The sequence below is a fragment of the Chroicocephalus ridibundus genome, chromosome 4 (assembly GCF_963924245.1).
Source record: "Chroicocephalus ridibundus chromosome 4, bChrRid1.1, whole genome shotgun sequence".
Classification (NCBI taxonomy): Eukaryota; Metazoa; Chordata; class Aves; order Charadriiformes; family Laridae; genus Chroicocephalus; species Chroicocephalus ridibundus.
Window position 1 is genome coordinate 66,071,244 of NC_086287.1, and position 121,896 is coordinate 66,193,139.

Genomic DNA, 121,896 nt, shown 5'->3' on the forward strand with positions numbered 1-121,896 from the left:
CTTTTCTGGGCTTAACGAGTTTTGCTGTTTCTTTCCTGGCACTGGGATACTTGTGCTTTCAGGAGCAAAATTGGATCTAAGACCCACTGGCTGATGCAGAAACTTACTCCAGGTTACAAAGCACTGCTGGAACTGCTCTGTAACCCGTCTGGTGGGTCCCAGGAGTGCTGTGGGGGAAGCAAGGAGGTGGATGATGCCTTGAAGCTCTGCAGGAGGTTGGGGTACCTATTTCCAGACAGGCCTGAAGCTTTGGCCTTGGCAATTGTAGCAGTGAGAAGAGTAGATGAAAAGGACCTTCGAAAGGTTGCCTGGCTCATTGCCAGAACTTGTGGACATGAAGAGGGGGAAGGTCCAAGGGGCTCCCGCAGAAGGACCACTGTGCAAGAGCTCTTTGGTGGACTGAAAGATGACAGATGGCCTTTGCTGTGGGGAGAGCCACCACCATGTGTCCACTTTTCTCTCAGGCCATTTGCTTCTCTGTAGTCACAGTTTTGAGTAGTTTGGCTTGCCCAGGAGAAGTCATTATTCTTACCAGGACTCCAGCCTTGCCTTGAGAGTCATGACTCTCTGTGCCTTGTAGGGCAGGCCTGTGCCTGGTTTACCCCACAGAATGGCTTCTGGGGTTTCTTCCTGTCTGTGTCCAAATGAGATCTGACTGCATGCAGTAGAAGGAAATTCATGCATGCTGGCCAGGACAGTGCCGTCACACACTCCCAGAGGTTTGCCTGTTTAGGGGAGAGGGTATGAGACACGCGTGGAAACCAGGTGGCCTGCAGTGCAAAGTGGTGAATTGAAAACCAGACCGTAGCTGCTACAGTGATGGAGTCTTTGCTATGGGGTAGGGAGAGGTTGTTTTACTTATCTTTGTTTTCCTATTTATGTCAGAAGCCTCTTTTCTTTTTCTGCTTTACTTTTTCCTATTGCAATTAATTTATTCTAAAATCTCAAGAATAAATCCTCAAGGAAGAGGAGATGATTTTTTTTTGTTGCTGAATCAGTTGATATACCCTGCCAGGTCCTATGCTCTTTGCTGGTAATGTTACATCTGAGACCAAAAATCCCCTCGAGGTTCAAAGTCACTTTGGCCCAGCAGCATACGTCAGCTGCAGAGCACAAAGGGCTATAATGGAAAGAGAAGCAATTTGTATGTATATGTTTTCAGAGTTCATACATTCATATGCTTAGAATGTCCAAAGGGAAGAAAGAAAGAATTAAATACCAATGAGCAGAGACAGATGAGCCCTGCGCAAGTCAGTTTTCAACACAATACAATACAAACTACTAGGAGCTTTTGTAAGTTCATTGAAAACAGAGAAATCATCTTTGTTCCTTTGTCCTATTACTTAAATTCACACCTCTCTTAAGCACACATTTGATTAAATCTTCATACAGCCGGATCTTCCTGCAGAGATCTTAAAAAAGCCTGTAAAATCTCTAGTGACTTAACGTTAAACACGACAGCCCAGGTTGTGCCAAGTTCAAAGTTTTCTGTACAAGCTTGCAAAATGGATTGATCAAGCTTTCTGAGCACCTGTCCTGCTGTTCCTGCTGGTTTGGTTTTTTTTTCATTCATCTTGGCAAACCAAAGCTTTGCTATCAGAAATGTATGTACCACACCTGTGATGGTCAGTGGGAGCCCAGGATTTGTGTCCAAGGTTAGAAATTGGACCTCTAGTTTCCCACCCGATATTATGTGGTGATGAGCAAGTCTGATTGTATTGCATGAGACTGTTCCAGGTCACCTGGGGACTGTACAGAACTGGTGAAATAAAGCCCCAGGTTGCTCTACAATTGGGATCCCTGAAGCAAAACCATGTTTTTTCTTTATTTATATACTTGTCCCTAATTGTCCCCATTTTTCTTCAATAAGCAGAGCACACAGTCCATACTCTTTCCTCTAAGTCTTTTACTATAGTAAAACTGTCTGTGTTCACACCAGCAGCCCTCAGATCATGATAACCTTTTTGGTCTGTAGAAATGAATCATTCCTAGCATATGTGCACACATTCTGATGCTGCTGCATTATCAGAAGACCTTTGTGATCACATATTGCTCACACAGCAAAGCTGTCAGGGCCTTGGTGGTCTTACAGGCCTTCTCCTGAGCCCTCTAGTCCATTACAGACCCACACAAATAGTATCATAGGGCTGCCCCAGAGAGTGATGAACAGAAAAGAAAACTGGGGAGTCTGAACAAGGACATGCATTAACATCTATGGGAAGACATATTTTTGAAAACATACTGTATATCATTAACATCATTAATGTAACTTTGAAGTCACTATAGTCTTGCTGGAGTCATAATCAGAAACTATACAGTGTGTGACATGGTATATGTCAAAGGGGAAACCACGAATTAGGTCAGCTTTGCTTTGAGGTCAGCTTTAGGTGGGGGATTTGTCAATACAAACATGATGCCTAAAATCGTATGCTACTGAACTACAGCAAACACCGTCCTATTTTGACATAAACAAATAAAGAAAATATGATGACCCTGTGCATATAAGGCAGGTTGAGCACACTGGAGGGGCATATTTTCACCATCGTTCCATGAAGATGTTAAATAATGCTTAATTAATAAATGCTTTATGTGTGAGTTACAGGAGAGTCAGTGTTCACAACAAGGGGTTAGGTGGAGCTGCATGGTTCAAGCAGCTTTTTCCATAGCAGTACCCTCAATCAGAAAACTTGATGCTGATATCAAAGATAAATTTTCTGCCTATCTATCTCAGGTGTCTTTGCAGTATGGGTTACCTGGAAGTAACTCACAAGTAGAGCTCAATTTGGTAGACTATGTTGTATGACACTTAACTCTGTAATTGTTTTAACAAAGCAGCGGCTAAACAGGAGATTCACCGGTATCCTTTACCCGCTGGATAGCCATATTTCAGCCAAGTGGTTTGGAGTAGATTTCTTGTTCTAGTCCAGATGGTCTTGCTTGCTGTGTTAGAGCATATGTTACCCTGAAAGTAAAATGACCTGTATAATAATTGCTGATCTTGAAATAGGGTGCAAAGCATAGGAAAGGGAGAAGTGGGTTTGATGTCACTGTTTTTCAGTAATTAATCACACTAGAGGGCTCAAAACAAGAAAGAAGTTATTGGTAGTTAGATGCACGCTGTCTGTTGAGATTTGCCTCAAGTACTAACTCGAGAACCTATACCATGGGTTTTCAAGCGTGGCTGTCAGGGCAGGCAGAACCTTCAGAGTCCGTGGGACCTTGTGCGTACAAGTGCAGTTGATGATGGTATGTCATGAATCATGTTTGTAGAAGCTGTCCCACAAGACATAAGAGCTTACAGGGCAGACGGAAGACAGCACACTTGGTTTATAGCTACTTCTGAAGTGTTTTTTTATGTGATTTCTCTTTTTAAAGACAAATCTTGCTGGCTTTAGCCTACAGTATCTCCACAATAGAATTGTACCATGCAACCCCAACCAGAATAACTTCCTATTCTTTAAAATAGCCCTTGCTACTTAGAGCTTGAGGCAGTGGAGTTTATCTGAGTTCGCAGCAGTCACTTCACTTCCAGTGTGATTTGACTGATCTTGAGCAGGTGGCTCACACTGGCAGCTTTGGCTGCAGACCTCCAAAAGGACACCCTCTCCCTGCTCCACCTCACCGTGCTGGGGATCCCATTTTTGAAGGGCCTTGAGGAGCTGTCACTGAACAGCATGGACTCAAGCAGCAGCAGGACGACTCCCAGAAATAGATCCTGGACTGGAGTGAGGATAAGCATGGCAATTTCCTGGGAGATAACACAAATGGAAATGCTGGAGGCTACTTCTGAGGTTCTTCATCTTGCATTGTGGGCTTATCTGAATTTCCTCCCCCTTTAACCGGAGAGAGTAGAAACGTATTAATTGTTCAAACACAAGCATAAGCATGCTGGAGCTGGAGAGGGTCTGAAGCATGCCTAGGGATGCTGTGACATAAAGATCACAGATAGAGATCCGTTGCTGCAACAGGCAAAGAGCCAGATGGGGGTGAAGTCTCCTGGCTGGGGCAATTACTCTCCACTTTGTAGCTTGACTTGTCACATCCCAAGAGAGCGGTCCTTCCGCAAGACAGTAAATTTCTTACTTTGACCTGCCAGTGCTGGAGCTCCATGTAATACGGGAATGGTCCCATACCATTTACCGGACTCCGTTTCCTCTTCTGTGAAAGGTTGGCAAGGATACTGGTTCCCAGTGCACCTGGGAAGTGTCACAGATCCTGCCCTGTACTTTCATCTTTGCTATACGTCGTGCCACCACTGCTCTCACTAACAGCAAGGATCTCTGAGAGTTCACGCTGTTTCTGTTAGCAAGCAAATACAATGGCACACCAAAAAAAAGGAAAGAAAAAAAAAGGCACACAGACACCTGCTGTGAGTTTATTTTGACAAGTGTCATTTAGATGCAATAAGCTGTGATCATCTCTGTGGCATGGCTGCAAACAGAAAGGAGCCAACTGGGTAAACAAACCCAGGTGCTGGGAGCAGAGTGCGGCTTCTTCGGCTGCATCGGGGGGCTGGAAGAGAGAGAGGGGAATGGGGAGCTTTTAGGATATGCTTTGCTGTGGGCTGTCTTTCCCTCTCCACGAAGTCTGGAGGTGCAGGAGGAACCAGCGGCGTTCCCATGGCGGGTGCATTGCTGTGCCTGGGCTGCAGCGCTCAGTGGGATGCTCTAGAGGGGGGGGGATGCAGAGGAGGGGGATGTGTGCTGTGTGGGGGACCGCAGGAGAGGAGAGGGAGGCGTGTGCCTGCCTGTAAGGAGGCATTTCTTCCCTTATACACACAAGCCGATGCCTACCCTGCTGAAGCAGTTAAACGGGGGAAAGCAGCAGCCAGGCTGGCAGATTCCTGCCCTGTGATATGCCAGCCACAGGGTGACGCAAGGGCTGGAAGGCTCCAACTAACAAGCCATTTTCACCTGCGTAATAAGCGCTAGTGGAGATACAGCAACAGCAGCAGCAGCAGCTCCGAGTCCCCGCAGCCAGACTCCAGCACGGCCGCAGCACCATCGAGCCCTCCGTGGCCACCGCAGCTTTTTTGGTGGCTCCCGCTGCAGCCTGAGAGCCAGAGACCAGCGTCCGCCTTGCAGGCAGCATGACAGCCCCACCAGACCCTCAGGACCTGCTGCTGGCAGGCACTGGGGTGCACTGGGCTGCGGATGGGGTGGACCAGTATGCAGCTGGGGCTCCACTGCGGGATGGAGATGGGGCTCAGCAGCGGGAACAGCTGGTTTTCGGCTCCGCCAGGGAACACCCGCCCGTTGCCATGGCGACTGCATCCCCAGGTAAAAGGCAAGGGGTACCCAGGGATGCTCAACAAAGGGGCCCCGGCAGCAGCATCTTCTGGTTGTCTCATCCCTGTCCCTTCCCGGGTTCTTCTCCCAGCCTGGCTCTTGGAAACATTACTAACGAGTTAGTGAGCACGTATAGGAAAACAGAAAATAAGCAATTGCGGCCTTTGCAAATAATCATTTTTGCTGATGTGGGGGAGGGGGGATGCAGGACCCAGCCAAGTTCCCTAAAGCTCTTTGCAGTTTGCTAGGCACAGGGCACCCAGATTTCAGTCAAATGTTGGAGGACACCTGACTTGATGGGGCTCTCTCCTCATTTGTTGTACACCTGTACACATCTGGAGTACAGATCTCAAAGGAGTTACTTCAGCTATTCCCCATGCACCTGGAATTCCTGCATGGCCCCTTATGTTATTTCAACATGTAGCTTTTAATGGAGTGCCTATTCTGAAGTGTTAGTATATTTTTTTGCTTGCTTCTGAGACACGTTCATTTAATCGTGGACTTTTCAGTTGTTGTGTTTTTCTCCTTTGGCCTTTTTAGATGTATTTAACTTAAGGTGCATTTAGTTTACCTGGAGTCTGCAGGTTTACTTTTGGGATGTATTTGATTTCCCTTGGTTTAGGGTTCCTTTCTTTAGTGGGTGTATTAACAGCAGGTGTATATCTATTAATGAGCCCCAGAAGGTTTCAGCTTCCAGTAGCTCCTGGTAGAAATGTTTGGGGAAAAATGACTTTATTTCCTTCTTGGTGACACTTGCAGCCCATCAGAGAACCCAAATAACCAAATAACCTAGCTCTGGGGAAGCTGATGGATCCCGTCTAGATTCCTCTTCACTGGGAAGCAGATGTTTCCATTATGCAGCCTGACAGCATTAAAATTGTTTTGAGTAAGTTGAGGGTCAAGGTTTGGGACGGGAATCGGTCTCGGTTATGCAATAGCTGCAGGAGCATTAGGAGCTGTGTTTTGGGGCTGAGTTCTTTCTAATCCCTTCCAGTCAATCAGCACAAAGAGTAGCTGGCCAGAAACAACAGTCTGTGTGACTACGTGTATTATTCCACTTATACCCATCTGTGTGTTTTTTTCAGTGTCTCAGTGTGCATCTGTGCATGTGTGCGCTCTCAACATGGATGTTTCCCTGGTGCTTTTCTGTCTGCTTGATGCTCCTGAGTTCAGTAGTAAAATGCCCATCGGCTGATGTGGGAAATATTTTGCTGTTTTGTAGCTTTGGGCAGGCAGCTAATCTGCTGATGTGCTGCTCATTCGCTGATCTGAGTGGTAGGTTGTGAAACGTGACTTTTTACTGGAGAGAGAGGCAGATGGCTTGTAATGTAAGGCCGTTCTAGGTGCAAGGTATGTGTGTGTGAAGAGGGGCAGGATTGGGGTCTCCAGGTTGCCTCAACAGTGTAATGACATGAAGGAGGAGGAAAGGATCTTGTGAGGTTTTGTTGTTCATTGATGGATGAAAACATGGCCATGCCAAATCTTAGTATACAGAACAAAGAGGGGTGGTCTCTTAAATTGTGTAAATCCTCATTAAGCTGAATGACTGTGATACTGCTTATGTGTAATGAAGGCTTCTTCAGGCTTAACCTGATCTGTGTATTCAGTCTTATAGAATGTAGAATAGAAAAAAAGAGAAAAAGAAAGAGAACAAGAAAAACAGAATGAAAGAAAAGGAAAAAGAGAAGCAATGAAAATAATTTTTGGCTTTTGGAATCCTCTGCAAAGGGCTTTAGACATGTTTGTTTGCATGTGTCAAACTGTGGCAAGGTGGAGATAAAGTGAGCAATACAGACCTTTTTTGGTATTTGCTAGCTATGGATCGACAGACTGTCAAATTAGCAATATCGTAAGAGTAGTAATGTGTTTTAAACATTTCCCATTTTGTTTTCCCTGTTTAATAAAGTAACTGTTACGTGGTTGTGTGTCTTCTGAGCTGACCATGGCAGACAGAGCAGCATCCCAACCAGTGCTGTCGTGCGCATGCAGTCTCCTTTTCTGTTTGTGGCTGCAGCACCTGTATTTCTCTTCCACGTTACCTAGACAGCTACAGCTCCTGCTTCCTTCACCGGGAAAAGTAAATAATTTCCCTGTTCTCTCTGTGTGACTAAATATTCTTAAGTTGCTGAATAAGAGGTCTGTCATATTGCTGAGTATCTAAAACTGTCAAGTATTTCAGAAAACTCTTTAATTCTCCTGCTCAGAGAGGGGGGATTCCTGCATGTTCCTAGGCTGTAGGAATGGACCCAGCGGGACATACCTAACTCCAGCAACTTACAACACTGCCACAAACGTACCACGCTCCCTATACAGTGGGGCACCTGGGGACACTTCAGACAAGGAACAATGCATCCAAACAAGAGGGAACTGCATGGTATGCTTTCCAGGTAGTTTCTTCACACGTTCTGTATCTTCCTCCACACCTCTCAGGCCAGTCCTTTTAGTAAAAAACATGGTTATGCTCTTTGAGGCAAGAGCACCGTTTGGAGATTGAGAGATTCTCCCGTCATGAAAATAACTGAAAATAAATGGTGGGAAATTTATCACGAACAGTACAGAAGTTTTCTTATACAACCTAAAAATTTGCAAACTTTCCCTGAACTTAGCTTTTGTTTTAAGTTTGAAAACCAGCCAGGGATTGTTGAAAGGCTCAGGAATACTTTCAAGCTGGCCGTGGGCCTGGCTTTGAGCCAAACTGGCCTTGTGTCAAAACCTTGTGAGTGGTTTCTGAATGATGAAAAGCAATGGATTTAACTCCCCGTTCTTCAGATCAACCAAAATCGGCAATGATTTGGACTGCAGAAAAAAAATTCCCACAAGGAGTAGAAGGCTCAGAGATTTCTCAAGCAAAGTGAGGGCAATAAGGAGCTGCAGATCCCATGCCTGCTTTTCCTCCTTCAGAGCTACAATGAAATTGACCCCAGTAGCTTCTGGACAGAGACAAAGCAATTTCTCTTGCTTTTATACTTGGCCCCTGAGTTTTGCCGAAAATATTTCCCTCCAATGGAGAGTTTCTCTTCTTCCCAAAGATGAATTTGGTTCAGGTTGAGAGGATCTTGAAGGCAGCTCTCTTGCAAGGACTGGAGATTGAAGCAGTCCTGAAATGCTGGTGAGCACCAACAGTTGCATGTTGGTGAAGAGAGCCCCATGTCACCCAACACACCATCTGGTCACAGATTGTGTTATTTATTTTTATAGATCAACAGTGATTTAAATTCCTTGAAAAGAATTATTTCAAAAAATACTGCACGCGCTCCCAGGCATTCCCCAGGATAAATACATATGGTTTCCTTTAGAGAAATGGCAAAACGTAAGAATGGACAGTACTTCCTTGGTGCAGGTGTGTTTAGGGGGAAAAGGAGGGGAAAAAGGGTAGGAGCTCATTCAAATGGTGATTCCTGTTTCAGGATCTGGGAAGTTTTATGCAGCCTTGTGTATTGGTGGATGTCTGCAGGGTGATTTACAGTCAGCAGTGGTATGGCCCTACATCCTTGTAGCTGAGGTTGAAAGAACTGCCAGTGAGCCCTGGCTGCTGATACGCCAGCATGCTCTTTGCCTTCAGACTGGCCACAGCAGTCAGGACATCCCTGGCAGTCCTCGCCCATTTCCAGCTGCCTCCAAAGACAGGTCACAGGTGGGATCCAGCTGCCCAAAGGAGAGGTGACCAGTTCCACAGGAGATGGCATTACAAATGTGACATGTCCATGGCAACACCATGCTTCTGGAGCAGCAGCCAGGGGCTGGTTGAGATCCCCTGGGGTGGCTCAGTGGCATGAAAGTCCTATGATCATGGGACTGAATGGCACCCATGTGGCATGTGCCAGCAAGGCGAGGTGGGAAGGAGGGACTAGAAGCTGCTTGGATGAAGGAGATAAGTTGAGGAGCAGCCTCTGTCTGCCAAGGAGCAGTGAGATACCAAATCCCGGGCACACTGCATGCTCTGATGGTTGTGGACATATTGCACAAGACCATAAGTGGTGCTGGCTCTTGCTGCTCCATGATAAGGACAGACTATCTAGGCTCAGTGTTTTTAGTAAAGACATTTTAAAAAAAACTTTTCTAATTCACATGATTTGTAGAGGTTGAGATTGAAAACATGTGCTGTATACCCACATGCTCTCACTGTGAACTAACCCACCAACCCCCTGCAGTGAGGTACTCCTACCATAAGCCTGGGTTTGTACTGATAATACTTCACCTGTAAATCTCAGTTTATTGTTTCTCTCCAGTTACTGGAGAGGGTGAGTTACTGGTAGCTTTGTACTTCAACATGAAAGAGGGTTTTGATGGTTTTCAGGCAGCTTGAGAGCCCTGCGGTTCACGCTGGTGGGTATGGATGTCTATGTCTGCACTGCTTGGGTTTGGCACTGATGCTTTTCAGGGATGTCAGAGCACAACCAAATGCAGCAGGTTCCCCAAGGCAACTGGCTCGGCTGCTCTTTGTGGCCTCCCCACCCTGCTCCAAGTATTGCTTTAGCAAGAGCTCCCCCTCCCTAAGCATCCATGGCAATGTACTTCTCAAGGCCATGTGCACTGTAAAGGCAAGTTCCAAAACCTGATTTTTCAAGTTGCTGCGGAAAGAGTCTTGATAGGGTGGACTCATTGACCTAAGCATATGGCACAGGGGAGCCTAAGCAGCTGTTTGGAAATATGTCCTCAAGTGCCTGGCAATCTTGCTCAGATTTAGCCCACTGAGGCCAGATTTAGGCTCACTTTGGAAGAGTATATCTTTATGCCAATTCTATTATTGACACTGTAATCCTTCCTGATTTAAATAATTGAATTTATTTTTTCTCTGCTCCCAACTTGGTCTTTCAAAACCTCTGACATACTGGTGTGAGTGAAGGTGATGGAGATCATTTGGTGAAGGCTCTCCCCATTCCCTGGGGTTTTGTGAGTACAACCAGATTTTGCAGAGAGGGATGTAAACATACCAGATTTCTTCTTGGATCCTTCTGTTCCTGTAATTCTCATGAAGCTTGACAAAGTGGCCATTTCATCACAGCCCACAACCAGTCATCTAAAAAAAATTCATATTGATGTACCATCCTTCATTCCCACTTGTGTAAACTAGGCGCAATGGCTCCTGTTAGGCTCCTCCAGCAATTGCTCTGCATCTGGGGGTGAAAAGTGCTATTGGAAGTGCATAAAATCTCCTGGTTAAAATCTGTGCAGCAGTGCAGTTCTCAACTCCATACAGATCAAAATGCAGCTGTCTTTGCCCTGTTCCCCACAGGGATGCAGATAGCTCCATCCCCGCTTTGACTTCCATCCTTATGAATTTTGTTCAGCTTTCAGGACTGCAAATGGGTTGAGGAAGAGGATGAGGTAGATGAAAGAGAGGAGTAGTATCAGGGAGGGTGACTCACCTGCCTTATTTTAATTTTCATCACTTGGTAATGAAATGTTTTATTTATAGGCAAGGAGCTGAGGAGGAGTGGTTGGGGAGGAGGAGAACGGCATGGAGGGGAGAGGCTTTGGATGCCCCAGTTGCGGCAAGCATTGGGTTATGTGTGTTGCCGTATTTCCTGGGCTGCATGTCTTCCCTGGGCTGGGCGGTTCACTGTCTCTCACTGGTGTAAGGGTCCTGGGAGGCACATCTTCCTCTTTCTTTCTGCAGCTCTGGAAATCCCATTCAATGGCATGTCTTACACCTTATTTTTCTCCCCAAAACTGTTGTGTGCAGTACATGCACGCTAAGCATGTGCTCTCAGTCTGCCTGGGGATGGCAGCCGCTGCAAATACCTGGGTGCTGCTTCTGGCTCAAGTCCTTCTGGAAAAGTTTGGGCAGATCCCACAGGTCTGTTTATCATGTCTTCACAGACTGTCCCATCAAAGAATGGCTGCCCAACTGCATGGCCTGGATTGACCTGCGAGGCTCAGGACTAGCGTTTGGCTCTGCTTTAGGCCCTAAGACCTGATTTTGCCCCAAGACCTAATTACTTTGTGCACGTGTGTTTTAGCTCAAACTTCCTGAAATACCCAAGGAGTTGTGCTGTGGGTCCACATCATCAACAGGGAATGGAGTTTTTTAAATGGGTGACGGGAATTTCCCTCACTTGCCTTCCTGAGTAGTTGGTACCTCTAAAATGGGCCAAGTATGTACTAAGCCTTTTTCATTTTTATGTAGCATTTATGTCCTTGTGTCTGTTTTTCATGTTGTATTCTCTTGCTGCCAGATCAGAGTTGCTTACAAAATTCTGGGGGTTCTTGTTTTTCTTGTGGTGTTTGTTGGTTTTTTTCAAAAGAAAAGAAGACCTTCACATAGCAAACCATGTTTCAAATAATGAAGCATTATTTGTAATTAGTTTTCTAATTTAGGGAAAGTAAATGTATGTGTTGCTGTAGACTTGGCATGATTCAGCACTCAGGAACACGCGCCACATTTAGTATTCTTGTTTTTTATGACACTTCTGATTTATGGTCAGTCTGTTCCTCTAAGAAGCTGTGTACCTTCAACAGTGAGAATAAATTCTTGGCACTCACCTGCAAGATAACCTTAATCACCTCTTTCAGTCCTCCTTGATTCAATAAAGTATTTAAGATCCTAATTATATGGAACATAAACGCATTCTTAACTGCTTAAAAATATTAAGATGGTCTTAAGCATATGCATAAAGGTGAGCAAGTGTTTTGCTGAATTTAGGGATAAATGAAGCTGAAGATACACCATGGATAAATTGTCTTTATTACACATTAGACCAGGTTCTAACTACATATTAGCTTCAGGTCACTTGGGTGTAAAATGGAGACACCAGCACTTACCTATCTCATTACAACACTGTGAAAATTAACATTTAAAGACATTGAAAACTTGGAATGAGTATTATTATAGTGTTGTTTATTTTGATCTATTGTGTGTGTCCAGGGGAGACTAAAAATTGTTGGAAATTACTACAGCCTTCATAAGGCTGTCTCTTTCAAATATGAAGGTGTTATGTCATAAGCATTGGCTTTATACTTTAATATACCTTAAAAGGGGGCTTTTCCATCTTTATTTAAATAACAGCTGTCAAAAGAGTTCTTTGAATATTTCTTTCACTGCTGTAATGAGACGCCTGCCCTTGATACAGCCTCCAATTATCATGAGATCTCATATCAGAAAAGGTATCTGGTTCTTCAGAGATTATTTCGATTGCCTTTAACAGCTGCAGCATTCCCAACATTTCCTTTGCATAGCAGTGACTCCTGTCCTGGATGTGGTGCTGCAGCAAGGTGTTTGCTTGGGTGCAGGTGAGGACGGAGCACAGGAGGATGCTTGACAAAGGATGCTTTCTGCGCCGGAGTGACTCTGCAGACCCGCAGAGTTATGTCAGCTCGAGGCTTTACTGTGCCGCTCAGGACATGAATTACATCTTATTTCTCAGTAGTGCTGAATTTATTAACTGCAGCTGATTTATTGTTCATAGATATAAAGACACTGAAGGGTTTGTTAACTGTGGCCAGTAAAAAACAAATGTATGGGGCAGCCTTGTCAGGCTGGAAACCTTCCTGCTCCCAGACCCTGGAGATCTTGTGCTTCTCTTGTCTCTGATGTTTTTTTCTGTGCAAATATCAGTCCACGTCTTGGGTGCACATGCGGGCACCTCTGGATGAGCCCCATGACTGAGCAGGAGGAACCCTGGCACCAGGGCACAGCCTCTAGCCATGGGGCTGGGCAGGAGCCTCTCGCTGCCAGTGCTGGCAGTGCTTTGTCTCCCAAACACAGCCCAGGGAGGCTGTTCCTCCTTCCATTGAAGCAGCCTTTGTATGGACATTTTAAAGTTGCAAATGCAGAAGGTATGAATCTGAATGACATCTCTAACCTTTCCCTGCCTGTGCTGCGTTAGTCACTGGCTATACGACCAAACAGCCTAAAAATCCTCACCCTGAGCAGCCTCTGCAGCACAGCTGTGTAACCAGGCACTGCAGACAGCCTGAGCTGTCAGAGTTGGTACTGATTTTCTTCTGCTGAGCCTGCCCCCTTACACACTACTCCCAAAAGCACTCGGGGGTACCTGTAAAGGAATTGGTGGAGGAACAGACTGCATTTATGCCTTGCAATCAGCAAGAGAGTTGTGCCTTTTACAGGCCTAATCCTGCCCCCCAACTTGGAGGTAGCAAAGCTGATGTAGGGAGGATGCCTACACCTACCAATGACAGCATGCCAGGGAGGTAGGGGATCCCTCAGCCCAACACACACATAGCCAGCAGAGCAGCTCTGTTTGGAAATACTTTTAATCCCAAGGTCATTGGCAGGCCAAAGGGCTAGATCCTGAGCAAAGCTGAAAAGTCACTCTAAGTCTGCCACCACTGTGATAGTGTTCAACTGTATTCGGGTCCCCCTCCTTGTGGAAGGAATGTGCACCGAGGCCACAGCCGGGGCGGAAGGTGAAAACCTGTAGCCGACAGACTCAGGGAGCACAGCATCTCGTCTTCTCTCTGATCTACTGAACTTTGTGGGAGGGTGTAATGAGATTTCTTAGGTACCATCTCTCCATGGACCACTGATATACAGGGGGGTCTGAATTACAATAAGTCTTAATTAGGTTTTTCCCTTGGTGTCCTTAATTTAGAGGCAAAAGAGATGCACTTGCTGCTCATATGCATAGGAAATGTTTTGCATTTCAGGATATTTTCATTCCTGTTGATTTCAGCAACGAAATGCAATGCAACACGCTGTAAATTAAATGTGCACTTCGGCTGAACTGGAGGCTTAACTGGTCTTTGTGCGGGTGTAGCTATATGTTATGCACAGTAATCATACGTTATTTGCAGACTGATTGTAGTAAAAGGGCAAATGCCTTTTCCCACCCCTTATAAAAGTTATAAAAATGTGGATGCCAATTTTGCTCACCGGTTTTTCATCTCTAGTTAGTGCTCTGTTTTAGGATGTACCACATTTGCCATTTTGGGGGGTTTTGTTTCTTTTTATTGCAAAGGTTTATATATGTTTGCTAACATCATGGACCAGATAGATACTCTAAACTGCAATATTGCTGTGCGCTAAACTTTAATTGAGACAGTTTCCTTTGGTGTGGGGCTGACCTAAAGCTGAGGCCGGTTCCTCTCTTTTGCAGCTTTTGCAGTTCTTTAAAAAAGCCATAATGCAGCATTCATGTTGTTGCTGTTTTCTCTATTGCTCTAGCAAAAGTATTACTGTATCTGAATATAGAATTGTTTTCTCAGGACCTCCTGGTTATGTTGAAATTCTCTGTGTGTCATCTGTGATTCTGAGACCATTATTAGTTTGTAGGAAAGGTGTTGGGCCCAAAGGCAAAGCTCCAAGATGCTGTGTGAGAGTCGGGAGAAGTCCCAGAGGAGTCAACCTCCTCTGAACACGTTTATGTAAGAAAACAGGGTTTATCGCTTTCACTGATCAAAAATCCTTATATCAAAATGGCTGGTAAGTGGCATCTTGGTTACAGGCAAGATAGGATTTTAACATCACTGAACGATTTGGAGTAGATTTTTAGTAGGTGGTATCTAATGCTCTACTTAAAAAGTCTCATGTGTGTTTAATGTGGGTACATTGCATGCAGGACTGAAAAGCCAAGCAAGCAAATAATTGCATGCACAGACGTGGAGTCACTGAGTAAAAACTGGGTTACTTTACATGGGTGAAATAGGAACTCTGCCTTTGAAAATGCATACGTGTCTCTGCTGATGCCAGGAAAAAAGAACTGAATTTCCTGAAATTTATTTTTTTTGAGAAATTTGCCATCAGAAAAAAAAAAAATCCACAGGAGATACATGGATTAAAATCACTATTTAAAAAAATAGTGAAATCTTAGAAAGCAGTGTATATATTTTCAAATTATTTCCAAACCCATTCATATGTTTCACTTGATTTGGCTGGGAGCAGTGTTTAGAAATGTAAGTTGACTACATTTGGTTTTATAGTAGGACATTTATTCCAAATACACATAAATTCCATTTTAAAAGCACTAATTCTGGCCTGCAAAGTTCTCTCTTCTGCTTTAGAATTGCCATGTCATGCACAATTTTTTCTGTTTGTTTGTTTGTTTGTTTTTTTCCTACCTTAAAAAATACTGCTGGACATAAGAGTGGATCATTTGAGTGGTAAAAGCCAGTTCCCACTTTGGGATTTTTTTTTCTTCAAAGCCTTTCTGACATTAGCCTGTATAATTCGGTTGCTGTGTAGTAGAGGTTCAGGTCAGAGCGAAGGAGACAGGCTTGAGGATTTATGCTGTGTAAAATATATGCAATCTGCTCTCAGTTTGGACATGGTAAACAGACCGTGTATAATCCCTGGAATATTTGGTAGATCTGCTAGGCCATGAAGATGGCATTTGTAATATTCATCTAGCTACATGTATTTTTACATGATTGACCATCCCTTTGCTATCCAAACTCTATTCAAAAGCAACCTGAGTAGGGAAGGCTGAACAAAGAGTGAAAAGAAAATATATCATTCCCAGTAGGAGATTTCAGAGTTTGGGCTTCTTTTTTTCCCCTTTTTGCTGCTGCTTTTAATGAATTGTTCTTCTAACCTACTTTAAATCAAGCATCTAGTATGCTAGATATTTTGCAGATTAATCATACTGTGCAATGCACTTAGGCATATCTGCTGTGCAAGTACATTGTCAACTTGTATTTGATAACCTACCAGCAAACAAGATTTTTTTTTCAGAAGCTTGGGATACTAGCATCATTCTCCAAGTGAGAATAATGCAACCACTGTTAATAAATCAACCTGGGTCCAAGGATGTTTCACCACTTTCACTGCCTCCTTGATTAGCATTATCCTCAGAGGTATAAATTAAAGAGGAAAGTATATAATCTGGGAAGCTTTCCAGCATCATCTTTAAAAATGTGAGCTCAATGCTTTGCTGAGATTTCTTTGGTGGAGGAATGCTAATAGCAATGTTGAAGCTGTACTCTGATTGTGCCCTAAAGAGTAGGAAGATGCACAGAATAGCTTCGTTTCTTTTTCCTTTGTCATCAAGATTATTTCTAATGCGATCTGCACGGTTTGAACTGTTTCTACACGGTTCTGTGAACTGGCTCCAGAAGTGCAGCTTTGGTTGTTCCCTCTTCTACTACTTGTTCTCTTAGTCTGACATCTGCATAAAATATGTTACATGTTTTCCCATCTTAGCCTGCAGATAATTGACTGCAGCTGCTAGCAGCGAGTGGACATGGTCCCTCTGCTATATCGATCAAAACCTGAGCTTCAGCAATAAGGATTTCAGGAATTTCTTCTGACTGTTTCTGTGAAGTGTCATCATAGCCAGGTAGTAACTCCTGATACGTCCTTCCCCACCAAGGGAAGAAAAATATGCTGCAGAATGTGCTGATTTGCAAAAAAAATATTTCACAGGGAGGGTTTGATTTTAGCAAAGTTCCAGCTGTTCTAAATGGGCAGAAAAGGCATTTTTCAGCATATCAGCAACATCTTGGAAATGGAAATGTCACGTCCTCCAGTACTTTCTTAGGAGTCAGTTTTCCCCTTCCCCTGCCCATAACCCACTTGGGTCTTTGGTATTTACTGGGACTAGGAGTTTAGCAAGACTGTAGTACTTGGAGCCTTGCTTTATAACGTGTGTATGTTTCTATTTGCTTTCTCTTGGCCAGCTCTCTGCCAACATCATCCTTTGCTTTCCAAGAGATGGTGAAAAGCACAGAATGCAAGACTAAGCTCTCGTTCCTTAGGTTGCATTTTGGAGAGGTGTAAGGAAGTAGATAGCTTTATTACTATTTTGCTGATGGGACAACTGATGCACAGTGGAGTGAAGGGTCTTACAAATAGTCCCCAGCAGCTGCATTTGAACTAGGTCTGTGTCTGCTAAGACCCAGGCAGTACCAGGCTGCTCCAAAGGGGTCTCAGCTTCATTACCAGTGACTCAGTTTGTGGGGCCTTTCAGGCTGAGACTCCAAAAAGTCATTCCTCTCTCCTGAAAAATGTAGGCCAGCTATTTTTACTTATGTGCATGAAGATAGAGGGTTTTTTTCCACCCATTTTTCACTTTTAAACTCATATTAAGGATCTTTAGTTATGTTTTGCAAAGGCATTCACCCTTCCAGCTGAACAACATAGAGGGAATACCATGTGTTATTTGCCGTCTCTACTGACATTGCTAAATTTGCTGAAGCAATGTGTTTCAACATTTCTAAACATTTTTCCTGTGGAGCTTTCTCTTCCATAGAAAGGTTTTCTGTTTCCCCTTCATTTGAGATGAAAAGAAAATTGAAAATAATATGAAATTTTCCCATAGGACAGAATTTCTTTTGCAATAGCTCCGCTTCGAGCTCACGTCAGGAAAACCACAACTGCAGTCAGCATGCTTAATTTCAGCCCTGCGTTTACAACTTATTCTTTGCCATTGCTGTCTGAAGAGCAACAACATTAACACACTTTACTATCAACTTGAAAATGCCCATTAAATCTGAGAGCTAGTGCACTAGCAAGTAGGATTTGTTAGCACCTATTTAATGCAAGTGACCTTGGTTCTGTCACTGGTGAAAATGAAACTGCCTCCTGGTCCAGCCCATCTAATTGCTGCTGCACTATAATCTCTCTTTACGGCAGATGACTTTGCCACCCATGTGGTGAAGAAGGCATGAAGCTACCAGTGTTCCCAACCCAGCAGCTGCCCAGCGTCCTTGGATTCAAATAATTATATAGTGTTCCCTCCTTTACTTGCTTAAAGACGTGACTCGCCTATTGCTGCCCAGCAAGGGAAGGAAAGCCAGTGAAGACAGCAAATCTGACTCTTTCTTCTCAGGCTCTATACAAGAACTTCTTTTTAAACACCCTCCCCTTCTCAGTGTGTGTGGGCAGAAAGCAGTGCAGGCTTCTCCATGATGGGAACTGAAGTCTTTAAAAGCCATCAGGTTCCCTTTCCTGACCCTGCACTTGGAGCTGCAATTACAGTTGCATCCTCAGCCTTGCTGTGCTGTGTTTTTTAACCAGCATTTTAGAAAAAAAAGGGCTGTTCCAGAAGTTTTCAAGCAATTTCAGACTGATTTAGTTGGATGGTGATAAGCGCCGGAGTAGGTAAGAACCAAGGCTTCCTAGGAGTCTTCTGCTCCTGCCCAGGTGCCCCAGGCTTTTGTGGCCTTTAGATATGAAAAAGCTAGATGAGAGCAAAGCACCATGTTGCCTGCAGGATTGCTTGCTCAGGTTTCTGGTCACAACTGCTCTGCTGTGCCAGGTACAAGCCAGTTTCTGAGAAGATGGATTAGAGGATCTGATTTGTAACCTTGTCTGACAGAAAGTTGAGAGGAAGAGCAGTATTTGCTCCTGGTGCTTGGGGCAAACAGCCAGGAGAAACGAGCTACACTGAAAGTCAGTGTAGGGACAAGGATAAAATTGTATAAATTGGACGGGAGAATTCAGGCTGGGGAGGGGAGGAACTCAGGATGGAGAGAAAAACTAATATCAAGAAAAAGAAATCCAAACTACTCTCTAGAGTTTGGATTTCTCAAGTGATGGATTTCGCATCAGTTTATGGAGGGTAATGTGATGCTTGTAGTGGTTGGAGGTTAAGCTTAGAAACTCAGCAGGTACCTTCTTGTCCACCTCTCCTGTATTCATGAGCTCTGGAGGCAGCCTTTCCTAGCAAAACCATCTTCCCCCACCCTTTGTTTAGTTGGAGCTATTAATAGAATTTCTCTTTAAAAAAAGCTTTTGAATGCATTTTACTTTTTCAATTATTTCTTTTACTCAACTGGAAGGGTGTAAAATCCCTATTCTTTAAGGCAGAGACAAATTTGTTCAACCTTTCACCAAGGAAGGAGGAGTGCTGTGCCACAGCAGGACCTGCTGTGCTGTCTTCTCTCTCCAGAGCCTTGGAGACTGGCCGACCTCTCCCAGCTCCTACATCTTGCACTGGGAAAATACAAGGAAGACCATGAAAACTCAGAATGATCTTGGCCATCCGTATAAATGATATGAATAAATAGGAAGGGGTTCAGCAGGGACAGGGCACCTCAGCAGGAAGAGCCAATTTCATAAACACAGGATGGGAAACCACAGATGAGTCCATCAGAGAAGGATCAGGGTGTTAAGGGTCACAAGACACATGCAAGCCACCATAGGCTGCAAAGCTTGTGCTGTTTTGCTGTTGCTAAACAGCAGACGCCACAAAGAGATATGGCGATGTGGGGTTCGTGTGCATGATGCAGCAAATGGCCTGGGGCGGAGTGTGGTGTCCAATATGGAGCACAACACTTCAGGAGAAATGCAGAAAGTTCAGAGGAGAGCAATCAGAGTGATCAGATGTCTGGGAAACATGATCTAGGAGGGAAGACTCAAAGGACTAGGTTTGTTTAAGCTAAAGCAGAGAATCACCGGGGGACAGAACAAGAGCAGAGTACTCACAAGTACATGAAAGTCCAAGCAACGAGCCTGAGTTAACCTGATCTCCAGGTCCATGATGGTCAGGAATGAATGTGGCTTCAGTTGCAACACAAGAGATTCAGATTGGTCATTTGGAAAAAAAATTTGGAGAATGTAGACATGTAGGATAGAGAAACAGGTTGCTGTGAGGGCAGTGGCTGCAGCTCCATTGCTGGAGGGCTGTACAGGTAGTGCAGAAGGACATCTCTCAGATGACACAGGAAGTGGTACTGCTGCCTGGGGCCAGTGATGGAGCTAGATGATGTCTTTCAGGCCTTTCTGGCCCCTTTTTGGGGAAGTCTATAAGGTGAGGGATGGTAGCAAGAAATACATAAATTTCTTCTTTTCCCATCTTAGTTTGGTCTCTATTCTGTTCCAGCTTCTTCTGTTACCCTTTGAAAGTGTGCACCAACCATGAGTCACAGAAAAGTAGGAATGGATGATATTTTTGTGCTTTGGTGTCTTTTGATGGTAATTTATTTTTTTAAAGAAAAATAGCTTTTGGTTCGTTTTGCAGGAAAAGCCCTGCTTTCCTTGGGGCGTGAAATGACTTCTGCAGACAAACCTAAAGATAGCATCCAATGGCTTAAATTGGATGAACTTCAGCAACAATCAATGAATAATCTTCAGCATAAAACAATAATAACAAGGATTCTTAATAAATGCAGGTTTGGCAGGGAGAAATTATAGAAGATGAAATGTGCAGTGATGGTAGGAGATTAACAGCGTAGTGCCTGCATTGAAGGAAGTAGGAAAAGGAAAAATATAGAGTAAGTACAGTCTTAATAATTTGATCTAATCAGTATTGTTATGAACATTAAGGTAAAGGAAAACCAGAAAAATGCATCATTGATTTATAAATGTAGACTGTGAAGACAAACCTAATAGTTTACTTCAGTAAGCTACTGATTGTTTTCTGACTGTGTTTCAGTGAAGTGTAAAACCCAGTACTACATGGAAAATTGCTGTCTGAGCTGGAGAGGGTAGAAGGCAATACAGCTATGGCATGATGCATGTTACCTAAAGAGCAGACAGCTTATGCTGAAAGGAAAATGCTCAGGCAGCATGGGAGCTGCCGGTGCAGCTCCTCAGGCAGTCTTGGAGCCCATCTTATTAAATACCTTTGTAAAATGTTTGGTACCAAAAGCCAGAGCGGACTACGTGAGTATGCTGGGAGTCAGGATGAGAGGCGGCTGGAGCATCTTACAGGGGAAGCTGGTTGAACCAGGCAGTCATGAGCTGTAGAAATATACCCCGACACCCTGAAAAGGTGAAAAGAGCTGTGTTTGTTGAGGTGTATCCTCTCTAGAGTGAGGCTGTAAAGCACAAGTGCTGTTTCAGCTTCTGCTTTGACCTTGGGTTCACCACTTCTATTCAGTGCTGTGGGTAACTCTGCACTGGTTATATACAGAGTCACTATCGCCCTCCCACAAAACGGTGAAAGCAGTAAGAATGACATCAGAGAAAAAAAAAAAGAAATGTTAAATACTTGATACTTGGTTTTAATGTTTTCCAAAACAAAAATACATTTGCTTGGTAACAGTTTTAATAAGAGAAAAAAAGAAAAAAAGATAATAGTCCAGTTTTACTGCAATGACTGGGAAAACACAGCCAATCCTTTTAACTAAAAATTTCCTCATCAAAAGGATGAGGAAACAATCAATGAAAGTAGTTTTGAAAAATATAGCACATCTTCCTGGCTGTGTTAATATCAGTGAGCAAACAGCGTTTCCTCAGACCGACTCATGAGCCAAATTTGGAAATGATTCCCTTTATATTTAGGCTCTATGGACTGATCATGAATATTTGAAATGTGACCTGTACTGTTTAATTGTAGCCTCTTATATGAGTCACATGATTATTTAATGAGGATGCTTGATTGGAGGAATGAGCAAACACATTTTATACATACTTCATGTGTAAATTTTATACATACTTGATTGTGCCACCTTCAGTGCTTATTTTCATGGAATCATGGAATTTTCAGAGTTGGAAGGGACCTCTGGAGATCACCTAGTCCATCTCCCCTGCTAAAGCAGGATTGCCCAGAGCACATCACTCAGGGCTGCATCCAGGCGGGTCTTGAAAGTCTCCAGAGAAGGGGACTCCACAACCTCCCTGGGCAACCTGTTCCAGTGCTCTCTCACCCTCACCGTAAAGAAGTTTTTCCTCATATTTGATTCGGGACTTCCTATGTTCCAGCTTGTGCCCGTTACCCCTCGTCCTGTTACTGGGAACCACTGAAAAGAGTCTGGCTCCATCCTCCTTAAACCCACCCTTTAGATACTTGTAAACATTAATAAGGTCTCCCCTCAGCCTTCTCTTCTCCAGGCTAAAGAGTCCCAGCTCTCTCAGCCTTTCCTCATAAGGGAGATGCTCCAATCCCTCAATCATCTTTGTTGCCTTACGCTGGACTCTCTCCAGTAGTTCCCTGTCTCTCTTGAACTGGGGAGCCCAGAGCTGGACACAGTATTCCAGTTGTGGCCTCACCAGTGCAGAGTAGAGGGGGAGAATGACCTCCCTTGACCTGCTGGACACACTCTTCCCTGTGCAGCCCAGAATGCCATTGGCCTTCTTTGCGACAAGGGCACATTGCTGGCTCATGGATAATTTACTGCCTACCAAGACCCCCAGATCCTTTTCTTCAGAACTGAACAATTTTTTCTAGATGCTGATACATACATGTTTGTCATTGGCCTTGGCAAACATTTCTTTGCCAAAAAGATCACTTCTCAAGCATTGACAGAGAATGATAGAGGGATTCAGCTAATATGAAATCATTTAAACGTGTAATAGCCACTGAAAAATGTATCATCCCCTCTGTACCAAAATCAAGAAAATAACATGAAGATACACATTGTGAGATACATTTGGGTGGCAGCAATGTATGTGTCCAGCTGTGTAAATTTTATTTATTGAAGTCAGAACCAGCTTCAGGAAAGGCCTATTTGATTGCTTGCTTAGCTCTGCTGTAGGTTGGAGGCTTTTCTTGCATTTCTTGTACATTCAGATTTCTCTTGGGAGTTAGGGTGGCTGTAATTCTCACCTCAGAACAAGAGTGGGTGTTGCAGCTCCAATATATCTGCTCCAATGCCACATCTTCTGCCAGTCTCTGGATCTCATCCTGCATGCAACATTAATGGGGAATCACAGGGTCCACAAAAGATCATCATGCAAGGAGACTGGTAGTTTTACCATTTGTTGTTTGTTGCAACAATTTTTCATAAAAGTTCGCTTATTAAGTTTGGGAAAAAAGACTTTCTCTTTCCTGAAGATCTCAGTAAAGCATTCAGCTACAATGGAGTTCAGAAGAGCCTTCTCTGAAGTACTTTTTCATTGGATTTAAAGGTGTTTCATGAATATAAAATACAACATATGTGATCTTCCTTCTCAGCAGCAAAAGCTGCTGCTGATGTAAGACAGAGTCAGTGAATTTCCTGGATTGAAAAATAATCTCCATTTTTCACAGTGTAAAGGTCAGTACAGCTGCAACAGTTCAGGATACCGGACCTACTTGATCCATGACGTTACAGATTTTTTTAATATGTTACAAAGGTGAGAGTTTATCTGTTTGGATAGTGACTCCACAGGTACAACATACTCATTTTCTATCCCATCAGAGATTCCACCAAACATTGACAGTTATTTCCCAATTCAAGTGACTTTTGTAAATTCATCTTGGTGGAATGGATATCTCCAAAATTCCTTGGTCTATGTGTTGGTTTAAATTATTAACAAGCTGTCCTTTCAAATGCTGCTGCCAAGCCAGCCACAACCCCTTGAACCCAAACATAATAAAAGGCAAATTCTTTCCAAAAACTCAATACTGTTTGTTGAATAGATTCCACTCCCTGACCAAAGGAATGGCAGATTAAGTAAGAAAAAAGGGAAAGAAATAACAGGCTTGGAAATCTGAAGCTGAGCATGGATAAACAAGAGGGGATTGTGGCAGTCCTTTGAGTATTGAGAAAACACACATTTGTGAAGAAAAAATGGAGAACGTTTAGGAAAACATCTGGAAGGAGTGGTGCCAGATGGTTGTTTCCTTTTTGATCGGCCTAGTGTTTTTCTCACAAAATATGAAGACCCAATTTTCATGTTTGTCAATATTTACAGATGTCAGTCTGTATGTAAAGAGGAAAATAAGGTCTCAAATAGAACTCTGTGGATGCTTAAAATAAGCTTGATATTCTGTGCTTTGCTGACTCAACCTAAATGGCAAGAGATTTTGAAGTGCTAGGAATGCTTAACTCCTTTTCCAGTTGCTGTCATCTGAGAATCCTACATCCCTATTACAGAAAGGACTTTATTTAGAGGAGCAAACTCCAGGCACCCATGATTAGAAAGTTTTAGCTTGTGTTCCCACCACAGCAAAATCTTGCTGAGCTGGTAGCAGAGTGACATTAACTGGAATCAGCTTTCTTAGTTTCTGCTTGTTGCTGGTGGTGCAGTTGTTGCTTGAGAGATTTGGGACCCTGTCTAATATTGCAGAGCAGGGAGAAGCTCAAAGAAATAAAAGGGGGCAAAGAAGAGAAAGAGTGCATGAAAAATTTCCTGTGCTGAATATTTCATTATTAAATGTTTTCAAGTGCAAACATACACTTTCTCCTATCAACCATTATGATTAGTTAAGGACAAAATCAATTTTTTTAATAGCTCTCTAGATTTTGGGAGAATATTTGGGAGAATAGCTCCCTAGATTTTAGAATGGGGTAACATTGTTTTCCACACTTACAAAGGAACATATCCATTTTATATAACACTTGTATAGCTACAATAAGCAATGAATATGTTTTCTAACAAATGTTTCTTTCACAAATCGACGGTCTTAAACTTGTTTTTATAAGACATGCCATTGAAGTGGCGTTGAACTGTGGGTGTTCAACACAAGATGCTACCACATTTCAGGGACCCCCAGATCTAACATCACCTGCTGAGAGCCTCATATTTCAGTGAGCTGGGGAGAGGATGTGGCATGGTTGTGGGTCCGTGACACCTGGGAGGGCTCCAGGGTCTGCTGTCCTGTTCCAGCCCTGAGTCATCCTCCCCGTGACATTCCTGGTCCTGCCCTGTGGCATGTCCCTGGTGCCATGTGGATCACTGAAAGCAAGCAAAAAATCTATGTTATGGGGCACTGAAAGCAAATCACTTCCTATAAAGGGAGTGAATAGTAGTGAGTAGAATTTTTGCAGGTCTTAGGATCTTATTGGACTTTATTCATTTAAAATTCATTAGAGTTTTTCTAGCATAATCTGAATAATGCATTTATTCACACAAACATACGTGTGTATATTGCAAACACATGGTGCAATTGTTTTGTCAGAATGATGTGCAAAAGTTCTGGTCGTCAGTAAGTTGAGCTGGAGTGAGCAGTGTGGACTATATTAGCAAGAGCAAAGCCAGTGAGTCAAGAGAAGAGATTATTCCCTCTGGTCAGCCACGGGTGGATAGAAGGAAAAAACTGAGCAACCTGAGCTAGCTTTGAAATAACACTGCTTTTAGCAAGGGTTGGACTGGAGACCTCCAGAGGTCCCATCCAGACTGATTTTTTCTGTGATTCTATGACTTTTAAGAATCAGCTGTATCACCTTTTTCTCTGCTGTGCTTCTATCTATGATTCCTGACCACTTCCACCTGTTTTCCCATTATAAATACAAAGGTAATTAGGGCTATTTTAAAAGTTGGCTGCTGTCCCTTGAGGCACTTCTGCACCAACAAAGGGCTTGGATTGCTTCTCAAGCCTAGCTGGGTGTCTTGTTGCTCTACTGAGTGCTCCCTTCTCTCTTTCTGGTTCGCAGACTGAATTAATGAATTAAAAATATATGTATTTCTGCAGGTCAGCCTGGGATAAGGAATTTTCAATTTCCTCAGGAAAACAAACAAACAAAAATTGTTTTTATTAAATCCTAGGTGTTTAATTCTCTTCCTGCCAATTCCTTTCACTCCACTTTGGTAACTACTTGCTGCTGTTATGAAAAGTCAGCTTTGGCAAAAGACACTGTTTGAACATAAACAAATTGCAGTGCAGTTTGCCACAACCACTGTGCAGTAAATGTAAGCCTTTTCCACAAAATCTTTTTTCTTAGCTAAAATTATTGTCTGAATTTGGCAGAATTCCAAACATTGGGGTTGATCAAGTCTCAAGCCTGAGCTTTTCACCAAACGAGCTATTGAGACCCAAAATCTCACCAATCCGATTCTAGCAGTGCAGCAGGGAGATCCCATATCCCATATTTGTGCTGCAAACTCAATTTTTTAGCAGGGTAAAGCAGAGATTTACACTGGTGTAACCGATGCTGGTTTCAAGGAGGAATAAGCTGGCATGGAGTGGTTTTTCTTGTTTTATAGGATTGAAAAGCTGGACTGAAGCTAAGGAGAAAGCTGAAGGTGCAGGGTTGAGTTTTATGTGAGGCAATTTTCCAGGCAACCCAAATGGGGACAGCCACCCATTGTCCCAAAGTCTAACGTGTTCAAGACTTGTGCGCATGTCTTTTTTCCTGTCTTTCTCCCTCTTTACCCCATCATCAGAGATGAGTAACTGTTGCCTCTCAGGGCTGGCACTCTTTGCCAGTAGTGTTTTGTGTGGATGGGTGGTGATAACAGGGCAAGGTAGTGACAAAAGTGCTGATGTTTGTTTGCTCATGTGCAGTGTTATCAGCTCATGGGTGGAAAACTCGATTAACACTTGAGAAATCTTGATTTCTCCAGAGGAAAAGGCGTTTGGCCATGAATCTGCCCTCTCTGAGTGTTGCTCCAGTTGCACAGTGGTGGCACCTAGCTCCCTAGCTCACACTGTCAGGTTTGGACCAAGGCAAAGGGAGGAGAACAAGTCTTCTGGGCTGACACATCTCTCCTGCTGTGGGTTGGCTTGTTTATTTTCTGGTTTAATTTCCATGAGCAATGTGCACCACTTCTGCTGTTCTGCTCAACCATGAGGTTGTTACAACTTTTTAGCAAGGCAGGAAAGAAAAAAGAAGGACCATTATCTATCTCAGTTAATAGCTGTTTCCACAAGGGGAGCTAAGTGGGCGTGCTAGACCCCAAATGTACTGTGTGTGAGATGGTGTGATGCAGAATGTACTTTCACCATCAAGTACTGACTTTGCATTCCTTAGGCCTTGACTAGCTTAAGAGAAACTCCCTCTGGCAAGTGCTGTGATATGAGGTGCAGAGTGTGATGTGGGGTGGGTATTGCCAGGGAGCCTGGCGCCAACAGAAATGTGGGGCCTGGCGCCAGCACTCACAGTGGGGATGTGAGTGCTGCAGATGATGTAGAGACGGAAGCCGGATCTCCAGACCGAGAGAGAATGGGAAACGGTAAGAGAGATGTTACTGAGATGTAAGGGCAGTCGAGACCAGGCAGTAGCAAGCAGTGGACTATGGATGAGCCACCTGTCCACTCATCCTGGGCAATGCCATGCTCTGTGGAAGTGCCATCTTGGCCTTGTGAGCTGACCTTCTGCAGTGCTCTGCATATCTGGACAAAATGAGCCTCTCAGCAGGACTGAGTAGCTGAGGCTTAATGCTGTGCTGCTGTGGTGGTGCAATGTGTTCTTGGGCAATGCAGATGTGCTGGAAGACAAGCTGGACATTTTCCACCATCCAGTTTGCAAAGGGTGAATGGGTTTAGGAAAACAGCCAGCCTCCTGCTTGTGATGGTAACTGGTCTGTAGAAGGTTTAGGAAATAAGAGGACACTCATCAGGAGGTCCTGGTATGGAGAACTGCATGGAGAGTGTAGGGGAGGTGGAGGGTGGGAATGACACACACAGGTTTTTAGGACAGAGGGATGAAGGTATGCCAGAAACCTCTACTGTGCTTTGCTGTTGGTTTATAGAAGCCATGAGGTGTGCAGCCCTGCTGTATAACATTTCATTCTTGAGTGCAGTTTTACAGAAGTCAAGCTGTGCTCCTGAGCCATAATTTCCTAAGTAACCTAATACAGTCTGCCCCAAACATAATCTGCTGTGCCATTTATCTGCACATAATAGAGTATTTTCTAATGGGAGAAATTCCAGCAACCCTTAATTGGGTGGAGTGGAAGAAAACACGTATTTGAATCCTGAACAAAATATGAAGCCTATTGTTAAGGCCTAAATGTGTTTTGAAAGAAGGTTTAAAGAAAGCAGAAACATTTACCAGATATTTACCGCCTCTTTTTGCACAAGACTGCATCTCTCTTGTTTCCTTTAAAAATCTCTGCTGGAGTTCCTCCAGTAAGACCAACATGTTATGGATGTTCCTCCAGTAACATCCATAATATCTCTGCCACCCCCGCATGGGCCATGCCTTGCTGTAAGTACGAAGGGTGATATGTGGGGTGGCAGACCCAAGCCCTTGGCCACTGTAAGCCAGCAGAGCTCCACTGAGGTCTCTTCTCTGGTTCTTTGAGTTCAGGTGGGCCATGGACTTGCAAAGGCCTGTTCCAAAAGCCTTCTCTGCCCCTAGCCCGTCCTTGGGAAGGGTAGATCTGATCCCTCACAGTTTGCACACTGTTGATTTTTCCCTACTACATTCCTATCTTGATTTTTCCAAGGAAATATTTGGCAATTGCTTGGCAGGCTTTTGGTCCCCCCTTTCTGTTTTCTTTGGATTGCAGGCATAGAAATCTGCGTATTAATTTCATACTGTTTACAAGCTACTCTGTCTCCTAACCTGTCGCAGCAGCAGATTAAGCTGGTGTTGACCTTTCTTTAATCTGCAAATTGAGAAATTTGTCAGCTATATCCCTTAGTTATGAAACCGGGATTATTCCAGCAAGGATAAAATCTGAAGGCCATCAACTGCTCTGGCTGAACTCCTCACCAGCTGGGAGCAGGAATACATTTCCCCCTACTGTAAAATTAGCTGCATGCATCGTGGGAGAGTGTTCACCATCCCTTTTTAATGCTATGCTTGAAGCCAGGATGTTCTTTGTTTATGTTCTGAGTAGGAAAATAAAGCCCCTGGCACAATGCTCTATTACTGTAGGAGTTAATATGTGGTTTTGTATCCAGGCCATTTCCAAGGAGATGTGATGTCTGCAGGTCATCCCTAGTGTCCAAACTTGTCCTACTTGCAAGCAACCTTGCAATTCTGCTTCTGCTGGGACTGTCACTTCATCAGGCTCGTTTTTTTCCTCCCTTTCTCTCCTGAGCATCAGCTGGATATCCCCTCATATGCTCCTGTAACTCCCCACAAAGGGAATGAGTCAGAGGGTCCCCGCTGGTGCCTTCCTGCCGGCTGGCGAAGCCCTGGTGTCAGACAGCCCTTTTCTCCACCAGCTCATCACACCCAGCCCCTTATGACACCACGACAGCGTGTCTGAGATGCCTCCCTCTTCCCTCTCTTCCATCTGTCTCCTGGGGAAAAGAGCATCGTTATCTGCTGTGACAGGCAGGGTTACGCAGAGGAGAGCTCCTCCTGGAAAGCAGATGGGACAAATTGAGAGTGGACAGGAAGATGCACTAAACAAAGCTGGGCCAGCTGGTGCATCGGGCAGGTGGTAGGAAGGACACATGTGCCAGGAATGGAAAGGTATCCACCATCCACAGGCCTGATTTTTGACTGTTATAAACTGGTAGAACTCCTACGCAGGAGGGGGCTCGGGAGCACTGCTGTGTACTTCACATTTACTGGTGTCTCTACTGAATGATAACAACCCCCCCAGATCATCCTGTACAATACTATTTCCCTTATGGGAGTGGCTTCATCTGAAAGCACAAGCTCTTGAGTAGGACATCAGGATTTCCTCTGCAACCGTGAACACAGTTTGTGTTGCCTCCCTAGCCCGTCCAGGCAGGCACCTGGGGCTCAAGAAATAGTTAAATGGATCTGCAAGATAAACTAGGGAAAATAAGTGGCCCTTGGGGCCTGCAAGCAAGTTTCAGAAATATTTCTGCCGCTTTCTTTATCTGTTCAAAAGAGGAATTGGCTGCTGTTTCTGCGTTTGGAAATAAACTGTGGAAAGGTGCGTCCTCCAGAAGATACTGAACTGTGTGAGGGCACTTGCACTGGGATGCAGAAGTTAAGGGCAAAACCCCACTCTAGCAGTCACAGCTGCACTCCCAGAGAAGGGTGATTTTCCTGATCCTCTCCCCTGTCCCTGCTCTTACGTGAAGCCGCGGAGAGTCCTAGGTTGGTACGCGGCAGTGCCTCATAGTATGCACAGGGTCACTGCCCTGGCAATCTCCGCGGGTATCAAAAACCATCCCTGTAAATACAGCAAGGGAATGTTTTTCCTGTCCATAATGAGGAAAGCTCATGGAGGTGTTTGAAAAACATATTATATTTGCCATAACTTTATGTTGACATTTTCCACAACATTTTTCATGTTGTTTGCTCCCAGAAGCCCAAATCTCCAGGTATTTGTTGCTCAGAAAATGGAAATTCTTTGATCTAGGGCTGTTGAAAGCACACGGAGACACAGTGCAGGACAAGGAGAGGAAAGGGGGTTAGAAACCCCTGGTGGGAAGGGCGACAGTCTTCCCAGAGCAATTTCCACGTTATTAGTTTGCAACTTGTGTCGTGTTTGGAAGGAAAAACCAAAGGCTTCGACCCAATAAAAACTCATAGTCCAGCCTGGAGTTGCGTCTTTTATTTTCTGTTATTAGGTGCTTACCTCCATCCCTGTTAGACTGTGAGCATCTGATAACAACCATTATGTGTCTGACTGCCCGTTACATTTCTGACCGCCTTTCCATCACTGTGGTGCACAAGTAAGATACTGCAACAAGCAAGACCTTGAAGGTCTGCTGGAGTTCAGCCCTTATTGCCCCAACGCACTCTGGAGCCAAAGGGTTATAGCAGCCCGTAGAAACCCCTCAGCTCTCTGTTTTGTGTCTCTCTCTATAAATAGCCAGGCACCTTAAGGCAGACAGGGAAACCCTGCTGGGATGCTGCTATTTTTGCAGTCCTCTGGATTTGAAGAATTTGCTTTGCAGTTCACCTTTTAAAGGACAAAAATGCTGAGGAGCCTGAGGTAAGTCTGGCCCTTGGCCATCCTCAGGAGCCATGTCTGGTGTCAATCACGAAAATCCTGCAAGAACTAACATGGCCCAGGGCTGCTGCTCTCTGCGCGAATGGATCCGGTTCCCTGGCAGAGCCCAGACGTGGGCGTAAGTGCCTGCCTGTGTAGCTGAGCCTGCAGTGTTGGCCACTAGCATTTATTCCCTGTGCTCTGCTCCTGTTTAGGTTAATGGGAAGGTGTTCTTAAGGAAATTTTTTTAATACCTTTTAAAGGGAAACTATATTATATTAACTGTTTTTCATTGTCTTTCCGGCTGGTTTCCTGCTTTTCAGTGTAAAGGGGTGTAGATAGGAAGGGACTTGTCCCCATGAGTTTATGATTCTGCTGACTTCAAAACATGGCCATTGTAGAGTTTGCTGAGAGGGTGAGTTATATGAGAGAAGGACTCCATCAAACACAAAATCAGAACAGCTGATCATGAAACAAAGGGAGGAGGTTTTTTCCACTCTTTTCAATTTAAAAAGTGTATTTTCCAGCAGCAGTTCTGCCAGATCCTCTGCAATTTGCAAGGAGCTGAACAGTGGCAATAAAAAAGAGAACAGTGGAAATAAGTCATAGTTTTGTTGCGGTTTTGCCCTCATTGTGCCTTTTGACCACCGTTCTTGTTGTGGTGGGAGTTTCATTGCAGCTCAGGGGACTGTGCAGCAGGGCAGGGCTTTACGGTCCTGGAACTGCTTTCCTCCTCCACCCACTGCATCTTTGCAGGTGGCAGACCCTGAGTGATGACTCTGTGTGGGGTGGAGGTTTCTGGAGATGCCTGAGATGTTTAACTAGCAGCTTTTCTAGGTAGCTGAGCATGCCAGGAACCCTGTTAACCTCCCTAGTGGCAAACACCCTCAAATGCTCTCCTGGGGTACCAGGAGGGAAGGCTAGGCAGGTCAATCTGAGCCTCCCACAACCCTAGTCCAGGGCTGAGAGGACAGGAAATTTCCTGAACTGTTCAGAGCCAGTGGGTGGCCAGTGACAGGAAGGAACATGAAGGTTTTGGGGCTGTCTGTGCCACAGAGAGCACTTTCAGCTGTCAGGAGAGCATCCTCCGTGGGCAATGGTGCAGGGAAGTGAAGCCTCCATTTACCCGTTAGGAGAGATCAGTCCAGCAGGCTTGCCTGTCTCAGCAAGATGCAGGGATGACCTCTGTGTCTGCAACTCGTGCAATATTTATGCAGCTGATCTGGTAAATGGCATGGTTTTTATTCTTTGTTAAGTGGATCAGTGCCCCTCAGTCCCTCAGCTGTCCCAGCCCAGTCGCTCCAGAGAGCTTTGTGGCTGCCTAAAGAGAGATTATGAAGCATCATTTCCACAGCTCTGTGCATATTAAGTAGGTTGCAGAGAGCTCACACACAAATAAATGCTGGTTTGGGAACACACAGGTTAGCAATGTTGCAGCTTGATAAAACCTGTGGGGGCAAGAGATACAAGCATTAGCTGAAGCTGTGCAGCGAGCCTATCTAACCACCAAGGAAGGAGGGATCCACGGTGAAGAGCAACAACCCTTCCCTAAAGCAGAGAAAATCCCTGAGAAAAGACAAAAGTATGGCAATGAGGACAAAACCTGAGGCCTTTGCCTCCAAGCCATGATCTGCAGCAGCCCAGGGTGGTCTCAGGACTGGGGTGAAACTTGGGAGCCCAGGCCACTACAGCCCCTGTCCTGCTGTCTGTCCTGCAGGAAGGAGGAGAAGGAGGAGAAGGAGAAGAAGGAGGAGGACGAAGAAGAAATCTCCAAGGACTCCCCTGCAAAGTAGTGGGAGGTGTGGGGAGCCCCTTCTCCCAGGGGATGTCCCCAAAAGCTTTCCTTTTGCCAATGCAACGTGCCTCTTGCACTTCCCATTAACTGTGCCGCACTGAAACCTCAGTTACATGCTAATGCTCAATCCCAGGCTGCTTTCTGCGTTGGTGTCAGCAGGATATTAATCTCTGCCCCGTGCCAAATGTAGATGTGTGGGCGAACCCCTGCCTTCACTTACTGGGCAGGGACTGAACTGCTAATTAGTAAGCCCAGGCAGAGGCTGTCAGGACCACCCTGAAGGGGGATTTAGAGACATGCCTTGCATTAATTCTGGTACTGTTAAAACCAGTGGAAATAAGTATGTGAGCCTAAACCAAGACACCTGTCAGCATCTTAATCTTGGAGCTGGGTGTCTCAGTGTTGCTTCTCCACTTGTCCTGAGATTTCCCTCTGTGCCGCTCTAGCATCTTGCAGGCTGCACCAAGCATTTTTAAAGCCAGCTTTCGGCCATGGAGAAATTCTTAAGGTTATTTGGTGGTGAGCAAAGTGATACACAGGGACCATGCCCCTCCAAATGATGCCTTTAATGGTGCACTAGTAAGGGGAGTGCAAGGAAGCGTGCTGGATTTTCACTTTTGTTTATTACCGTTCACCCTTGGAAAAGAAGAACTACAGGCCATGAACCAGTTATATGCATATGCATTTTTCCATTTTTTGCAACCTGGTTTCATGACAGCTACAGTGCAAATGATAACGTTGCTGCAATAACAATTTGTTAGAATGTATTGGATTCCAAGCTTTCCCTCTGGCAGAGGGAAGAGCCCCTCAGCAGCAGCACACACAGCTGTGTGTTGATGCAGTTTCTCTCCAGCGAGCAGAGCCCTCCGAACCAGAACCCTTATGTAATTATGTAGGGTTTTTTGACTCCAGATCCTAAGAAATTGTCTCTTGAATAGTATGTTTCTTGCTAGTTCGTTCATCTGTAAATTTCCCTGGCAGGTAGCGTATAAATAGCTCTAAGGCACAAGCGATCCACGAGTTCTTTTCAGAATACAGTATTGAGTCATTTTAAAGCCTCCTACTGTAGCTCTTTTAAAGATGAACTCATTATTTAAGTGTAAGATTTATGCCTGAGAAAAAATGAGAAAATCCTGGCTTAAGTTGTCCTTCCAACAAAGTACCTTGTTTAAAAACCAATACAGAATAAAATCAAATGTGAGCTGGCTACTGAAGTAAGCAGGCAACATCTGCCCATCCCTGCCGTGGATTGTGCTGTTCATCACCGAGAGGCTCTATTGCTTTCTAGAGCCAGGAATAGAAACCAGCGTTCCTTATTCCCAGGAGTGCTTTGCCATGTAGGGCAGAACAATCCAGCTGGATCCCTCCGGCCATCCTTTCTGCCTGACCCCAGACACCATTCAGCTTTCAGTAATTAGGGCAGAATTAGGGCAAGATCCTTGGGGACAGAGGCTGCCAGAGCAGGGCTTGCACAGAGGGCAGATCTCATCTATATATTGAGCGGAGCCTCCTTTCTCACCTGGAAATTTTGTCCAAAGAGAATTAGGGGATTTGATACACTTGTATGGGCTTGGCATCCCAGTAGGTTATAGCAACAGCTCTGTCATTGCCCCTGGATATCTAGAAGTATCCGATGTGTCTACAGTGTGTATTCAGATAAACACCTGCTGTCAGTGCACTGGGTATCCAAAGCTTCTACTGACAGGGGATGAAAAACTAAAGCAAGTAGGAAAACCAAAAAGAGATAATTTCTCTAGTGCCACTGCCCATGGAGTGCAGAGTCAGTTGCCCGAGCAACAATACAATGTGGCTGTGGTGCTGACTGCATATATGAGATGAATAACATATGTCGTTCAAACAGTAGCAGACCTCTTAAACAGAGCAAAATGTAGTGACCTGCTATGGAAACTGCCCAAGATGCTTCTTCCCTTGTGCAAAATACCACTACACTGCTCATGCATAAGTAGTTGAGGGCTGTTTCACACATTAGTTTTTTGTATGGATGTACCCCAGCACAATTTTCAAGGGGTGGGTGAGGATTTACTTCCCTTTTGACTTCATTAAGTCAAACCAACATCCTTTTTTTTTTTTTTTTTATTTTCTTCTTGGGAGGGGGGCAAGGCAGCTCTGTCTGAGATTGCATGTAAGTCTGAAGTGGGATATGTGACCAGATATGTGACCTGGGAAGGGAGTTTTAGTAGGATACCTGGGTGTAATTTTCCTTTCTTTTGTCATAGAATCATAGAATCGTAGGGTTGGAAGGGACCTCTGGAGATCATCTAGTCCAACCCCCCTGCCAGAGCAGGGTCACCAAGAGCAGGTTGCACAGGAACGCATCCAGGCGGGGTTTGAATGTCTCCAGAGACGGAGACTCCACCACCTCTCTGGGCAGCCTGTTCCAATGCTCTGCCACCCTCAAAGTAAAGAAGTTCCTCCTCATGTTTAGGTGGAACTTCCTATGCTCAAGTTTGTGCCCATTACCTCTTGTCCTGTCCCCGGGCACCACTGAAAAGAGCCTGGCCCCATCCTCCTGACACCCATCCTTTAAGTATTTATAAGCACTGCTAAGATCCCCCCTCATCCGTCTTTTTTCCAGACTGAAGAGACCCAAATCCCTCAGTCTTTCTTCACAAGAGAGGTGTTCCAGTCCCCTAATCATCTTCGTAGCTCTCTGCTGCACCCTCTCCAGCAGCTCCCTGTCCTTCTTGAACTGGGGAGCCCAGCACTGGACACATGTCATCAAAACATGCCCTGCCCAGAGCAGCTATTTCCTTTGCTAGACGCATTGTGCACACATATATTGGAATTAGTACTGTGTCTCCAGTCCATCTTCCTGCAACGTGTCATCCAAATTCTGCCCTCAGCACGAAGTGCAGTAGTGGCCCTTCTCTCCTGCGGGGTCAAAGGAACACAGACAAATCCTGTAAGCCATAAACATCTGTAACTTCTCTTAAAGCTCAAGGTGAAAATTAAAAATAGCCAGTTGATGCCTCAGACTTTTGATGCATCTTTAGCATGTGGCTCTGCTGACATGAGCCATGTGAGTCACACATGCCATCAGGACACTGCAGTTTCCCAGTGCACTTTTAGGAGTCCTTCTTGGGACACTCCTGTCACTGCTCTTTCACTGCCACATCTGCTGTGAGCTACAGACTCAACCAGGGGCCACAGAGCAGCAAGACGAAAAGACCATGTCCACAGGGATGCAGTTTACCTGGTGCTTGTGGGCTGGGACTGACACCATAAGTGGGAATAATCTGCTGAAGATCAGACACCCTGTGCTGTGTTACAGATGGACAATTACAGGCTAAAGTCTGTAGTTTTAATGGCTGCTGACCTTATGATAAAGTAAAATATCAAAGTACAAAAATGTTCCTTCATAAGAACCAAGTGAATACATTTGAATCCATCTATTATTGAAAGGCAATAAGCAGCGTGCTGTGGCAGATCTCCTACAGAGGCACCCTAATGCATTAGTGCATTGCTGCTTGGCTTGGGAGGTTACACAACTCAAACTCATAGTTACCTTCCCGGTGAGTTAAGGTATCCAGGATGACTGAAAATACACTGGGAATTGCTGTGCGTGACTGTGGGCACTTGGGATACAGCAGAGTTGGGATGGAAGTGCAGGCAGATGAGCACGTGGCCTTCTCCACTCACCGCAGCAGCTTAATGTGAAACGAGAAAAAAAGAGAGAGCAAAGCCAAAGATCAGTTACATTTTATGGATGGAGGATTGCTGGTGGAAGGAGATGGTCTCTCATGTATTTAAATCAGAAGAAAACATTATGTCGTTTAATCTGATATCCTGCAGAACTCATGCTTAAAGATTTCATCTATTGTTGCTATGGCAAGGTCAAATTCACTCTGCAAGTAATTACCTTGGAAGTAAGTGTGTGTTTCTGTACACGTCCATATTTGAAAGGGATTGGAAATAGAAGAAGCCTTTTAATTTATTCCTAGTGTTTGGTATATTTGAAATAAGCAACTCCCCCTATTTTGTATGGTTCTTCAACATTTTCGTATGGATCATAATTCACACGTGCTGCCTCTTCCCATAGCAGGTGTGGAAGTATCAGGGCCAATGGAATAAACAGATGGAGCAATTAAGTAGGGTGTCTAAAGCCACACACCTCTCCCATAACCAGGCACAGCATAAGAGTTTGCGGCCCTGCGTCATTTGCAGGCTTCCTGACCCCATCCCTCTCTTCTGTACTACGCACGAGAGTGAAAACACATGGAAACTTTTCTTTATCAAGGCCTCTTCTATCTGTGTCCCAAAGCTGGAAATCATTTCACAGTGCTTTTTTTAATCTTTAACAACTTATTTGTTTAAAAATAAAGTGGTTAGGACAGTGGGATAAAGCAACACTCACAAGTGTTTGCTTAAATTCTGATCAAGTGTTAGGTGGATCATCCAGACTCCAGTGCACCAATATGAAAGCGATGCTTTTCTTCATTTTACAGGGCTGTTCCTTCATAAAAGGGATATTTGTTATTCATAATCTGCTCCTGGTTATTCTCATCATCAGCTGAAGGAGACGACATCATGCGAGTTAATTGTTTAGTTCCACAGCGGCTAATGAGTAGAGTATGTATTCCAAACTAACAATTTGCCATAGCTCCACAGGATAGAGAGTATTAAGTGTTCAGTGACAACATGCAAATAATAAACATATTTATAGAAAGCAGAACTGAGGGACAATAAAAAGGGCCAGGTTTCTGGATAATTTATTCAGAACTAACAATATGATAGTAAAGAAGATCCAGATTAAAAACATACATATGCTGTTTGGAAGTTCAAATCAAATTCCCAGCTTTTCAAAAGTTCCAGCCTTTTGCAGGTCCTGTTGAAAGCAGTGGGAGAACTGTGGCTGTTCAGTGTCTGGTTAAAAGCGATCCAGCCTTTTTGTCTGGCACTGGTGATGCAGTTCCCTCCTAAGCAAATTTCTTGCCAACAGGTTTTTAGCAAGGCAGAGCTTGATTCTTATATCCAGCCTTCAGAAAACCATGGATCTCGGCTGAAAACACTCAGAGAATGTCTGTCTTATTATTATCATATCTAGCTTATAACATCAATCAAGGTCAAGGCACTATTGAGATTGGTGCTCTATGGACATGCAGTAAGAGATCCTTCCTCTGAGGTGCACATAACTGAAATAGTAAACGGTCCCAGTTACACTGACAGGGCTTCTTTGTGTTCCCCATTTGCCCTTCTCTTTCTGCCTCTGTGTTTTCAGACTGTAGCTGTTTGGGGCAAGACTATCTTCTTTGCTCAGCTTTCAGCATGTAGGAGTATAAGTCACTATTTGGACTCCTCAGGTTTACTGAAATTCAAATAATTGCTAATAATAGTACGTCCACTACAGTTAGTGGACTGTGTGCTTGTGTGCAAGTGCATGTGTTTTTACAGACTTTAGGTACCATTGCACTAGATGTGCACCAGAGCGACATACTACATTTTTAACGGCATTTCTCTTTGGAAGCAATGGCTTGAAAGTCAGGCTTGCCCATTTGACGAAAACTAATTTGAACCTATTTTGAGCACCCTACGCTTATATATCCTAAGAACAGTGTCATGTGAAGACAGGTGAAGTTCTTATGTCCTATTGGCTCTGCATGGGACAGTAAACCCACCTGCAATCCACGGTGGCTGAGCATAAGTGGGGAGCAGTTGTGTCTCCATACTTGGATCAGCAACAACAGTTCCTACTGCTCCACCTCTTCTTTTCATGAGCGTAACAGAGTTCCTTGAAGAGCTCTTGAAATTCCCACCTTGCTTTTTAGCAGACAGATAAAGCTTTCCAAGCTGACTTTTTTAAAGGGTATCTCATTGTAATCGTCTATTAGATCTAGATTATTAGAGGTGAGTTTCATTGACCCCTCAACACAGTGATCAAAAGACTTGATGGGAATGACAGACATTGACTTCAAGTAGAAGGATAAATAAATTAGGTGAGTGATTGGTTTCTTTCTTTCTTTTAAACACCCAAGCCAGAATCAATCCTTATAGTGACAAGGTTTGGTGTGCTAAATTCCCTTGGCATTACTAACTCACTGTTTCTTTCCCCATCCTTAAAAAAAATACAAGCAGATACAGCTAATGCTGTGTCGCATCCCACGCACTCATGTTGCTCCTGTAGTCTGTTGCTTTTTCAGATTCACACACACATTTGCATTTATAAGCGCCACTATTGCTTTGCAGTAAACACTGCTCATATGTCTCTCCTAAGAGGATCCAGATGTCTTTCTCTCAGGATGGTGCATTTATTTTTAGATTTTTCTGCCCATTGCTGCATACATTGGATGTTCTTTGCTTTTGCACGTAACCCTCAGTTCTCATCACAGACGTTGCATTCAGGGGTGAGGACAGTGATGGGGAGTGAAAGATATTTGTCTTCCAAAAAACAAATTTCATTTTCATTCTTCTGATTCCATTAGGCCCCCACAGACAGGTCTATTCTGTGAGCACTTTTCCCATACAGCTAACTCTGCCTCTAGCGGCCATGTGCTCTTTGATTACACACAATATATGCAGGTATTTGCTGGCCTTTGGGAGCTGAATAAGAAAAGGATTTTATTTGTTCAGTAGCTGAAATGAAAAAAAAAAAAAAGGGAATACTTTTAGTTTATTTTTTTTAGCTAAGGAAGAAACAATCTGGATGACGGAAGGGATCAGATTCCTCTTGTTGGGAAAGAAGCGATGAGTGAATCCCGACCATGCTGAAGGCTGCTGGAGCTCCCACTGAGCATAATGATCACATTATCATCCTGTGAAGTTTTATAGCAAGCGCAGTGAGATCTGGAAAAGGGTGCATGGATTAGTAAACGCGTTTACTCTTCCTTCCCCAATCTTTATGTCATTATTAACACCTCAAACTTGGCTGTCAGAGCTGTTTGACAGAGTCGTAACAGCATTGCAGCTGTGACAGCCTGAGGGTACGCGAGGCAGAACTGGTAAGGAGAGAGAACAACTTCTAATCGACCAGCTAATATTGGCAAGGAAAACAGACAGGGTCTCAGGCACAAGTGGTGCCTTGTGTCTCCTTCCGTTTGTAGCATGGGCATTCAGAACAAGGATTTGCATGTCCAGGGCACAAAGTTCCTGCTGACCAGCATAAGGGACCAGCTCGTCAAGCTCAGTTAAGGCAGAGCATGATCGTTGTAAGTGAGCAATTCTGTTGCATTCCGGAGGAGAAACTGCTCCCCGCCGCCCGCCGCCCCCCGCCCCCCCCCCCACATCAGGACTCTAATCAGTTTCAGATGGCTATTGGGAGTAGACTCACAAGCAGCCTCTCTTTCCCCTGTTTTGCTGTAGTAAAAGAAAGGAGACAGTTTTTTTGGCAATCAGTAGGCTTTTCCTAATCCTTCTAGGAAAGGTGTGTGAGAACTGTATCTTCCTTATCCCCATGTGTGTCTTCGTAGAGGTCTGGAGTTATCACAAAACAGTGGAAGGTCTAGCAAAATAGTAAAAATGACAGCATTATAAAAAAACCCAGCTGAGTGGTGGATTGTGTGTGGTCTGATATATACTTGAATAGAGTTATAAATACATGTTTATGAATGTACCAGAATAATGCCTGTTAAATGAGAGACATGAGTAATGAGAAAATCAGGCCAAAAGATGGTTGCACAGTGGAGGCACTCAAGGACATTGGTTTCACACAAGACAACTGCAGAAAGGGAGAGAGAAAAATATGTCCCTATTACTACATTGTGTTCTACATGCACATGCAAACGTCCAGTGAAAGCTCTGTGGACCCGTTAGGGTTATACAGGATCCAGTCATTGCATGGAAAAAAGGTTTTTAACAATTTACCATGTCAATGGAAATGCCCTGTGATACACCCTACTATGCCCTGTGCACTCTTTAATCCCAGCAGTATCAGAGGGGCACGTCTCATCCCTCCTGTGCTGCTTCTCTTGGCCCTGGCCCCCTGCATGTCTCAGCACTGGCCAGGGGGTCAGCCATGCCACCAGACGTCTCCTGCCTGACTTGGACCCTCTGTCTCCTCTCTCCCTCTTTCCATAACTTCTTGCAGGAGGGATATAATCTACTGGAGGGTGGCATTTTGCTGTCATTTTTTGAAGTTGCGTGCAGAGGAGAAATAAGAGGGTGATTTGCTTTTTGATGATCTTTCACCCTTTTGTCTACTTTATAACCTTGACCTGCAGGGAAGGAGTTCTTGTAGAAGGATACCGGGAGGACTATGATGTGCAGTATTGGGCCTTTATTGAGGGGAGTTACATTGACCTGTAATGCAGTGAGTTTTTATTTGGAAAATATTTATTGTCACTACCCAGAGCCGGTGTTTCCATCTTGCACAGGCAGTGAGTGACTCAGCTAGGCTCATGCATGTTGGAAGATCAGGGGCTAAATGTGGATTGCATTTAGCATGTCCTGCTGTATCAGCTGTCAGCTGCTATGCATGGTTTCCATAAACTCACAATTTATCAAAACGTGTGCCTGGAGCTGGACAGAGAATTCACGTCTGATCTGTCACTGGGTTGTTAGTTTCCAGATGGGGATGCTGTTGAGGTAGCGTGGCTTTGGTTGAAGATTTATAACAGGACAAGTGCCAAAACTACCAAAAATGGGGGGCTGATATTTTGAATGCTTTACTTACTGCTGATAGCCAAAAACTTTAGCAGATATACTGATTCCCTTCACTAAGTCCTGTCATCACTTGCTAAGCCAAAGCAGAGAGAGTTAACCTGGTGTGAACGACCCTCTCCTACATGACCCCCATTATTGCACATTGTGCATTAGCGACATACTCATTCTTAGCATAGACTAACATCTTCATGTCCTAAAATATGAAAGCTTTTGCCAGTGCATTTGAAATGCCGAAGTCAGAGCTCCACCCACCACCCTAGGTTTTCTTTGAACTGGCCTGTGCATAAGAAATTTGCCCTCTTTCCCCACACTAGAGCATCAACACTCCAACTTGTGCTGCATTTGGCAGGCAGACTCCGGGCCCCACAGGAAGGACCTGTGGGTGACAGGTAGCAAGGACAGGGCTCTGGGGTGGCCTAAGCCATGCTGTGCCATGCTGCCTTCTGCGCTTACCAGGATGAGCAGCTTCTTTAATGCCTGAAGACTGACTGCAAAACTCAGTATTTTCCCCTAGCAGTTACACAGCACAGAAGTTTCAAAGCTAAAATTTGGAAAATAAAAAAGCATCTTAGGTTGTTTTTTTCTTTTTCTTTCTCAAGTGGTATGGAGGATTACCACATTTGGTTACATAATAATTTCTCTCAGCCTGAGCTTTTTAGCAGTTAATTAGTCAGGGATTTGGGGGAAAAGATGCCTAAACTGTTGAATATTTGCTTATTTGTCCACAAATGTGCTCTGTTTTCTTGTAGCTGCTGTTTCCAAAAGTCTCAAAAGAAATTTCTTTTAAAAATCAGGAAAATCCATGACATAATTTTTGACCTTCATTTTCTACATCTTTATTCAGTGACCAAGGGTAGGGAGGGTACAAGAAGCAAACACGCAGTTAGCAAGGAGAACACCAGTGCCAGTGCGAACAGGTTATGCAGAGCCTCTTCCACCCAGCCAAAGGGATTCAGGTACTTCTTTTTCTTGAAGTGTTTTTCCCTCATGGCGTGTCACAGGCAAAGCACTTTTGTAACCCTCAGTGGGGCTCCAAAGTTGCTCAGAACTGAGAAGTATGAGAGTTCTTGCTTAGTTCAGTGCCTGAGATCAAAACCATCCAGGTTGTTAACACCAGCCTCTGAGCAATATAACAGCCTGCTCCAGCTGGGTAGCCAGAGCCTTTTAAAGCTGCTGTTTCCTAACAAGGTTTTATAAACCTTTGACTGCTTCAAGATCTGTAGGTGAACTGTGCAATATAGAGGCTTGTTTATTTACTAATGTCTCCCACCAAAAGCCTCATCACAAGGAGGGGAAAACCCACTGGGATTCCTTGGCTCAGAGGGGAAACCCAAATGAGAGCTGAAAATAGAGGATGTGCCCTGATGTTATAGGTATCTATAGATACAACTTTAAAAGCACAGCTGCATTGATTCAGCTGAGTATGTACTCTGTTGAGATGTTTCCTATCCTTTGGAAGATACCTTCACTTCTTTCTCCATCCCTCTCCTTTCTCTATGCTAAAAATGATCATAGCGCGTCTTTATCCCTAATACACTGAAGGAGCACTTCCAACTTTATGGGGTTCCCTTCTTATTTTTGCTCTCAGACACCAGCTCACAGCAGTGTGATGAGTGGGTGCTAATTACGGAGGACTACATTTCAATAACAGAGCCTTACTGCTGGTGAATACAGAAAAATTGCTCATTAGAGCAGCATGGTATTTAGTCAGATTGGCTTCCCAAGATAATAACATTCTGCTATTAATGGAGTCTGGCAGTGTAATACTTGAATAAAACTATCTCAAGATAATACACACGGAAAGACTTGTACAACTGTTGTCCAGCCTGTAGGGTTTGCTAGGCATTTCTGCCAGGGGCTCCCACATGCTGCTTCTGCAAAAAGCCTTATCATTGGATTTCAGCAACTTACATATACAATTTCTTGGGTTTTTTTGAAAATAAGATGCAGGTCACAAGGCATGGTGCATCATGCATGTGATTTATTTCACTGGAATGAAACATGCTCTTCTTGATTATTTTCCCAGATATCCAACTTTTAACCGTGTTGTTTGATATGACTATGCTGTGTCCATGATGCAGGCAGCATGGTTATCTGCTCAGTGGCTCTCTGCACACAGCGACTGTGTGCGAGATGTTGATTCCACCCTGGAAAATGCATTGTTTACATAGAATAACATGATAAAGGAAACTCAACAAAAGCTGGTGTTTGAACACAAAGACACCCTGGAAGATTTAGGTGCCTCGTTTCAATGCAGGGAGACTGTGGGCTTGCAGAAGACTTTCGCACTAAGGTTTTCCCATGCAGCTTTGCAAGCAGCAAACTCAGAGGCTGTGGTTTGGGTTCATACTGCTGCAAGCAGAGGTGCCTTTGCTTGGACACGGCTCCCTGGTCCTCCCTCTGCAGCAGCAGTGGCAACTCCATCTTGGCTTCCTGCTTGGCTTTGCAGAGCTACCAACATCTCTAACGCTGTGCAGAGAGTGCCAGTGAATCTGCTGGGTGTATAGGCTTGTGCCTCTCTCTGTGCAGCTGTGTGAGCTGCCACTGCAGAAGCCATAGCCCCAGGGAATTCCTCGATCCCGCATCCTACCCGCTTCCATCACAAACAGCCGCTCCAGTGGGTTAACGTAAGTGATATAAATGTACACAGAAAGGACATAACCGTTCAGTGGATGTACAGACACATATGCTAGAGCTTTCCTCTTCTGTAACCCTCTAGGCTCCCCTTTGACTTGAACACCAGCTTTTTTCTAATTAGCTCAGCTTTATCTAATTAGCACCCAAATGGGAGTGCCTTCCTCAGCTGCCTCTGAGCTTGCAAAGAGCCCAGAGCTAAGGATTTATGTGGAGGAGCAGGGGAGAGCTATTTCCTGGGGTTTGTATGGTGTGGTATCATCTCTGTGTACTGGGAAGGTGTTTGAGTGTGTCTTTGTACTGGTGTTACTCTGTTGGTTGATACAGAAGCTGGGCAGTACCTGCACCAAATTATCACTGTCTCGTCTAACCTGTTTCTTTTCTGTGAGTTTACTGTGTGTGTTTTTCTTTTATTTATTTAGTAATGGTCATGGTATTTTGCCCATAGTTTGCCTTGGGAAATAGAGTGTGTCCTACATCCATCTCTATTTTAAGACTCTGCCGTGTTACCTGCCACTAGCTGGGGACATGGCTAGAAGGAACAATGGTTTCGTGTTATAAGAGGAAATACTAGATGTTTCTAGGGAGCCTGTAACTGTGAGATCCTATATAAGTTTATAACCCAGAATATTATGCTTTAAGGATAGTATACACCTCACCTGACTTTAGTATTTTAAAAGTTGTCACTCTGGTTTTATTTAACTGAATAATGTCCATTTGCAGACAATGGAGAATGAGTCACACCCAGAAAGCAAGTTATTGTGTTTCTAATATTTGTATTAGGAATATCCTTTTGCTTTGTGTTAGTTCTGCTCTTGGGTTTTGGGGGGCCAGTAGAGATTATGTTGACTTAATAATAAGAAAAAATCTGTTTCCTTTTCACTGCTCTGTACTAAGCAATTGGGATTTATCCCTTCAGATGGTTTAGGCACTCCTTATGACTCTGCCTCTCTGCAGAAGTTAGAAGAGCCCAACAGAGCAGTGACAGCTGATAGCTATGTGTTGCCAGATGCTTGTATTTGTGGGTAGCAAATATTGTTGTTTTAAGCCAAAGTGCATCTGTATGGCTTCCTTTTTCACAGTATTGTGTAAAGGGGGGACTGAACTCCTGTCACTTAATGCAACTTCATTGTATTGGGTGATGAATACCTGTACTACAGTCACATTAACCTTTATTATATTATAAGTGTCTGTGTAGGGCTCATACTTAGAGCTGGCACTGCTCAAGTCCTCCTGATTGGTTTCCAGACTTCCAAAGGAGGTTATTTAATGGTGGTGGTGCACACCAGTGTTCAGGTATGTGCTCAGTAAAGGTTGCTGTGAGTAAGAATTCACTTAGAGCAAATCAGTCTTGCTCTTACTAACAAAGTGCTTGCAAGACTGTTGTGGTTTAGCTTCAGACAGCAATAAAGCACCAGGTGGCTGCTCTCTCAACCCCCCATGACCATGTGGGAGGATCAGAAGGAAAAGGCAAAACTCGTGGGTTGAGACAAAGGCAGTTTAACAGAACAGCAAAGAGCAGCTGGAAAGTTGAAGTTGCCCGTAAGGATGACATAGTGCAAGTGACCTAGAGATTTTCCTTGATTCCTTCTAGAATCATACATTGGTGTCATCATCCTGGCTGAGTGATTCATAGGAGACACCTGCAAGAACATCTGCTTTATTAGCTTTTCCCCTAATATTTATGCAGAGGCTCTAAACCACGTCGTCCTCAGCTGCAAGAGCTGTACAGTCCAACCCCTCCTTTACATCCAGCACTGCCCCTCCTCCTCGCCTGCCCTGCCTCTCTCTCCTGAAGAGCTTATAACCGTCCATCATAGCACTCCAGTCACGGGACTCTTCCCAACAAGTCTCACTTATACTAATGATGTCATAGCTCTGGGACCGCGCAAAGGCCTCTAGTAAGAATCATAGAATGGTTAGAGTTGTAAGGGACCTTAAAGATCAACTAGTTCCAACCCCCAAGCTCTCTCACTGCTCTCTTCCTGTTCTCCTGGCAGTTACAAACACTGACGCAACCAGTGTTTAGAAAGTTTTCTTAGATCTACTGATGAAAAGGATTGTCTAAGAGCTAGATATTATTATTCTGCCATCATATGTCAGGTTAGTGGGTTACAAAGTTTATGCTACAGTGAGGAGCTTGCTGCCTCGGATGTCTGCATGAACCCATTCACCTCCACTTTTAAATTATGATGATGGAGCTTTCCTTTTGGGGGGGGGAACCTATTATAATCACTCTTCAATCAAGCTCAATAAACCCCTCTCCATTGCTGCTGCTTTGTCTAAATGCAAGAGCAATGCCTTTTTGAAGACTTTGGATCTGTTCTGAACGTGGTGCTGCAATAGATATGTGCGTCCCAACAAAGAGAAGTCATGGCAGTCCAGTGAAGTTCCTGCTGACTGGAAAAGGGGAAACATAACCCCATTTTTAAAAAGGTAAAAAAAGTAAGGCTCGGGGAACTACAGACTGATCAGTCGCACATGTGTGCCTGGCAAGATCATGGAGCAAATCCTACTGGAAATCATGCTAAGGCACATGGAAAGTAAGAATGAGGTGATTGGTGACAGCCAACATGGCTTCACTAAGGGCAAATTGTGCCTGACAAATTTTGTTGCTTTCTACAACGGTGTTACAATGTTGGTAGATAAGGGAGAATGACTGACATCATCTACCTGGACTTGTGCAAAGCATTTGATGCTATCCTGCATGACGTCCTTGTCTCTAAATTGGAGAGACATGGATTTGACTAACAGACCACTTGGTGGATAAGGAATTGGCTAGATGGCCGCATTCAAAGACTTGTGGTCAACAGTTCGATGTCCAATTGGAGACCAGTGACGAGTGGCATTCCTCAGGGACCAGTGCTGTTTAACATCTTTGCTAGCGACAGTGGGATTGAGTGCACTGTCAGCATGTTTGCCATCGACACCAAGCTGTGTGGAGCAGTCAACATGCTGGAGGGAAGGGATGCCTTCCAGAGGGACCTGGACAGGCTTGAGAGGTGGGCCTGTGCAAATCTCATGAAGTTCAACGAGGCCAAGTGCAAGGTCCTGCATGTGGGCTGGGGCAATCCCAAGCACAGATACAGGCTGGGCGGAGAATGGATTGAGAGCAGCCCTGAGGACAAGGACTTGGGGGTGTTGGTTGATGAGAAGCTCAACAGGACCTGGCAATGTGTGCCCACAGCCCAGAAAGCCAACCGTATCCTGGGCTGCATCAAAAGAAGCATGGCCAGCAGGTTGAGGGAGGTGATTCTGACCCTCTACCCTGCTCTCGTGAGATCCCACCTGGAGTACTGCGTCCAGCTCTGGGGCTCCCAACATGAGAAGGATATGCACCTATTGGAGTGATTCCAGCGGAGGGCCATGAAGATGATCAGAGGGCTGGAGCACCTCTCCTACGAAGACAGGCTGAGAGAGTTGGGGTTGTTCACCCTGGAGAAGAGAAGGCTCTGGGGAGACCTTATAGCGGCCTCCCAGTACCTGAAGGGTGCCTACAAGAAAGATGGGGAGGGATGTTTTTTTAGAGTGTAGCGACAGGACAAGGGATAACAGTTTTAAACTGAAAGAGGGGAGATTTGGATTAGGTATTAGGAAGAAATTCTTTACCATGAGGGTGGTGAGACACTGGAATAGGCTGCCCAGAGAAGTTGTGGAGGCCCCATCACTGGAGGTGTTCAAGACCAGGCTGGATGGGGCTTTGAGCAGCCTGGTCTAGTGGGAGGTGTCCCTGCCCATGGCAGGGGGTTTGGAACTAGATGATCTTTAAGGTCCCTTCCAACTCTAACCATTCTATGATTCTATGAAACCCCCAGCAGTATCTACTGTGTGTCTGTAAGGACTCCTTCTGAGTGCAGCTACTTGTGCACGAGTGAAGGGACACATGAAAGGCCCCCATTTGTGGGGTGAGCAGTGACTTGAGATGACTATTCACTTCCTTGAGCTCCCAGTGTGGCTTTGGGCATGTCATTTAAATGTCCAATCTCATGATTTCCCAGCTGTGAAATGGGAAGAGTAACTGCTTTCCTGGAATAGCCCTGTGCAGGGTCACTCTCTCCAGCAAGAATGCTCTGCCCAGTGAGTACAGGTCCAGATTACTGGTGAGGAAGCAGGTTGGAGACTGCCCCTGCTCTGACATGCCTGGGGTGCTCCATGGTGTAGAAAAAGGGTGTGCAAACCTGCAGCACTGCCTTGTAGAGTTACTACTTTCCGCAAACCTGGCTGCGGTTCTCTGTTTGTGTGCAGCCTGATGGAGTGCAGCACTGTCTGTATTTCCTTCACTGAACAGCAGGCTGTTAGCTTTTTTTAACTGACTTTCTTGCTAGTGTTGCCAGTGATTTGGTAACACCTAGAAATGCATTTTCCCATTTAGTTGTTCTGATTCAAGTCCCATCCTGCACTTAGCAGAGATGCAGCATTGATTCAGTGTGTGTCTTCCTGAGGCTGAACGAAGAGAGCAGTGTGCTTCTGCTCTCAAGAAGCAATTCCTCTTCTTGTTTAATAATGTCTATGGGAAAATTCCCAGCACTGAGCACAGGCTTCCTGCCTGCTTTTGCACTGTTCAGATACAGCTAGAATGCATCTTTATAGCATTTCTGGGATAATTCCTATAGAAAATTATTAATTCCTCCCCTGTTTTGTTCCTACAGGGGATGGAGGTGACCTGACTGAAAGCTTTAGCTAAGTAGAAACAATTCAGACTGGCTTCATCGAATTTTCAGTTAGGTCTCAAATATGTGAATACCTGCAAAACTGAGATCTCCTTCCTAAAACTTGCTAAAGGTAGAATACAGTTCATAGCAAGCATTGGTTCTCAGTTTGCTGCAGTCATGCAGCTGGGTGTGGAGAGCAGTTTAGGTATATGGGGAATGGACCATGATCAGCTAAATACTGTGCTGAGCTGTGCCCCTATGGAGGCACCCAAGCCTTTTTATGTTAAGAGATCTGGTTAGGTAGCTCTGCATAAAATATCCCCAGCCTGTTTGCACTGCAAATAGAGACCATGGGGGCTGCTGCTTTGGAGGACACTATAGATGAGATGATACTGTGACTAGTTCTTTATTTACAGCTTCTCAGACCAGAGCAGACAGCATGCAATTAAAGCAATTGTCTCTGATGTTAGAGAGAGGACAACCTTGTCGATCAGTGTATCGGAAAGGCAAGACAGTACACGTCTGATGGGCTCTAGAGAGAGGAGATGATGCTTTTGGAGAGAGAAGCAGGATGTATTTGCATCTTGCTTTCATTATGCACGGAAGAGAAAATACTGTGTTAATGGAAAGGTATTGAAGAGCCACTAACTGAAGCTTTCTAAGCTGAAAGGCTTAGGAAGAGAATTGGCCAAAGAGATTTTTGGGAATGGGGAACAATTTGAATCCGCCCTGGAACACGGAATATGAAGGGACTGGGGAATAAAGCAAACATGGTAGTGGTACTTGTAAATACAGTAAATAAAGCAGGATTAAGCCTACAGTTGAACAGTGGGAGTGCTCTGGCAACCCATGGGGGAGGTCACAAACCTGCTCTGAATTTTTGCAGGCGATCCCTATGTCAGTCTTGTCCTTAATCCTGTAAAGAAAGAAGAGCTGCCTCTGGTCTGGAGGCAGTTCTCATGGGTTCACATCCTGATGGCTGGTTTGCAGCTATTGCTTTTAGCATGTCTGTATTTGGCTGGCTGCTTCTGTCGGCTTTTTGTTTAGGATTTGTCAGCACCAGAGGTGGTGTTAAACACACAGATCCACAGATCCTGTGTGAGCCAATGCAGGCAGGACGCAAGAACAACCACAAAACCACAGATGAAAGGCAAAGAACAAATTTAATCTTGATACCTCATGGATCAGGGAATCTCCGAAGCAGCAGCCGGGCAGAGGCATGCAAGCAGGGGACGCAGGCACCACGGAGCGAGAGAGAGTCCTTATTAGCAAGAGTCCTTGTTAGCAAGAGAGTGAGAGCATGCGGACTCCCTGTTCCTGCCAGTATTTCAAGGGTTCAAGCAGGCATAGTTTCCCCACTGTGCTTTGATCTTCTTTAACAACAGGGCAGGATTCTCAAGCGGCTAGATAAGGTGTCCCTGAGTCCACCGTAGACTTACATTATCTAAGTGCAGATGTTCTACTTGCAAGCACATAAGACTGAACAATTAGTGTGATATACGTGTTTCCCAGCACCCCAGGTGCGAGTCACTTGAGTGTATTTACAATCCTCCTTGCTGATCTTCCATTACTTTCCCACAGACGCCTTGCAGTGTGAGGTTAGTGGAAAACATTATGTTGATGGACCTGATGATCTCTGGAACAAGAGGGCAGTGAAAATGGAAAACAATACGTTTTTATTGAGGCCTGCTAGGTGAAGAAATAGCCAGAGGGCTAAGATAGCCTGACAGCAAGAAAGTTCTTTGGGAGGGCTGGGAACTGGAGAAGGAAGAGCCTGAGTAGGATTGATTTATAGGCAGTAAAGATCTCAGTTTAGCTTGTGAGTCACAGCTTTTTCTATTTGCTATGGCAAAGCATGGGCTTGTATTCTGGGTACTTCTGTGTTTTATGTTAAACATGCAATTAAGAGGTCTGAGTAAGGACCTGTGGGCTTTGCAGAAGTAAGCAAGTTGGTGCAGATCAAGTCTACAGAGGTGGGAAACTCCAGCAGAAAGTTTGGAAGCAAGAGCAGGGCAACACAGACTGAGGACTGCAGCCCACGTCCACCTGATCTTCCAGCCAGGGGAAGATCAGGTGTCACAAAACACTGAAGGCCTCCTGGGGCCTGACCTTAGCATTTAACCTGTCCTGAGTTAAATAATCTTGACAAGGAAAATGGGCTTCAATTCCATGGTTCGAAGTGCTGAAATACAGGGATGGTAATAAAATAGGCAGCACCCAGAAGATGAAGGTAGTGTGACAGGGAGCTTGCAAGCAAGCCCAGAGCTTGGGTGCCCAGAAGAGTTGAGGGCCTGATTTCCAATTGCCTGTGCCCTGGATATCATCAGGGTCTATCGAGGTGCTGGAGGTGGGCCAGGCTACTTTAGCACCTCCTAAAGTCTGGGACACAAAAGCTGGCTAGAAAAACAGCCCACAGCTTGCTAGTTATGGTACCATGCCGGGGGGGTGGGAGACCCCAGCCAACTGCTGTTGGCTTGGAGCTGGATATGGGCTGGGGATCCTGTCATGGGTGCTGGTGAAATTCTGTCCAATATGCCAGTTTATCCTGAGGTGTATTTAACAAAATCTGACTGTAAATGTTACACTGATCCCCTTTGCCCTCTGATGCAAGTGGGATGGAAGGGAGCAGGGGTGGGGGAGTGCCTACAACCCCAGTGAAGCAGTTTATGGGCTCCCTGGATCTCTCAGGCATGCAGTGAAGGTGACAGGAGGTGATATCCGCTTGGGGTAAATGTCCCCCTCTGAATTCCGAAGAGGTGTGTGGGTGCATGCAGCTTGGTTCAAGGGGCAGGGGCCAGGCAGGCAGCCCCCACTGCTGCCTTCACCTTGCATCCTCCTTGCCCAAGAGCTAGCGAAGGCAACTTCTCCTCCTCATGCCTGGGAGGTGATGCTGGGGTTGCTGGGCCCTTCCCTGCAAATTAGGCTTGTGGCTTTGCCAGAAATGACATCATTTGTTAGGCAGATTTCTTTATTAGGAAGCTTTCTAATCTCAGATGTGAGCGACACAGAAACCCTCCCCACCCCCCGAGCACTGAGAAAGCTGAGCTGCATTGCCAGTCTCTGCAGTATGCTTTGCTTATTTATCATTCATGGCATCATGTTTGTTTTATGACAAATGAACTTAATCACGATTTTCACAGTGGAATACACTGGGAAATACCCCAGGATAACCATAGCTGCAGGTATAGAAAACAAATTTAATTTAGAAAGGATACACAGGAGCAGTCTAAGCAGCTGAAGAATTGAATTAATCTAATAAAAAGACTTGGCTATATATAATTCTTCATACTGAAACAATAGCTCTGTCATATAGGATGTTGCTTAGATTCTGCATTAAACTTTTTTCTTCTGTGCTTAATGCTGAACTAAATCATTATCATTATTTGTTGCTGAAAGAGCATTTGGGTGTTGGGAATATTTTGTTTCCCCTAGTGTTGCACAATGGAGGAGGGTAGAAATTGCAGATCATTTATTAATGCTCTGCTCCATTGTGGTCTTAATCTCAAACAGATGGGCCAGGATGCTCTGGCTAAAATTCTGTGTGAGCGTGCTGACTTGCACAGAGCTTTCCATTTCAAGTACGATGATGCAGAGACTGGGACAGGGCACTGAGTGTGGTGGTCATTCAGAAATGTGATTCCAGAAATTTTAGAGGCTGAGAGTTAATCACTTCAGCCTGGGAGAGAAAGGGGTATGCATGTAGGTGTGCGTGCACACATATGCATGCATACATATGGATGCACTTTGGAGTATAGTTTGGTTTTGATTCTTTGATATGGTATTTACTGTATGGCTGTGCTTGCCAGGGTAACTCTGATAACTGCTTGCTTGACCCTGACGGTGCTGTATGCTTCCGATTTCTGCATTATTTCTGACCCTTATCAGTATTTTTTCTTCCTCTCATCATACTTATTATGATGGTTCAACCAGGAAGAATAATGCTTTAGAAACTAACTAAAAGGAGCAGTGACTTATACAAACTTATGGGTTTTCCTTCTATAACTGGATAAATTGACCTCACCTGATGCTTATAGTGAGGGGCAGAGCAGCTGTAACGTGCAGGGAACAGGACACAACAGCTTATTTGACTGATTCAAGCACAAAGATGACAATGGGGGGAAGGCTCAGCCTTAAATCAGCACATTTCTGCCTTAAAGTAATCCCCTCCCTGCCCAGTGCTTCCCGCTGCAGCTGTGTTAGCCAGCAATATCTCAGCCCTGCTGATGAGGATGGCAGCACAACAGCACAGACCAAAGCGTCCTGCCTCCCTGCTCCCTCCAGCTGCGGGTCTGCTCCACCCAAGGTCCTCACACCTGATGTGGAAGAAAAATAGCATCAGACTGGTGCTGTTGAATCCGTTGCAGGCAGACTGCTGCAGAGGGCGTGCGTTGGCCATGGTGCAAGAAGGAGCTGCCTTGGTCCAGGCAGCAGCACCTGCACAACAGCTCCCATGTTGACCATGTTGTTCCTCTGCTTTTGTGTACATGTTGCTCCTCATGCCCTTTGCTGGTCCAGACTGAAAAAGCTCCTTCCCTGCAGGAAGTCAGATAAAATGCTTGAGCCATGCAGGGCTTGCAACCAGCACCTTCTTGTTCACTCAGAAGCATCCTCTTCTTTAGGGCTCTGTGTGCATCTGAGAATAGTGCCTTGCTACAGCCTCCTCTGCAGAAACAGTTATTTATTCATAGGCACTGGGTTTGCTCTGAATTTATTCTAAAAAAAGATTTGCGTTGTGCCTGGGAAGTGCCTGGCCCTTCCTCCAAAATGGAAGCGAGAAAAGCTCCTAGTGTGTTTTTGTACATGGTTAAAAATAGTGTCACAGAAATGTATGATGGATAAACATGAATGAGGGAAGTGTAGATCAAATGTAGTAACCTTCAGACTATACACACAGACAGGTATGTGTCTCTATCCCAGCACTCCTAAAATTTCTTCTACCTCTTCTTGCCCATTCCATACCTCACCTCTGCTTTCTTCTCTACTTGTCCTTTGTTCCCCTGGCTTTGTTTTAGTTCTTCTGCATCACTCTTCTTTCATTTAATTCTCACTCTGCTCTGCCTATTTCTCTCTGTGCACATCAGTGTCCTTTTGGCACTCTTCTTTCCACCCTGCTCCCACACACCCCATCATTTCCCTGTCTCCCAATACCTCTCTCTGTTCTTAGCACTGATCTCCCTCTTGTCTCTGCATGCTTTACACTTCTGTTCTCAGCTGTTTCCTTCTCATCGTCACAACCCAAAATCTGTTGGGTATCCTCTACCTATGTAGCCCCTGGGGCAGGCAGGTGCCGAAGATATCTGGTGCAGTTTAGCCACCTGGTACAGAGATGGCCAAAACCTATGAGTGGGCTTAAAATCTGACTTGAGAGCTAGCTGAAAGATGCAGAGAGTGGGTAAACTGGGCTGGGGATGAAGCATGTTGCATCAAGGGGATCACCCGGGGTTAGATGGTGGAAATGGTTAGAAATGGAAAAGCCATTTCTGCCCTCCCCTTCAAAGACCAGTCTGACCTTGGTCTGAAGTTTGGGTGAAACCCACGCAGAGATATCTTGAGGCAGGTCCAGGCAGGAGATAGGGGCTCTCAGTACCCAATGGTGGGGGACTGACCTGGGTTGCCAGCACAGCCTTTGGCTTGGGAACGGCATCCAAGGGAGATATTTCAGTGCATCCTGGATGTGCAGATTGAAATATCTCATCGGAATGGCTGTTTACACTTGTCTTCTCAGTCAAAAGCCAGCATAAAATCCTTAAGCCTTTATCTGATGTATTTAAGTGGATGAAAACACTTAAAAAGAAAGAGTCTGCCCATATGTTGTGAGTTCCTTACAGTGACAGACCTGAATGTTTATCCACATGAAGGCCCTTTAACACTGCGAAAGTGTTAAATGGCTTCAGGGTAAAGTGGAAGTTGAGCCAGTAAGAGTATAAATAGCGTGTTGGAAGTACTCTTCATGTACTACTCTCCCATCCTCAACTTCCCTCATCTCTCCTGTTACCAGTTTTTAAAGGAGGAAAACATTGGTTATTGTCTTCAGGCTATTTAAGATCAGGCTGAGAGCTGCATGGACCTCAGAAGCCCTTTTTGTGTTACAACCCCATGGCTGATGAGGACATCTGCTGGCCTTGTGGGCAGTAAGAGATGCAGCACCTGAGCCATGTGGTGTTTGGATAAGAAGACATCAAATGCTATTTTAAACTTCCTGAAATTCCTAATTTATTGTGGAAAGTCATTGCCTAATAAATTAGTTGTATTTAACTGCTGAAACCCAGTTTTCCTCTTGGAAGAGGAGTTTAGTGGAAGAATATAGTGACTCCTGTTTTAGAGCAAGGTGCAGCCTGGTTCTTCCTCTCTGTCAGTCCTCTCTGTCCATTCTCAGCCCTGTACTGGCGTAATTTCATGTTTGCTAAGGAACATCCACTGTTCTAACATTCAGCATCAGAAAAAATATGTTGATGGTTCAATTTAGTAAAAGGGAAATATTCAGAAAGGTCTACTGCAAAATTTAATCTCTCCAGGGTCACACTTTAAATTCTTCTGAAAGAGGCTCAGATTTTCCTTGTTTGCTTGGGCTAGCAAAAATACCTGTTCCCTGAATTTAAATTAGATCATATTTTGTTCATTCACTTCTGGAAAATGTGTAAGCAAGTTGCAGAAGGAGCAGCTGTAAACAGCAGCTGCTTTGAACAAGCTAGGCCAGTTGGAAGTGGGGTGCACATTGCTTTTTGCACTCCACAGCTCAGTCCTGCAACCGGTAGAGCTGGGGGAAGACTGGGCATGGTTAATCCACTGCCTGGATCACCTGCTGTTGGGAGGCTATGGAGAACGGAAAGCTGTGCAGGTCAAGATGGCTCCTACCCCTGCTGCAAAATTCCTTCCAATATATGGGATTTTGGGACAGCGATTTCTAATAATACTCAATAGGATGTTACTATAGCAACAATATGATGTGGTGAATAATTTATTGGGCTTAAATCCAAAACACTGGGAGCTAAGATGGGTCTGAGCATGATTTAGGATTGCCTGCGAACTTTGGTTATGCGGGTGCTATGCTGAAGTGATTGGACATTAGAAGAAGCTAGGAAAGAAGATAAAAGGTGCTTCTGTGACTCCGAAGGGAGGTGCAGCCTGTTAGTTGCAGCTTCAGGGAAAATGAAGGCCATCCTGCAGAGTCCTCCTGCATGCACCATGTTACGTGTGCTTCCATGAGGGACCCTGATGCACAGCATTTCCCTTTGATATTTGAAGTTTGCTATAAACCAGATCTGACATTTAGCTTCAGGTCAAATTAAATTGATTTGACCTAGAAAGATTTTATTGGTTTGTTTTTTGTTTCACTTAAAAAAAAAAATTAAAAAAAAATCTGTTATAGCTCAGTTCCAAGCAGAATTACTTCCCTTTAATTTTCTCTCTTGCCAAACTGAAGAGTCTCTTATTTGCCCAGATTTCACCTGAAGTACTAATGTATAAGAGACAAAATTGGGCTATCAACAGTGGTACCAGAAAAAGACACCTGGAACCCACTCCCATGGTAGAGCTGGAGTTCATTCCCTGCTAGGGCCCATCCAGATAGGCTGTAATGGGGAGATGGTATCTGGACACACTCTGTGCTCCCTCTTCCACTCCTCTGCCCTTTTCCATCAAGAAGTACAGCTTGAAATGTAGACTAATTTTATATCTTAACTTCAAGCCATTGCTCTTTTTCCTCCCATCCTTTAAGACTGTGACTAATTCCCTCCCTTCACTTTTACTGGTACCTTGAGAGTATTTACAGACTGTGATCCTGTTCTCCCTCTCCCTTTCCCCTTTCATACAATATAAATTTATCTCTGTTATTGCTTCCTCCAGACTGGCCCCACGTGTCTTGTCCCCCAGTGCTTATGCCACCAACATCTTGTATAGCTTCTCTGCATCTTTCTGTGCTTTTCTTAAATGAAGAAAACAAGTCACAAAAGTACCTGGCTCCTGGCACATCTGTGCCAGAGGACAAGCTACTGATAGACAGTGGGAGTCTCTTTTCCCTGCCCTGTATGAGACTTTCTTTGTTTTACATTGCAGGGTTAGTCCATGAGCTCTTATTTCTTATGCTATCTGTTCATGGGCTGCCTCTTGCCTCCGTTAGTGTCCTGCGTGGGTACTTAGTCATGCTCATTCTGCAGCACTGAAGCAGGAGAGCTGCTGTGGAGGTCATGTATTTATCTTGTCTCCCCAAGCAGGAGTACCTCTATTGATAGCATTCAAAAGTTACTTGTGTAACTACTCTTCAAAACCTTCAGTATTTAGGATCTGAAACCTCCCCGGGCTATTTCAGTTTCCTATTCTGGAACTGTGGCAGCAAAGTCAGAGATTTTAAGGTTTGGAGTCTTGAATGTTTCACTGGGGGAAGGGACATTCTTTGGAGGAAAACAGACCTTGCTGTGATTGAAAAGCTAAGTTTTCATTGCAGCTTTTAATAGAAATCTTCCAGTAGATGTGGGTGAGACAGTGGTGTGCGATAACGGCTCCACAAAAGTGCTTCAGCAGCACTGTCGGCACACAGATGGGAGGTCAGGCAGAGGAGGAGAGCAAGGGGAGAGCTCTCTGTTCCTGCCTTTCACTGCAGCTTCCACAGTTACCTGTCAGCTGACCTTTCCTGTGCAGCAGAGACTACGTGAAAGTCACAAGGCATCATGATCTGGGTAATTATTCCCAGCTTTTCACTTGTGAAGCCAAACACCAGGCTGTGCCGCTGAATGCAGAGAGAAGTGCCTGTCAGAGAGGTTGGTCCTGGCACTGCTGTCAAGCTGCTGCCCCCCTCCTGCTTTAATAACACACAATAATTCCAGCAAATGGTTGGTTTGAATCAAGGTTGCTCCGCCACAACCTCAAAAGCTTTCAGATAGTGCAGCCTCTGCTGCCTGTAAATCTGCAGAAGACTGTGATTTATCCACTAACTGTGACTGCAGGGAGCTGGGTCCCTTTGCAAACAGCAGAGGCATGACTTTGCCTTGGCTTTCCTCCACTCTTTCCAGAAAAGCAGTGATCGGCAGCTGCCTGCCCTAGAGCAAACCAATTGCCCCCAACCCTGCCCTGCTGGCTGCAGCAGGACAGAAGAGGATCAGAGCTGAAGATACCCATGTCCTAGGTTTCCTTATCCCATGAAAGAGTGGGTGAGCCTTCAGTGCTGCTTGTGGGGCTGCCTGCATGGTGTGCACATACAGAGGAGCTGCTCCTTTCCCCTCAGCTTGGGGATATCCAGGAGTGAGGAGCTTGTGGGTGACATCCAAGGTGTCTGTGAAAGGTGCCCAAAGACAAGCCAGCCTGTTGACCAGGCCCCAGGTCACCACAGAGGTCCCCCATCATCCTTGCAAGCCTTCAGGCTTTGCAAATGAATAGAGATGCTGAATAAGGAAGGAGCAGGAGCTTCTCCTGGGCTTTGATGGAGGGGGACAGTCCAACTAACCTTGTTGGACTGTTGTTGTCTTCCTTGAAATCTTAATTACACCTCTGGTCAAAGTAGAGACTTCAGACTTGCTGGCTGGTCTCCTGTATGGGTGAATATTTTTGATGTCGTGTATTAACAGTCAGGAGATGGAGTGGCTTGTAGTTGTATCGGTTCTTCACTAAAGTAGAGTGAAGGGTGGGATAAGTCTAAAGATGTCCTTCAGGGAAATGAGTTGTCTGGAGAGGATTTTTCCTGCCTCTGCTTGGAGTAAATTAATTTTTTACATGGGAAGGGACATAGTGGCAAGTAAATAAAAGAGAGACCTTGAAGGCAAGGACATTTATAGCATTAGTTATAGCACATATGGTCCAATCCTCCTTAGGCAGAAGCTGGAGCCAGCAGGTTGATGCTGATTTATGACTGCAGTGGCTCTGCCCCACATTCTGCACTACTTTGAGAGGTTTAACTTTTAATATACTTTTGAAAACTTTTTGATTGACTTTCAGATGTGCCCGTGGTGTCCCCACCTTCTAGAAACAGAGGGAAATTGCTTAACATGCAAGGAAACCACATTAGCACTTGGATCAGAGCCTGCTGCCTCACCTGCCTCAGCAGAACCTCCCAGTTTCTCTTTTTAAAATCTTTTCTGACGCTGCTCATATTTCCTCACTCGTCGTTGATGTTATATGTTCTGTATCCTACTTGAAGCTATACAGTGTCTTTTCTCCTAATATTTCTATTGCTGACAATAAAGGTAGTCACCAGGAGCCAGCATACACTGGTCCTCTGCTCTCCCTGGCACAGGTCATGTTGCGATGGGAAAACCTTGGATGAAAAGAGTTAGATGACGATTTTTGAGCTCTGTGTCTTTGCCTGCATCAGCCTCACACCGCCATGTCCTCTCTGACCTAGATTTCTCTGCTGTCCCTCAGGCATTAGATTTGATACTGATTTGTGGCCGGTACTGTCTTGTCTTCAGACTCTATTTGTTGGCTCCCAGGGCCTCATACTTCCTTCCCCGCTGACAGTTTTATACAGGTGCAACTCTAGTGCTGTTGGTGGAGTCAGTCCTGCTTTAGCCCAGCCCTCAGTGCCTGACAGCTGGTTTTCTCCCTGAATTACTGAGCCTGACATGTCGCTGTAGGTGTTATGCATTGTCACAAATTTAATTTTCCTCTCGAGAGCCCTCAGTAATTTCAGCTGAACTTTGTGGCGACTCTCACTCTGTCTCCCTGGAAGATTCATGCTGCCGGGGTGGCTTTGTCCTTGGGGGATGGGGAACCAAGCCCAAGGGCAAGGCAGCCCTTTCTTCCCTTTTTTCTCATTTTTTAATAGCTGGATTTCCATGAAATGTTGCAGTTGGGTATGAGTGTCACAGAGAAAAGTCAGTAGTCCCTCCAGATGTGTATCAAAGTCTTACTCAAAGACTTGGATTTCAGCAGAAGCCCTTCTCCAACGCTGGCTTTTACCTCCCTGCTGCTGAGCCCTCTCTCCCTGGGTGTGGAAGAGCCTGAAGCTGTAGGGCGATGATTTTTGTCCTGAGTTTATCACAGCATCAAAAGCAGCTGGCATTGGCAAATCTCTCTGTTCCAGGCTGAGTTTGAATCTGTAGTCGCATGGCTTTGGATTACCTTACAGCAATCATGTGAAGCTGAATTTATAAGTAACTGTGACTCAGAAAATATGGGGCTGGATGTGCAGGAGGTGCCTGTGGCAGAGCCCTGGCACGGAGGCTGGGCAGGGAAAGAGAGTGTTTCTGCAGGGGGTGTTGAAAGGCAACCGGCTCTGAGTTTGCAGAGTGCTTTGTAGCAGTCTGGGGCTAAAAACACTGAATAGCTGAAGTTCCTAAATCATGCTTGAAATGGGACTTGGGTATTTTAGAACTTAAAGACAAATGAGACTCAGTCAAACGCATCCAGATTTTGTGAGATACTCTGGTGTCTAGTGCTGTAAAGGGAGTTCGGCCCCATTTCAAGTCATTGAAAAGCATGATTGAGGTGCAAATTCACTTAGCGCTTGGAGCATTTTGCCATGGGACTCCATAGAGTTTGATCATTCCAGGGAAAATATGACTACAGTGAAATAAGAATGAATTATTCTCATAAGCAGGGTTTAATTATCCTTAGCAAAGTGCATTTGATAGCATTTTAGGCAGTACCTTAGTGTCACTGAACCCTACTGGCCAGTCATGTTACTCCTGATGATACTGTCACAGGAGTAAAAACCTGCTTTTTTCCTCAATCAGATTTTTGTTAAAACTTAGTAAATTATATTTGTGTCCTTTTCTAATAATTATGAAGATCTGCTGCAGTTACACTTCTAGCAGGAGCATTTGCAACTTTATGCATGTTTTAAACCCTTCTTGTGCTCCTCTCAAGGCACTTTTTTCAGTGTTCAGATTTTTCCTGCTGTTTAGAGTACTGGGGAGGGTTGTCACAGACCTTATACCAGGGTTTTACTGCCAGGTCAAATTGGAGCTCTCTGAGACCATTTATTGAAGCAGAAAGCCTGGAGGGGATTTAGGGGTGGGAACTGCTGAATCATTTACTATGGTTTCACTTTGCACACCAGCTGGTTGGCTTTGGGGGACCTGCTGAGCATCCCCTGTCAGATGCCACGAGCTCTGTGGATGTCCATGGGAGCTGAGGATGTTCAGCATCACCAAACCAAGCTCCGCTCCTCTGTTTGACTTGGCTTGGTCTGGGGTGCACCGTGGTGCCCACAGTGCCTATTCAGTGGCACCAAAAAGATAGCAGGTATCCTGCTATCTTTTTGGAGCGGTGCTGGCAGGGAGACGATAGCTGTTGTGGTGCAGAGTCCATGACCAAAAAAAAAAAAAAAAGCTGTTAAGAGCCTGCCAGGATGATTGTACCAGCAGCACAGAGCATCCTGCATTCCCCAGAGTGGATCTGTCTTAATCTTATTAAAAGCTCATCAGTGTTTCCTACACATCCCTTCTGCAGACGGGGCTGTAGCACTCAGCAGCTGAGCCAGGGCCTGATTGGTGTCCATATGGTTTTTGGAAGAAACCAGAAGTCACATGGGGCAACAGAAGAAACTCCCAGGCAGGGTCTCAGGAAGCCATGCGGAAGGACCATGCTTCAGTGTAACATGATGGTGACCTGACACCAGCTGCTAGGGGGAGTGTCTCAACTGGGCAGCCCCCAAACTGAAGCTCCCAAAAGTGTTAGGGCCTCCAGAGGTCGGAACCTAAAAGCCATTTGTCCCCGCCTCCAGCCTCTGTGTTTATTAGGAGGTGGTGAGTTGCTAAAGGATGCTTATCCTCAGCAACCAAGGTCAGCCAGCTGTCCCCCACCCCCACGTATATTTAGCACAGGGAGGACCAAAAGGGGGGAGTCCTGGAGCTGGAAGCTGCAATGCCTGCTTGCACTAGACGGCTGAAACACTGGGGCTGAAGGCTGTAGTAACTCATATCCTTTGCAAATTGACCTGGAGGAGGGGTTTATATCAAAGCATATAATCAATTTGTTTGTGTTTAGGACTTGCTTTCCATCTCAGGTAGGATGAATCAGAAGTCACTCCAATGGAGTAACCAAAGTGTAAAGAGAGTTAAGCCAGTTTTTTCCATCCTGTCCTCTTGCCCTCCTACCTGTGCAGGAGACAGGACCTGTCTCTCTGCAGGGCAGCATTTCCTCTGGCTGCTGTGGGATCTTGAGGGGAAGAATGAGTAAATTGCACAGTTGATGCACTGAATCACTCCTGTCCCCAGGAGCTAAGGTGCAGAACTGTCAGCTGCTCTCAGACAGTGAGAAGCGGCCTTCTTGCTGCTCTGTGTTTCCCCAACACTTTCAGAACCTGTGCATAGAACCAAGGGGAAATAATAATAGAATAAAAGCAGGTATCCGATACATCCAGTTTTCTTATAGCATCTAGTGTGCAAATGAATCCCAAAATTACTTTTTTTTTTTTGGTCCATTCATGTTTGCGAATGCTGTGACTTGTGGAGTTACATCTTTCCTGTCGTCAGGATCAGGAGAGTTCTGGAAGAAAAAAAGTTGTTAACCTGTAAAGTGGGTTTGCAAATCCTGTGCTAAAACAAAGAGCACCATCTCCTGGCAGCTGGGGATAGCTGTCACTGCTGCCAGGGATGCACACCCAGCACAGTTCTCTTGCAAGCAGCTTGCGTCTCTCTGCATCTAACCTATAGCATCTGGAGGTAGGATAGCTCGGGGCTGAAAGCTGGCTCTGACTATTGAGAAAGGCTAATCCAGGGGATACTGATAGCTGATTTAGTGGTGTTATCCACAGCACGGTGATGCCTGCACGTGGCATGAGGGGTCTCAGCCGTTTGGGTTTCAAGTTCCGCTTGAGCTGGCACACAAGTGCTCAAGTACTTTTGAGGTTTACATGGATATTGAAGTGGTTTTGGTTGGAAAATTCATGGGGAAGGGTCTTGCAAAATTGAGAGTGTGGCTCCGAAGTACACTCAAGTATCCCTGGGTGTAGCCAACCTACTTTGAAGCATTGTGCGATTTGGCATGGGTCTGAGAGATGACTCCGCTACTTGTGCAAGCTGCCCTTGCTGCTGCTGGGAGTGGGGACTTAGCAAAGGACATTTGGAAATCTCTGGAGCTTTCCTGAGGTTTGAGGTTGGACTTGAAATCAAGCACAGAGGAAGAAACAGCTTGGTCTAGATCTAAGAAGACAGGGTGTGCTTTGAATTTGGAGATAGACTTGGGACTGCTGGTCCATCTGGATACTGTAAAGAGATGTGGAAAAGTGACAAAACACTGAACATTTGTATAAAGATGTGTAAGACTACAGATGAGAACAGAGTAAAGGATATAATATGAGTTTTAAACAGGAAGGCAACTGAGCTGGGAAACTAAAAAGAAACAATGAGACATCATGTATCAGGGTCAAAAGAACAGTAAAAAGTCTTTGCCTTTTTTTCTCCCTTTTTAAGAATAAGTGAGGAATAAAAAGAAGCCAAGGTCAAGCACAGGCGTGTTGCTAGTGGCTGATGACAAAATTGTAAATTTGGTACAGAAAAGGCAAGCCTATTTTATAGCTACTTTTGTTGTGTATTTGGAAGAAAGCAGGAAGATGCATCTGTCTGATGGTCATGGATGAATGATAAAAATGAAGGAGAAGCTGGAATGTAAGCTGCTGATGTGGGGCTGGGAAACATGGTCTGCGCTGGTCATCAGAGAGGATGTATGTCCAAATACAGATGTTTAAGCGGTGGCAAGGTCTGGACAATGGGACTGTCCTGCGTCACTGCCAGGTGCAGTGGGAGGCCATGATGGCTCCTTGGGTTTAGACAGTCAGCCTTGCTATGAAATCACTCTTTCTAGGGGAGAGGGTAATTACAAAATAAAAAGCTTGAGCAGGTGGACCCTGTTGCCAGGAGGCTGTGATCTGTGTGGACACAGGACAGGGCTGGGGAGACCCTGCTCCTGGGAGCTAGCAGCCTTGCAGTGCTGGGGTAGCTGATTAATGACTCCTGAGGCTCAATATCCAAAGCAAAAATCAGAGCCAACTATTTAAAAGACTTAGAGGAATTTGTTGGAATTGGCTTGCTCGTGCTATTCTGCTTTTGTCTGAAAAGATTGCTGAAACCTTGATTCTTCCAGTTGCAACCAAAGATCCTTCCTCTTCTCAGTGCAGCTCCAGGCTGTAGAAATAGCATAATCTAATTAAAGATTGTTTTCCCCTCTCCTCTTCTGAAAAATTATTAATTCTGACTGAATCACTGACACACAATAAATAATGAACCTCACATTGTGGGGTTGCCAGCTGTTCTGCAGGACTGAAATTTCACGTCCTTCTGTGTTGGTCTGTCAGTGCCATTGAATGTCACCAGAAATGCATATGAAGGTTAAGAAAGGCAGGTTAACATGGAAACTGGTTATTTTATTGAAAATTGAACACCATATTCTGAAGTGATCAATTTTAAGAAGACTGAGCATTCTCTAGTTGGGAAAAAAAGATCAGTTTTATTTAAATTAGCTCTTTTTCTTGTCTATTCTCCTCAACTAACTTTTTGTTTCCTCTTCCAGTGTGCTGCAGCAGTTCAGCTTACATCGATCCAAATTGGGCTTCTTAAATTAAGAGTTACTCTGCGTGGTACCAATGATTTCTAAATTATTTCCTGTGTCAATTGCTAAATAGCTTTAAATCCAGTGCTGTAGGAGAGCATTTCTGGAGCATTCACTTACTTATTCTGAGGAAACAAAACAGTAATTTTCAATTATTTTTTTCTTTACAGTTGATGAAAACACATGTTACTTGCTGAGCATCTCAGCTGTGCTCAAAATGATTGAATCATACCCATTACTTCTTAACTGGTCGCAGCAAGTGAAATTATTTCCCAAGGGCTTGTATTACAAGAAAGCATGTCTGCTGCTCCCAGGTGCTGAATAGCTTTGCTTTACCTGAATTGGCAGGCAAGTTTTTGGGCACATTTGAAGGAAATCCAGATTAAAAAAACCCAACCCTTTGTAACAGGGGTAAATTCAGATCTGATACTGCCATCCGTTACCAGTGCTATTCAAGGCTTCTCCTTCCCACGGATATTGAACTAAATAAACTTAAAGTCAGAGAGGGCATTGTTTAACCACCAGGCTCTGAATACACTATTCTTCAGCAAAAATCTGCTCAGCTATTATAGGTTTCCGTGTCTTTAATAGCCAGCCTAATATCTGATATATTCACACTTCCCAAATAAGAGGCAGTTTTACTGATGGCTTTAAATCATTCCCTGTGGAAATAGAGAGTTGTATTAAATCCTGGTAATGAGGCAATTTCAGCTGTCTTCAGTGCTTTTGACTCTGTGGTTGCCTTGAGAGTCGGGATTCCTCTATGTCCTGCTAACGTGAACCCTGTCTTCTGCTCCCACATGCGCGTGGACATGCTCATACACCCTTAACTTTTTGTCTTCCTCCTGAACCCCAGTAAGAAATGCATTTTCTGTTTTCATTGTTATTTGCAAAACCATTGCAGAAAAAAAAGGTTTATGATGAACAGTGAGTCCATTTTAAATCAGCTCTTGTGTTAACATCTGCTACAGCATTGGTTTTGTCCTATTTGAAAATGTGAAGTGATGTTTCTGTCAATGGCTATTCCAGGGTTATTTTTACTTTCTGCTGATGAATAACATAAAGAATAGGATGATATTTTTGCAGGCTGTCTTTATCAGAGTGGCTTTCCTGCAAGCAGTCCTGGCTTGCTATAACTCCTGCTATGAAGCACCCGACACAAATGCATTAGAAAACCTTTCACTGCTTTATTGATCAGCATTACTGAGTGCTGCAAATGCATGTGCGTCTGGCTCACGTATAGTGTGGACAAAGCAGAAATGAAAGCTGCAAACAGCATCCATGAATATTGGTTTGACAGTGACTTCAGTCTCCTTTGACTATGTTTGTGCTACCTCTTCACTAGCAATAATGGGATGTTTGTAGAAATGGGTTTTTGCTCATTGATGGTGTTATGATGGTGTATTTTTCATGAGCACCCAGAGCAGAAAGTATTGCACAGCCATCTCGAGCTGGTCCAAAGCCACTTGGAATCAATGGGACTTTTCTAGTGAACTCGGTGGGCTTTGGATCAGACCCAGTAGGCACTGAGGAATGATCTAATGAAAGAGCAGCCCTGAAACACCATGATTTAGACAGCCACTCACCCAGCACAAATAGTAAATTACAAACAGCAGATACTGGCAGCAACAGGCATGAATAGTCTGTAGTCAGCAATTCACAGCCTGAAATATGTTGGCATAAACAATGCATCAGATAATTCTAGCTAACCAACACATTTGTGAAAATCCAAGCCTTGTTTATGGATAATTTTCAAAAAGGCAAGTTCAGCAAGAACAATACTTACAAGAAAAAGAACCAATCATTTAGAAAAGTTTTTTGAGTATGAGCTGTCCTTGTGAGGCACTGGATAACCTCAGATAGGACCTGATGTGGGTGCTGGGCAGCCCAGCTTAGGTCTTACTCTGCTTTGGTTTCACTGTGGTTTTACGCCTAGGCTCCATTCTCATATACCTTTGCTGGTAAGACTGAGTCATTTGGAGCAGTGAGGATGAGAGCTGCCTGCAGTGAGTTGCAAAAGGATCTTGCAACCCTGAGTGAGCGGGCAGGAAAACAGAAGGTGGAATTTAGAGTAGGTGAATGTGAAGTTACATAGATAGAGGGGAAAAAAACCTCCCAAATTCACATGTGTAGGAAAAATCTCCACAGTGACCCTCACCACTCTGAAACAAGATCTTGACTTGATCACAAACATTTCTATGAAAGGTCCATAGCAGTGAGAAGAGCAAAATGAAGGCTGGGAATGACTGGGAATGGCAATGATAATTTTTCACCTGCTAGATACAGCACCCCTTGCTCTATGCTCTTGTATAGCAAAGGCAGCTGCCGCGAGTCCCTGGCCATGGGCTCTCAGGGTGTGGGGATGGAGCTGTTGTCAGCATTGTGTGTGCAGTAGCAGATTAATGATGGGGGCTGGTGTCGGACCAGCAACACCCAAAGTCCGTGAGGATGGACACACAGGAGCAGGTGGCGTAGGTAGGCTGAAAAGGTATGGCAGTTTTGGGTTACTTTTTCCCTATGCTACCAGGTTTCCCCTTGTAAAAGGAGGAGCATGCTGTTCCCACCCTAAAGGTGGCCCAGGGAAGAGAAGTTGCCTGTAAGTCATCATAGCACTGAGCAACGGAAAAATACTGTGAGGGAAATGGTCATACTGCATTTGTGCAGGACTTGGGTTGTGCATGTCAAATCCAGCAAGGTTGTGCAGTAAAATAAAGCCTGCAGCTACACACTGAACAGTGTTAAGGGGAAAAAATTGCTTTAGGGCTCACTAAATGAGCTGCACGTGCCTAATGCATGGAGGGCTGCGTGAAAAATAATTGCGATGGTATTTTGAGATGGTATGATTATGTATGTGCAAGCAGAAAGAAAATAACCAAATGCACGTAGCTCAGGAGCTCTCATGCTGACATTTCCCAGCTTCTGACTTGGTAGCTGCAGCAATGTCCCTTTAATATTACTGTTAAGTTTGCATTGTGTGTGGCAGCCCAGGACATGTGGAGCAGGTCAGGAGCCCCACATCCCTTGCAGGGTGATGAGCAGAGGTTGGAGAAAGCCAGACAGCCTCTGCGATGCAGCGTGCATCAGTGCACAAGCGGTTAACAGGCTACCAGCCTCCTATAGGAACCAGCTTCTACAGACAGTAGCTTTGTTCCTCTACATCCCCACTCTCCTAGTCCCTATAAAAATTTGTCTCCCCTCCTCCTGCCTCCCTCACGGGGGTTGTTGCTGTTCCTGTCATTGGGCTGTGCTCAATATTAATGCTCCAAATAGAGAGTGGCCATCATTTGTCATTCAATTATTGACATCCCCAGGAACTTAAAACATGACAGAGGGAATCGGAGATGGTGTATGAAAATGATGCATGGGTGTGGGTAGAGGTTTAACCACTTTCATGCTGGTATGCTTTGTAGACGATGCACACAGGATACTGCTTTCTGGGCACGTGGAAATCACTAAATGAGGATGTCTAGTCTCTGCCCTGGTGTTTCCCAAATTTAGGCTGGCTACTCCTAAAAGAGAAAATTAAATCTAAAGCTGCCTACCAACTTTCCATCTCAATTTCTGTCCAGCAGATTTTTTTCTTAATGAAATGTTTCCCTAGGATGAAACTCCTCCATTTCTCTGTATTAAAAATAAAAATCTTAGACATTAGATTTTTTTTTAAGGATATTGGATGGTGAGCCCCTGAATCAGATTGTGAGGGAGGTTGTGGGTTTGGAATCACTGGATATTTTTATGCACCGGGTGGGCAAACATTGGCCAGGAACTCTTAGCAGCTATCAGGATCGTTATAGCTATTTTAAGATACAACAGCAGCTGGAAGCCTCATCTAACAGATGTGCCATTATGTTGCCCAAAGGTATAGAAAGAGACAGTCCCAAAGAGCTTGCAAGCAAAGCCAAGCCTCGTGCACAAACCAAATATAAAATCAGCGGGGAGTGCGTATGGCTTTGCAGAAAGATTGATGCAAGCAGGCACTTGTCTCTTTACTGTGTGTTGTTTTTGTCTCTGCTTTAGGTGTCACAGCCTCATCGCACCTCTTTGACTATGGCTCCACTGCCAACGGGGGTGACAGCTCCTTCTACACCTCTCTGATTTCAGATGTCCACTACACCACTCCACGGGACTCCACCTATTTCACGGGCATTTATCAGCAGGAAAACAGCCCCATTCCTTGCTCAGGCAGCACAGAGGGGTTTAACACGCTGGGGCATCCCGTTCAGGATGTGACTGGGTTTGAGTCCCATGGCTTGTTTAGCTCAGATTCAGGAATAGAGATGACTCCTGCAGAGTCTGCTGAAGTCAATAAAACCTTAGCAGATCCCATGAAAGAAGCTTATAAATACATGGACATAAGTAGATCAGAAGAAATAAAATACCAAGAAAAACACGACCTTAACTCAGAAGATGAGAGCCCAGGCCTTATCGATAAGTACCAGGGAACACCCACCAGGTCCAGCCACACTGCTGAACCTCAGCGGATGGCTTCAGAGAGCACGAAGGCAGCCAAAGAGCAAGACCCACTTGAAGACACAACGTCTGGAGATCAGCACAGTGCCTCCGTGGTTACAGCCCCCGTCAAGATCACGCTCACCAAGATCGAAAGCACCGGGGAAGCTGTGAGCAAAAAGTCAAGCCTGATTCATCCAGAGACTGGCCTGAAGCCGAGCCATGAGGTGGTACCAACAGTGACAGTGTCGGAGCCAGAAGATGACAGCCCAGGGTCTGTCACACCACCGTCCTCTGGCACAGGTAATGCTGGTGCATGGCACCATTTGTTTTGCTAACGAGAGAGTGGCTGCAATTGTAGTCCTGCACATTGTAGAATTACTGCGGGTTTGCGGGGGCGTCTAAGAGGGTGCAAGTAGACATTAACGGGTCTCTATGGCTGGAGGTGTTTCTGCTCTGCCTGGTCACCACTTTGCATTGCCGAGCCAAAGCGGGATGTGAACCATGCATGACTGGGGTCAGATGCAGGCTTGCTGAGCCTGGTCCCCATGGGGATCTCTCCTTGAGGGGAAGTTGTGAGCTGGCAGGTGTCATTGGGGGTATCGTCAACCAGGTGATGGTTTGTGCTCGATCCTGGTGAATTTGGGATCTCTCTGTCACCCTGGCTGGCCACACTCCCCAGAGGAAATGAGGTGTGTGGGACCGGGGTGCTGCAAATGTCTGGGTTAATTTTTTTAAATTTTAATGGCTGTTTTAACACCTCTTTGCTCTTGCAGAGAATAAGGTTAAATTGTTAAAAATAAGTGTCATTTTCAAGTGAAAATACTACTTTTAGAAAGTGCTGAGGAGGAAACTGCTGTCGCCTCATTTACAAAGGGGACAGGAGGGACAAAGGGCCATTTTCTTTTCAAGGTTCCTGATTTCTATCAGGGGGCACCAAAATCCCGTGTTTATATATTTTCTTATTGTCTGATTACTGCAGTAGTACATAATATCTATTCTTAATTTCCCCTATTACACACTGCTAAAATATTAAAGTAGTATGGTGTTTTAAAAAGGAATAAAGTTCTGTGACAGGAAACAGAACCTGAAATTAACAGGACTTGAAATTAAATTTCAGCATCCTGGATCAAAACCCTATGACAATGAACATTTGACATTAGACAGTGAACACCCCCAAGCTGAAGTTTCCATTGCTTTGATGGCATTTAGAAGCATTTAAAAATCAACTGGAGTTTCCCTAAAATGGCAGTCTGCGATTTCCACCCACACTAATACCTACCCTTAGAGAAATACCTAGTTCCTATCCAACACTGAGTGTGCATTTGCACACTTTCACACAAGAAAAAGAAATAGAAAGAGTCCACTGCAGCTGTGAGTTTATCCTGCCTGCATCCTCCAGAAACTTTACATAATAAACAGACTTTAGAGTCCCATTTTTCTTCTTTTATTTGACTGGATGATATTACGTGCTACTTCTGAGACATGCCGGGTTTTATCAATTTACACTTTTTGCACTACAAAATAATTCAGAACTTCAGACACTAATTGTTATTTATTCAGTTCTTGGCGATTGTTCAAGGCTGCCTTCATGACACTCAATAACTCAATCCCATCAAAACAGCTGAATAGTGCGTGGCTGAGGCTGCCCTTCTGGGAGTCACTGGTGTGACTGGTGTAATTGCCAGCATGGAAATGTTCTTCTCCATGGGCAAAGATGATCCCCAGCACTGCCCAAACAGCCCTGGGAGGTCCCACTGCCTTACATTGGGGTGCTGGAAAGCCAGAAGCACTGCTTATCTATCGCATTAAGGAAAGAAACCTCCATCTTCCTTTAGGGGCTGGCTCCCACAGGGTGTTTTCTCTGGATTTCCCCCCTTTCCTGCAGTCGGGGACATGCTGCGCCCAGACTCCACATTCATAAGCTACGAAGAAATGTAAAACCTGCCCTCATTATTTCTACCCAGTGACCCAGCAAAGTTGTTGCTCCTAGATACCCTTCAGGTATTCTGGCGAAGTCCCCAGTTCCCCCCTGCTTGGATCAGGACTTTTGTAAATGGTTTGCTTTTAATTACTGGCCATCATCTTTCAGGGGAAGCAAGATGTGGTCTGTTCATACGCTGCACTGGCGCTGAAAGGTGGTGGGTATTTATACGCTTCCCCTTGCCAGTGGTAAATATGACACCCTGCTGCTGGCCACAAAGGACTTTTTTGTTCACAAGGTAAATGCCATGGCTGAGACTTACAAACTGCCAGCCTGGGGAAGAGTGGGATGAAGCTGAGGGGGGGCGCGTTGCTGCGCTACGAGGGCTGGCGGTCACATGCCTGTTTGGACATGTGCCGGATTAAGTCATCACTCAGGGAGAAAATGCTTACATGCAGCAATGCAGGAGAGCGGCGCACCTCATGTGGGCTTCCTGCAGTCAGAGGAAAAGGATGCACAGGCTCCTCCACAGCACGGCCGATTCAACAGAAATTTCCCAGCGTTGGGACAGAAGTGTGTTGTAACAGTCCCCAACACCTTAATCCTGTCTACGGCCATACTCTGGGTAGCAGAAGGACTTTCTCATGGGAGAGGGATGTGTTACAAGAGAGCTGTTTTGTCAAAGGAGCTGCAGACATGCCAACAATATGTGCTCAAAACTGCTGATGACATGTGTATTGGCAGATGCACAAACCAAAACTGCATGGAGGGCTGTGAGGAGGTTGTTTTTCTTGCCTATCTCACAGCAGGATGCCATGGCTTGGGTTCTCTCATGGGGAAGGCATATGATCAGGAAGAAATCAGCTATGGTATTGCCATGAGAAATTAAGTCTGGAAATAGCCAGAAATAGTGATTTTGTCCCAGGTCGCATCTGATACACTCTCTTTTCCACCCTCTGTTGTAGAGGAGCTTCCAGAGGTGGCCAACACAGCTAGGCAGGCTTGAGCAGCTGATGCCGGTGGCTGCACCCGAAGCAGGGCTGGGCTGAAGGCAAATACCCACCCGGAGCAGGTGCAGGTCAGCTTGGGGCTCCCCACACCTGCAACTAAGGGGCTGGAAATCTTCCCCCACTTTGCTGTGGTCCCCAGATGTGTGGACACAGGCAGTGTCCTGCCATGGGCCTCTTCACCAGCATCAGCAGGAGGAAACTTGGGGGTCTTTTTTCCTGGTGGCTTTCTTGAATCCTCACCACCTGCAATGCCACTTAGTGACCTCTGTCATGTTAATAATGATATAAAATCAGTGAATGAGCACTTGAGAGTTCAGAGGACAAATTTCCATATATACTTGATGGCTGTTTCAACGTGACTGTGGAATTCAGTCTTTATTTCTCCAAACAGGGAGGGTCTTGCATGTGGATGGCAGCTATGTCTGTGTCAGTGAAGTGCAAGGTGGAAAACAGCAATCAGGAGGTGGTAGTGGCCAGGCACTGGCAGGGGATCAGGTGCAAACTGCTGCCGTGGTCCCCCTCGACATAGACAGGCTCAGGTGGCCTGACTGGCCTTGCTGCCGATGCACCAGGTGCAGTCTGGGTTTGAGGCTGGCTGATGCTCTGCGAATGATCAGGTGAAGCCTGTTCCCAATGCAGTTACTCAAGACAGCTACTGATGCACCTCATGCTGCCTCTGTTGCCTCTTATTGTGAACACTTTACATGCAATTTTACTTTCTTTGTTATTTCGTTTCAAAATCCCACATGGTAAAGTGACATGCAGGGAGGCAGAACGGGTGGGAAGTCTGGTGCTAGGTTCCTTTCTAGTACGGGATGTGGGCTCCTGGCTAATCCTGGGTGACCAGCAAGCCTTTTAAACTGCTAATTTCCCCTCTCTGAGCATATCTTCTTTCAGTGTGAGCCAGAAAATGCATAGAAATTTTTTTGTTTCAAATTTTGGGTGACAAGTTGGTCAGTCATTATTTGTTTAATGTAGTTCTTAATGATATTAAGAATTACAGTAAAAAACCAAGTTTCATGCTTTGATACATCTGAGATAAAAGCAAACAGAGAATTCACCACCCTCCCCCCTGAAAAAAAAAAAAAAAAGTTTGAGAAAAGTGTCTGACCTGGAACTTTTCACCCCTGAGAGTTAAATTTTGACAAAATTACTAGTAACTACACATGGGTTGTTATGATCACCAGTACCAGGAAGCCATCAGCCCTGTATGCGTGTTCTGTCCCCAGAACAGACCCATATCTGGTGGTGACAGTCAGACACTGCCACGTGTGGCCTGAGCCCACGTTCCTTATGACTGGTGATTTTCCTGGTGAAAATGGTGGTAAAATGATGGTAATAATACCTCTTCTATAAGGAGTATGTGAATGGGAAACAGTCCGTAAGGACAAGCTGTTATTACTGTTAGTGATCCCAGATGGGAAGACTTTCTGCCTGCTAGAGGGATCTGTACTGGCATGAAATCTATTGTGTTTGTTGCCTAAGCAGCCAGAAAATCTAATTTTTAAACAATTTTTTTCTTCCCCCCCTCCCTTTTTTTCTGGGTGGCAGAACCATCCGGCTCAGAGTCACAGGGCAAAGGCAGTCTGTCGGAGGATGAACTCATCAGTGCCATCAAGGAAGCAAAAAGCTTCTCCTTCGAGACCCAGGAGGTGCAGCGGTCACCAGCCCTTTCCACTGAGAAGAGAGACCAGCGTGTCAAACCTGGGCGCCCCACCGTTTCCTCACCCCTGGATAACGAAGCCAGCAGTGCCGAGTCGGGGGACTCAGAGATTGAGCTGGTCTCGGAGGACCCACTGGCTGCAGAGGAGGTGTTACACTCCAACTACATGACCTTCAGCCACATTGGAGGGCCTCCTCCATCACCTGCCTCCCCCTCCATCCAGTACAGCATCCTGCGGGAGGAGCGGGAGGCCGAGCTTGACAGTGAGCTCATCATCGAGTCCTGTGATGCCTCATCGGCCTCCGAAGAAAGCCCAAAGAGGGAGCAAGACTCCCCTCTGATGAAGCCCATGGTCATGGATATTATCAAGGAAGAGAACGGCTCGCGCACTGATGCCTCAGACTACAAAGCAAGTAAAATGACAGAGAGCAGGATGAACAGGGAAAACCTGGCAGAGTCCGCGTGCTACCTGAAATGCTCTTTTGTTGCACCAAAAGTAGGTGCTGAGCCCTCGACCTCTGCCGTCAGCACTGAGGAGCTGAATGAAAGAATAATCCTGAAGAAACCCATTGAAGAAACTGTTGTTAACCAAAGTAAAGTGTCTTCCAAGGACTCTGGCAAAAGAAGTCCTTTGGCTTCACCCCTACTGCCATTTTTAAATAAGCAGAAAGGTAAATGCAAAAGTTTTTGTTGTTTTTGCAGTGCTGCTGAGAAGCGGGGGGAGGGAGAAGTGCCTGATCCTTGCATGGGAAGTGTTAGTAGTGCTGAGCAGGGAGAGCTGCTGGCGCTGGATAACCTCAGCTTGAAGCTGGGCATGCCTGTGACAATGCACACATCATCTCTGACCTTCCCATCCTCTTCTTTTTCTCCTTTTCCTTTCCCTTAGGAAAAAAACCAACAACCAGCAACACTAATTTTTAGGCTTAAGCATATAGTACGGGATCAAGCAGGAACCCCAGTAATGTAAAACTGATTTGTACATCAGGCATCTGGAGGACAAAGAGCAACAAATGATTGTTTTTCCTTTGATCCTTTTTCCTATCTGCCTTGCCACAGGGAAGGGGTGCAATCAGGAAGGTGGTCCTGCCCCACCCAGAAATGTGAGGATAATGTTTTAGAGGATGCATTTAGAAAAAAAGTAAGATTTGGAGGAGAGGGGTTTGGTTTGGTGGGTCTGGGTGTTTCTGAAGCTGGTGCAGCTTAAACAAATCTCTCTCATGGTGGTTGACACCCTCCATCCTGAATAATGAGGGCTTTATGTACACTTCCAGGCTAATGCAGGGAGGCGGGTCGCTTAGGGGTGCTCATGCCATCTCTGCGTGCCTTGGGGGGAATGCTGTGTGCCCCTCTGAAAGCCCCTTTCCTAATCCAGCTCTGAGAAGTGAAAGGGCAGGACACTTCGCTGGTACTCGTGTGAGCTCAAGGGCACTTATCTCCCTGTAGGATCCCTTCAAAGCCAGTGTAGAGCCAGCCAGGGCTGGGCTTGCCCTGCTAGGCACTGAGGTCTGACTGGACCCAAAAATCCTCTAGAGCCACCACCAGCTTTTGGTCCGAGCTCAACCCTGAGGACCAAGGGGTAGCACACGGTCACTAGACTCTGACACTGCCAGGGGCCCCTGCAGCCTGTAACTGGCTTAGTTCACAAGGTGCACAAGAGCAAAAAGGCATTTTATTCTTTGCAAGATGCCAGCTCTAAATAGCCAGGATCTTTGTGTGCCTCTGGCTTTGTAGGCTGGCATGGGAGGGAGGGACATTGGGGCTACGCCATGCTCCCCCTCTGCCATCTCCCCCAGCAGGGCTGGGGGGCAGCGGCTGTCTGTGGCTCTTCCATCAGATGAGGGTTTGAAATTCAGAGAGCTGCTGCTTCCTTACAGACAGCTGGATAGAGAGGGAGGGGGGGCGGCGAACCCCATCCCTGCTGCTTAGAGAGCATCTGTTCCCTCTGCCTGCGTTTGTGCAGACGTTTGACCACATGATGGCCTGGAGATGTGGCAGACACATTTAAGTAGCACGCTTTTACAACTGATTTTTCTGGTGCTGTGAAACCAAGCGTGCAAGTCTAATAAGGAAACAGCCCAAACTTGCACGATGTGCTGCAATAAAATATGTTAATATTGATATTCTAGTGCTAATGAACTAATGACATTCATAAGAAACATATGATTATTGCTTGTAAGTATGTTTTCCAGCCAGATTCTCAGAGCTGGAAATGTCACACTGTGTGTGATCTCTTAGTTCCATCACGGGTAGGATGAGCTCCAACCATTTCTCTCCCCCTTCCCAAATTCCCTTTTTGTAGGACTCGCCCAAGCCCTGCCCAGCCCCTAGAAGCTGTAGAGTTGATTGAATTTACCTTACACACCTTACCTGTAGTGTTCAGCATTGGGTCTCTACAACCATGTTGTGTTCTCTGTGTTCTTCTGGGCAGACAACTGACAATTTGGTCTTGGATTTGGGGAAAGTAGTTGGGGAATATCACGTGGCAGCTAGTTGCCTGTCACTGAATTTTGAGATTTCAGGTCCCAGTACAATTTTCAGCCCCCTTCGATTGTATTCAGATTTTTTTTGCTTAACTTTTGTGTCTCATTTAATTTCTGTCATTGCCTAAACTGATGCTAACAGAGGCTTGCTCTCATATGGTGGTCAGCGAAAATCCCTGTGTGCATGAGCAGACTTTCTCCCTGTGTCACACTGTGTCCATATTTCCTATCTATATTCCCATAGGACAGTAGTGGCAGGAACATTTCCTCCAGGATAGACGCAAGACAGCTAATTACTATTTGGTGGTGCATAGAGGACTATTTCGGTTTGTGCTTTTCTCCCTCAAGACACACAGGTGCCTAAGGCAAGGAAAACAAAAACGTGAAGCCTCTCAAGAAGACTACTGATAAAACTTGTGGAACTTTTAAAAGCTGTTTTCAAGCTATGGGGAGGTGAGCTCAAGATAAGAAAATATGGAGGATAGCAGGGTCTAGTTTACGCTACCTTTGAGTCATGGGTATTTGCTGCATGGGTCGCTGTGTCTGGACGCTAATTAAATTTTTATGTTGAAGGTAGAGTATGGGGCTCTCCTTCTGACCTGGGAAAGGCAGCTTGCCCCTCACTCAGAGAATTCATGTGAAATCCTTCAGTGGTTTTCCAGTTATCAGAGGTGAACTGGGAGATGCGTTAAGTGGTGTGGTCGAACCAGAGCATCCCCCATGGGTCCTCCCAGGCTCCATCAGCCTGGAGCTGCATCAACTAGCAGGGAAATGATGTGGCAGAGCACATCCCAGGGGACAGGGACTGTCTCATCAACTTGAGGTTGTTGGCAGAGCTTTACATCATAGCATCATATATGTGTCATACGCCAACTCAGATCCACCTGGCAGGCATTTGGCACACGCCACACAGCCAAAGTGACGAGAATAGAGGGAGATGTGGTGGCGCCACACAATGGAGGTGCAGCAAAATGATATCACCCAAAGCAAGAACAGTGTCATCATTCATTAATTGAGAGAATTATCTCAATTATAATTGTCTATCATTAAAAGAATACTAAGGAGATGTGACTATGTACTTGTTAAAAGATAGAAAACAGAAAAACCTCCATTGTTTCCTGTTACCTCCTTGTTACACGTCATCTTGGAAGTGTTATGCTACCAGCATGTATCCTTATTAAGACAGAATGTTTTTAATGATGTTCACAGAGGCCAGGTGGGGACTTATCCTCCATGCCCATGTTAAGTCTCACCTGAGTTCTGGTCAGTACTAGCCCAGCACTTCTGGAGATCCATAGGAAATTGATGGATCAAATGAAGAGGTTTGACATGCCTGGCTGTGTTTTTAATACCCAGCTGTAGATCTTTCTGTGGTCCTTGGCCAGCTCGTAGCCAGGTATATGTAATTTAAAAATAGTCAGCCATCAGTTTCACATGTAGTGTTAACTATTTCACAGTGTGATACTGTAATTTGACCAAGGAGTTTTTCACTCATATCCATGACATTAAATATGCTTTGCCTGGCTCATCAGAAGATTTTGACCTGGGCTGGAAAAACCGAGTGCATGTTCCAGAAAATACATGAAGAAGCAGTGCAAAGTGAAAGCCCAGCATTCAACCCGACCTCAGGAACAGTCTTGCTGATTGTGCTGCTTCCAGCCTGCGGCTTAATCCCTCGAAGACCTTTTTGGTGTGCCTGCTAGACATACAGAAATCACAGCCGCTCCCCTAAATAACAAGGTGGGGCACAGCACGTGCACGTGTGGTTTGCGCAGTGATAACTCAATGTCTCTGCTTAACGTCTGTTGCCATCCAGTGGCAACAACAGAAATGGGCAGTGGCTGCCTACCTCCATTTTACTGGAGCTGCCCATCACAATTTGAGCGAGCGGAGCTATTCCCGTACTGTTAACTGCTCAGCAGCCTCGCTTGCTTTTCCACACGGTCAGAAAGATTGCATTGCTTGCTGCAACCCAGGCTTCTTTTGGCCAGAGTTGTGCGGTTGTTACCTGCGTTCGTGTTACCAACTCCTTTGCTTCCTGCAGAGCAAAGAGGGGAAGGCAGAGCTGTGGCAAGACGTTGGCTGTTCGGCTGTCGCCGCCCCCACATCACTCCTGGCATCTCCTCCCCTAGATGGACACAGCCCCTACACAACAGGGCTTAAAGCACGTGTGTCTGTGGCTCTGCAGGAAAGGAGCTTGCCAGCCCCGTTTCGTTTCTTTTTTTCTTCTTTTTTTTTTTTTTGGATATTCAGCACAGAGAAGAAAGACCAGATGCATTTGTCTTTTCCAGTAGGCAGAGCAAGGAACGTAGGTTTTTAGGTTTGTTCTAAGAAAACCCTGTCTTGCAACTGATTTTCACAAACTTTGGAAAATAATACAACTGATTGATGTAGCCTGCGCAGCATTGTGACATTGCATAGCTCAGGTGACATCCAGGCTGGGCTTGCACATGGCTTGGGCATGCAGGAAATTTCAGAAAAGACCTGCTGTCGTGAAAACATGATTCTTTTGGCCTGGGGCAGTTTGCAAGAAGCCCAGAAGAAGTCTGGACCAAAGCAGGCTGGGAAAGAGCACTTTGAGTCCTTTCCTGTCTTCTCTTGCCCCTGTTGGTAGGTTTCTGCCAGGGTGGCCTGGCTTACCACATGCTGGTGTCCACAGCCTGGGGACGTGGTCCTGGGCGGAGATTTCCCTTATGCTGGGACACCATGTCTCTCTCCAAACTGTCTTTCAACGACAATATTAGGAGATTCCTTCTGCTTGATTCATTTAATGAAACATGTCAGATCAGATGTCTGAGCTCGGGTTAAAAAAAAAGAAAAAGATGTGGGCATTCATATTAATGTTTTGTTTAATTTTCTTTTTATTTTATGGCAAAATTTAGCATAGGAAAAGGAAAACCCAGGCCCAGGGCTGTGGGGTCGTGCTGTCACTCATATGCTAGATGGCACAACTGGCAGGACCTGCAGTCAAATAAAATTCATCATTTAAAATACTTTATTCTGCAGCACAGAACTATGCCACCCTGCTATGAGACATCCTTTTTATGCCTTATGGAAGCCTTTTGTTGATTAATCATCTGGTTAGTCCCCTACAAGATCATGTCCTTACCACACACCCTCTGTGGCTACTGTGGCTCTAAGCACCCACGAGGGACACCAAAATTCATGGCCACCCATCTCTATGTGGTGGCCTGGTGTTTCTCAGGTAGCATCGCAAGCTGCAGTCAGGATCACTTCTCGTTTTGGGGTGACACTGGCAAATGTCCTGACTTGAAGAACACGTTTGCCCTCCTCCCTGCTGCCTCTAATGCTGTCCCATGGTGTCCAGGGCTGTTACGCAGTGGACAAGCACAGAGCAGTGCGGGCTTTTCCCCTCTAATCTCTCACTGCGTCCACCCCTGTTTGGTGCCACAGACAAACTGATTTTAGACAGTTGGTCAAGAAGGTAGTTTTTCAGCAGAGATCTTGGAGAGGCCTGAAGTTATTGGTAATGCATTTTGTTCAGTAAATCATCATCTGCGTCACATAAGCACGTCCCTGCTGTTGGAGGAGTTGCTAGTGGGGCATTTTTCCATAGGAAGGGGATGTTTTGTAGGGTGATTAGGCAATCTGAGGCTCATTTCTCATCTGTGTGCTTTCACGAGGCTCTGCAATCAGCAGCAAGCCAGGCTGCAGCTTAGGCATACAGTAATGTTAGTTTAATATTTTAGTGCCATCTGGTGTAAGTGCCTCCACACTCCGTCCCATCCCATGTTTGGTGCCACAGACAAACTGATTTTAGGCAGTTTCTCAAGGAGATGGTTTTCCAGCAGAGATCTTGGAGAGACCTTAAGTTATTGGTAATGCTTTTTGTTCAGTAAAACGTCATCTGCATCGCATAAGCACGTCCGTGTTGTTGGAGAAGTTGCTGGTGAGGCATTTTGCCGTAGGAAGGGGATGTTTGGTAGAGTGATTTAGCAATCTGAGGCTCATTTCTCATCTGCATGCTTTCACCAGGCTCTGCAATCAGCAGCAAGCCAGGCTGAGGCTTAAGCATACGGTAATGTTAGTTTAATATTTTAGTGCCATCTGGTGTAAGTGCTTCCACGCTCCGTCCCATCTGTTTTGCATGCTTTAGTTTGCTTTTTATGGCACTCTGGTAGCTTTGCATCCTTTGGAAAGTCCCTGCTTGGAAAAGGTGTAGGGGAGAGGGATGTCCTACCTAGGGCTGGAGTATCTTCACCTTGTGATGCTGTAGAAGGAGTGGGTTAAAACCTGCCCAGAGAAGTAAAACCTGTGAATCTAGGCCTGGCCTTGCCATGAAATTTTGGAGTAAATTGGTGAGCCTCTGTGCTCTTGCCTCCCACGTGGAATAATTTAGGTGGGAAGGGACCTGTGGAGGTCTCTGGTCTGACCACTTGCTCAAGTCAGTTTGGTCAGGTTGCTCAGGGCCTTGCCTACCTGTCCATCTTCTCAGCAAAGGCAGAAGTTTGGGGATAGCTGAAAGCTGTAGCCTGCAAATCTGGGTCAGTCCTGTGATGTAGCTCAGTGCCAGGAGCTGTAGGCACACTGCAGAGCAGGGTAGAGGAGAGATACCACTCAATGCAGCTTCATACAGAGTGGGCTGGCAGGAACTTCACAAGGTCCAGAGAGCCCACCTCCTGGCCCACAGCCAGGATTCCTGGTAGAGCACTCTTGACAGATGCTTGTGACTCGTTTTGAAAGGCTGCCGTTGACAGATCCTCCACCAGCTCCCAGGTGTCTGTCAAAAACAGTTGCCATTCTTCCATCCTTCTTTATTTTGGACTAAGAAATTCTAGCTGCTTCAGTTTTTCCTCTCTCATCATGTTTTTGAGCTGTCTGAACTGTCTTGTTCCCTTCATTCTTTTCTGCCATCAGTTGAATCCTTTTTGAAGCAAACTGGAGAGGGTGCTCACATGGAGGCCACCCCCATACTGATGATGGGTTACATGCCTGCCCTACAGACTAGGATTGGGCTTGTAGAGCCCCCTGCAGCAGCATGACATTGACTTCTATTGCTGCAAGATGGATCTCTTCCATATTGCTTGGAAATGTCTATTCAGACTTCTGTAGCAAGCTGTGCTGATCCGTTTTTCTGTACTTGGACTCATTTGACTCTCATTTGCTGCATGATAACAGGAATGGAGTAATTTTCAAAGGGTCAGAGAAGCCCAGTGGAAAAAATGAAGTTAACCATGATAATCTTGCCCGTTTCTGAGAAATTGAGAACTTGAATGACTTCCTGCTCAGACAGTTGAATGCCTGCTGAAGTGGGCTTTGTCAGGTAATGCAGAGCAGATGAATCTAGGGGGACAGGTGTTTTCCAAGAATCATGAGCAGGTGTTAAGTGGAAGAGGTCCTGCAGGCAGATTTCAACAAATCTTCTGGACTCTTCCCTGAGCAAAATGGTTTCTTTTTTCTCCTGGGCTGTCTGACTCACAGCCCACTTTGGTTCACAAATCTCTTGCTCTGCTGTATGCATGGCCTTTCCCCAGTCTACCCTCTTTAGGAACTGATAATGTCCACCCTCAGTTGCAAACCACTGAAATAGCTTAAAAGGAAGAAGTGACACCTGCGTTGCTAAACCCCTTGCCAGGGCCACACTTGGAGCGTTGGCAATCAGTCTGTTGTCCAGGACAGCCTTCTCTTTCCATACCTCTACGTGACTGCCCTCATGTAAGGTCAGGGATGAATTTAAGACTAAGGTGGTGGGCATGAGAAAATGCAGCTAAGGCACACTTCAGCCTGTTCTTGTCTCTCTGCTCTCATGCGTGTTCTTCCTTGGCTATGTGGCCTAGCAACCCAAAGTTATGGCAGATGGACAATTAACTATTTGTTGGCTAGACTGATCAAAAGTTGTCAATAAAGAGTAATAAAATATTTTTAAATGAAGGCATCTGAGGCATGAAGAGCTGCAGCCAGGAGTGAGGGATGATTTTCTTACTGAGAATAGTTTCATACCAGGGATCCACCTTTCCATGGTATATTCATGGTATTTTGGGAGGTTTTGCAGTAGATTGGTAGTCCAAGAGGTCTTGATTTCCAGGTGCTTTGCAATTCCACTTTCTCTCCATTCAAGGAATCTAGAAAATTACTCTGAACACATGATAGCACATAAAGAGTGAGCTGTGATAACACAGACTCTGCAGACACATTCAGATGGCCTCATTTTGCGGGGTCTCTCTCCAGAGACTTTTGAACAACTGAGGCAGTGGGGTCCCAGCCACCTTCTCCAGCCACTGTGACTGGAGGAGTTTCCCCATCCCAGCTGAGCTGCCCCAGCAGCAACTCGTGGGTGTGTTCCTCTGCTCATGGAGAAAGTGAAGGAACTTCACAGCTGTGGGCCAAGCAATTGGAAATGTTTCTGCCTTTGCAGCAGGCTATGGCCTGCCTCCCTATTTCTGGCCAGTTAATGCAATTCAGCTGCCACATGACAGTTTGTTATAACTGTCAAGCTGTGATAACTCAACTGGAGCTGAGCTGGAGAACCTGGAGACATGTAGGTCATGATGGTAGAAACGAGCAGTGTGCACACCAGCAGGTTTATGCTGTACATGATTTCTCTTCCACTCCTCCCAGACCCATTGTTTTCAGGCAGGGAGGAGTGAATTTGGCACTTTCTGTCCTCGGGGGTAGTTGCAGGGTCACCTGTTCTCTCTGCAAAGGGGTCAAGGAGAGCTGATAGATGGTCAGATGCTAGCTCTGGGGTTCTCCCTGGAGTTCTCATCTGGTGGGAGCATAGCAGAGTCTCCTAAGTGAGGACTGGTCACTTAGAGGAGATGTCTGAGTCCTGGAAAGGATCAGAGGAAAGCGAAGAACAGAGGATTTTCTCTCCTCTCCCCAGATAATGATTTGCTTGAGCAGTGGCTGAGATCAGAAACTGCCAAATGCAATGACGCCCTCTCATGATTATTACTGTGCACATGTAGCAGAGCATGACCTTGATATGACCTTAAGAAATATCTCAATAAATCTCATGCCCTTCAGATCACAACCTATGTTGTCCACATCCTGAGCATTTTGGACCATCTCACCTCTGGCATCTGTTTCCTGCCCTGATTTTTTGCTGTGCTAATGAAAATTAGTCCCTGTGTGTTGGGTAAGGTCAAACTTTTAATGCTAAGTGTGAAAGCGTCCTAAACACAGTGGCTGGATGCTCAGAGGTGCTTTTAAAATTGGGCATAGCTTAATGTAGGAGGATCATGCATCTTCTCTTGGGACTGCTATCCACTCTGCTGCCTGTCAGTTAAGTACAGAGCTATAAAAATTGATAGGCTTCATCCTTCCATTTCAATGTATTTTCCCTTTAAGAGCAAAGAACTGCCTCTGAAGAGCTGTCATAAGTCATAGCACTCAAACAGAAGTATACAGACCTTTCTGATAGATGTGACACCAGATAGTGTTTATAAAATGTTTCTGCCAGGTCAAGATCACATCGTAACCAGTAAAAAAAAAAAAAAAAAGAAAAGAAAGCAAGCTTCTTGTTTGCCTGTATACAGGTGCCTGGTGGTCATGTGGTTATGTCAAATGTTTAAAGATCAAAGCCATGAATGGCAAAGTCTAGGCCAAGCACAGTGAGTTGGTAGGTATCTGTATACAAACAGGAACATTCTGAGAAGAGGTCCAAAGAAGAAAGAAGTGTAATGTGTGAAGACGTTTCTCCGCAGGCTGCCTGATGTGTGCCTGTCCATGTCCATGCCCATGGCATGTCAAGCCGAGCACCCAAGGATGACCCAGTCCTGCTCCTGAGGAAGGCTACGAGGAGACAACCACCCTGTTCACAAGTGATTTTTCAGTTCATACAGACAAACCTCAACTGCAGAATCACTCACGGTTTAGGCACATTTTAGAAGCCAAAATCTTGACACAGTGTCCCTTTCGGTGTCTTCGTGTTAGCAATCAATGACTCAGCTTTCAGGGAAGGCTGTGACACTGACAATTTTATGGTAGCCACTTTTTCCCAAATGCCTAGATACAGTGATGCTTTGCCCGGATGCTCCCAGCAGATCTCAGAGTTTTTTTATTGACAGAGAAATCTAACACCTATTGATAGTTTTTCTGTGGCTGACAGAATATGGAGGAGAGATGTTTATTCTGGGTGTACAGAAACAACAAAAAAATGCAGTATATAATGAAGGGGGAAAGTTATACCACCTGCAAGGCTTTTCTGTTAATAATCTTAAAGAGCTTTTCCATACCAATTCATGCTTTTAGCTCAGAAGGTGGTTAGGGAAGTTCATATACTATAAAACAAATTAGGCAAAGGAAAAATAAAAATAAAACTTTTTGGTTTTAGTAACAAAATATTTTGCCCATTAACGCAATTTTCTCATAAATGTAGTATTTTGCAGGGAACTTCTGGAATATTTTGTTTTCTGATCTGCTGGAAGTGCTGCTTCTGAACCTCTGCAGTGCTCTGTGAGCTGGGAATCATGAGTATTCATCAGTTTTGTTGATTAATTCAAATGAAGAGTTTGGATAAATTTCAGATTTGAAATTTATGGTTAAGGTCTGGTGATATAAAATAAATCTCTAGTTCTCAAAGAGAAGCAAAATACAAGCCTTTGAACATCTCTGCCTGTTTCAGGGTGGCTTAGCACTCTAATTCTTCAGATGTTAAGCAAAATAAGGACTTCCCCAAGTACTGCTATTTGTGTCTGGTTGATAGGTTAAAATTAACATATTTGACTGTAGTGAGGGGGGAACGTGTCCATTGGGAATAAAACCTGGAGGTGGGTATTGATTTTACTGATGCTTTTCCTTAGCTTCTGAGAGCGCACTGCTGGTTGGGACATAATAGCAATACTGACTGAAAAGGGGATTTATTTTTTTTTTCCTTGGGAGGCTTCTGCGTTCATATCAGTTCAGAACAATATAGAAAATAAGGGACATGAAATGATCCAACAGTTCAAAGGGCTTGATTTCCCTGCGAAGAAAGTGTGTCTGGTGTTTTTGTCATTTTGACTCTTAATCTTATCTTGATTACCACTTTCTTTTGGTTTAGTTCTGTCCTCTGCAGTATTTTTTTTTTCTAACTGTCTTGACCTTTACCCAACTTGGGCAATTTTGCGCATTGTTTTGTCCAGAGAGATATTACAGATACCCTCGCTTTCCTCTCTGGCTCTGAACAGGAACTTGGTGGTTACACGGGAACTGTAGCAGTGAGAGGTCATTCTAGTGTTTTACTTTTGTAGCATTTCATTTGTGTGTGAGGAATACAAACAAGTATAGAAAAAATTAATGCTACAAGAGTACGTGTTGGTTTGGATGGCAATAATCTTCTACCTCCACCACAGGTCTGCTGGATGCTAGCCTGCCTGTGGTGGGGACATTTGGCGATGTTTAAGTTGCTTAAAATACTTGTGAAATAGATTTTGCAGGTGCTCTGAGTCTAGGAGGCTCTATCGTTTATGAAAACTGGCCATAGAAAGATACCCGTGCTTCTGAAATAGGCCTTTCTCCATTCAAGAGGACTGAGTATCCATTTCCTATCCTATTCAGGGCTCATCAGACACAAAGCATGAGTGCTTTGAAAGCCACATTATGCAGCAGTGAATATTTTGTGGGGGAAAACCCTGTCAGTAGGGTTGCTTTTAGGTGAAAGGCTCTTTGCTCTCCCAGAAGCCTCATTTTAGGGTTTATCTTCCTTGCAGCTTCAACTTGACTCACAGGTCTATGCATTGAATGCCCTTTGGTACCACTTGCTCAGAGAAACCCTTTCCCGACTCATGCCATGTGATTTTATGTGGAATTGGTGATCTCTTCCAAAGGTTTCAGCTGGTGTTGGAGTTTGCTTCACTTCACAGCTCCCCGTAGGTGTCTTCTGTAACAGGGGCACTGCCAGTTCTCTGGTACTTATCTGCAATGCTATAACATCACTGGAAAAGATGTACAAGCTTTCTTGTAGTTCATATGAAAATAATCCACAACTCAGTTCATTGGAGTGCAAGCTACTGTGAGAGGTGACCTCAGGAGTCCTCTAGAGCTGGGGCAACTTGACAGGCACAAAAAGGACACGGATAATCAGTATTATCTTTGCAAAAAGCCATGCCTTAGAGAGAGAGAAAGCTTCCAAGGCAGTAAATTTAGCTTGCATTAAGGATTTGGCATTAGACTATCCGGATTGCCAGGTAAAGTAGAAATCTCAATAAAGACTGTCTTCTTTCAAACTGGATGCTAAAGAATAATTTGCCAGGGAAACAGCTCTTGGTGTTGCTACATCATCTGGCTAGATGTAAACACTGTTGGAGCAGCGCATTTCATACAAATGAACAAAATGTAATTTTTAAATTGCTTCTTATCTTTTGAATAGAAGGTACAATGAGATTGCAAAATTTAAGGGAAAAACAAATGCAGATTTCCAAGGCCTGATACCATCCACAGCGTGGCTGGTATAAACCCTCTGCCTTGCTTGATGTTGCTTGGGATCCACAGTGGTGTAAGAAAAAAAAAAAATCCAGCCTCTGACAGTCATGGAGACACTGTTTTCACAGTGACTCATTTAAAATCAACCTAGGATCTGTGCTCATTCAGTGAGTGCTGTTGGCAGAGGCAGGCATTGTGCAGACAGGTTTTTCTGCTCTCTTTTAGAAATATAGGCAGTTCCTTACAGAGGCAGGAGGGAGTTATTGCATACATCCTAATGAAATGCTGATAGCATCCACAAAACAAGGTCTGTTCCTGGGCAACGAGCAAGGAGCAGGGCTGGAGAGCTTACAGAAAAGCCAGTGGAGATTAATAGTTAGGATTTCTGTAGGTTACTTTGTTGGCTAACGGACCGTTGAAACATGAGCAGCTATGCTTACTTGCTTAGGTTAAGTGCAGGATCTTTTTCAAAATATAGAAGTTACTTCCCAAAGCAAGAGAACAGGCTGCCTTCGCTATTCATCTCAGACACCCGCACTGGAGCTGCTGGAGCTTTGCTGATGCTGAAGCAGCAGGCCCATGTATACACTTAGCTGAAAGCGAAAGGTTTATTGATCCATCGAGGGAGTCATAAAATGAGTGGGATTTAATAAAAGCCATAGTAATTGTGCCTTCTGAAACAGGCACTAACCTATACACTTTATTTGCACAGGCAGTTATTGCAGCTGCATATTATGTGCTTACTCTGCTGCCTGGTGCTCTCAGACATGGTAATTGCACAAGCAAACTGGGTCAGAAATTGTGCGTGCAGTTATGTCTGATGTTCCAGAGAAACAGCTCTCAGTTCTTGCAGGGAGAGGGTCCGAGTAGTGCCATTCTGGGGGACTGAAATAAAGATGGTTCAGTCACAGTGACAGGACTACTAGAAGCAGTGAACTTACAGTTTTGTCCATGCTGAGAGCCCCAGTTTTCTCAGCACTGCAGGTTGGCAGTGAGGGACAGTGAAACAGTCCGAGTCTCCAGGCAAAGCAAGAAAGGAGACGATATTGTAATCTTACAGATGGGATGCTGAAACATGTGCACACCCATCTTAAAGCCCTTTTGTCTAGAAAAGCTGGTGAAAAGGGGATGGAGATTGACTAATTTATCATATGATTTATTGGTTTGTTGAGTGTGGTGAATTGATTTCACTGCAATAACACCAAGAATACACAACAGAACTGGGAAGTGACCTCAGGTTTTTCTGAATCCTGGTTTGTGAGATCATCCTTATTGCCTGGTTATTGACCCTTACATCCAATAGATTTCTGTAAAAAAATTGCAGGTTTCTTATCATTCAAAGTGGCAGTGAGCAGGAGCAGCAAGGCACCATACATCAAGGAGAACAGTTAGCAGCACACCATTTCTATCAAAGGGGTGATTTCCATATATATAGCTATATTTCCATATAGCTATGGCAATATGATTTCTACTTGTAGATCTTGTTCCTCCAGCAGGGAGGGGAGATTATGTTGGAATGAAGTTTAAATGGAGTAAAGGGCCAAAGAACTGAAACTACTAAGTGCCAAAATGACTTTGACACGTGCTTAATGATGCTGAATTATTCACTGAAATGGCAACTGACATTGCAAAGGAAAATAAATGCGGGTACTGGAGAGAAAATGCCAAATGATCATCAGCCAAATGCCCCAGTGTCACAGATTTCACAGAGGATCTGGCCTGGGATCCCACCCCTTAAATGTTGGTTGCTGCTGGGTGCAAGTCCTTTGTAAAGGAGAAAGTGAAATGTTTTCGCCATGCACACAGGTGTGATTTTGATGATGCTCGTGGGCCCAGATTAGCTCAGTTTGTGATGGGAGACCTTCCCTTTGAGGGGAGATATTGCAAAAAGCAGGGAATGCCCAGAAGGCAGCTGTTTAGGGCCAGAGGACTTTATGGGGCAACTATGATATAGCAGGTAGAGCCATGAAGTCTGAAAGATTAACCCTTGTCAGCCACATCTGTCTGGAGAACATGCCATCTCCTCTTATCCCTTTTAAACATGCCTTGCTTTTTTCTGTTCCTGTACCCCGGGTTAAAAGTCAATCACAAGTTTTGCAGTGTCTTCCTCTTCCTCCACTTCAAATCCCATAGAAACAGGGGAACAATGTCTCATCAAACTGCTCTGCATTACCCCACTGTGTTTTGAGAGAAGGGAGGGAACTGAAGCCTCGTCTTTAGCATGGTTGGGATCTGACCCTATTCTCAGGGACAGTCTGAGCAGACACATTGCCTTTGCAGTATTCACTGCACTACAACCTACAGCAGTAGATAAGAGGGGTATCTGGGATGAGCAGTAGCCGTCTAACACATGCTTGATGCTGCATGTGGGAGGCTGAAAAGATCAATGTGATAATCATGGACTCAAGGGCCTGGCTATGCTATGGTTTGACTACTGCCTAGGGAGCAGAATTGTTTCCTGGCGTATCTCTGCTAAGGCTAGAAATGTTGCCTCAAACACCATGTAAATGGCTCTGCTACATATATCTGAGCTCTCCTGGGTATTCTGGAAGAAAATATTCAGAGCATTTGGCTTCAGCTCCTGTTATTGTTCTGATTTGGAGATGCTGGCAGTTGAGATTGTCAGGATTTATTCATATGCAAGCTTTGCTTTTGCCCTGTGGGTAAGGGTGGAGTTCTTATCTGCAGTTTCTATTCATGGATTTGAGTCAGGCATAGATATGTATCATACCTATATGTATAATTCTATACCTAAGCCTTCCCATCTCCTCCTGTCTGCTCTCTGCTTGCTCAGTAGAGGGAGTTCCCACTGCTGCTAAATGGAGGTTTTGCAGAGAAAGCAAGGGGACAATCATGCAGCAGGAACACATACAGCAGGAACTGTCTGGGCCTTTGCAAAGCCAACACCAGCATGTCCAGCTGTGCGCAGCTGCATCCAAATACCACGTCCTTGGTTTCTGTGGGCTCCTGCAGAGCCCAGTGCTTCTTCCTGTATCCAGAACTGAAAGCAAAGCAAGCCCCTGTGCCATCCCCACCAGAGCTGAGTCCCACTCACACCTCGGGGTAAGACCATCCCATCCACTTCCAGCAAATGCCACAAAACAGTTGTGACAGCTAGGGTTCGTAGCTGACCCAACTGTAAAGACGTCCCTGCTGGGGCATGCTGTGAACCCTGAGGTCCTGGTCCCCATCACTCAGGACAGGGAGTCATTGTAAGGACTCACAGCCGCAGCCCGTGCTTGGATTTCCTCAGGATCTCACATCCAGGTCAAGGCAGGTGTGACCAGGCATGTAGGCCAAGTGATCGTCTTATCCCTATCACCAGCACTGGCTCAGGAAAATGACATACAAAGTAGCATGCCCAAAGCACGTGCACCCTAAACCACCAAGGTTTGTGTTTTTCCAGGATCAGTTCTCCTTTCCTCAGCAACAGACTCTAAGAAATGGGGAGAGTCCATCAGCTTATTTTGGATAATCCCCACCAAAGGGAAAAGAGATTTGAAAAATCAAATCACTGAAGAATGTTCTGCCACACACTTTGGTTTTGTGCAGTTTTTTTAAACAGTAGGGGTTTGACCCTTTCCAGAAAGGTGAGAATGCAATACACTTTTAGCTGTCACTCCCGCAGGATTTTGCTTTTGCTGACCAAAGTGAAAAGTCTAAAATGCTGAGGCACCCCTTGTGCATCCTTTTAGCATATGTCAAACCAAAATAGGAAAAGAGGGGATGTAAATATTTACTAGAATTGTGTATCAGAGAGCACCCAGGGATCCACATTTGGATAATCTGCATTGCAAGAGAAGTCAGGGGAAAAGCAGATGACTTTGAAAGGCTGTAGTGCTAGATATGTTTCTTAACACGCACAAATTGCTCCCTGATTTCATAAAGAAAAAGAAAGGTCTACACTGATTATTGTGTTTAGATCTCATTTTAGTTGTAGTGCCTAGAGACCCAGTCAAGATTGGGATCTTTTGTTAGCCAAGATATGAGCATGCAGTAGGTCCTTTCCTTGGAGAGTTTGCAGGATGAATTTCTGTCCAAGGAGGATGGTTTAATGCATGAAACTGGGAAATTCCACCATTTTGTGCTGGCTGAGGGTCAGCTCTGCTTTGCCTGGTGCCCGGTCCTTTTTTCAGTCCCCCAATCCCCTCGCCACCCTTTGGGTGGAAGGGTGGGTGGAAAGGGGAGGGAGAGGGAAGACAAGCAAGAGGACTGTGGCCTGCTCTGCTTTGTTCCTAAACCTTTTCCCTAATTGGATGAATTTGAGATGCGAGAATTGGTAAACTCTTGTGCCAGTGAGTGACTACACGCCTGGCAATGTCAGTCAGCCCCATGTACCCTGACTGCACATTTGCCATCATGAAGAGGAAAGATGAGGAAATGTGTCTAACGTTTGCTTTATAAAACAGACATACAGAAGTCTGCCCACCTCCACTGAAAGATCAGATGAGTCTCTCCTCTTATTCAGGAACTGTTTTGGCCCATTACTTGTAGGTAATGTAAACAAGGGAAGTTATCTCCAATCCCTTCCCTTGCACATGTTTGTTGCATGGTAAGATTGGGCTGCCTAAAGGTAGGTCTGTCATCAGTCTGATTTGAAGCTGCTCCTGTTCCCATTATATTTGAATTCAGCTTTAAATGCCGCTGATGGAGAAGGATGCAGTGGATTTGGTAGGAGATGAAGTGCAGACAGTCCATGCGAGCACATGATTCCTCCTGCCATGTACTATAAATGATGCTTCTGCTGTACATTAGGAGAACGGAACAGTGTAAGGGCTGGAGGACCAAATGGTCTGCTTTAATTATTCATCATTATCAGTAGCTATTATTATTTAAGAGCTGCCCTTCTTAGCCTGAAATATTAACTGCTAGCCTGCGTCTTTCCTTGATTGTAACCGTCCAAAGCCCTGCTGTATTTGCTCTTGAAGCGGGCCATGGCAAAGGTCGTCTCCATCAAGCTGTTGCCGTTCCCCAGTAACTCAGGCCTCCTGGACCTCCTCTCAGGGCTCTTCCTGGCAGTAATTCATACCAAGACAGACAGTGCTTTGCTTCTCATGTTGGTCCCAAATGTGTGCTGGTTTCCTTTGCTGCGCTCCATCGATATCCCCCTAAGCCTGACTCAGATGCTGCATACGATACATTCTAGGGAAGAGTTCCCACCAGCCGTGACAGCACGCCTTACTATCATCTTCATTTCTCCCTGAGAGGCACAGGCCTTGTTTACTCTTCTTTTAATAACACAGATGGTTTTAATAGTTCTCTGCCTTCGCCCCCAATTCTTTCGCCTTGTCTGTAGTCTGTTTAATGCTTCCTTCTAAGTGATAGCTTTGTCACTTAATCTCATTAAAACTTATCTTCATTGAACTCCATGAGCTGCTTATCAGACCGTAAGCCTAATCTCCCATTTGTAATTAATTTGTTCTGTGCCTCCTACAATTTGGCAACATTAGATAATGGCATCACTCTCAAGGTCACTGATACACAGCACGAGGTAAACACCCATTGCTCCAGTGCTAGCTGCCTTGCTAGCGTCCTCCTTCCTCCTCTCTTTGCCACGCTGCTTGATTTTATTGACAGCCTTCTCCTTTTCCCTCAGCCAATTTCTGCTGCATTTTGGATGCTTCCTGTCCAGACTGTGCTGCTCTGTGACTCTGCAGATCAATATCCCACGCTGTCTAGGGTGATATCCTCTAGACTCCTCTGCACTGGTTTTCCTCTAGCCTTCCAGTTCATTCCTACTTGGTCCAAGAATTTAGGTGCACTGTTCTTCCTTTGCTGAGTTACATGTTTGTAAAACTTGCAGAGCCTTGTCCTTTTGGGCTCAGGGTCGGGAATGGGATACCGTAGCCTTTCACCTTCAGGCCATTGGGCCCAGTGGACACGGAATGGCTTGCTCATTAATGGCATAGGTAGAAACAAGACATAAATCACTGTTATGATTTGAGATTTGATGTCCGTATTTTTAAAAAAGGAAGAAGTCCCAGATCATCACAGTTCATCGTACCAACCAGTACCACCAGGCAATTCCTGTTGACAGGGTGAAGAAAGCAAGCAAGCACTAACCAGAGATGAAAACAAAACCAGTGCTTCCCTCCTCCCTGCAGGTCCTGCTGGGATGCTGGTACTTAGCACCACTGCAGACTTTGCTTCCAGTCTGTGCATAAGGGTGTTTGCAAGGCCCTGCCCTGTCTAGGTCTCCTGGCTTGAACTCCCCTTTTAGCAGTGAATTTCACAGGCCAGAAAAGGCAAGAATGGTGCCCTTGGTGATACTGCCATTTGCTCACTGGTATAGAGTTGCCTGGGACATTTGCAAGCTCTAGAATAGTGTCAGTGCTGGTCTAAGCTAAATCCCTTCATTTTCCCCAATAGATGTATTTTCATCTCACATATTTCCCAGTTTGGATGCAGCATCTAACAAACTCAAGTTGATTTGACCCATTCTTTCAATTTTTGCTGTTCTCCTCCTAAAGCTATCTACTAAACTTAAGTAATAGATGCACACAGAGCTGTGATTAGATCATAAGTGTCGGTATTCAATACAGTATTGATCACAGTATTCAGAAATTCAGTGTTCAGGCAGCCGTAGAGAGCAGCTCCAAATCCATTACACAGGGCTGTTGGGAGGAAATCTCACAAGCACAAAAAACTAAGGATTTTTAACTCACTAGAGTCTGCAACTATATTTTCTAATTGACAGATTTTGAAAGTGTCCCTAATTTTTCTTGCCTGGTAGTCAAGAAAGAAAAAAAAAATCTACTGGTGAGAAATTCTGCTGCCTTTTGTGAGAAGGCAGGCTGCTGTAAAACAGATATATATTTTTCTGAGGGGGGATAAATGCAGGAAGGACATTTTGCATTTGCTCACATAATGGCTGCACATACATCAACCCTGCTACCTTGCTGGGAGCTGGCACGAGGCGACTGGGTAGATCCAGCTCAGTCACTTGAGAGCATCTGTATGGAGCTGCTGCGTTCAAGTCGCTGAGTGCAACATTTTGGGTAAGAGGCAGCTCTTACCTGAGGATATATGGTAATTACTCCCAGTGAAACGTGCCTGGCTCAGCAGCAAGAAGGTGTATTTACAACACACTTGCAAGCTGTTACGAACTGTACGTTTTGTTTGAATGCGGCAATGCCTCAAGATGCTAGTTTAAGGCCAGGAAAACTTTGTGGTTATTGTCAAAAATAAGTTTCTGGTCAAAGGACATGTTGATAAGAGCAACTGACTGGTAGACAGACTGACTTCAAGAGACTCACTCCTGAGATCAGAACCGGGTTTGGATCAACAGATAAACCTTCCATTTTTTTAAACAATTCCTATTTCCTAAACCATCCTTGTTTTGGTCTCTTTCTGCAATACACTCCTCCAAACCATGCTGAAAACATCTTTTTAATCTGTTTATATAACTCCCTTTGTGTGCTGCACTGCCATTCTCTGTGCTCACACAGTCACTACACCAACGTGATCAACAAAAGAACAAAAATCATTTTATTCAGCACATACTCCCTTTCCTCTGAGAATAAGCCCAAGTTCAATTTCATTCAGCTGTAATGCGCTGGGACCCTGGCCCCTAAAAACAACATTGCAGCACTAAATATCAGCTACCGACTATCAAAAGGGATTTTTTTTTAAATTTATTTCAGTTTTGGTTTTTTTAATGATCCATTTGTCTCTTCAGACTCAGGAGCAGGCAGTGAGATAGCTGTGATTTGCAGCTACAGGCTGCCTGTTCCCTCCTCTGCTTCCATGGAAACACAAGTTGGATGAGGCAAAACCAGGCATAGACTTAAAGTACATGATTTCCAAAATATTTGCTTTTCCTTGCAAGGAGTCTTTTACTTCCTCTTTGTACAAAACTCCGGGTGAGGAAGAAATCGCTTTAGGGAGAGGCAACTTTTCAAGGTGCCGACTGGTGGTGTTGTGGGGGTTGAAAGCATCCTCCCTGAGCACGTGAACGTGCCCCTTTCCTGCTCAGAGGTGAAATGCATGAGGCAGGGCAGGGGCAGTGGGTTTTGGAGCTGGTGTCGTTTTTGCTGTGGCATTTGGGGTCAGGAGAGTTCAGCTTTAAGATAATCCCTTTGCTTTACCTTCATCTCCCTGAAGAGATGGCAATCATATCCTCCTCTGCCCTTTGGGACCCCAGAGATACCAGATTTGCTAATGTATCTACTGGGCAGCCTCTCTCCTTGCTGGGTCATGGTAAAAAAAAGATTATTTGCAGTTTGAATGCAAAACAAGGGAGGGCTGGGGAAAGGGCGGTGACTCACACAGACCTGCATGGCATAGGCAGGTCTCAGTACATTTTGTATGGGGAACTGATTGAGAAAGAAAGACCTTGGAAGAGAAAATGGACCTTATGCAACAGCCACCAGCTCTTCCTGCATCTCTCATGCAGCAGTCTCTCGCTAGAAAGGCTCTCTCCCCACAGAGACACCAGGTCGCTCTGCTGCTGGAGGCCAAGCTGGAAACCCACTGCCCCAGGCATAACTCCACAGGGCTTGATCCTGCTGCAGGAGTCAGGTCCTGCCTGTGGTGCTCTGGTTTGCGGGATCTAAGCCTCACTTCTGGCAGCTGCACGCCTGATATCTTCTACTTGACCCCTGTTTGTTGGTGAGAGGGAAAAAAGCATCTTAGATGTGGTGCCTCTAATGAGGCACTGAGGTGAACGAGTTGCTGGGTGCTACTTATGCAGCGTGTCTTTGCTGCGTGGAAAAGAAGTATATTTTGTCCTCCATCACTTGCAAAGCGTTCAAATTTTGAAGACTGCTTCTGTCTGTGGCAGCCTAAGCACAAAGCAGGGCAGAAACCTTCTTTTCCAAAATAAACCCCAAGTCAAGCCCTTTCGGCTGCAGGACAGCCTCGCATTTTGGCGGCCAGGAAACCCATCCATTCTTGGCCTCTTAACAAAGCCCCATCTCAGGCGTCGAGAGGTAAAAATAGACGTGACCCCGTGCTGTCTGATGATTCCACAAGTTTCACACTGATCAGAGCCCTTCATTAATTATTTAGCTTCAGGGAAATGTGCCGAAGGGTTCTGACACTTCAGATATGCAAAGTAATTGCCACATTTACTTCCCAGCTAATGGGGAGGCCAAAATAGATTGTACTGGACTGAGTAGGTATGCGTAGGTGGACAAGGGAGGGGGAACCAGGATCTTCCTGCCCTTGGTTTTGTCCATACCCTGGAGCCCACAGAGCTTCACTGTGTCTCGAAGGGCTCGGGGTTGCCCCCTGAGTGTCAGCATGGGCTGGGCATGTCACAACACTCAGCCACGGCCACCTCCACCATCCCCTCTATGCGCCCCTATAAGCAGCCTGTCTCCGTGTATCATGCCTCCTTTTGCGTTCTGCCTGCTCCAGGGTTGCTCTGGCTCCTCAGGCCAGGACAGGGGCTGCATGCAGGGCTGTGCTCCTCCCTGGTTGCTGAAGCACATGGTGACAAGCAGCAGCTCTCCCTGCTCCAAAATAAGTAGGTCTCATCTGCAGGTTTGCAACCTGAGGAAAACAAACAAATGCAGAGCAGCGTGGCTATATTTATCTGAAACTTAGAAGCTGTTGTTCACAGCAAACTTTGATCACTTTAAATGTCAGTAAAAAATGCACAATTAAAAAGCAAGTGTTTTGGAAAAGGTAAGAGCTGCTCTTTCCAAAATGAAGTACGATCTCTTCTGGCCCCCAGTCCTAGGCATCCTAATCCAGAGAGGGCTGATGTCTCTCGGTTTCAAACTGGGGTACTCAGAGGCAGAGATTTCCAAAGCCCAGACCCGCAGGTGCTGAGGAGCAGCAGGACTCAGGGACCTGCCTGGCATTCAGCAACAGCTTATGGTGTCTACTGTACCTGTGAAAGGTGGGGTTCATCCAAAACAAAATACAGCATTTTGGTTTGGGGTTTGTTTTGTTTTGTTTGCATATACAAAGATTGTGGTTTTCTTGAATTGATCATAGTTTAAAATTAATGTCATGCCATTACTTTTTATCTCTGATTCATTTGCAAGAAATTAGTTTTTAGTATCTGGCATGTGAACTGCAAGAGCCTTGGATGGGACACAGGGACATTGTGCTTTTGGTCTCCGGATGTTTTTATTAAGAATGAGGTATCTGATACAGTACAAAGGGGTATTTGGTGGTATCTCTCAGTCAGGGAGTTTCAGCAAAGCCCCATCTGCTTAAATGTTTGCAAGGAGTGAAACACTTAGGGAAAGCAGTTCAGAAATCCCAGCAGACCTTTTGCAATGCTTGCCCAGACCTATTTTACTATCCTCTTTGGAATTCTCCAGTTTCTGCAAAATCCAAACCTGTTGCAAGGGAGTTCACTATTCATGCAGAAAATGTAGTATGCTATCCTTCCACCTCATGTTGTTCATGTGCAGTGCTCTGGGATAACAGCTATTTCTGTATCTCTGCAAATCTACACTGTTACTCTGAAATTACTGCTACTTCTACCATGTCCAAGTGCTATCCATAAGTGAAGCAGAGTGGTTAAATGTACTGTGATATATGGAAAACACTGTTCTTTGTTCAGGTTTGTCCAGTGAACTTTCATGCTGCTTATTAATTGATAAAGATGGCAAAATAATTCCATTTTGCATATATATGTTCAAATTCACTCTATACCTCTTATCGTATATTCATGCTCATCCCAGAGTAGAGGGCTTCTATTCCTTTGCAGAAGCAATTAGGAAAATGTGGCTTATGGAGTTTAATGATATTGTCAGGGAAATCTGAACTCCTTAGGCCTTTTAGTTTGTTTTTCTAAATGTGAAATACTTTTGCTGGTCTATTTTTAATCCTTTGGCCTTGAGAATGGGAAATGAAATTGTCTTTTCTCAGATACTCAACGTCAGCATCCAAATCAGGACTTTCTCATTGTGTGCAGAGAGGGGGAGCAAGGATACGTGATATTCAAGTACTCAGAGATAGGATCTGTTTTTCAGAGAGAAACCCATTTCCACAAATTCAGTAGGTTTATCTGGGTTATGCATTTTTTTCTCTTTTTCCTCATTTTGCATCTGTATGCATAAGATATCTAGTTTTAGGGATGACTGATACTAAGTTCCTAATGAGCTGGCTCCAGGGTGTGGATTTTCATTGCATATTTTGCTGATTTGGTGCTGGAAGCTTACTTGACCTTGCCTGTGGTATCTTCCATGAGCTATATCCATATGATCCATCCTTTCCTCTTCCCTCTGCCCTGTGTGAGGGGATGTGCCAGGGCAGGGCCAGACCCCTAATACTCAAACCATCACTGCTTTTCTGTGTAGCTCTTCTTCCAGCCGATGTCCTAAAACGCCCACAAAACCATTTTCCCTGCTCGTTTCTCCAGCAAACACAACTCTGACCACTTTCCAGGCAACACTTCTGGCACATCATTTCCTGATCTAATTCTTCTAATTGCCCTAGAGGCCCATAATAACATTTAAAAACCAGAGTGCTGCTTCACTGTCCAAAGAGTTTCTCTAGACAGTGCTCTCACCAGAGGCCTGCTCATATTCTCTCTTTCCTTTCCCCCTCCCACAGTCTTGCCACTGACATTGATGCCTTACACACCAGTATTTTATGTCCTTCAGTTTTTCTTTTTTTTTTTTTTCCCTTGGACGGTATTTACACACTCTTGCATTAGCCCTTCACCCCACGCAGCACTGTTAGCATTACTGCAATAAGGAGCCACACTGTCTGCATCCTCCATTGCCTTTGCAAGTGCTGTAGGGTTGCATTTGCTCAGGACAGGAGCGGCTGCTTTCTAACCTCCTCCCCTTGACCTGTCCCCCCTTTCTCTGCAACCTTGGCCAAGATCTTTTCCGTATTAGCAGCTGACTTCCCAGCTCAAGAATGATCTAGAGCTGTGGCTCAGTGAGTGCCATCCCTCCCTTTGCAGAGAGCATTTTGGTACGCAGGTGTCTCACATCCATGGAGCAGGCGGTTGTGGCTATTGCATCCAGCGGTGTATTAGTGATCTGATTAGTGATTCCCTGGAACAGTCTTCCAGGGAAGGCTGGGGTTGCCATGACAATTGTGTGTCGGTCGAGCTGGTGCGTGCATGGCCACAGCGTCTGCACACCTCCGCCACTAATGCATTTATCCTCCCAATGTCCCTGTGTAGTGCGGGCAGTGGTGGGGGATGCAAAGATGTCCGTGCTGAGATGCTCGCAGCAGCTCTCCAGCACAATGAAGAGGGGTGAGCAGCTCAGCTGGGCCTACTCAGTGACTCCTTTCCCTAAAGAAAATGACCTTTTTTTTGTTTTTTCTGAATGGGGGCTGGGGAAAGGGACCTGGTCTGCAGTAAGTCACTCTACACGTTCTCCCACCCGCCTGGTTTGGGCCGGCAGAAGGACCACCTGGGTACAGGAGCAGAGGAGCCAGCAAAAACGCTGCAAACCAGAGCCCATTTGCAAGCACCCCTGGCTGCCTCTGAGAATCCCAGCCCAAATTAGAGGCTTGTGACACTGGTGCAAAAGAAGCCTCGGTCTCCTGAGTGTCTGCTTGTAACCTATCAGTTTAATTTACAGTCTTGTTTCCACAATTTGTAGTTGCATTTTGCACTTTGACAGAGCATCCCAGCCACCAAATCAGCACCTGAAGCTTCAAAACTTGGGCCTGATCCCAGTAGGGCATGACAGAGGGGCTGCAAGCTGGAAGCAAGGCTTCGGGCATTTTTGTGGGCACATCATCCCTGGGGTCACACCAGATCTGCCTCCGCCCAGGACCTGGACATGCGGAGGAGCAAAGAACAGGACTTAACCAGGCAGGCCCTGCCTAGTGCTGCTGTGCAGCAGGGCTGCAATGGTGTGTCACTTTGGGCTCACAGCAAGGCTGCCTGCCTGGGGCACAGTGCTCTCTGTGTGTCACTGCACTACATACCTGCGTCCTTGTACCAGCGCGGTCCCTGATCATGCTCTTATTTCTGCATCTTACTGCCTCCTCCTCCCAGCAAAGCAGCTCGGAGGGTCTGTGCCTGCCAGCATCATGGAGGGAGAGCCAGTGAGGTGAGCTGCACCAGGGCCACCTCCTCTGCTCCCAGCACAGGACCTTGCCCAGGCAGGGACAGGGTCCCTGGTGGCTTGTGGTACACCCATGAGGTGAAGCCCAGGCCTCTTTTCCTCAGCTCAGCCACTGACAGCCAGACATTGCTTCAAGAATTTGCTAAAAGTGTGTTATCTTCATCTCTTCTGGGTATGCTTGGCCGAAGAGGAGGCTCCTCTGTCCTCCAGCATCCTTGCAGAGCACCAGGCAGGATTTCATTATTTCCAAGAGCAACACAATCCCAATTCATCTTCAGAATCTTGCTTGATCTCCACCGGTCCAAGGATGACAGCCAGTAATAGCAGCCTGTAAGTTATATTGCAAAAATGAATGAGGCAGATGTTGTGCTGGGTGCTGCAGAAATAAAGCTTAAAAAGCAGAAGATGCCCCAAATTTAAATAGACTAAGCAGACCCAGAGACCTAAGGGAGATAATTCCCAAGGTCACGTAGGAAGCCTGTGGCAGACGCAAGGACTGAACATAGATCTCCTGAGGCTCGGCCACACTGTGGTCTCAGGACTGTCTTCTCTTTTGTCTTCCAGTCCATTAGGAAGATCAGTTAATGAAATGGAATTAATAATGCCAGCTGCAGCACCAGCAATGCTGTAAGGGAGACAAATTTAGCAGCATAGGCTTAAAAGCAGAAGGCTTGAAAATGGGAGTAGGCTGCAAGCACCGTAAAAGCCTGTTCTAATAGGGGAATGCAGTAGGTCAGCCAGAGTTTTAGGGTTTCATCAGCTTTACTGATCAAATCTTAAAGGAGGAATGAAGATGTACCAACTACCTCCCCCAGAGGAGAGAAACACACAATTTTAAGGTTCCCAGCAACTGAAAAAAGTAGTCCCACTGGAAAGAATCAAAATACTTTTCTAGGTCAATGGCAAGAATAGAGCCTTCATTTCTATGATCCTCACGGTTCAAAAATAACATTAAAGAACTAAGAGAAATTATCCACTCCTGAAGAGCCAGGAGTAAATCAAAATTAATTCTTACGTGTTAGACGTGCTGTTGCCTGCAGTAGTCAGTGAGCTCAAATGGCACTGCAGAAGTGCCAGCCATCTCGGGGATGGCCGGTGAAGAGAATCTGTGCCAGGTTCACTGAGGGACTGCACATCAGCAGTTCAATAACTAAAACAGAAAATTGTTTCTTAACAACAGCACCAAATCTAAGGACTTCCTCCCCAAATAGCTCATTTGCTCGGATTCGAAGAAAGGCCACCTCATTCCTGGGGAGGGAAGCAAGTGCAAACAAAATATGTCTCACCTGATTCTTTCACCCACTTATTTGACTCATGTCACTCCCAAAGACCTTATGATAATCTCAGACTTTAAGCAAAAATGGGTATGAAAAACAGATCTGCTGAGCAGAAAGTGAAACAGAGGCAGCAGAGCAGAAGCTTAGCAAGACATCTGAAAACACACTTCTGGTCCCTGTGAACAACCTAAATATTTTGACTGGTGATTTTAAAAAACTCTCATAAATCCAGGCATTTCAAGACTTCTAAAAGAAATCTCAGGGAAGCTGGAACACAATGTGACATGCAGGGAGGAGGGATTTCTTTTGTTATTGGAGTATTGTTTTGTTATATGGAGTGTTCAGCTCCAGACTTAAACTGCACGAGTTTAAGACCATATTGTCTTTTTTACCAGCTTATTGATTCCTTTTGTGGTCTAAAGACCGGAGAAAAGAAGTAATTAACCTCCTAAGAGAAAACACCAAAGACCCGGGACAAAAGACGGTAAAGGACAGAGGTGTCTGTGTACCACCTAAACTGTGAATAGTGGTGGGCCTGAAATAGCTGTCAGGATCTTCCAGCTCATGGCCTCTTCACCTGAGCTGCCTCGATTCTGCAGCCCAGAAAATGTGTTGTGCAAGAATGAGTGCAAGACAGTGGGAAGGATGAAAGCAGAGCCAGGATCTGTCCCATTCCTCTGCTATTGACAGCCTCCTCACGAAAATGTAATTGCTGGCTGCCCTTGGCTTGGAGTACTCAGGCAAAAATTCCCCGTTGCTCTTTGGAGCTTCGAGACATATTAATGCAACTTTTAAAATAACATCCCCTCTATTTTTGTAGCTAATGTTAAGAACAAATTAGCTTAGAAGAAAAACCCAATGATCTCCCTTAATGCTATTGTTCGCCTAAAGTGCTAAATGTCAGGATCTTACAGCGCCACGTTGCAGACCTGGCGCTGCCCTCAATGTGTCCCACGACACGTTGACGTGGAGTGATGCAGAGCACTGTTCTGAAAAACATAATCAGTCCAAAGCCTCTTCAGAGTCACTGCACTTAGTGCAAAACTGGCAACGGTTTCAGCTCTGTCTTTGAATTTGTTACCATTAAACATTCTTTGAAACCGATGCTGATTTCCACCCTGCCCTCCAGCAGGATTGTTAAGGGACAGCCCTGAAGTTTAGGGCCATGTGTGATCCTTCCCATGGTAGAACAGTGGGTACTTCTGAGTATCTATGGACTGTTATGTCAATTCAAGTATATTTACCCAAAAAGCCTTCAATGTTGCTAACTCTGACCTCATCAGAGCACTGCACAGGCATGCTGGGTCACTGTGGAAGTGGGAGGACCTTTGGAAGGAAGCAAGGTAGAGCTGGAGAGCTAGTCCTGACGTGGCGCTTGTTGTGTCTCTGTAAGCAGCACAACCGTGGTGGCCCACGCACCACGGCAGGGTGCCCATGTCTTTTGCGGAGCTGCAGTCTGCACCTCATACAGCAATTCCTGTTGGGGTTGGAGGGATGGAAAGAAATGAAGCAGATGGCAATACCCTACTTATGTGTTAACTTGGCCAGAGGTTTCCCTCAACAGGAAGTTAGGACGGGCTGAAAGCAACCAGGTACCTTTATTTTACTGAGTCCTTGCCTCACACATCCTATACACATGGGTCGTTATCTCCAGCAGAGCTACATAACAGGCAAATGCTGATGAGCCCACTTGGCTTTGTGGCTATGCCATCCACATTGAGCTTTAGGTGACCTCACTAAAACATCTTAAGATCTGTAATTATTTCAGTGACATCCTGTGGCAGAAGCAGGTGTCCCATGGACAGTGCTCTGAAGGGAAGGGAAGCAAATTCCACTTACTGTGTTTAATCCTGCTTCTATTCGTGATCACAGGAAAACACTCCTCCAACACTGCAGTATGCTGCAGTTGATGCCAAGATCTCTGACCTGTGCATGTCTCACCCTTTGAAGATCCAGGCAGTGCTATGCTTATTTGTGCCTTCCAGTCTGCTCAGTAAATGTTTAGTTGGTGGTTCTTGTTTAGTTCTGTTGCAAAGAAGTAGTTCTCACCCTCAGTCCATTGATGGCCAACTGCTTAGTCCTAATTCTGGCTCACTACTTGCTGAATGCATAAGTTAAATTCTCATTGTAGAAATGCATTTTTTTATCAATTGCCATTTTAGTCCTGGATCCACTCAGTGCTGATTGGGATTTTGTTAAACTTTTTGTGCAAGTCTAAGTAGGCACACATACATCATTAATACCAGGCACTGCCTCTGTCCCTCACTTGACTTGGCTCCTGGGATAAGTGAGTACACGCTGGAAGACCTTCTTAGCCATTTGCATTTTCTAAGTATGTTCATCTCACAGTTCCGGTTCAGTTCTGACACAGATGCATTGTTCTTGTTACTGGTGGTAAAGTGATGGGTATTGCTGCCCATGAATTAAAAGAGCACTGGAGGTACTGCGGGACAGTTCAATCACATGGGCAAGGTGGTCTGAACCAACACATTTCCAAAGGGAAGTAAGAATTTAAGCAGGAAAACTAACGGTATGGGTCATTTTGGTAGCCTGGTGAAGGAGATCTGAAGCCTGGGGCAAGAATGGAGCAAAGGAGAAAACATCAGCGTTTCATATAACACTGGGATTTTAAATGTACATGGACCACTCTTCTCTCCAAAGGGAATTTGTCTTTTATACCGGACTGAGAAATGTGGGTTACGGTGAGACTGAGCAGAGATTTGGTTTCTTTTCACTGCTGTGTTGCTGGTGGTACATGCCCAATAGCCATGAGTTTCACTGATGCATTGTTTGAGGTCTCTTTGGCTTTTTTTTCAGGGACTCCAAGATTTAGGAGTTTCATTGTGAATGATGGCTCTGTTTTATATACACTGCTTGTAAATACCTCATATTATGGATTGGTGCTGGGAATCCCACTGCAGAGCTGCAAACCGTGTGCAGGGCAAAACGTATCAATAGGGATATTTTCTGCTCTTGCAAAGGGTCAAAACCAATCACTTCATGCTGAGAAATCATTCCTTGCCAACCTGTTTCTTCCTTTTCTTAACAAAGCCAGGAAGAATGCAAAATCAAGACTTGTAACATTGTTTCTAGATGATTTAATCTTACTATATGCAATGACAATTGAAGCCGGTTCTGCACCAATTAGTTAATTATTTCCCTGTTAGGGAACTGAAGATGCTGGATTAAAGCCTAGAGCAACTCTTTTGGGGGACTTCAAAGACGGTTTTGAAACATGAACAATAGCTGTTGACCTCCATAATCCCAGCAGAGTTTCCTAGGTAAAGATCACACTACGCTGAATCTCTCCTTAATTTTTGGCTTCTGTGAGATGAGTTACCAGAGGGAAGGATAAATGACCTACTACTGCCAATTGGAGCAGATCTCAGATAATTCAGGCATTAAAGACCATTTGGTTTTGGAAGCAAAAGAGCAGGGAGGTTCAAACTCTGTTCCCCATGTTGATCTGTACGTGACCCACTGTGTCTGTGCTGGTGTCTGTTTCCATATAAAAAACCTAAACTCAGTATAACTCGGCTAAAGTAAAATAATTTCATAAACTAGAAGGATCTAAAAGATTAAATACAGCCTCAGAGATGAGAGGTCCCCAGCTGGGATCGTTCTGCCAATGACTACTGGACCAAGTCGGATATGCTGGATCTCAGGTCACTTTTCAGTGAAATGGAGTGAATTTTCATGGAGCTTCTTTGTTATTAATAACCACGCCACTCCCCAAATCTGAAAAGGCAAATACATTGGGTGGATGTAAAGCGTTTTCTTTCCAAGTATTTACCAAGTACTGTGTGGCCGTTCTTTAGTTATGACATCTCTGCGAGGCTACTTATAGTAAATTATTGATGGGGAAACTGAGGCAAGGGCAGTGTTTTACCAGGGGAGGAATGTAAGGGCTGGTGTTAACATTCAGCCATTAGTGGGCTCACAGTTACTACACAGAGCACATGCTTTTTCACAAATTGTCCTGTATATCTGCACTCTTACACCTCAAATCCTGGTTTATGCAGCATTTTGAGCACTGGGGGGAGGCAGTGCTCATACCCCACACACCCTAACCTGGGTGCGGCTTGCGGTGCTCGGCATCCTGCTGTAGCAGGGCTTGGCATGAGGGGCTGGGGGCTGTGTGGGTCACCCCATGCCTACGGGTGCTCATGCCTGCAGGGGAGAAGGGCAATCCCCGGTGGTGCGGGTACTCTGCTAATTTCTTCTGTTTCTGGAATAGTTTGGAAAAAAATAGCAAAATGTGGGTTGCTCTGTTGGGGTCAGATCCGGAACTTGGTTTTCTCCTGCCTGCTCCCCAACCTCACCCAGCTGGGCAGAGGAGGGGGGGGGGGGCATCAGAACCTGGAGGGGCTGAGCGAAATTTGGCCCTCACAAAAAAACTGAAGAAAACACCAGATTTCATCACTCAAGAAATTTCTGGAACATGAATGTCACAACCACAAACGTACAGCCACATAGGAAACACTGCTCAACACACCCACCCCCCCCCCTCAACCCACACCCAATTTGTTTTTATTTCTTTGCCGTCAGGTTGCCTTAACCATTTCGATGGCTTAGGAGGCTAAGCTGCCGAGCGCAAGCTTTTGATTTGAAAGGGGACTGCATCCCCTTTTCAAAGGAGCCTGCTCCCTAGGGCAGCTGTATCACAATGCTGATTTGCTGCAGTGGAGACCGCAGCGCGTACAATACGCCCTCCCCCCTCCGCCTGTGCTGCTTACAGCATCAGTCCGGAGCCAAGCGGGGAGACGGGAGCGATACCCGCTAACCCACCCATGCTCGGGAATGCCTGACTGCTAACGCAGTGCCTCCGACGAAAGGACCGGCAATTCCTCAGCTCTCCGAGATGCAAACCAGTGCCGATTCCACCAAGATGGACTGTCTTTGGAGCAACTGGAAATGTCAGGGTATTATATCTATTCTAGTGTTGCATGCTAGAAGGACTGCATGTCAGAGGAGGCGAAGGCAGGATCCATCCATTTTTGCATTGTTCACCTTTGGGCCTTTGCATGCTGTTTTCTCTCCCTCACCGTGAAGCTTTTATTTGGGGGTAATTTAAGAAAGAACGATAGAAAGCCCTTCATTCTATTATTTGAATGTATTTCTCCCGCCTTCAGCTGTCTTACCCTGAAAGCATCCAGGATACGGGACCTTCCTTCCCACCTTACAGCTCATTCCCAAAGCATCCGCCCTTGCCGTTAGCGGTATCATTTCTCATCCCTGACTCTCCCCGTCGGGCTGCCGCTGACGTGATTTCGTACCTTTCGGGCTTTAGGGAAGCTGGGTGACGGTGAATTTGTGTCTGCTGGGGTTCGCGAGGGTTCGAGGCGGTTGTGCTGGCTGCATCCTGCCCCCGGACACACCCATAGCGAGGGCTTAGCCTAGCGTCGGCACAAAGAAAACGCAGCTGGGGCAAGAAGTGCCGTAGCACCAAGACGACGGCGGCATTGCCACCCACTTCGTACTGTGATGTAGGATTGCTTTAAAAAATAATAATAATAAAAAAAAATTTAAAAAATTAATCCCTTCGTTGTGCTTTCGAGCACTCTGCTGAGCCGTTCGGGGGCAAAATATTGCCGTGATACTGTCTTGCTGCAGAGTAGGCGAGGGGAACAATAACATCTCCCTTTTGGGCTTATTTTCAGCTTATTTTGAGTGGGTTGGTGTCTGCGCTGGGTGGGGCTACCTTCCCTGGGCGCCCCGGGCAGCTTTTCAGCCATTTTTAGTCGGCTTCACACTTCCCAGCCAGCATCCAGCCTTTGTTTTGATAAAAGACAGTCTCTGTGATGCTGCTCGGTGAGCAGATTAGAGGGAGAAAAGCTAGCAGCTGATCCTGCTGGGCAGGCTGCTGCCTGCTTCGGGCAGGCTTTGTTTGAATGTATTTTTTAATTTTAAGGTGCATGTTTATGCTGAATATACAGTACGTGATGTTGATGCTCACAACAGGCTCCCTGGGAGATAGATTACTCTGTAGCATCGTCTCATTACAGGGTCCGGGATGCTTGCAGACATAGCTTCATAAACGCAGCTCAGTGTAACAGAAGCCAGAAAACCTTCCTTGTGGTTTTTTGGGGAGGGGAGGGCAGGGGAGACCTTTCAGACAGACGCTTGTCTTTAGGGAACTTGGTATTTTTACAATAGTAATTCAGCACCTAATTCTATTTATGGTTTAAGGATTTTTTTAGGGAAGATGGGTAGCTGGAAAGTAAGCAGATGCACCTGTTAAATGCCAGCCTCCAGCAGCTCAGGCTTTCCATACCTTAATCAAGGGCTAGAGTTTTCCATAGGATAACATGATTCGTTAAGCTTATGTGGGAGAGCCACAGTGAAACTTCAGGGTCTTTTCAGCTGAGCTTTGCATATAAACTTGTCGTTAAGTGGGGTTTGGCTTTTTTGTTTTGTTTTGTTTGTTTCCAAAAAGGCTCAATATTTTCCTGATCCTTATAAAAACGTTATTTTGCTGAGTCAGATTGCTGAACCACCTGTATTTAGAGGCAAACTAAATATTTGCCCTCTTTATCAGAAAAAAATATTTATTCATAAATTTAAAAGAGGGGGAAATAACAAAGGGCAGGCTGCTATTGTTTCATAAATAATTATTAATAATAGTGGGATTTTTCTCCTTCCGTGTTCTCCTTTTCTAAACCAAGAGGTAGATTTGCTGAAAATGAAATGATACAATCCCATGCTGATTTTAAAAAAAAAAAACAAAAACACAAACAAAAAAACAACAAAAAACCCCCCAAAAAACGGACCTGAAAAAATCAACGCAGCTAAAATAAGTCACTTGCCTCACTTCCACGTCATTTGTGTATCTCTTCCTCTTTCTTGGGTCATGGTTTATGAATCAAAAAAGATCCTGCAGAAAACATGAAATAGTCATAGAATATTATTTCTGTCAGCAAAATTCTCTGATCAGTCCCAGATAAAATAGAAGGAATTTAAAATTCAGAAGAATGAAGGCTAAAGATTTGATTCATTGATTCAGTTTTTCAATATCTATTATTCCTGTTGTCTCTGTCTCAACCCAGAATATCAGTTTCATGCAAACCTGGAGTTGTATAATTTTGCCAGCTTCATTATCAATGGAATTATGGTTCATCTCTGAAAACTCTGGAATATGTCTGTGAATGTAACAGATGCAGACACAAAACTCAGTAAATACAGAGCATATTTTTACTGAAATTATGAAAAAACTATGTTGACGTTAACATAGGTTTTAATTAAGAAACAGTCAAGCCTGCAAGTAGCTGTATCATTGGTTTTCCCTTGTAGTACTTATAATTGGCGTACAATTGGGTGGGGATCTCGAGAAGCTGCAGGGACACTTGGTGAAGCTTTGGCTTTACCCCACTAAATCTACATACTGTTACTTTCCTTGCAATGAAGCAATTGACGCTGCTTTGTTGATGACGTTTAGAAACATTGCAATGTGTTTTACTTACTATCCTGCAGGTACAGCATGATTATGTCAATGGTGGATTGTGATAGAGCCTCTTGGGGGAGTGGGAGAGTAATTTGCCCCTGCTGGGCATACCCTTCATTCAAAATATTATTGTTGGCAGCTTTGGGGAATTGCAGCCAACTTCCACAGCCAAGTCATCTTTTGCACTGGAAGGTGATACATTTGCAGTAGTTTGGGATAGAGCCATGCATAATGCATGAGCGTGCAGAGAAACGCTTCTGACTGGCCAAGCTGGTTGATGTGGGCCTTCATGTAACAACGTACAGCCAATGCCAGCCGCATGACGCATCACAGTGCGCAACTTCCAGAGGGGAGCTGCAGAATGAGGTGTACCTCCAGGTTCAGGTGGTAGAGCAGGTCTCCGTGCCTTTCTCAGGTACTCGGCCTGGCTCGGCAGGAATCATCACCACGCATTGCTGGAGAGGTGTCTCTGTGTTAGGAACGTCTTGGCACCCCAGCTCACTGGCACACCAGCTCACGCTGGTCCCCATGAGTAATCCCCCTTCCAATATTTCTTCTATATGCCAGTGGTGCATATATGCTTGTGTGGTAATAAGCGATATGCTTGTTCCTGCAGCTTCAACCTCCTGCAAGACTTATATAGAAAGAAAATCTGAAAGATTCAGAGAAAAAGGCCTGTAAACCATTCATAGAAATGATCCTAAATATTATCCACATTACAATTATAACTTAATGTGGAAAACGACTGTAGACTTCATCAAATCCATCTAGCTGACATAACCCTGCTGGGACCGGAGTTTTTGACTAGCATTTACTTGGAAGCTGTTTCCAGCTTCTTTGCTTGACTGATATATCAAGTGGTTTCCAAAGGGTGCCGAGAAGCCACACCAACCATTCGTGGCAACGTTCCCCACTTTAAGACTGATAAAAAAGTTCAATGGCAATAATATGGATGCATGTTATTAATCTATAATCTTGCTGGCAGTTATGAAGTCTGTCTAATTACATCTATTGTCATGAGAATGTAACTTCAGCTGTTTGGTGCCTTCACTGCTTTCCTGAAAATACTGTGGGATCCACTTGTCTTGCTCAAATGAGCTCTCCCTCTTTTCAGCAGCTAGAGATCTGTCCCAGTTGTTGGTTGGTCCTTGGTGGAGCTAAAATCTTGGAACCAAGTCATCAGCTGGTGTAAACAATTTTTATGATCGTTTCACAAACTTACACTAACTTATGAGGAATTGACTTCCTAATTTCACGGTTGATTTCCTGTGAAATTTGAGTGAAATTTGTCAAGACTTTTTTCCACTTTCAGAGTTGCTTTCATTTTTTTGTTGCTGCTGCAGAAATTGTATCAATCCTTCCCCATGCATATTCCTGTTGATGGCAGTACGACTGCAAGATCAAGGGCTTAAAGTTAGAGGACAAATGCTCTTAGACGAGCTTCACACTGTTCGACTGCCAACCATCCCAACAAACACTCTGACCTAGGTGGTATCGGTGAGATTTCAATAGCTCTGCAAAAATGTGCTTTGCACACCTGCTGTGCCATGTCTGAGTGTATTTTTTTTTCTTTTCTTTTAAGAATAGATGGACAATGTTCTTTCATTGCCAGAGCAAGGAGAAAATTACCCCAAAGTAAGATTAGTTTAAGGTATTCCCTGAGGAGTAATTTAAACTCTAGCAAGAGGGTGATGATGGGGCAATCAGTAGTTGAAGGTTACATTGGAGGGCTGCTTTTGCTTTCATTAGGTCTCTTGGAAGTGAGTTTTGGTGAGGCTCTTTTGATATCAGAAGGGATACTCTCTCCACATCCTATTTAATTCTCACAAATAACATAGTTCTGAGCCATTCATTTTAAAAACATGCAGATTTTCAAGTGTTTGTATAGACTTAGGAAGAGTCCAGATATGTTATTTTGGTCCAGGAGCATCTCAGGAAAATTTTAACATTTCCATAGCATTATCTGCATTCAGGGACTGCATTCAGGGGCTCCTTGGTTTCTGCTCACTTAAGGTGAGAACAATAATATCCTCCATAAAAACTGGCCAAGGCAGGTAGTGATGAGCAGGAGGTGTGTGGAGGAGGCTTTCTGCTGCTGCTATGTTAAGTCCTGGTCTTAAATCATCTCTCATGAAAATGATAATAATAATAATACCACCACCACTAATAATACTAATACTAAACTACAATAGACTTGTGTGCGGCATGGTTGTAGGGCTGATTTTTTTTAATTGCCAATCCTCTTCTGCCTACCCAAGCCCACTCTGGTGCTTCACGTAAGGCAATTAATCAATACTTTTTGATCACGTCTTGATCTTGCAGATGGAGTAGGATATAACATGGAGAACATCCCATATGAAGATTTCCTTTTCCCTGGTCCTGTTCCTGCTACAGGTCTACTCCTACCAGGGTGCAGGGAGCAAGAAAGTCTGAACTTTCAGGTTGAATCTTGGGGCAGGTGGATGATAAAGATATAAAGCTGAACTGAGGACAGGAAATTAATGAACGAAGTGTGTACAAGAGGTAGAAGGAGTATGGAGAGATCCCTCAAGGCTGGAGATAAAGGATAGGGAGAGATGCCTTGTGAAACAGCAGAGATATTCTGTCTTGGCTGTTAATCACAGCAGTCTCCTGAAGGCACCAGACCACATGTTAAATGGTGTATCCATCTCTATTACATTTGGTTTTGAGGAGGGGACCAAAGGCCATATTGGATCCTTCACTGTAGAGCATAGGGAAAGCCTGGTCCTACAGCCTCTGGTTAAAGCTGTAAAATGGAATTTCTTTGAGCGTGAGCAATACTTAGTTCTATTCAAAGACTTACAGCTTTTTAAGTCTTTGCCTTTGTTGTCAAATATTGTTGTGACAATGCTATAAACAAGAATGCCCTTCTTAAATTAGCTTTCCTGATCTTTTCACTGCCAGTAAGTCTGAGAAATGGCTTATGAAGTCATTTGTATTTATGAAGTCATAATGTTACCCTGTGTACAGAATTAAAGGCAGTGTGTAGACAGGTTTTTCTCATTTCTCAATAATACTAATATCACATAAGGAATGAAGTTGTATAATCCATTGATTTTACCTCCTAAGGGGGCCCAATGGGACGTCCCTTGTGGGGAGGGCAGCTTGATCACATCCAAGGGTGTCATTAATATGCTGAAGAGCATATAACCTTTTATTCAATCATCAAGGCCCATGGGCCTCATTTGAAGGCTGGATACAAGGTTTTGCACACACTTTTCGTACTAACTTCCATGTAAATGCTGCTTGATCGATGTTCATTTTTCGTGCAGTTGTTGCAGTAGAGGAAAAACTTGCAAAGTCAGGAGAGAACAGAGGTTTTCAGAGAAAGGGAGGGAGAAGCTGTGAAAGATGTGAATTGTCCAGACCATGCTCAGTTGATCTTCATTAATTTTCATCTTAAAATGCTTTCTTTGAGACATGGAATGGAAAGATCCTCGTTTCTTTTACAGAAGTATTTTTCAAAAACATAAGCATGCAACCATGCAGGAATCTGAAGGTGAGAGGACATTTTAGTTACGAGTAGGTTTGGATCCTCTATTGTCCCTCTGGGATCTCCATTCAGAAGCCTTGGGCTGCTGCTGCCTCACACCATGGGCACACCAGAGTCCAGTCCTCATGTTTCCCCCAGGTCCCAAGGAGACTATATTCAGGAGCATCACTACTGTTGTGGTTTGAGAAAACCCATAACAATTCATTGTCATTTAGACAATTATTCTATCACCCAATGACCCCTCCCCACCCAGAAAGGGGAATCGGGGAAAGCAAGGAAACATGAGGGTTGAAATATAAATAGATTTAATAGGATAAGACTAAATAATTAACAATAATACTGAAGAACCAGTATTAATCCCAATGCTGCTATGAAATATACAAGAATTATACTCAGCCAGTTCTCTCAGCAGGAAGCCCTGCACTCTCAGCAGTTCACAGCAAATGTCAGACACTGCGAGCACAACGGCTTCGGCAGGAAGGGAAGGGCTCAGGGGTCCAGCACCAGGGCGAGGAGTTTCTCTGGACCGCCACCATCAACGGAGAGAGAGAATACACTGCAAACTTTCGAATTTATATCGAATGCAATGTTCACGGTATGAAATAATCCTGTTGGCCAGCCTGGGTCAAATGCCCAGGCCTCGCTCCTCCTCATCCCTGCACCTGGCAAGGCCTGAAAACACTGAAACCTTGAATCCCACAGAGCCTAGCTGGCTATAAAGTAAATATTTTCACAAATTCAAACACTAGAGTCTTCCAAAAGTGAATTTTTCCTCAGCATTTCCCCAGAAGAGAAATTAATCCTGTGTCGCTCAACCCAGGACAACTACTTAGTCCACCTTGGCTGTCTCAAGTCATTCACCCCTTGCCTCCAGCACTGCCCTTTCCAGCCCCCAGGTCTGTCTTCTGTCTTTTTTGATGCCAAATATTGAGGAGCAAAAACATTTTCTGCTGAAAGCCATGATGAGAGCTGGGAGAGCTTTCAGGCGCTGTACTCAGGAGCAGCTCCTTGCTGGCACAAGCATTGTGTGCTGCTGCTGTTGCTTGCCTTGCAAACATGGGTATTTACCAGTTACTCATGCTAACAAGTGGTTGCTTGTATCATAGAGCTTTTACCTTTGTGCGTCATTAGTCTGGGGATTGGCCCCAAATGGAGGGCTCACATTAGTTTAATGAGATGAAATTATACCAGAAAGTGTAGCTTAGACACTGATTTGGCACCCTTGAAAATTTTTCTTTCAAATAGAAGGCTACTTGAGTATAACATTTTACAAGTTCTGCTATAAGTTAGAAAACATGAGCAGGCCATGCTTTCAGATAAATAGCTTATCAGACGTGCTTCTCCAGAAAAATTCTTCAAAGGCACTTTGCAGTGACCAGCAGCACTGCTGTCTTTGAGATGTCTGGCAAGTCCTCCTTAATAAATATAAATGCTTTTGAGTCTGAGACAGTTCTGGCAAAACCAGAGTCCTTTTATACCTCCACAAGTGAGCCAGAGCTGTGGTGTATTGCACTGAAAAGAGTGCAAAGTGACTGACGCAGCCTCTCTCCTTCCAGGAGGTGAAAGGGAGATCATGAAAAGCTACAGCTGAACAGCTTCTGCATGTTAATGGGCCTGGTTAGGATTTTGGAGTTGGGGTTTTCAAAACAAAAGGAATCCAAACTTCAGTGAAGCTGAGGCTGACTTCAGTGCCTGTTTTCCAAAACCCCGTTTGCAAATCCTAGCTGCAAACCTTAGATGGTCTGAAGTTGGTGTTTTGTCACTCAGAAGTGTATCTTGCTTAGCCAGGCACATTGACCCACTGTCCAATTGCATGCACATCACATATTGACAGGCTCACGTGGCACCAGGCTCCTGCTTCATGCATATTCAGTGTGCTTTGCTCAGAATCATGCCATTGTAGTTGGGTCTGGGCTGTGCCATGCGTGCACACATGCTGTCTGCAACACACCCAGTGCTTGCAGGACCCTTGGCTGCACTAAGATCTTTTATTCCTTCCCTATGGGGCAATTTTTCCCTAAGGATTGACTAAAGAATTTAATTACTATGTCACTAACTCATTCTGTGTGGCATCCCCCGTCTTCTAATTTATCTGGAGAGCACTGTACCCATGTAAGAGCCAGACTTGAAGCCTGTCTCAGCCTGGCCATCATGGGGCCAGCGTGTGCTGGCAAGTAGCTCTGCAGAGAGGTGTATGGGAAGGTGTGCAGCTCCAGCTCAGCTCCTGGCCCTGTTGTCCTTCTACTCACTGCATCCCCATGTGCTGGGGAGGCTACTCTGGGCCTGGGTGGTTGTCTCTTTGTCATGTGAAGGAAGGGGTGCAGGCATGAACAGGCAGCTACCCTTTATCAAAGACTCAGACCACCATTTATATTTTGTGACCTGTTGAAGGGCAGTAAACCCATGGGGTCAGTGAGCGTTTGAGGGAGCTGTTTGCTGTCTGAATCAGTTTTATATGAATATAGGATGAGATGAAACTCAAAGCAGACATATAAATGTGGCAGACAACCTAATCTTTCATTTTCATACCCATTCAGAATAAAAAAACAGTGTGGAGGGCATTGATGCAGCCAGCCCTGGGTTCATCTGATGGTGAAGGAGACGATTTCTCATTACTTTGCCCCTTGGTATCTATTTACACCAGACACCGATGTGACAGGTACTTTTTCTCTGGTGTAAATGGTTACAGGAGAAAATGGCACCCTGAGGAAGCCAGGCAAAGGATCCCAGCCAGGGGATTCTGCACTCAGTGCACCGCTGCCCACTTTTAAGGGACAATTGTTTATGTAAGGAAATGTAAGACAAAAATAATGTAAAAAGCCTTTGAAGTGACTGAAGCTGCAACTAAAGGAGCAAACATGGCTCTGACACATAGCTCAGTTGATTCCAGGAGCATCTAAATTCCAGGGGAACTGATACAGCTCAATTTCCTGAGGCCTGTCATCAAAAAAAGTGTTTTTTTCTGGGAAGCCCATGGACCGTGGCTGGACCCTGCAAGTCTCCACTGATTTCTAGCTCGGAGCCGTCTTTCTCCCCCTTCCCAAGGAGCCATGAGTTTCACCTCCCTCCTGCACTCCCTTTTACAAGGCAGTTTGGCTCACCCCCTTCTCCTTAAGGGAGAGGAGGAGGAATGATTGTGGGAGGGGCAAATCCTGCCCAAACAGCTGGACACAGCAGCAGTGCCGCAGATGCAGATCTGTCCCTTCGAGGGAGACGAGGAGAAGGCAGATTTAGTTCCTGCCCTTGAAAATCCTAACTGACCTTACTGCAGGCTGTGGGTATGGGGTTGTGTGTGTCCCCAGGCTGGACCTGGGCACCGGGACAGCCATGTAAAAATCATTCAACTTGCATCTCCCTCCTCAGTGCTGAGATTATCCACGTAGCAGTTGGCACATATTTTTTCCCTGCACATGGGAATATTTGCCTCAGGTCTCAAAGACAAAGGATCCCTCTCTCCCAGGTCTCATTTGGCTGGCGAAAGAGGCCAGCTGCCTTCTCATCTCCTCTCTCATGCGTGCACATATCCCCAAGAACTGTGTCATTTGGCTTCTGTCCATCTTGCTCTGCATTGTGGCAAGCCTTTCCTTACCTGGTACAGCTTAGTAAATATCCCAGTCATTTCATGGCAGAAAGGGAAAAGTTTCAGGATATGGACACGCTTGGTCAAGTCTGTTTTGAGTCATTCAGCATCTTCCTTGTTGAGGGCAATAAGAAAGTGCAGCTTGGCATCTCTCTGTGAGGATACAGCCTGCTTCCAGTCTGCAGGAATATGAGGCAGAAGATCCTAGAAAGAAATAGACAGGGCTTTGTTTCTCATTTTGTGTCTTATCATCAATTGGCATTGACTCAGGGATGACTACTGAAGTGGGCTTTTGTATTTTTTGGCTCAGCTCTTGTTTGTTTGCCCGCCTACTGCCAGGTAGTGTTTTATTCTGGTGCGTGGCTTTTTTGTTTCATCAGCAGATGATGTTCCACATACAGCATCCTGAGCTAACTCACCTTTGCTCATTTCATTTAATGCAAAGGTATTGTGTGATAGAAAATATAAGTATCTCAAAAAGTGAGATCTGCATAAATTTCCAATAGTCCCCGCTGACAGAGGCATTTTTAAGCATAAAAATGATCAGGCTGTGAATAATACCTCCTGTCCAATCGCCTGCTGGAGAAAGCACACCAGTTGCTGTGCTGACTGAAAAAGAAGAGTATGAAAAATGGTAAAAACTCACACTTGTGTTCTGAATGCCATTTTGTAAGGACGGTTTGCAATTCACGTTCAAACACCTCAACACTGTAAGCAATTGGTGGAGCTCCTGCTGCCTGCACCAATACAGCTGGGTCTGCTGCTAAACTTATCACCACAGGTGCATGCTCTGACTTTGTTGTAACTGCATTTTGGAGCTTTCCCTAGTCGATGCCCATGGCTTTCTGCAGGAAGGAGACCTGGGTATATATCTGGAAAGACTCTGGCCTGGTCTCAGATTTGTAGTCAGCATCCAGGACCCCAGCACGTACCACCAATATCCTCATCCCTTGGCTTCCATGCGGTCCATAGATCTATTCATGCGTGCTCGTGATCACAGATCCAGTGCTGAATGCTGACACTTAAAAATATGAAAGAGTTATTATATTGTGTATATTGACGGAGAATACAGTAGGATGTGAATATTGCATGAAGAGAAAAGAGTTCAGTAATACGATAGCAATTTTTGCACTCAGGCCCATCACTTTGAAAAGCAGTGCTAATATGTGTAATAGTAATGAGTAATATAACTCATTGACTCAAGGCAAACATGCTGTGGTGACTCACAATTTTTGGAGATTAGATGATAAGAACTACTAGGCTGGATTAGTTTTGTTTCTTTTTGTATTTGTGAATTTTTTTTGGACAGACTGCAGTTTTCCTGAATTTACTCTTTGTTCAGAATGATTTGACAAGTGGCACCTATAAAATCTGTTTGGCTGATGGTGTGTCAGGCTGTTTATGAGGACTTGCGCAGTGTGTGAAATTAAAGCTGTTTTATTTATATTGTCATGAGCATGTTCTTCAGCTGGATGAAGAGTCCTCTCGGAAACAGGTTATCCATGTAAAGAAATTAAATTCAGCTTTGTGGACTGGATATTCTGCAATCGTTTCATAAAATTTTGCTTTTATAGTGGCTATCCCTGATGGTAAGATCATTTGCTGGAGGGGTTGGAATAAATTATACAAACTTGGGAAAAATACTGTCAAAATTAACTGTTTCACAAATGTAAAAACATATTGGTTGAAAATGGTTTTCTGCACTTGCTTTGTTCTAATTAACACCTCCCATGGATCTAGACAAGGAAAGTTATCTAACAAGCAGAAAGGGTTTTTTGTTTTAGTATTTCTGAGACGGTTGGATTTGCAGTAGCAAAAGGGATTGATTCTGTATTTTAAGGTCCCATCTGAAAAATGGTTTCCTACCCATGATACTATTAAGCAGTGGTAAAAACAAGAGTCTTTTCCTTTCTCAAAACTTAGGAAATAACAAAATGATATTGTCAAAACTTTGAATGGGAAAGTGGTTTATTGTGGCTAACCCCAAAATTACTCATTCATTTATCAACAACCAAAACTTGAAAATGCTTTGATCAAGCATTTGGCATTTGGACTTGTAACCAAAAAAAAAAAAAAAATTTAAAAATATGCATTTTCCAGAGCAGCTAAATGCAAGTTAGGGTAAAAGCTTCCATACAACCCTAGCAACAATACAAACCCCAGCTTGCATTTGCCTTGCTGCTGCAAGACACCTACCGTGCTGTGGTTGGAGATATTCATCCATCATATCTAACCCAGACACAGATGCATGAAATCCAGTGGTTTCAAGTAGGTCATCGATTGCCATTTCCTCAGTGTGTTGCTGAAGTCACTTCACTGCTTCTGTTGAGGAGTTCCTGTTGATGCTGATGTGAGCAGGAGCGTCACTCCTCCCTTTACCCTCCTGCAAGGACTCTAAGCATTGCAGTGGACATGGTGGCCATCCTTGACGCGCTTGCAGCTCCTGCCTTTAACACGTTGGTCTTCTCTCCTCAGCTATCGACCTGTTGTACTGGCGTGACATCAAGCAGACAGGGATCGTGTTTGGCAGCCTCCTGTTGCTGCTTTTCTCCCTGACCCAGTTCAGCGTTGTCAGCGTCGTGGCCTACCTGGCCCTCGCTGGCCTCTCAGCCACCATTAGCTTCAGAATCTACAAATCGGTCCTACAGGCTGTGCAGAAGACGGATGAAGGCCACCCCTTCAAGTGAGTGCTTTGCAGTCACGGCCAGGGGCTGTTTTATCTTGCAAATGATCCATTCCCAGTGGCAATTCATGTTTCTTTAACTGCTGCTTTTATACTGGACAAAATTCTTTTCTTGTAACAGGGGAAATAATTTTTTCTGTTGTCTAGTGTCTCAAGAACTGTAGGGCTGTATTGTCTCATATTCTGGGGCAAAGAAAAACAACACAAAAGCCATCATCCTCTGGGATCCAGAAAATTTTAAGCAAACAGAGAAAAAGGGTTTCATTAGAACTAATGATAATACAGTATCCCTGCAAGCAGGAAAAGTATTGTTTCTGGCCACACACTACTGGACTTAGAGGGAAACTCTATCTTTTCTCCAGCACTGCTTGGCTGTGATGTGGCAATCCATTATCCTAGGTAATGGTGCCAGTGCCAATGGCGGTGCCCTCCCCACCCTCCGCAGGGTCTGGGTGATTTGCTTCAGGAGAGCAGCGATCCTTGCTCCCCGGCTGTGCCAACAAGTTGGTAAACCAGGTCATGGAACTGATCTGGTTTGCAAACACACACACTGAAACAAAGTCTTGTTGGGGTGCTGCTACTTGTGTTTCACTTGGGTTGGTTCTGAGAGGCAACTCATGACATAGGCATAGCTCAGAGAGAGGTGCAGGGCAGGTGGAGGGATGGAGGAGAGGGAAGGGGGCATCACCGCCGTAGGTGACATGTGGCCAGACAGCAGCTTTTCTTCCTCCAGAGGCTGCCAAGTGGAGGAGATGCCCCCTTCTGCAGCAGCATTGTTGCAGAGAAGTTTGTGGGGAAACCCCCCAGCTAGGATTTGCATCCCTCTTTGGGTGGAGTAAAGAGAGAGATCCCATGAAGACCAGGCTCTGCATGGGGAGAGGGCAAGGCTGGAGGCAAACAGCCCCAGTGCAGCCTGCAACTGCCCAGGGAGACGGGTCGTGCAAGGCAGACTGTGCGCCGGTGGCTCTGTGCCTGCAGGAAGGGGAACCCGCTGCTCCAGCACAAAGAAATGAGGTCTGGGGAGGAGGCAGTGGCGGGATAGACAGGCATGACCTTGAATGGCAGGTGAACTTGCCTGGGTTTGTAACTGGACCTTTGTTTCTGGCAGAGCCTACTTGGAGATGGAAATGAATCTTTCACAGGACCAGATTCAGAAATACACAGACTGTCTTCAGTTATACGTCAACAGCACAGTCAAAGAGCTGAGGAGACTCTTTCTCGTTCAGGACCTTGTGGATTCTTTAAAAGTAGGATTGCTTTAAATATTTTTAACCCCTCTCTAGAGGGTCAATCTACATTTCAAAGTGCTGCTTCCCATGTTGACAGTGTTGTCATAAAACCTAGTTTTGTGTAGCTCCAAATATAAAAGTTGCTCTCCTTTTTCATTTCCAAACTGCTTGCTTTAAGCAATTTAGAGGTTTGGCAATCTGCATTTGAATTTATTGATCCATAATACAAGAGTATAAAAGTTGCAGGACCAGCTTAGCTCCACTGTAGTTCTAGAAACATCTCTGCGTTATGCTTTCTATGACTTTGACATAAAACAGTGTGTTCCCCTCTAATACCTCTGTTAATCTACATTTCCTCTAATGGTGGCATTTCCTGCTATGGAAGAAGGTCGTCTTTCCCTCTCTGCTGAGATAATTATTTATTTTCAGCCTTACACCCAAGTGGGTGTTCTTCAGAGCAAAGGGAAGATCATTAAGAGAGCAGACATGGGTTAGGCTCCTAAATTACTAAAGACTTTTAGAAAAAATGTACCCATTTCCCAGTCTCAAGAGTTTTCAGTCACTGGGATTATCACTGTGGGGCTGTGGTTAACCTGTGTGGCATGACCCCTGTCACCATCAAAACTGGATTCAGAAATCTGCCTGTGCCGTGCTCAATGCAGAGTCCTAAGTGTATGCAATTAAGCCCTAAACGTACATGAAAGCTCAGCTAAGAGTGAGAAGCAGTGAACAGCAGAATGGAGAATGGGGTTTATACACCCAGAAGAACATCTAGTTCCTAATGTGCCTTACTTAACAAGTCCCCTTACACATTAAAAAAGGCTAATGTGCTATTATGTTAGCTAGTTAAGGAAACAAATCTCTTCTTATGCTGACGCTCGAGGTGATGTAGTGATCTGTCTTTAATTTAGTTTGCAGTACTAATGTGGCTGCTGACTTACGTGGGAGCCCTCTTCAATGGCCTGACTCTTCTGATAATGGGTAAAAATCAACATTTCTTTTAAAATCTATTTTTAACTTTGACTCCCTCGTGATTTCACGGAATCACGGAATCTTCAGAGTTGGAAGGGACCTCTAGAGATCACCTAGTCCAACTCCCCTGCTAAAGCAGGATTGCCCAGAGCACATCCCTCAGGGCTGCATCCAGGCGGGTCTTGAAAGTCTCCAGAGAAGGGGACTCCACAACCTCCCTGGGCAGCCTGTTCCAGTGCTCTCTCACCCTCACCGTAAAGAAGTTTTTCCTCATATTTGATTGGAAATTCTACTCAGACAAAATAGCCTGTCCTCACGGTGCCTTCCCCACAGTTGAACCATCAACTTTTATTTCCCCTTCCAGTAAATATTCATTATTCCCATTCTGTTGTCCCCCCTGCTAGAATTAATTTGTTTTTTATGGTTTTGTAGCCACTAGTCCCAGAGCAGTGGTAAATACCATATTTGGGAGGTTTGAGCAAAGTTAATTTTTAATACGAAGATCCCTGGTGGATCAGCTGACCAAGTGGCATGATATGTGTTTGTCGCTGTTTGAAGTAGGTCTCGTCTCTGGAGGAACGTGATTGGCAGGAATATAACAGTGTGCTCTTTTTCTCCTCAGCTGTCGTGTCTATGTTTACTCTCCCCGTTGTATATGACAAGTACCAGGTAAGTCTGTCTGCACAGCGGAGTTCAGCTGTCTGGGTGGTTCTGTCTTGTTGATGCCTGATTGACTTGGTCTCCTTTTGCTCTTTGCAGGCACAGATTGATCAATACTTGGGACTGGTGCGGACCCACATAAACACTGTTGTGGCAAAGTGAGTTCACAGCAGGCTTGCCCAGAAGTCTTGCTGTACAGTTGCAGTGCTCTTGGGAGTGGCTAAGAGCCGGGCGGGCCCACGGACAACATGCCCTACGAATGATGTCCTCCTGAGCTCCTGGCACGCAAGAGCCTGCAGGAGGGTAGATTCAAAGCCTTTCAGGAGTCCTCTCCATCCAACAGATCTGTGATTCTGCAAAACCCTTAGATTTGAGCAGGACTAAAAGTCCGTAATGAAAATTGTCTAAATTTCATTCCTGGGTTCCAATAGGCAATGGACCATGGTAGAATAATGAGAGAATATCACTGAGCATATCCCACGGTTACATGAACTACCCAAAAATGGGCCATTTACAACTGTAAGAACACATAGATGGGCATTTTCTTATTAGGCTCTAGTCCACCTGTTGTGACAACACACTGAATGGGACAGCTGCCTGACCATCCTTTTTTCTTCTTTATTTCTAGGATTCAAGCTAAAATCCCAGGTGCTAAGAGAAAGGCAGAGTAAAGCAGACATCAAGAATTCATCGACTACATAGTGAATATGGGGGAATCTGGAGTGAAACAGCTCTGTTCTTACACTTTACTGCAAATTTATCGTTCTTTTTTTTCTCGACACCATAATCTTAGAAACATAAAACTCGGAAGCAGTGCTTTTCCCCTGCTGCTTCTGCACTTAGAATATTTGCAATCACTTGTGTCAAGCACTAAAATATAGTAAAGAGAAAAGTGTACTAGATGTGGTTTTTTGTGTTGCTTATAAAGTGCATGATGGTGAGAGCCTAAATAATATTGACCTTTTTTATTTTTATTTTTTTTAGTGTTTTTCCTTCTTCTATTGGCATTGCTTCTATGACTTTTAATGTTACATGTGGCTAGGGGCTTTCCTGCTTAGCGCACTGATGCAATAGTTAAAATTGCTTCTACGTCACTGGGTTGCTGGTTGGATTCATCTTTATTAACTATATAGAATTGTAGACTGATGTTTTAGTGTTTTCCAGCACAAATAAAATAAACAGTAATCGGTACTTATGGTAATCAGTTTTGTATAACTCAAAAAAATGAGAACAAAACCCAGTACTTTTGTCGTAAGGGATTGACAGGCTGATTTACATGTATGGTAACTGGAAAGTTCCAGCATGTTAAATTTATTACAATTTGTATTACATTCTCTGTAGTTCCTAATGGACTTAATTATGGACTCTGAATATTTGCACTTATGTACTTGATACCGAATGCAGAAATAAATGTTACTAAATGTAAAAGTTCGCCTTCTTGTTGCCACTGGGATTATCTTGACATTTGCAAACTGGACACATACTGTGCAAAAAGAAGCATTTTCTCTTTCTCTCTGCCTCGCCTCTTGTGATGCACACACACTTTGCCCTTCCAAAATGGTGCAATCCAACAAGATCATCTGTAGTACATAGCTATAACCCATCGCTCAGTTTCATGGAAATCAAATATAGTTTGGGGTTTTTTGTTAGTCTTGTGAGCATAAAACAGAACAAGAATAACTGTCTCTTCCTCCGTTTGCACGTTGTGCAAGTCATATGCAACATACTATGGGAGGGGTCAGCACAACACAGAGGACTTTTCAATTTCCTTGTCATCATGTTACTCGCTCATCCAGAGCTTTTCTTTGACATGTGCTTTAAACTGTGGGATCAATAGTGAATCTGGAGGCTGGGTCCTGGAATAAACATTTGCTCCTCTTCAA

At 44.9% G+C, this 121,896-nt stretch overlaps 1 protein-coding gene across 2 annotated transcripts; it reads left to right on the top strand.

Annotated features, from left to right (window-relative positions):
* The first annotated feature begins 4,750 nt into the window (after window positions 1–4,750).
* RTN1 (reticulon 1) lies at window positions 4,751–121,445 on the top strand. Of its 2 annotated transcripts, XM_063333619.1 has the most exons (9): window positions 4,751–5,279; window positions 67,786–68,520; window positions 72,703–73,485; window positions 116,945–117,152; window positions 118,261–118,399; window positions 119,293–119,362; window positions 119,976–120,022; window positions 120,113–120,171; window positions 120,642–121,445. In XM_063333619.1, exons 1-9 carry the CDS (start codon window positions 5,090–5,092, stop codon window positions 120,682–120,684), a joined length of 2,274 nt encoding a protein of 757 aa, XP_063189689.1. In that variant the 5' UTR covers window positions 4,751–5,089; the 3' UTR covers window positions 120,685–121,445. The 2 variants fall into 2 exon arrangements, with proteins under 2 accessions (XP_063189689.1, XP_063189690.1); XM_063333620.1 differs by lacking the exons at window positions 4,751–5,279; window positions 67,786–68,520; window positions 72,703–73,485 and adding an exon at window positions 104,484–104,856.
* The last annotated feature ends 451 nt before the right edge of the window (window positions 121,446–121,896 follow it).

Excerpts from the sequence above, each read along its gene's own strand:
- RTN1 (XM_063333619.1), top strand. The coding sequence starts at position 5,090 with ATGACAGCCCCACCAGACCCTCAGGACCTGCTGCTGGCAGGCACTGGG. Across the intron at positions 5,280-67,785 it reads CATGGCGACTGCATCCCCAG|GTGTCACAGCCTCATCGCAC; the intron begins GTAAAAGGCAAG and ends TCTCTGCTTTAG. Across the intron at positions 119,363-119,975 it reads CCTGACTCTTCTGATAATGG|CTGTCGTGTCTATGTTTACT; the intron begins GTAAAAATCAAC and ends TTTTCTCCTCAG.